Consider the following 142,433-nt stretch of genomic DNA (forward strand, 5'->3'; position numbering starts at 1 on the left):
GTATGAAGTATGGTAATTTAGAAAATCATATTGAAGGTAGGATAGGTATTGAGTCATCTTTGCACTCCTAAAGCGTTAGGGACTTGTATAAGAGTATATTTTCAAAAAATTAATGATGAAAAAAACTATGTTGACAAAAATATAAAATTTCTACTATTTTATATGAGGTCTGAGCAAGCTACGTGGGATCCTGATCACTTCAGACTCTTGTTCCAACAGCGACATGATGCTAAGTAAGAAGAATGAAACGTTTCTTCAGTTTGGGAATTTCACCTTCGAGTATCAGAATAAGACAGAAATATGTAAATAAGTGATGTGTATTTGGATAATCCTTGGAAATGCTCTCACAAAAGTCTCAATTTGAAATTTGATATAGTCTTTGTAGAGAAGAAAAATTCTAACTCTATAAGGAACTTCATTTTTATGTTGTAAAAGGCAATTTTCAGAACATATGAGATAGTTCATTATTATATTTTGGCTCATTCTCCCCACATTTTCACTTTTTAAAAGAATACTTATTGAACTTACCAATAAGGTAATATATAGAGTTTATTTTTAAATGATATGACACAATTAATATTATCTCAATAAATTTTGACCTAAGTTTTATGTTTTATGCATTACATACACACATGCATATGCACACACACACACACACACACACACATGCATGTGCATGCAAAAAACTCATTGAATTATTTCTAGAATTCAGGTTCTCATCCTAGGTTGCTTTCACATGAGTGACATTTTAGCAGTAACTACACAAATGGGAGAGACATTCACTTGTTCCCATGAAAATATAATAAAAGTAGATAAAGTATAATTTATACTGAGACATTTATTGTATAATAGCCTACCAGTCATTCTATAATATGTACCCAGTGGGTGCTCAATAAATATTAATTAATGATAATGATAATTTGAAAAAGCCATTGAACTTGCTCCAAGAAATGAAATTATAATGAATATCTGGTATGTGAATTGTGTTTCACCTGAGGGAGAAACTGGTCAACAGAGGCAATATACATTGCTTACAGGTGATCACCAGTTTTCTGTGGCTCATAAGGTGGTTTTCTTCCTTTGTACCATGGTGTTTTATATCTTGAGCCTCACACACCGCCCACCTCCTGCGTAAAATTTACACAAGCATTGAAAGATTGTGGAATACCCAAGGAAATCATTTTTCAGTCGATTGAGTTCTTAATGGAAAAAGCTCTCTGAATGCTATCTTACAAATTAGAAGATCCCCTGCTTTCTAAATAGTTCAATTGAAACCAGCTTTGTATTTATCCTTCGGGGTCATTCAGGCTGAAATGTTGTTAAGTCTTAAGTCCAAAAGTCAGACTTTTAAAGGTAAAATGTCAAGTCCTTTTAGGCTTCAACTGACCTTTTAAACCAGATTAGGGATTTGAAGCATTACACATGGATTTCTACATTTTATATCCCCATATTTAACAAATGATCAAATATAACTCCCAAGAATACTATTTTTACAAGCTTGACATTTCGGGTCTGAGAGGTGGCTGTCTGACTCTTTTTACATAAATTTACTGGTGGGGGATTCAGTGAATACTTTGCTTTTTCCCACCTCCATTTATTTAAAGAAACTTTGTCTTATGCTAAGGTGGACAATAACTAATGCCTTAAAATAATCACTAAAATAAGAAAAATGACCAAGTCTTTGTATCTAACTCAAGACCTAATACAGTGGTAGTAGACACTCAATTCATTCTTCCTACTGGTGATGATGGTGATAATACAATATATGCTCCAGATTATAAGATTTTGTGGCCTTCCTCCCCTGTGTGCTCTTCACAGACTTTTGTCCATAAATAGGTTTAGTACTGAATTCTGTTGTTCATTTACCCTGGAACTATTTGCCATTGTTATTCTTCAATATTTGTTCTCAACCTTGGCTGAGAGTTAGATTCATCTGGAAAATGTTTAAAAGTATACAAATAAACAGATGCCCAGTCTAAACTAAATGACTATCTCTGATCAGCTAACTCAGAATCTCTGGGGCTCAGATGCAGGCATCAGTAGTTTTTAAAGCTTTCCAGTTAATTCTCACATGTGGTCAAGGTAGTTCGCTACCTCATAGAACTCTAAGACCTATGTGGTAAGAGATGTTTATACATATTATTAGAAATAATTTAACTGTGACAACAAGAGTGGAAAATTTGAGTACCTTGTCCTTGGCTTCTCTAATTATACAGGGAGAAGGCCCCAGTATTGATTTGTTTAAAAAGTCCTTATTGAGATCCTTCCATATGCAAGAGAGCAAGAAAACAAGATGGTCCTTACTTTGAAGCATAAAATTTAGCAGGAAACGTGGGACATACACACATACATATCTATAGGATAAGGGCACCTTGCACAGTTCAGACACTCAAAGCTGTGCATGGCTAAGGTTAGTGAGATTCATGATTTTAGCTAAGTAAAATAAGGAAAAACAAGCTAACACTGTTTCCTTGACTCCTGCATGACTCCATGCAAGTCTTTGCTCACTCCAGCATCTTTTCACATCAAATTCACACAGTAATCACAATGATGGGTTAATAATCTTTTTTCAAGACTCTGGTTCCTTTTTGAGATAGGCATTTACTTTCAGCAACATCTCTACAATGCAAATGCGCTTCTGAATCTCCATGAAGATCTCATTCTCAGGAAATGATGGTTGCTGTAACAAGGAAGACTTCTGTATAAAGCAGCATCACAAGAAGTGTTTAAGAATCAGAAACGAAGGGGGGGGATGCCTAGGTGGCTCAGTGGGTTAAAGTATCTGCCTTCGGCTCAGGTCATGATCCCAGGGTCCTGGGATTGAGCCCCGCATTGGGATCTCTGCTCAGCAGGGAGCTTGCTTCCCCCTCTCTCTCTGCCTGCCTCTCTGCCTACTTGTGATCTCTGTCTGTCAAATAAGTAAATAAAATCTTTAAAAAAAGAAAAAAGAATCAGAAATGGGTGGCAGCAAGAGTGAGAAGACTTAATTACTCACAAATAACATCATTCATTTTAAAGGGGTATCTCATATATAAAAGAACCAATGGAGGCTTACAGATCTTGCGTGTTTGTGAATCATTTTCCATGGTTATACCAAGACTTCCATTTTGGGGACTACTATGATACCAAAAGAAATCAGTTATTGGAAACCCAAATCATCTGACCTTCATTTTAGTGAGGCTATGCAAGCTTTAGTTTAGTGACTTCCTGTATGGTTTGGGTCTCTATGCCCTAAAGTCCTCTAGATTTTTGTATGAAATACCAAGGCACACCTTAGAAATCATTTTGAAATGGATCACTCATAGTCCGTTAAATGGAGAACAATCTGATACTAGTGTTTAAAAGTGAATACCTTTGACCTGTATATTGAATAAGAAATATGAATTCCAGCAATATGGAGAAAAGTTCCTTTAAGGTTGAAGGCACAGCATGAGCAAAACTGTTTAGAAGTAAAGTAGAGAACAAATCCAAGGAATGAAGAATTATCCCTTTGTAACAATGTGGCTGACCATAAGAACATTAAGAAATTGGAAGCTAGGAAAAAAAAGTTTTGTTTTGTTTTGTTTTGTTGGACCATTTTGAACAAGTTAATTACTCTCTGTACGTATTATATATCCTTAGAAAGACCAAAAAGTTTATCTAGTCTAACACCATGATTTTATAGATAAAAATAAAGCCAAAAAGTAATTATAATAAAAGAAAAAAAAATTTTTTTTGAGAACATTTGTTGATGTCAGAACCAGAGGCAAAACATGGATGTCCTTGGTTTTTACAATGCAATGCCCAATCTCAGAAACCCAAGGTTGACTATCAAAGCCACCTATTTCTATGTCTGGCCAAAGAAGCACACTAAAAATAAATGCACAGCTGTCAGAAAATAATTTTTAAACAACCATTTAAAATGAGTAATACAACTAGAAAGTATCACAAAATGTTAATTTCTAGCACAAACAAAATGGCAGTGGCAATTTAACTCACATAATTTAGAGAAGTGATTTTGGGTCAATTATTACCACACATTTTAGAAGCAATTCTCTTGGAGCATTACTGGTCTCTCGATGGGGAATGAACCCATTCCCATTTTTCCTAGCTGATGTTCTGTACTAACAATAATCTGCTCATTTGAATTGCACTGAGGGATTATTAACACACTCAAAAGAAAAAAAAAACGTATATTTTGGCCAGTTATACTTCCTTTCTTTTCAATTTACCTACTACTGTTTTTTTGTTGTTGTTTTTGTTATTATTATTGTTTTTGCCAGATTCTTTCTTAAATCTCAAAAACGTGAACATTTCACTAAAAAAAAATCCAGTTCTAGAACAGTATAGGTTCTAGGATGCACACAAATAGAAATTATGGATTGTTATTAATGATATGCTTTTAATAGGTGTTCAAATCCAAATGACAGTTTGGGCAACATTCATTTTCCTATCCTGGAACATAAAAATGGACATGATAACTTTGGCTCAAATAAAACTTTCTGGAAGTTAGAGATGAACCAAATGCCTGAGGGAGTTTGAAAGTTTCTCCATTAATCAATTGCACACTTACCCTTTTGAGGATGATTTTTTTGCAGTCTAGTCTTGTAGAAGATAAAAGCTTGATCTCTTGAGGTTTCTCTCAAAATGGAATTATGTTTCATGTATTTCAAAATTTTCAATAATAATGTTTCAATATTGTCATGAACTTTTACTACCTTCATTTTCTTTGTCCAGTACTAAAAAACTTTATAGATGAGAGAAGAAAGATGTTGAGATGGCTATCAAGAATGAATAGGCAATATTATTTTCAAATAATCCATGCAATAGATAAAGGATTTCAGAATCATGTGAAAATAACATTGGTCTCTGTGTGGAAGAATTAGCTAATAATTATCAGCGCAACCTTTCCTGCACTGAATTAAGATAAATGGTGTACAACGACTGGCATGGAAGTGGATTAACTCTTCCTATCTCTCTACTTGCATTTAAGATAGTAGTCACCAGGTAAATAGCCAGGCCTTTTATTGGTAGAAGAACAGAAAATGGGAAGAATAGCCAAGAGGTATAATCTATGGCCTTTTGGTAAAAAGTATGTCCTTTTTCATTAAATATAGCCTTACTTTTTATTTTAAATCTCAGCTAAGCAGTACAGTACAGGAGCGGTGCACTGTGGTAAGCCCTGGGGACATAAAGATGCATAGTTACAGGCCTTGTTCTTAAGAAACTTAGAGTTTATCAGGGGCTCCTGGCAATTAGAATTAAAAGCGTTATTAGGACAGTAGCTAAGAATTTGGAGTTGGAAAGGAATGGTTTTCAATGGTGGTTCTTCTATTTACTATACCAATGGCCAATGGCAACTGACTTAACATCCCTAAATCTGTGCCCTCAGTTGTCATCAACGTACCATGCACACTTCTAAGGATCCCCTGTGTATTTAATTGTTTAATCTTCACAATAATTTTTTATCACCAGGATTTTGTGGATGAGGAATCAAAGGCATCTAAAGCTAACATAACTCACTGGACTGTGAAAGCTAATAAGTGGTAGAATTACCATTACTTAGGGCAGTAGTACCTGATGCCTAGGTGAGGCTAAAAGAAGAAGGCAAGAACCCCATATTGCTTAGCACAGAGCTTGGCATAAAGCCAACCCTGTAAGTTGGCTTATATTTACCAATGTTGTCCCTGTTTTTGCTGTTATTGATGTTACCATGATTATTATTAAATATTCCACTCTTCTTGTATGCAGAAGAAAAATATGAGGAATAGCTTACATATGAATAATACAATTGACTTCACTAAGCACACACTGAACTTTTCTTTATGAAGGCATGTCATTAATTTCTAATAATTATAGCAAATACAAACTAATGCTTCAAAGGTTGGTTTTATTTCTTTTAAATTTTCTTTTCTATCAACCCCAGTGCATCTCTGTGTTTGGAGGCATTTTATTCTAATAGCACTTCATTAAAAAACGATAACAAAAAAGAACAGTGGAGAAGCTCAGAGTAGGCAATGAGTGAATTGGAAGATGATCAAGATGCAGCAAAAATTGAATACATACTCAGCAAACCCAGAACTGAGAGGTTTCTGATATTTTCCAGCCTTCAGAGGGAGTGAACATAAATGGAAAGTATATGCTGTGTAAAAATATTACCAAGGTACCCAGTCAATTCAGTGAAGGAGGAGGAATAATTTCTTCCCCAAATACAACATTAGTCATTTTGTGTCATTTAGATTGAAAAAAAAATTACTTTTTTTTATCTTATATTTTAATTTCTTAGTTTGGTGAACCCTAATTAGAATTAACAGAATATTAGAATTAACAGAAATTAGAATTACAGAAATAAGGCAATGGTGTCTATTTTAATTTCTAACTGTAACTGAAGTATAGTCAAGATGCTCAGACTTTCTGAAAAGCAGTTTTTCAATCTACAAAATACAGCAACTCCCTTCCTCAAAGAAAGAAATAGTAAGAATTTTAATTAAGTAATATTAGATAAAATACCATGAGATCCGTGGGTGAAAGATGTTTCAGGGAGCTGATAATTATTTTTTTATTATTATGTCCATCCTGGAAGACCTAAGAGAGTCAATTTCTTCCTGTTAATAATTCCCATTCTTTCCAAATAATTGTTGGTTCAAACCTGCTGGCACGGCAGGGACATGCTGCAGACAGCTGGGAACACTGTTTGACTCTTCAGTCTTTTCTTTCTTTAGTCTTTATGTTTCAGTCTACACATTCCCTGCTGCTTCGGGTCTGTGGTGTAGCAATAAGAATGAAAGATTTTCATTTTCTTTCTCTGTCTTTTTAATTAACGTCCTATTTCACTTATTATCACAAGCAGTTTTTTTAGAACACAGAAATCTCAATTAAATAACATATTTATGAAATTTTCAGGAACAGATATGATGATGATGGCATGAGTTCCCTAGTTGCAGCGACTTAAATGTGTTGCGCACTGAGCAGATGGGAGCAAACGGAAGGCTGTGTGACCAGGCATGTTGGTTTGGGTGGGTTCTGGTGGGGAAAGGCTGAGAGGACAATGTCTTCTGTGCTAGCTTGGGAGCCACATTTGCAGTTTGGCTCTCTTCTTGACAGTGAAATTTCCCAGGAAATGTAGATATCACTTCACTGAATGGATTTTTAAAGTAATATTCCTTTTTAAAATACTCATACGTTTAAGAAAATTGCAGGCCAAAAGGGATAACCAAAAATAGACGTTTCAGGCAATGCAATGCATTAGACTGATATGAATTTAATATTTCAAAAAAGGTTCCATCATTTTTTCCCAATACACTTTAAAAACAAATTCCAGTTATCTATATTAAATTTCATATTTAGTGTTTCATATGCTCAAAAAATCTCCCCCCTTCACGTCTACCTCCCGTTCCAATCCCATCCCCCACTCCACCCCACCCCACCCCACTTTTGTTAAGAACATACCTATGACCCAAAATCTGTCTCCATTTCAGCTATGGAAAAGAGAATACAGACTTTTGCTCCAAACCCAGTGTACCACTATTAAAAAGGCCCTGCAGGCCTACAGTTAAGTTCTGGTACCATCAAAGCCATTTACAACTTCCAAGCCCCAGTACAACCAGGCATCCATTAAAATAAACTAAAGATTTTTGTTGTGAAGAAATTACCACGTAAAGAACTCAGTAGTTCTAATAGACAAGAAAAGAACTTCAGTAACTTAGGAAATTGGAATCTCTGCTAGCAAGTTTATTGAGTATTTACACAAATGAATTATGCATTCAGAGAGTTGCAGATACTGGAAATGTCATCACAGAGATTTAAGACTATGACTTGATGAGCCAAGTCTTTGCCCTACCCAATTTTCTATCATAGTGTTGTCTTCCTGAAAGTTCACAAGAACTGAATGCATATGCTTGACCAAGAACGCAAGATATCCCTCATAATGGGCCATCTGCAACACCATCATGGCTGCATGCCATGGTTCTATCTTTATACCCTTCAACATTTGTTGTTTGATCTTATGTGAAACCTGAACATTTTCTTCTGCTTTATTTTTCATGTGGCTATCCTCTTCCTCACTTGGATTTCTCTGTACTACTTTAAAGCACAGAAGGGGAGGATGCTGATCAAAAGATGGCAATAATCTTCCAGATAGCAAGGAACTAAGGCAAGACTGCAGGGACTGCAAGTAGGAAATTGTTAGAGAAGAAGCGTCTTTGGCCCAGTTTGTTGTGACTTCCCTTGCATGGAAGGATGTCTCCTTATCTATGACAACAATAATAATACATTTTCTAACTCAAGGTATTATTGTCAGTTTATACCGACTTTACTTTCCATAGAGTAAAATCAATTCTTGAGGTCCTACTTCTATTAGGGCAATTCTGTTAGGGTAATCTAGTGGAAATATTTGAGGAGGTTTCTAATTATACCTGATTTCATCTCTTGCCAGAAACCGTCGGAAGAAGTCATGTTCGTAATGATGACGCATGGCTTATAATACGAACTATGAGATGATTTTCTGTATATATGTATGATTGTATATATGTATAACTTTATAAATATATAATTCAAAAAATGTTAAACCAAAACAATGAGATCCATGTTACCAAGAGACTAACTTGAGCGCATCTTCTGCACATTTAAAGAAACACGTAACACTTTCAAGTGTTATGCAAATAAAAATAAAGCATATAACTATTACCTGCGTCAGAAATCTGAAATTTTCATTTTGAAGTCTGACTTGACTATATATGCATTCCTTGTATTTCTTGGCTCATCTTCCTCAAAGTGAGAAGCACAGCCTCTTGTTTCACTAGTTACACTGCTTTCTTCTGTGTCAAGCCTCCCTCTGCCTCACTCTTGAAAGAACACTTGTTGTTATATTCAGGACCTACCCTGATAGTCTAGAACAATGTTTTCTTCTCAAAGCTTGAATTCAATCACATTTGTAATTGTTGGGTCCATGGTCAAAGGAGGGAGACTGATACAAAGCAAAGGTCAAGCATAGCTTTATTTTGCACCAAGCATCAGGAATCAGACTGACGGGCCAGGCACGTCTCTAGCAAAGAGGCGACCCCTCTCTTCTTTACAGACTAGCTTTTAAGGACAAAGGCCATGTGGTTGGGCCTGGCCACGCACAGGTGACCAATGAGATTGTAACACAGAGAAAGGTACACAATCCTGCTAGGTCACACATAAGTGACCAATTGAATTACTATTTACCCTATAGTAGATATTTGAAATAGCCTATCACCTTGGTCAGAATTGGCGCCCAAAGCACACCCAAAGGGTGGGACGCATACTCCTTGGTAGCTAGGGAGACAGTATGTGCCCTTACCGATTGGATACCTCCACCTGGCCTGACCCACCCTTTTATTTGTGCTTTGTTACCTGGGACTGATTTCCAGGACTTGTTTTTAAGTAAATTCCCTGAAGGGGGTGGGGGGGGGGGTGGCAGGATGGAGCTGCTCTGGCTAAATAGGCCCTTATAGTAATGTCCTATATAAAGTAATATTTACAGGTTCTGGGGATGAGGACTCGATTATCCTTAGGGTCCATTATTCAGCCTACCATGGGTGGTGCCAGCAGCAGCCAACAGAAAAAGTTGTAGCTGGATTATTTATATAAAAGGATGTAGAATTACAGGAAGATGAAAGGAGAAAGAAGAGAAAAAAAAACAAAATGTATAGGAAAAATAGGGTCTTATGTTAAAAATAATAAGAAAATTCTAATTAAATTATCTGAGGAGTATTACAGGAAATAATCATGTAAAAATGTACCACAGAAAGGAAGAGGGGGATTAAACTGCCTGAAGGAGGAGTACATAAAATTCATCAACCCCAAATTGCAACAAGTCCTGATGCAAAATATTTTGAAGAGAAAAAATAGTTGGATCTAAACTAACTTTTACAAGTCTTTTATCTTAAAGTAATAAATGTCCTTGATAAAGGAAGCAGTGATGTAGGAAAGATGTTAGGCTTCGAAGCCCACCGCCAAGAAAGAATTCTTGAGAAGCCTTTGGTGCAAAAAGGTGATTTTATTAAAGCACAGAGACAGGACCTAGGGGCAGAAAGAGTTGCTACCTGGGTTGTATACCAGAGGGTTGGGGGAGATAAGGAAAAGGGAGGTTTCAAAAGAACTTTCATATGCTAAAAAGGACCTCTGGGAGATACAAGAGGCCTTGCCTTTGTCAAGTTAAGGGTGCCCCCCCCCCCATCTAGCAAGACATTAACATTAAGATAGTTGGGAGATTCAGGGAAGAATGTCACTCCTGTCCCACCCAGGAGTGGGGGCTGGAGGAAGGTTGCGGGGTGTCAGCTTCTGCTTTGTCCTCAGCTAGTCTTCTGCTCCCTCATCAGTAAAGAACAACTTGATTTTCTGTACAGCTAGGGGATAAAATGCCCAGAACCATCCTGTATAAATTAGAGTCAGTGGCTTGGAGAATACTGACGATAGCAGTCTGTGATTAAGTTTTAATCATAAATCCTAGCCTCTAAATTTCGAAATAGCCCCCCATTTTGGCAAGAAAAGGAAAGTTTTCAAATCTGAGAATATAGGCTCAACAATTTTAGTAACTAACATCATTAACAATGTTTAGTTTAGTTACACTTTCCAATTTTGCATTTATTTTTCCAGATGGTTGTAGAATATTTATGTCACAAAAGTTTCCTCTTAATAATTACATGGGCTTATTATTTTGTTATAATTTTCTATTAAAAAAAGTAAGGAATTTAAACGGATGGGATTCAAATGAATGCAAACTTTAAGACCAGCTTGGGGGGAAAAAAGTTTCATTACTCTGAGTTTCTTAAGAAGAATGTTGTCAGTGAGCTTCTATGTATAAATATGGTTTGATATCACCTAAGTAATAAAATTCAATTTGATTTTGTGCTTTAGTACAGCAATGGAGGATTGGAAAACTTCCCAGACTTCCAGGCTGGATATGAATTCTCACCTCCTTCAAACTTCTGTGTGTAGCTAGTGCCTTTCCCAATTATAGCTGTGTTCTGACAGCAACTAACCATTGCCCTGAATGATGGGCAAAGAAAGCCAAGAGCCTGGAGGCTAAAAGAGATAAAAGAATATGATCTCCACTCACACTCTTAGTCAGAGAGGATTTCTTCCAAGTTCATTCTAATGCGTTTTTATATCAGAGGCCAATAGGTGTATGTAATTTGCACAGATGAGTAATCAGAACATAGTAGACACATCTCAGGGAAATAGCAACTATAATGTGATGGCAAATTTAGTGATCCCATTTATTTTGCTGTTTTATCAAAATAGCAACAAATAACCTAACAGTAATAAGTAACCTACCTATCAATAGAGTGGCAAATTTCTTCCTAATAAAAGCACATTAGTGATTACGAAGAAAAGGCCTCCATCCATTTTATTTTCCTGATAGTTTGCTTTAATAATATTTCTAGGCAGTAAATCTTTCTAAACATTTTTTTTCTTAAGAGTAAAGAAGAACCTGAGGATTTTTTAGTTGAATGTTAACCTTTGCCCTTCAGGAAAAGTTGTTATTTACAAGTGAGAAATTTGGGAAAACCAAATTACTGTGTATATCCAAACCAAACAATTCATAAAAGAAGTGTTAAAACAAAATGTACACTCAACTCTACTTCATCCTAAGGCATTGCCTTTAAACATTAATGAACAACACCTAATTATCTGATCTATGAACTAATTGAGCCATTAATAGATTTTGGAAATATAATTGCATTTGTCTGCTTTCTGATATGCAAATCTGACCTTTGTAATCATTTCTATATCAAATTCTTTAGTATTAGTTATTAGTTTTTTTAATCACTCAAATATTTAAAGAAACTACAGAAAACCAATCTAAATGAACCATTTTTCCATTTTCAATCCTTTGTAAATTTATTTCTGAGATAATTATATCCTCTTTGAAGCTTTTTTATCATATTTCTACACTTGCTGACCTATGATTTTAAAATCCAACAAGAGGGGACTCTTATAAACCAGGTTTTCCCAAAATGTGCTTGATAAAACATTTGTTCCACAAGATTGTATTAGGTGTTCTGAATTCAAATATGCCTCAGAAAAGTTGGATTAAGTAATGTTGCCAAGTTTCCTTCATTCTAATCCTCTTTAGAATTTTCATTATTATAAATGCTCATTGTAAATGTCCATAAAGTGAGTACTTTATATGATATTTCCCAAAGAGGTTGGTCATGAACTTTTCTTTCCATTGCACATTTTAAGGGATTGGACTTTTTAAGGTGCCCATTAGTTGCAGGGATTTTTAAGTAGCATCCTAGATAACTGGAACTAATGGTAGCAGACCCCCTTGTGTGGTCAATAGAAACAGTGGTCAACCACAGGTAACTTAACAACAAAGCATAAGGAAAAAACAAGTTTTTTTTTTTGTTGTTGTTTTTCTTTAATCTTTGTACAGGTGCTTCACAAAAGAGGATATCCAAATAGTAAGTGAACATGGAAAAGTACAGAAAAGAAATGTCCATCAATTGAGAATTGAGAGGGGTGCCTGGGTAGCTCAGTTGGTTCAAACTTTGACTCTTGGTTTCAGCTCAGCTTGTGATCTCCTAAATGGTGAGGTCCAGCCATGCTCTCAGGCTCCATGCTCAGCAGGGAATCTGCTTGAGGAGTCCCTCTCTCTGCCCCTCCCCCCACTCATGTTTGAGCTCTCTCTCTAAAATAGATAAATCTTTTTTTGTAAAAAAAAAAAGTAGAATTGAGAAATAAATTGTGGTACTTTCAAATAATGAAATGCTATAAAGCAGTAAAAATGAATCAACTTCAGCTTCAAAAAACACTATGGATATATCTCAAAAACTTAATATTGAGGGCACCTGGGTGACTCAGATGGTTAAGCATCTGCCTTACACTCAGGTCATGGTCCCAGGGTTCTGGGATCAAGTCCCACATCAGGGTCCCCATTCAGTGAAAAGCCTGCTTCCCTCCCTGCCTCTCTCTCACTCTCTTTCATGAATAAATGAAATATTTTAAAAAAATTAATATTGAGTGAAAAAAGCCAGACACAAGATATTATATATTTATGATTCCAAATATGACAAAATTCAAAAATCAAGAAAACTAATATTTTTCATTGAAGAAGCGGGAAGGATATCTGCTTGGGTCTTAAACCCATAAAGAAAAGCAAAAAATAGTTACTCCAGCAGTCAGGACAGTGGTCCCCTGCATCAGGGAGGAAACGAGATGATGGTGATTAAAAATTGCCATCTGAGGTGTGGGGTGGGTGTTTGGGGTGCTGGAAAGGTTCTCTTTATTTTCCTAAATTAATCCTTTACTGAGTGTTTGCATTGACGTAAATCTTAGAACTGAACATTTGTGTTCTGTACATTTTTCCAAGTGAGAAGGAAGGAGTTATTTGGGGTTGTGGCAGGTTATGAGGCTCAAAACTTAGATCCAAACAGTTTTACCTTCTTATAAAACCACTTGTAGAGGGACACCAGGGTGGCTTAGCCAGTTAAGTATTTGCTCTTGGCTCAGGTCATGATTTCAGGGTCCTGGGATCAAGCCTTGCATAGGACTCCCTGCTGAGCAGGGAGTCTGTTTCCTCCCTCTCCCTCTGCCCTTCTCCCGAGCTAACGCACTTGCGCGCTCTCTCTCTCTCTCTTCCTCTCTCCCCCAATCTCTCTCTCAAATAAATAAAATCTTTAAAACATAAACACACACACACACACACAAACTTGTGGAAAATCTGTGGCCTCTATCCACAACAGTCTTATAGCAACAAGGTAGAATCAAAGCACCTTCACACATCAGACTGTTAAATTTCAATTCCCTTCATAAGATTAATATATGTGATAACACTTAGAAAGCCTAAAAACATACAAATAGAAGTCTTTTTTCCCATCAATATCTTTTTCTCTCTGTAGTTACGACCTTCTTCTCACTGATAACAAGTAGCCTCTACAAGAAGAATATCAAGTCATCTCCAAGGGACCCCACAGGAAGGCTGATCACAATCATGGAAGGTTCACATCTGCTCTTGTACTCAGATACTCCCTACAAAATAACATAAATGTTATTTATGAATGGGAAAATACATGAAGGGGAAAAAAGTCATTGAGAAGCTATCAATAACGGTATAACATAGTAAAAATTAACAGGCAAGGCTAGAATCACACTCTAGGGTTTGTTGATTCAATAATATCTAAGAACAATGTTTCTCTATTCCCAAAGGCCACACTGAGTAATCTCACAAGATTTACGACTAAAATCACATTTCTTAATTCATTCTTCTTAAATATTTAGGTTACATCTCCCCTCTGTCTTGGCTGTAAGAAATCAGAGGTCCTAGAGTAATTTTCACAGAATCAAATGGCCTGTCATTTATGGGGTGGAAGCCGGGATTAATGACCTTTAATTTGAAATCAGATAATCTTAACTCCCCATGAAGGTAAAGAGAACGGAAAATCTGGATGGGAATAATCAGTCTCCTAAACCCATTTTGGTGATTCCATGCTGATACGCTGTTGCTGTTAATGATGATGGTGATAAAGTATTTTTAAGGAAAAACTACTTAAAACTATTTATTGGGTCCTTATGGAATGCTAGGCACTCTACTGATCTCTCTACCTAAATTATCCAGTTGTGTCTTTATAAGAATCCTGGGTTTTATGTCCCCATTTTACAGGATAAAGGTTTAATTAACCTAAGCAATTAATGTGAGAAACTCCTAAGATACTAGGAATAAAGAAAGAAACATTCACAGGTGAGCTCTCATATAACTCTTTACCTAAATTTGAGATAACGTTGTAATTGCTGGCACTTTTGGCAACAAACCCATAGGTTGCTTCTCAAACTCTGGTCCTGAAAACCACTCGCATTACAATTATCTGGGGGATTTAGGAACATGCAAGTTCTAAATAAAGGCTCTGTCCCAGATTTCATGAGAGCAGAAACTCTAGGAGTAATGCTTAAGAATCTGCATTTTTCACTGAGTTTCCTGGGTGATTCATATGCAAGCCAAAATTTGAGAACTATTGGTCTGCACAAAAGTGGCAATGAAGTTGTTACACAGTAAAATCCTGAACAGCTGCTGTAAATAAGAGAAGTTTAGTATTGATTTACAGAAAGAAAGCATTATAACTTCTCTCACTGGAACTGTAGAAGACGATGGTTGTTTTTAATACCAGATTCAATCTAAAAGACTTTTTTTCTCATCCAAAGCTTATTCCCATTGATGGATGCCTCAGGGTTCAGGACAAAAATCAAAGAAATAGAGAGACAGAGCTAACTCACCACTCAGAAAGACTGGAACTAGGTTTTTGTACAGTGTATTGAATTATAACTTTCTTAGAAATAGTTCATGGAGGAAGATACTTCCTATTGAAATCAGGTCTTTGAGCAAATCCTGGATGCTCTTAGTTTAATGTTAAAGATGCATGAAAACTATCACTTTCATCACCTGTATGGGACACAGAAAATTATAGTGGCATGTCATTATATAGTTAGTTCCCTTGAGCAGACCTGGGTAAAATTTCTACCTGTTCATAAGGATGAAGCTTGCCCGTTAATGCCAGAGCCATGTTATATTTTTGTATTTGCCATGTATAAGTAATTATGCTGAGGTTAAATATCTACTAAATTGTATAGAGTTCTTATTCTAGGGTGGGTTATGGGAACCCACAATCACCTTCCTGAAATCTATAGTTAGAGACCTCTTTTAATGTTCTTGGTGAAGACACGTGGGCTGGCCAGATCCCAAATGACAGCTGTATTCCGAGACCTGAGGCTCAAGCAGACAGGGTAAGTCACCAGCATCCTGAAAGAATGTTATGTCTCCCTATATTATCCTCTTTTGTGCCAATAGGTCTCATCAGGCTGCAATTTAATATAAGAATAAGGTGAAATTTAGTGAAGGATTTTGTGGCTTGATTAGTTCCTATTTATTTCCTGAGATCTGAACTGTATTTGTTGTACATTTGATTCCCCACCCACCAAATGAAATAAGACAGCTGTGATACAAACCACAAAAACATTGTGCTTTTCTGAAACTACAAAGAGATGATGACTGCACAACCTTGTGAATGAAATTAATACCACTGAATCATGCACTCCAAGATGGAAAGCTGGTAAATTTTAGGTCATGTGTATGTTACCACAATAAGGAAATAATTTTTAAATAAACATTATATTACATTCAGATGCATAAAAAGCAAATTGAGCTCTCACTTCTGAGAGCTGCTGATGGCTCCCAGCTTGACCTCCGCATGCTGGAAAGGTTGATATTATAGATATTATTCATCATTGTTTTCTCGATTTTCATCAGATGAGATTATAAAGCTGATATTTGTATCATAACAAATAAATGTCTGCATATATTTCTTTCCCTTCATAAAGCAAATATTCATCAAACTCTTCCTGTAGATAAGACACTGTACTAGGCACTACCCTGAAGCAAAGATGAGTCAAACAACACCCCTGCCCTCCTAGGATTCATCATCTAGCAATAGTGAAGTGAGAATATATTGGCATGCCTTCTGTATGGTGGGCATTGCCCAGGTGGAAGGAAAACATACAAGATTGTAAGGCAAAGTCTCTGTTTTTTTGGTTTATTATCTACTGTAGGGAGACAAGTATGAAACAAACTTCTTTTTATGTAACACACATTCTAACAGAACAAGAGCAAAGGCTTTTTTTTTTTTTTAAAGATTTTATTTATTCGATAGAGAGAGAGATTACAAGTAGGCAGAGAGGCAGGCAGAGAGAGAGGAGGAAGCAAGCTCCCTGCTGAGCAGAGAGCCTGACGTGGGGCTCAATCCCAGGACCCTGAGATCATGACCTGAGCTGAAGGCAGAGGCTTAACCCACTGAGCCACCCAGACCCCCCAAGAACAAAGGTTTTAAAGATCAGAGACAGTAAGGGAAAAAGTCATAAATGAGACTGATCTTGTGACATTATGACCTACACTGGGAAGTGCATTTAGTAGGAACACATTCATGGCTTTAGGTGAATCTGGACTTCGGCAGTTCTGGGCGCCACTCTGGTCACACAGGGCAGAGTTATACAGACCCTGGGAAAATGCAAGCATAACACTCGGATGTGTTCTCTAAATCACAGTTCTAACTAATCCAGTCAGCACAGCCAAGGTTTTCTGATTTCCATGTGTCTAGGAGCAAAACTCCAGAGATGAGGTTGGCCCAGGACACTTAAACGCCCAAGTATGAATAAGACTAGCTCTGTGACTTTGGCTGAGTCATTTCACTTCGCAAGCCCTAAAATGATGGTATCACATGCTGCAAAGATAATGTCTATCTCTGTTGTAATTTCTTTTCTTTTTCCATGTGACCCAATACTTTAGATACAAAAACTTAGAGAAGTGGTTGATAAAGCTAAATGTTTCTTTAAGATTAACAATAAGAAGAAAAAAAATCAGCCCTGCTGCCTCTGGAAACTCGAGTGCCAAGGGATAAGTGGTATCTAATAATTAATAAAAAGTGGTTGTGAAGCATTTTGTGAATATAAAATGCCAGATAATTTATAAATATTTAAATAGTTATTAAATTTAATATGAATATTACATAGACACCATTTTGATTTCCTATGCCACTTTATTGCCTCAGAAGTGCTTCACTGATATTAATTATGTTACTGTTGATATTATTGCCGTTAATTGTATGGTTTCTTGAGGGGTAGATCCCAGGTAAAGAGGAGAGGACAAATTGGAGCAAATAGATTAGTTGTAAGATTTTATTACTAGAAGGCAATATACTTCTGGTTACAATGTATTTGAGATTTAAGTCAACTAAGTGCCTGGTTTGAAGGATTCTGTTTTTATTTCGATCTTGTTTTGACTTTGCTTCCTCTGGTCTGACTTCATTACAAACTCCTCCAAGGGCCACATTATTTTCTTCATCTTTGCATTCTTCCGAAGTTTCTTGGTCCAATCTACTTGGCTGCTTTCAAAACAAACAAACAAACAAACAAACAATTTACTAAATCTTCAAGAGGAAGAGAAGTAACAGAGCCGATGCTCACAGGTCACAGTGACCCCACATCATAGCTCAGGTCATGCTCCCATCCTTGCAAGGAGGCATAACCATCCCACTGCGGAGGTGAAGAAACAGAGAGCAGAGTGGCTAACGAAAGCATAAACTTCTCTATGTAATGAAGGAGAGGCCCGACTCTATTCCGTGCCTTTTCTCATTAATTAACATCATCTCTGTAGACAAACACAGCAATTGATTAAAAAAGTGGAGTTGTTTGGGACCGGAATTTGTAAGTAATTATCGCATTAAAAAAAAAAAATCATTCTTCATTGTGAGAAAAGACTTTGGCAACTTGACTCAAGACAAGGGAAGAAAGAATAAAAGGAGAAAGCAATGAAGGAAAAGAGGGGAAACCCCAAACAGACCTAAAAAAAGCAAGAAAACATGTAAAGCATGTAAGGCTCTGAACACTTCTTTGTAGGAAGCAAGACAGACCAGAACTCACAGACCACCTCAAGGTAGTAACTCCTGTAGGGTGGGGAGGGAGGATCAGGAATAGAATTTACCTAATACCCTTGCGGGCTTAGTTGTGGAGGTGTGGTGGAGTCTATAAGCAAAACCACAAAGCAAGCACCGGAGAAAGTAATTGGCTTTGCTGATAAGAGACGAAGAAGAGAGCAGGCTGCAGGTGGGCTCAGTGATAAGCAGAATGTATGATGCTGGGAAGACTTGATTGGAATAGTTTAATAAAAGCATGTGACTGTTGCCAATTAGCAGCTAGAAGTAAAATATGATTCCGCTGCTAATTTTGTATCCAAGTAGAATTATACTGTGATTAGGCTAATAGAATGGCATTGGAAATCTGTAGGCATTGCTTTGGAGACTCACTATCTTGCAAGCAGCTGAACAGAGGCAGTAAAGCATCACTATCTCCTCCTTACCTGGCCCAGGAGAGAGGTTCATGCAGAAACAAGCATGCGAGGAAGCAGCCAAAGAAGGGGGATAGAGATTCCCAAGAGCTACAGGAAAAGGGTGCGAACTTCAAGACCCAGTCCCCAAAGGGTCCTGAGTCTGTTGGGAATTGTGTACTTTTGGATGTGCAATACCCAGAGGGACTTTTAAGGGAATCTACGAATAATTCTTCTACAACCTGTCAAGTGTATTGCTCTGCAGGAATCCTGTGCCTATTAGGGCCTCTAGGAGGAACAGCTTAGAAGTGCCCTTTGCAAGATAAACTCCTAGTGTTTTAAACCAGGAAGGTCCTGCCAGGGATTTCTCTCACCAGGGTCAGCCTCCACTCCAACTCCTATAAGAAAAGAGGAGACGATTCAACAACGTAGAGATAAACTAGTCTCTGGGCATACATATAAGTAAATGGTCCAGACTGACTAAAGAAACAGGGTGTTCTCTTCTATTCTTTACACCATTATAGTTCTCTTTTCCCCTGACTCCTGCCACTTCTCTCTTCTGCACTGTCCACACTGGGACTTGGATTAAAGGCTGATTTACATCTGTTGTGTGTCCTAATTTCCCAAGAGTGTACGAATGAATTTACAACAAAGGAGCTCTCCTTTTATTTCCATGAAATGTGATGTGCAGTGTCACTCAGCAGCTAGTGACATGTGGGCTAGCAATAATAAGGTCTTGCCTTTTGAAATAATCTGTGAACGATCCATATTTAACTGTTTTTCCTATTCAAATTAATTCAGATATTGAAATTATATTGCCAGACATCTACATTCTTAAAGCACCAGGCAACTTAAGGTGGCAACCGGGTAGAAATCACCACTACATTCTCTTTGAAACAAAAGCTGTTTAGCAGGTACTAAAGATTAACATTATACAAACCAAACCCAACCTGTAACAAGGACGTAAGCCTCCTGAGACTGGTATGACAGCTGGTTTCCCAAACTCATTCTCTCAACAATGCTAACACCATCCTCATTTCCACCAAATCCAAGTACGTAAGTTAGCTGGGCTGTTCTTTCCCTGAGGTAGTAGTACTTACTTGATTTGGAAATGCCAAAGTGAAGACCTTCTTACCCATTAAACAAATAAAGTTAAATTTCTTCTATTTCTACATCTCAAGAAAACTGTCTCTATATATAATTTTTCTAAAATCAGAGGGTCTGATGTTGATTGGCTCAAATTGCTTTAGCTCAAATTATTTATTAGCAATAGACCTGCACAACATACAAGGACCATACTCAAAGCCTTGAAGTGTTTTGACAAGGACTAAGTCTGAGTTGTTATAATAGTCGGACGTGGATTCTTACTTTATAGATTCTATGGTATAATTGAGAAGAAACTGACTTAATTAATTAAAGAGGTCAAGGTGTTAGGCAGGAGTTAATTGAATGAATGAGTGAATGAATGACAGTAATGTATGTACATAACAAACACTAAAATAATACAAATTGAAAAGAATACTGTTCTACCTAATTGTCTCTTTCCATGCTATGGAAACAGTAATTGTAACAATTATCAGTTTGGGGGTATATAAATATTATCACAGACATTTTCTAATATATATGGCAAGCAGAATAATGGTCCCCGAAGATGTCCATGCCCTAATCCCTGGAACCTACAAATATGCTTCCTTACATGGTAATAAGGATCTTGCAAATATGATTAAGTTAAAGATTCTGAGATGAGATTATCCTAGATTACACAACTAATCCCCAATGTCCATATACTCAAAAGAGAGAAGCTGGAAAGCCAGAGTCAGAGAGAAATTTAAAGATGCTATACCTACAGCTTTGAGGATGGAATAAGGGGCCACAAGTCAAGGAGTGCAGGAAGCCCCAAGAAACCGGAATAGACAAAGAAATTAATTCTTTCCTAGAGCCTTTACAAGGAACACAGCCCTGTCGACACCTTGATTTTAACTCAGTGAGATCCATTTTAGATTTCTGACCTCTAGAACTATAAATAATGTATGTGTATTGTTTCAGGTTACTAAGTTTGTGGTAATTTATTATGGCAGCAGTAGGAAACAAATACAAGGCACATATAATAATCTAAATAATCCATCCCAGGGATAATGCAACTGGACATTATTTAGCCTAGGGTCAGGGCAGTTAAATACAATAAGAATGAGAGAATGGGGAGAAAAATATTCATAATGCCTAACTCTGTGGCACATGATATTTTACTGGCATTCATCTACTTGATTCTAAATATCATTTTTATTATATAACCTACATTGGGTTCAGTGACTTGCCCAAGATTATATAGGTAATAGATGGCAGAGCTCTAGAAGTAACATCTTAACCTGTCATATATTAACCTCTAATACATGACATCTGATCCATTTTGCTAACATTTTTTAAAAAATCGGGAATAATCAATCAACCACAACCTATTTATACAGCATACAGATTAGTTGCTCTTATTAAAGTTCCCCACATTCTGTCACAACCATCTTTCTGAAACTCTCTCACTCCTGACAGTTACTCTTGTTCTTAATCATTATGCCAGAAATGATATGTCTACAACCATGCAGAAAAATAGGGGACACAATCAGGGTTCTGCCTTGCCCGTATCCTATAGAATGTTTGCTACAAGCTGTCACATCAACAATGATGTAACAAAGTTCTAATTCAAGCCAAGTGGTGGTCTGGATGCCCAGTTTTTGAAGCAAAATTTAATGTAGACAAAATTAGGTTGCAGACACAAATCTGAGTTAGAATATCACGAACATTAAAAAGAAACAAAAAACAATAGGTTAGAAGAATTAGAATGAGTTTTCAATTAATTCTTCACTTGATTTTAAGACCCCTCATGGTAAGAATTATACCTAAATTCAATTTTAAGTACCAGATTCTAACACAGTTCACTGAACTTAGTAGAAGTTGATTAAATGTTCATTGACTGACTATAAGCCACAAAAATATCTCATGGACATCATTTCATTGCTCAAGAGCCTCTTTTGAAGGCTCTGAGATTTCTTGCATTGGTCTTTAAGATACAGCTCCATGACTCTCAACTGACACTCTGAGTGTTGGCAAACCTACTATGGCAAATTTTCTTTCTTACCAGTAAGAGAATGTTGGCATGTCCCAATAGCTTAGTGTTGTTTCATCAAAATTCTTTAGGACACAGTAGCTTGTTCACTTTGTTTTTAAAAGAGCAATAAACATGGGGCACCTGGGCAGCTCAGTCATCAAGCGTCTGCTTTTGGCTCTGGTTGTGATCCCAGGGTCCTGGAATAGAGCCCTCATTGGGCTCCCTTCTCAGAGGGAAGCCTGCTTCTCCTCTCCTACTTCCCCCTCTCCTACTTCCCCTGCTTGTGTTCCCTCTCTCGCTGTGTCTCTCTCTATCAGACAAATAAATAAAATCTTTTTTTTTAAATAAATAAAAGGGCAATAAACAAACTAGGAAGAAATGCAATTCATGATAGATGTAGCCATCAGCATTCAGCATTCTGAATGCATGTACCTTTCAGAAAAGCAAAGAAACCTCAGGATATTGAATGAGAAATGACCACAAGAATGGCCCTATAAAATATAAGCTTTCTGGGTGGTTCAGTGGGTTAAGCCTCTGCCTTTGGCTCCGGTTGTGATCCCAGGGCCCTGGGATGGAGTCCTGCATCGGGCTCTTTCCTCAGCAGGGAGCCTGCTTATCCCTCTCTCTCTGCCTGCCTCTTTGCCTATTTGTGATATCTGTCTGTCAAATAAATAATAAAAAAATAAAAATAAAAAAATATATAAGCTTTCTTACAAATACTTACAAATGAACAAAAATTACTTATAGGGAATTAACACAGATATCTAATATAAAACTTACTTTTGGTAAAATAGCTATAACATTGAAACCCTTAAAATGTATAAAAAGTGCAAGAGAATGAGTAGGCAATCATACTAAATCCTGCACTTAACTGAATTTTGTGCCAATCAGGGCAAATTTTCTAAAAGTAAGTTTCTTAACTATTCCTGATTTGAGATCAACAAAAACAACATACATGACTGGCTAGAAAGGGAAAAGCTCCCTAAGTAAAACAGAACTGCAAATCTCTGCAAAAAGTCCTCCTCCTGTCCATACTTGACTTGAAGAAATCCTTCCCAACTGGCTGATTGTAGGTTAAGAACAAGCAAACCAGTGGGCATTAAAGACTCTGAAAATGGAAAGTTTGATGTCTCAAAGGGAATCCACTGATTGCATAAAGGAATGACAAACCAGATTCAAAAGATGGAATGGCTGAGAGCTGGGTAAGGGTGGTGAAAGCCCACTAAATTCTTTCTGCTCCATGATACTCTCCTCCTCCTAGATTTTCTTGCCCAATTTAAGTCTTACTCTTCTTTTTTTCTTTTGTTCTACCTTTCCAACCCACTCCCTTCTTTTCACTTTTTCTCTTTCTCTCTTTATTGCCACATACAATTTTTTTTTTCTATTTGCTTCTTTCTTCCTATTGAACTGGCCATAATAAGGAGCTGAAGTATATTTTTGTTACTTTATATTGATGGAATAAAGTTTTAAGTACTTCGCTTTTCATTCTGTTAGTGGTCAAATTAGATATTGTAATACTGTGATTTATAAATAGCATATATTTGGTCAATCAGATTAAAAATATGTATTTGGTCTTTGTCCACAATCCCTGCCTCACAGCTCTCCAAACCCTTGGAATTTTCTGAGTGTTGAGAGTGATAAAGGTGTCCTTTGTTTTGTTAATGAGGTGACTTTTGGAAATACCTAAGGGTGGGACCTGTTTCATATGGAACCAACCTTGCAAGGAACTTTTAGCTCTACCCTCCTGGCTTCTAAGGAGGAGGGAGGGTGCTGGAGATTAAATCACCAATGGCCAATGATTTAGTCAACCTTGTCTCTGAGATGAAGCCTCCATTAAAACCTGAAAAGGCTGGGTTCAGAGAGCTTCTGGGTTTGTGACCCAGTAGGGATTTGAAGAGTGATGTGCCAGGACATGGCATGGAAACTCCACATCGTTTCCCCATACCTTACCCTATGCATCCCTTCTATCCCCCTGTTCCTGAGTTATGTCCTTTTACAATAAACCAGTAATCTCTAGGTAAAATGCTGCCCTGAGTTCTGTTAGCTGCTCTAGCAAAGTAACGGAACCCAAAGAGGGGGTCATGGGAACCTCTGATTTATAGACATTGTTTATAAGGACAGGTAATAATCTGGGCTTGCACTTGGGACCTGTCTGAGGTGGGCAGGAGTAGACACTATCAGAATTGTTTGTTGTTAGTGTGGGGTGAACATACCTTTGTTGGTGGAATTGGATCCAGGAACCTTTTTTACACATTTTATGTATATCTTTCCTTTCTAATAGAGTTAGTTCATTTTAAGTTCTTCAAAACTGATAATTTTCTTTAGGCTGTTCTTCAAAAACAGGGTTGCCACACTTTAGCCAACAGACCCTCTGATATATCTACTTTTCTTCACTTCCGTCTTTGACACAGAGGCAATCCAAGTGGACCTATATTTCAGAGGAAAAAGCAGAGCATAGTAAGAATAGTTTCTCCAAAAGGAGCAGTCATTCTGCTAAAATGCACAAAGAGCAGTTGTGAAATTTTTCTTGGAGAATGTAGATTTAATTTCTCACTGTTGCACTGATGGGAGTATAAAAGTGAGAGGTATTTTACTGGTGTGTTTTTCCTTTAAAATAACTTTCATTGTCTAATGGTAATGTGAAAACATAATACACATTTTCAACTCCATTTAGATTTTTGTTACTGACCAAAATAGGAAACTCACTGATGCCCGAAAATATCTCCTTCCGATTCAGGTAGTATCATCTCGGATAAATCAGTATGAATTTCAAACTCTTGAATGCATTAAAGACAAAGGCCCCTCTATTCCAATGGGAATGTAGAAAATATGAATAAATCATAATATTCTGATGTTAAGGTATTACTAGAGGTCAAGTGGACTTCAAGCTATGCAGCAATTTCTTATCTGGGTCTTTTAATAGAATTTCATTTCTCCTAAGAAGGATAAAAAATTTTGCCTCTTGTATTATTTTCAGATGAGAGATACTCATTTGAATTAATATCAAGATGCATCCCACGCAGAATTTTAAAAAATCATCAATCTGCCATCTTATCCACATTATTTTGTACCTTCAGGCTCTTGATGTAGTTTTTATGAACAGGATTCAAATAAATTGGCTCTTTTTCCTTGGTGGTTTCTTTAATTACTTTGCTATTATCCAAGGAACTGGTTTAATTTAAATGAACACTGTGTTCCTGCTACTACTATCCAGAGAAAACACAGACTCAGAACATGCTGTTTTGTAGTTAAAGTGTATTTCTCTGCACGGGGATGCCAGAACTGGGCAGTTCAAGGCATCTTCCTATTTTATATAAAGAGCAAATCCAACCCATCTTGTGAAATCAATCACTTCCCCCAAACTCTTATTCATTGCACTAGATAACAAAGAAAAATAGTAAATATATAAAGTAATGACTTGCTTTAGGTAAATCTGCTAATATTTTATTCAAGGTAAGCAACCCAGCGAGTTTATATAGTTCTTTTCTCGCCAAACATTTTTATAGATGTTTTAAAACCAATTATTGGTCAAAGTTGTCATAAGCGATCTAACACCACCCCCCACCCTCATGCCCAACAATCTCCCAGATTTCTACGATCCAGGGAGTCTTATCAAACACTTACTGGGAACTGAGATGTTTGCAAAGGTACAGGATTCTTCTCTTTGTAGCTTTGTAGCTTTTATCCAGTGGAAGCACAGCACAAATTTCAAAGGAATATATATATTCCTTATAAATATATATATATATATATATGTTTATATGTATGTGTATGTATATGTATAGCTATACATATACACACATACAAATATTGGGATATTATAAAGTATTTTACAGACACCATGAAATATAAAATGGTATTTCATGTCCTGAAATAGATACAGTTTTCAACCCCAGCTCCGTCTCTTTAACTAAAGCCATATATGAGAAAAGCAAGTTTAATCTTTGGAAACACTATTTTGGGCTATCAACTGACCCCCTACAGAAATCATTGCAAATTCTGTTGCAAGTAGGTTGGAGAGTAGAATGCACTCTACCAGGGAGGAGGAGTAAATGGAGCAATTGGGAGAGTTCTTTGCCTGTAAACAAACAGCAGGCTCATACTTTGTTTCATTTTATACCTCTCACCGGAGAATTTACATTTCTATCATAGAATACAGTCTTCTTCCTCTTCCTTTGTGTGTGTGTGTGTGTGTGTGTGTGTGTGTGTGTGTGCGCGCGCGCTCGCGCAAACAGGTAAACTAAAACAGGATCCTTTGTCAGAGGTGACAGCATGCCCTGTGGCACCGGAGAGTTGGCCTCTGCCTTTAAAATGGTAAACATTGTCACTATTTGTATGTTTAAATGGCAAACTAGAACTGTAGTTGAGAACTCCCTTTTGAAATCAAATACACCTAATTTACATTTTCATTTCCCTTGTTGCTGTGTGATCTTAGCTCCTTTAAGCCTAGATTTCTAATTGTCAAAATGGCAATATAGGGGCACCTGGATGGCTCAGTTGATTAAACATCTGACTTCAGCTCAGGTCATGATCTCAGGGTTCTGGGATGGAGCCCCACATCCATCAGGCTCCCCTGCTAAGTAGGGAGTCAGTCTGCTTGTCCTTCTCCATCTGCCTCTATCCCTCCCCCTGCTTGTACTCTCTCTGACTCTCTCTGAAAAAAAGAAAATCTTTAAAAATAAATAAATAAAATGAGGATATAAACAATACCTATCTCTTTTGGTGGTTTTGTGGGACTTCAGTATGAAAAACCCCATGAAAAGCTTAGCATGGCCCCTGGCACATAAATGTTCAGCATCATCTTCATCACCTCTAAAGCAGGCTCAGAAAATTTCCATGATCCCCTGAAGCAGACTGGCTGCTGTTACCCCAGGAATTCATTCCCGCATGTTTCTAACAAGCAGCTCTGTACTACCTGCATTAGAGTCTCTTAGGGTGCTTGTAAAAAGTGCAGATTTCCTGGATTGCAACCCCAGATACCAGAACCCCTGGGTGTCAGGCCAGGGGTCTCTACTTTTTTTTTTTTTTTTTTAAGATTTTATTTATTTATTTGACAGAGAGAGATCACAGGTAGGCAGAGAGGCAGGCACAGAGAGAGAGAGAGAGAGAGGGAAGCAGGCTCCCCGCTGAGCAGAAAGCGGGGACAGGGGGCGACTCTATCCCAGGACCCTGAGATCATGACCTGAACCAAAGGCAGCGGCCTAACCCACTGAGCCACCCAGGCACCTGCATTCTTTCTTTCTTCTGGTACATCCTGCAAATCTTTCAAATCTAGCTCCTCACCACTTCTTCAGGGAAAACTGCCCGAAAACTGACTGACCACATTCCTTTCTCCATTTTTGTTTTCCTATACAAAATAGCATCTGTAAAACTCTTCTGGCTATTAATCATGTGGTACCTGCTTTTTTTTTTTTTAAAGCTTACATTGCTACTTGCTCACTCATATCTCATGCATATCTTTGTCTCTCTACCTCTCTCATAGGGCTATAAATCTCCAAAAGACAAATAAATTGCTCTATGTTAGACTTCTTGGACTTCTCATCTGTCCTTGAGTACTGAACACAGTACTGAACACAGGGCTCTGGAGTTCATTTTCTGGAAATATCTGTTGACTGGGGAAGTGTGGATCATCATATACACAGTTCAAGTTTTCTTTGCAATATATGAGACATGGAGGTCTTGATGTTTCCCCTGATTAATCTTAGCAACACTAGCTAAGACAACCAGGTATTGTATGCCTCCTGATATGAGGAAATAGGAAATCTGCAGACATCATCTACAAAACATTCTTGCTTAAAAAATTGAACCGGAGTCTAAAATGTCTCTGGATCTAACTACCAGTCTACAGAAAATATGAGGGATGGAGTAATAAGGTCAACACCACCATCCAAAGTCATCAGTCAAATTCAGAGTAGGAAGTGCTGCTGGACAAATGACAAATCGATGGCTTAGAAAGAGTGGGGGAGGGGCACTGTTAACAAAAGGGGCTTGGGAGACTTTATTTGCATTGAATGTGGACAGGGCATTTCTCAGAGAAATGAGTAATTGCTTTTAAACTTTTAGGTGTGAAAATGGCATGGTGACTAGGTTTTTATATGCTTTTATCAGTTCGATATACATACTGAAATATTTAAAGCTAAGTGAACTGGTATGCTTTGGATTTCCAAGAAAAAATATGTGGGGAGGGTAGATGAAACCTGGTTGTCCAAGTATTGATGGCTGTAGAAGCTAGATGGTGGGTCCATGGGGGTTCATTATATTAATCCTTCTATATTGTATATATTGGATAATGAAAACTTAAAAGACAGGCAGAAAAAAACTTCAGACTAATCTTTTCAGATGGGAAGAGAATAGAAAGGCTTATTTTAAATATAAGATGTCTTGATTTCAAAGCAGAAAGATGTTTTTAAGGGTACAAATTGGAATATTTTAAATTTATTATTTATGTATATATTTATAGGCTAACTTGTTCCACAAAGGATTTGAGAAAGAAGTTCTTGAAACAGATTGAATTGCTACAAAAATGGTTTATTCATTCGCTCCTTTAGGTCATTTGGAGGGAGCTACAGCACCAGGATCTCTGGGGGCATGTACAAAGAGAAGAAGGTAATCTAAGGGACCCCCTCACCTGGGTGATTCTCCCATGTCAATCAGGCAAAAGCCTGATGGAACAGATAGACCTTAAGCTATGCCCTGAAGGTCAGCTGACTGTGTCAAAGCCAAGGGCAAAACAAACAGAGCCATAGCCCTCCCTGAAAGATCTTTTCTTTCTGGTGGAAGCAAGTTAAGTGAAATACATGCTTTCAAGCCCTGGTTGGCTGACTAAAAATTTATTCCATTACTATTTCCAAAGAGGATTTGAAGTGGTGTCACAGAAATGTATTCTCAGAGCCTCCTGCCCCAAATCTGGGGGTGAGGGAGGAGGTGGGGGGGGTGTAAGAAACATGACTATAGGAATCCCTACACTACATAGGCATAACTGGAAAGCCAAGATCTTTCTAAGCATTCTGAAACACACCAGGAAATGCTTCCAGTATTGAGAGTTAAGACAAGGTTGAGATGTTTCCAAAAGGACCAGAATCTAAACATCATTAATTTCACATAAATCTGGGGAGATAGCTCTGAATGGCTACTGTATTAGAATGAACCACTTGAAATTGCCACTATTTCACTGTGTTGACTGAAGAGAATGGCAATTTCATGTGGTTCAACTTAATTAGTCAATTGAATGAATAACTCAGATGAATGGCAGTAAAAGAAGGATATCAAGAAATGGAAATAAGGAAAGACACAAAGAAGGACTAATAAGAAATAATGATTTACAATGAGAGATAAAGAGGACCAAATCAAGGTTTTTCTTTCTTATGAGTCTGTGTACCTAGGAATAATACAAAATGATCAATAGAAATCAAGAAGAAGGGGAGCCTGGGTGGCTCAGTAGGTTAAGTATCTGCCTTTGGCTCAGGTCAGGATCCCAGGGTCCTAGGATATCTGGGATATCCACATCCTCCCTGTTCAGCAGGGAGTCTGCTTCTCCCTCTCCCTCTGCCCCTAGGCAGCCCCCCCATCCCCATCTCCCCCAATCTCTCTCAAATAAATAAATAAAATCTTTAAAAAAAAAAAGATATCATATAATAAGCCAGAACTGGTATAAGGAAGATGATAAGTTAATCATAGGTATGTTGATTTTAAAACGATAGCAAAATATTCAGATGGAGATGTCCATTTAAGCAGTTAGAGAGATAGAAGGTAGTAATTTCAGAGCAAGATTAGAGACAGAAATAAAACGAACAGATAAAAGTATAGATAGTTAAATATGAGTGCATGGATATGTTCACCAAGGGAAAGAATCTGAGCAAAGAACAGAGGCCAAGGACTGACACCGGGTGGGCTAGAAGAGGAACTCAAAAAATGAAATGAAGAAAAAGTATTCAAAGGCACAAGAGAAGCCATGTGTCACGGCAGCCATTGAAACAATAGTTCATAACACAATTTCTTCAGAGAATCCAGGTGATTTGAACAATGCAGTTCAAGATCAAGGGTGCCCCCATTGACTCTTACCCTCTTACCTTCATAATTTGTGTTTGTTTATTTGCTCATGTGTGGAAATGGTATATCCAGAGTATTTCAGCCATGGCACTGGGGTTTTCTAGAACCATTCTTAAAAAGTATTCTCTCTCTCTCTCCCCGCATGTTTTCTCTCTCTCTTGCTCTAATTTTTACAATTTATTTGCACATTAAATATTAAGAGGTTTTTAAAATTTTCTTTTCTTATTAGAGTTCTAAATTCTACAGCAAGTAATATGGTAGCAAACTGAGTCGCCAGGAGAGAGTAACTGCAGCTGCTGCCCACTCTATCTCACATGCCTGGCTTGCAGGCTGTCTCAGCTGTATGCCAAGTGGAACCAGCACGGGCTCTGTGACATCCCAAGCAGACACTTTGGTCACGTGTGTTTGCATAGTTAGGTCTCAGCAAAACTCCCATGATCACCCTCACTTTCAGGGAGAGTTCCTGTAAGTTAGAAAGAACAGGGCTGCTGAATAAGTGCACTTTTTCCAGCCCTAAGGAACTACTTGAAGTCCTGGAAAAGATGTACATTTTGAAGATTCCCAAAGGTTTCATCATGATTTGGAGGAATGCCATTGCTTAGGTTGTTACTAGTAATCTGAAGTTTTCCCTAGTTAGATACTCACTGCCAGGACTTAGGAGGAGGAGAGAGAACCAACGGGGAAGACTGCTTTCATTCAACTTGATCTCCAATCACAAAAAGACCCAGCACTCCTTACCAAGCAACTCAAGCTGGCTTTTCATTCCATCTGACCTCCCAGCTAGAAGGGCTTCTAGCTGAACACCTGAACCCAGCCCCAGCAGTTCTGGGCCCGAGCCTGGCCCTGGCACATATCTCACTTGCAAGCGTCCTGACTTCTGCTCTCCTCTATTTCGATATAATCATCCAAACTAGAGAGAGTGGCTGGAATAAGAGGGAACTAAGGCGCCTACAGGATCTGTGGTCTTCAGGATGCCTGGAGATTGTGTTTGCCTCATTAGTTCTGCCTCACTCTCAGTGTGGGTAACCTACGGAGCATCATGATTGGTTTGACAAAGTTAATGGATGATCTGCCGTGAAAGCTTGATCGCTGAGGAGCCAGCCGCAGCTCCAGCTGGGGGCTGAGTCCCAGCTATGGTCTTTCTGCACTTCATCTCACACTTCTTGTGCCTGCACGGTAATCTGTCTTGCAGAAGCCTTGAGCTTCTTTGCTCCACAGAATATAATCAGTCCTCATCTTTTTTTCCTTTATGCTAAGCCCCCATGGCCTGCAGCTGGCTAAATTTAGAACAAACACCATATCTCAGAGTGTTCCAAGACCCTAAAAGAAACCTTCAGACCCCTGTTGCCAGATAGACAACAGAGAGTTAAACATCACTTAACTTCAGGCCATGCCTCTGAAATTTGTTCATTATATCAGTCTTTGATACAGTGAGAGATAGTGCCTCCCAGATCAACAGCATACAGGATCCTGGGAGTACGGGTGGCTTAGAAAGTTCATTTCTGTGGATCTTGGATCTTGTTGGATTCTTGCTGTCCTGGGTCCTGTGAACTAGCTTGCAGTTGTGAGTTTGACTGATGAACATGTCACAAAAATACCACCCAGGTGCTGGGGCAACTCTGATAGTAGGGCCCTTTCTATAAAATTAATGGGGAGTGGGGGAGAAGGAGCAATTTATGTCTATAAGCAGCACTATTTTACACATTTTCTACTTATTCAGTCAGCCAACACCTATTGAATACCAGCCCTGTGCCAGGTACTAGTCTAATTTCTAGGAATACAATAGGAAACTAGATAGAGCACTTTTCCTAAAGGAGCTTTTATGGTCTAATGGAGAAAGCAGGCCTGTGTCTTACATTTTCTACCATCCCCTATCCATTATTCCAGACATACCACTTATGGGAAGTAAAAGTAGGATAAGGAGTGGCTCTGGTTTCTCAACACACAAAGGAAAAAGATTCTCTGCCTAGTTTTCCTCTAGCAGACTGTCTGGAACATTACTCCCTGGGATAATTCATCTTGCAATGATTGTGGTCAGTCTATGACTTGCACTTCCATCCTAAGTCTATAGCTTTGATGTGACTGAATAGTAAGTCCAAGCCCTGTATCCTACTAAAAGAAGAGACTCTCATCATACCATCAGTCATAAGTAAAACAGACCTGAAATAGTCAATGATCTTTAGGTGTCTGAAAACTCAACGCAAATTGGCAAGGACAAAAATAGTTAACGATCTGAAGAAAGAAAAAAAAGAAAAGAAAAGAAAACGAACCAGAGGTAATGTAGTTCTGTCATGGTTGGGATGTTGGCACCCAAATGATGTCAACAGGCCTCAGAATCTCTATATTACTTGTCCTATATTCCTTTGTTTGCTCCATTCTTGGACAAGCTCCCTAAACCACTTGAGGCAAGATGGCTGCCAACATCTCCCATCCTACATCCTCCCAGTGCCAAGTCCAGAGTAAAAGAGTTCCCCTTCACCTACCTTCAGCATACTTTGAACAAAAGATCAAACCTTGAACAAAAGTTCTGACTCTTCTTTTATCAGCCAAGATTGGATCACATTCCCAAACCCAAGCCATCATTTTGGCCAGGATATTGGGTACATTCATTGGATTGGGTCACCTGCTCATTGTGAAAGCAAAGATGGTCTCACCATCACCCAAACCCACACAGAATGAACAGCTGGAATGAGACAATCTCCCAAAAGAAGATGAAGCTACCATTTTTAGAAAAGGGGGAAATGTTCTCCAAGTGACAAACAAACAGAAAAACCCAGAAACACCACAGATGTCAACTCCAAGAACTTTGATTAGATATATACTAAAGTGGGTTGTCTGTGTTCATTTTATTTCCAAAAAGCAGAAAAACATATGAGGCATCTGTGTAATTGGGCAAAACTCATCAAAAGAGGAACTAGGAATAGTTAATATTCCAAAATTCACAGTAGGATTTTAGAAACACTTAAAGACAAAAGTTTAGAAAAACTTAAAGACAAGAGAGAAGATGTAAATTGGGGACACAGGGTGTCAGTTCAGGCACCTGAAGCAGATCACTAAGGTTGACCCAAAGCAGGGATCTAGTTAGCTGAATGAATTTTGGTGAGGCTGGTTCTGAAATACAGCCTAAATATCAAAATTGGAACATTGCACTGACACTGACATACACAAGAGTAGGATGAAGGGCTGAGAATCAAGGGGTGAAGCTGAACCTCCTGAAATTGCATGTTAAGGGATTCAGGATCAGCTCTGGAGTCATCAGAAGGGCTCAAATGACATGTAGCTGATAGTTGCATTTCACAGCTTGACTTGATGCACACCTAATGAATCTTAAAATATAGTTCAAAAAATATTATTTCTTACATAACTCTGAATCTAGTTTTTCTTGACCTTGCTGTTCCAGTTTGGAATCAGATGTAATTGGTAGGACGCAGACTTCTAAGTCTTGGTCTGAATGTCTGAATTTTTTGTTTGTTTGTTTTTAATGGTGAAATGATTACTCTTTCTTTTCTTTCTTTCTTTCTTCTTTTTTTTTTTTTTAAAGATTTTATTTATTTATTTGACAGAGAGAGAGATCACAAGTAAGCAGAGAGGCAGGCAGAGAGAGAGAGGAGGAAGCAGGCTCCCTGCTTAGCAGAGACCCTGATGCGAGGCTCGATCCCAGGACCCTGAGATCATGACCTGAGCTGAAGGCAGAGGCTTAATCCACTAAGCCACTCAGGTACCTTACTCTTTCTTTTCAATGAGAATACAGTTAGAAGCAGATATCTGTACCAGAAGGTCAAGGGTGACCAATTGGCATGTCAGAGAAGTGCAGAGGCCTAGTTCCAGGCAGATACTATGTAAGCTTCAATAAGTGAACACTCCCTGTATGGCCTCTGAAATGTTCTTGAGGGAGTTAGCACTTTAATCTGTCAATAATTCCTAGACATTGCCCTCCTGGCAGTGGAAGTAACCATCTGTCCCAGAATCCTTAGCAGCCAAGACCTTCTCCTATTAGCAATGCCTCTCACTTTTTGGAATCTCAGATGACTCAGAACAGCATCTAGCCTTTAACTACCCATCCTACTCCCAGGCTCTAAGCCACATCTAAGAAGATCTAAATCTATTCCTTCCTCAAAGTTCTGGTAGCAGGAGGGCTAAGCCCCCAATATAGCACAAGGACTGAAATTCCAATCAAGACATTACATTAAAACTTGGGAATTCCATACCATCCAAGGCAAATCTTCAGGGCTAAATTTAAGAAGAATAATTTCGGTTAAATTTGGGCATTTTATAGAACCATAAATCCATTCCAAAAATATAACCCCAATAGAAAAATGATGATAGGATTACTGATAATATAAGTTTCAGGATTTCTCTTTCTCTTTCTCAATCTTAATCCTCACCCTCAACACACACACACACACACACACACACATATTATTTCCTCTTCTCCACCAAAACAGCCCCGGCCCTATACAACATCAGGGAGCAGAAACACCACTTCCACTACCATTTTGACTGTCTTCTCTTGAATACAGCCTCTGATGAGGGATACCACCCATTCAGCCCAGGGACAGTCTCCCAATTCTCAAACCTCATGAAAATATAAAGTTGGTAGAAAATGTGAACCTCCATAAGCAAATCAGATACTGAACTCATCCTGCTGGTTTCTGAAGCTTTAGCTACATCTCCCCTCTGTATTTATCTTTAAGTTCCATTTGCCATGAATCACCTTAAAGAACTGTTTTTTCCCCACAACGATATAATCTAATATGAAAACAGAAGTGCACTTTGGATCTATATGCCTGTAAAAAACCTTTTTTTTTCATTTATATTTTAGGGAAAAGTATTTTCTGTATCACTCTCCCCAGCAACCAAGTTCCTTCCTGATTTATGCAGTCACTCGAGGAAGAACAAAGGTGAGGTTCTCAGCAGTGTCAGGACTGACAGCCACACGAATGGTTTATTATTCAATTTAGGAAATAGTCACCTGTGTTTGCAGAATGGGAGAATTTGTTTTTTTAATTTGATTGATTCAGCAGCTTCTAGATAATGAAAATTTCAAAATCAGTTTGCTAATCTAAAAGGATAAATGCCAGAGTCATATAATTTGTCAAATGAGATCATACCTTTCTTTCTTTTTTCTTTATAAAGAGATTATACAACTGATATTCTCTAAAACACTTTCTTTGTCTCACTTTTGATGGGAAAAGCAAGAATATGGCTTTGCCCTCAGTGAAACTAATGCATCCTCTGGTTTGCTAGAATAGAATGAGCAAGTATAAGAATGGACAGGCAACTTGCCATTGTGGCCTAATTCTCTCTATTTATATGCTTATTTATATTTTATCACATATTTTAGTACTTATATGCCAGTCAGTTAAAGTAAGATCCTCCATTTTCTCGATCAGTAGATACCAAACCTTAAATAGGTTGGTTTCCAAAGTGGAGCAAGGGGTCTAGATTAAGCCCATGCAAGTTCAACACAGTTTCAGACAGAGAAACTGTAATTAACCCTTCTTATCTCTTAGAGTATTTAACTTTCAACTGAGGTATAAACCCCTCAATGAACAAAGCTTTTGATTTCTAATAGGTAATGACTACAGGCATCAGCTACTAATGTTCCTAAGTCATAGCTGACATGCTACAAAAGGCAGATACAGTTCTCCTATAATCATACTGTGTCTTTCAAGATCACTAGATCATGAGCTTGGCAAACAAGAATCATATAGGAACCAAAAAGAAATCTAGAGTAAGAGAATAAAAGTAATAGGATCAGCTTTATTGGAATTGATCTGGGCAGAGATATTTTCTCATATAGACCTAAAGAAAATGCCTCACTTGAAGGCCCCAATCATGGACACGGACATGTAGATAAAGATCTGAGGTTGCATTGCCTCTCTTTCTGGATCATATGGTCCAGCAGCTTGCCTTTGGCTAGACCTAGCTTATCAGAAAAGAAACTTCACGTCTGCTTGCTCAACCTGTTCCAGAATTAAGGAAATAATAATGATGTGTTTCTTTAGATCTAAGTGGAATCTGTTTAGGCTGTCTAGGGGCAAAGTTGGGGGTGAGTGGGGAAGAAGTGGGAAGTAGGTAGTTCAAATGAAATTTAAAAGATTGAAATTTAAAAGATTGAAAGCTCAGGGGGTTTACATTTCAGACCCATGCTATACCAGATTAGTTATATGCACCTCTAGTGGGACTCAAGAGAGACACATAAGCCTAAAATAAGATGTGGGTCACTTAAGAAAGGTGGAAAGGCCACCATTTAATCACCACTACTCCATAAATGAAACCATGCGACCTCCTGTGATGTTCCTACTATACTCTGGAATCATTTCCTGGCAAAAAGGGCTGATAAAGGACATGCTTTGAAAATCATACCGTTGTTGTAGAGAGGAAACTGTGGACAAGCAGTGCTCCAGCCGTGGGGAGGAGGGGACAGAGGAAAGAACATCTGGGGGCCATCTACAATGCTGCCGCAAATTCATTCTTCACCGAGCCTTCTGTTGTATCATTTTACCCTTCCAGAAAATGGAGATGAAGTGCTCACTTATTATACCTTACCAAGGAAAGCTTCATACATTAATGTAAAATATTTTGAAAATGTCACATAAAATCTATTATAGAAATACAAGATGTTACCAGTGATTTTTCTCTGGCAGGACGTATCAGAGGGGAATAGCCTCCAATAGGAATGGAATTGTAGTTTCTAGCCCCCCTTGCTGGACAGTCGATGTAAAAACATCAGTTCCTAAGCCTTCCAGCTGCACAGCAGATGTTCCTGGGAGAGAAGGTTGAGGCAGAGCAACTGGTCTGGCTCAGTGCTAGAATTCTCGTTCCCAGCCTCATTTCAAGAGCTCTCACTGGGTCCCCATTTCAGCTGGGGGTCCTTAGATAGGAGGGCTGCCCAGCCTCCCTCCCAAGTAGAGAAAAGAGAAATAATTAAGTTCCTTGAAAAACAATAATATATTTCAACTTTTTTTTTTTTAAGTGTGCCATGGCATTTCCCCTCCCCCATGGCATTTTTACAACTTGTCTGTGAAATTTTATAACCACATTCAGAAAAACAACTTCTACTGGGGTGGCAGCTTTAACACAGCAGAGAGAAAGGGATGGAAGGTAATCACATCTAACCAAAAACAACAGGGAGCAACCAGTCAACAGAATGCAATTACTGGGATGGAAATGTGTGGCTAGGACATCGGGCTTTAATAACCCACGTGATCTTCGGAGACGTAACATCCGATCTTTGATAATGACACACTCAAAAAGAGACACCAATGTGGGATGCTTTTAACAGGGGCTGTCCCCTCTTCTCTGCCTCCTTCTTACATGTCTAAAAGAGGTTAGTGAACCGAACCTTTGAAGGACATTTGGAAGGCAGCAGACGCAGCTTGAATGTTGGGTTGTTGTTTTTTAATGGACTTGTCAGCAGCCATTCTCATTTGCAACAGAATTCCTTTTCTCCCTTACCCTTTCTCAGGTTTGTGTTTTCCCAGTGCTGTGCCAATGCTGAATAATTTACAAGGGTAGAAAAAGAAAACTGTCACTATCACAGTCCCAGGGCTCTCCACTCACTCATCTGTCACATGGTCAAATGTCACTGGTGCCATTATTTGTGAGGGGTGAGATTAACGCCACGGAGCTACTTGCCTCCTTTCTTTATCTATTGTTAATGGTACTGAACTCCAGTGTATTTTCTTTTAAGAGCTGGTTGCCATTTCTGCAACAAATGTCCCACCTAAGGAAATCCAAATAACTGACCTCCTCATTCCATCCCTCCTTTCATCTGTCCTCATCTGTTTCTTCTTATCTGGCATTTCCACCCACAGCATAAAAATACAAATCTAGTTAGAACTGTATTCAGAAGAAATGCCAGTGTTCAAAGTGATCCCAGTTGTGTTGGTTCTGTTCCTTATTAGGAAAGAGAGAAAGAGAGAAGGAAAAAAGGCCATCCCAGTTGCAATAAAAAGGAGTCACAGTGAATCACAGAAGGAGCCGACAAAAGATCCCCTGCACACAGATGGCACTTTGCAGAAGGGAAATCAGGGCCACGGCTCTCAGAGGAATTACCAAAGTGCAGAAATGCAAGGATCAACATTTTTTTTTCCTTACCAAGAGGGTAAAATACCAGTATCAATTATATAAAGAAAAAGGGGGGGGATTGTAAAATAATAACAATCATCTAATTTTAATACAGTAGAAAAAAATAAATGCCATATAAATTGATGCCGATGTTAACTCAGGAAAATGTATTGGCTGTGTGTTAAACATGGACAGGAGAGTGCCCAACCCCCATTGAAGACTAACCTCTGCAAAAAATGATGTAAAAATTTGAAAAGCTCCAATTTGTCAGTGTTTCAAACGTGAATATACAGAAACAATGATAGCCAATATTAACTGAGTACTTAATAAATGCATTAAATATATTAGTATGCTTCATCCTTATAAAGATCGCTAATATTATTATCCTCATCTTACAGAAAAGAAACTCAGGCACAGAAAGCTTATGTAAATGGTCCAGGTAAGTGGTGGCGGATCTTCTGAGACTAGCCCATACTGTAAGACAGTGAAGTTCCATTTGAAAATGGGTATCTCTTCCAGACTGGAGAATTGGGGAAGACTGAAATTTTAATTTACTCTTCTGAGCTTAGGTCAGGTTAACAACCTTACAAAGACTATATACCATTTGTTTCTGCCTCTCCTCGTTTGAGTGCCAATTGACTGAATTCAGTGCTTAAGAATTAACTTGCTCCTGGCCTGTTGAGTGAGCTAATTTGAAGTGACTGTAATTCATTTGCTTCCTGCTCCTATTCCTGACATATGATTGGATCACGGCTCCCATTAATTAACAGGTAGGCTACAGGCACGGGTTATCCTGCCGGGTATTGTCTTCTCATCCTTCAGTGTTTCTTTGTGCTTCCTTTTGGTTTGCTTTGGGGGAAGCCCTGGTATCTTATCTCCTGTGGAACTTTAGAAGGGTAGATAAAGATACCAAGTAGCTCTGATCTCATTAGCTGCCTTAGAAGGGCAGAGAGGAATTGAGGAGATCTGCTATCTTATTCACTGCTAGCAGATAAGTGCTCTCAAAGAGTTACAAAGGCAAAATCCCCAAGGAACCTACAATAAAGAAACTTGGGTCATCTTGTGAAGAGATTCAAGCTGAAACTCAAGAGCTGTTTTTGTGAAGACACAAAGTGATCTGGAGAATCAAGCTTGACCTGGAACACACAGGTCCCTTTTTTCCAAATGCCAAGTAAAACCCTGGACTTCCGTGGTAAAGCTCTGGAGCCTTCCACCTTCGTTTTAAGGGAGTAGAGATTGACAGTGGTGCAATTATTTGGGATGTTATTAGGCCTATGAACAAGTAGATGCTATATGTCGAAAGAGAGACCACAGATAACAGATTCAACACATAGACAGACCACCTCTGGAATCAGTCATTTGCTCTAACTGCCCTCTGCTTATGCTGATGGTGATGCAAAGTCACCAAATCCGATAGGAAGTTAACATTGTATAGACAAAAGGATGGATGGATACAGGGCTGTGGAAGTTCAACAAATGCTGCAAACTGGTGGTTTGTTCACATTGAACCAATCATTTCTAATTCCAGATACTTAACAGCATTAAAAAAAAAAAAAAAAAAGGTGGGGGGAGAAGAAGAACCTTGGAAAAAGTGGTGGTGAGAAGTCATTATAGGAAACCACTAGTGGTTACCCTTCAAGATGTGAATAAATGTAAGTGCTCCCAGGCAGAAAAGGAGCCCATTCTTGCAAAGCTAACAACTGCTGAAAATGAAGTTTGTAGGTTCTGTCATGTACTCCCAACCCTTTGAACAAAAAAGAGCAGCAACATGGGGCTTCTCGGACAGGCTCACTAAAAAACCATCCTTTGCAATGTGTCATCAATCAAAGTACTACTGCTGTTAAAACCAGAAAACTCAACTTGAGAATGCTGTAAGGGTTCTCTGGAGTGGAAATCCTGAGAACACGGAATAGTCATGAGGTCTTGCTTTAACTTCCAAAATTTTCATTCTTCCCAGTTTCTGATTAAGTTGCCCTAGCATTCTTCGTGGAACGAAACTTTCTGGGTCCTAGACCCATAAACATAAACTGAAACAGACTCTTAACAATAGAGAACAAACTGATGGTTACCAGAAGGGAGGCGGGTGGGGTGGGGGGGAATGGGTGAAGTAGGTGATGGGAATTAAGGAGGACACTTGTGATGAGCACCAGGTGATGTATGGAAGTGTTGAATCACTATATTGTCACCTGAAACTAATATTACACTGTATATTAACTAACTGGAATTTAAATTAAAAAAAAAAAAAGAAAAAAGAAAACCAGTTGTTTGAGGGCAAATTTTAAAGAATTCATGTTGACAATCATTTTAGATGATTCATTATCTAGTAGAATCTTAACTCCTCTGAGCCCTATAGAGTGTATAACAATAATCTTTTACCCCACTGAGAAAAAAATCCATGAAAATTGTCATTTGAAAGCCAAACACACTGATTCATTCAGTCTTTCATTCAGTTAATGATTATTGTTGCAGATATTCCATGCAAAGCACTGTGCAATGCACTGCTGATTAAAAGAATAAGACCCATGCTGAACCTCAGGAAGTTTGTAGTCCACTAAATATGTTAAATATGATAAATAAAATATGTTACATGAAATGATGGAAAGAGATCCAGTGTTTTAGGGAAAACACCCATTTTTTTTGTTGGGAGGGACACTCTGGACCAAGTTACTTGCCTTTACACCATATAACCCAGAGTGTCATTTTTAAAATGAAACTAACCATTTCTATAAAACATCTACTTCAGAGAGAAAGTATTTTAAATTATCTTAGCATATTCACATTGGCAAAGAATTGGCTTTTTAACAGTTAAATTTGTAATTCATTGAAGCAAACTTGAAAAGAATGCTAATTTAATAAATTACCGTAATTTATTACACAAAATGAGATAATTCAAACTTTTTCATTAATTCATACATATCGTCCTACAAATTCGTGAGGTTGTAATACACACTTGATTTCTTAATTCAGGCATCGGTGAAGCTAGGCTCAGCCTACTCAGGTGTGCAAACATTTTTAATCAAAGATCCTCTTAATCAAAATAGGCTTTAGGAGGCAATTGGGACCACTGTAAAACATTTGGGGAACGACTGAATTGTACACTTTCTGGGACCCTTATAAAATGTAGTGCCCTTTATCTGTATGTATAAACACATACACACAATATATATGTATATCATGCTGACCCTACAAATCATAAAGCTCGGTTTTTTTATGTATACTGTGTCAACATAAGTCTCAGATCCTTCAACACAGTCTTGACTCCATGTATTTTTTCCCCCTGTCAGACTCAGAGCCAAATGTGTCCATATTTGGAGGCTCATATGTTATATATGAGTTTCTTTTACAAAATATTGTTGGTTTTCAATTATTGTTACTAAAACAATAGGCATTCCAAGAGAGCAAGCTTCAGTTGTATGAGCAATATTTGCACAGTAGATTTATGTGCACCAAGACGGAAATCAGATATAGCATTGGTAACATGTGTTCCTAGGAGTTCATTAACACATGGATTTCTGAAATATTAAAGCCACAACCTGCTTGAAAATTTTCATAGTAGTCAAAGATCAGTATGGACATTTGTAAACATTCCAGAAGATGCCTGGGCAAAGTAATAGGAGTAAACATTATTATTTTCTTTTGCTAAAAGATTTCTTTGTCTGATTACTAACATGCATACTGAAAGCTTCTGAAAGGAAAAGTGTTTCCAAACAGATGGAATTCATTTAAATAAGAAAGGTAAGAGGAGCGCAGTGGTTCCTGATATTACCATATGAAAGTACTGCCTAGATCATATGACTAACAGCCAAGTAAGTCTGCTGTGATGACCCATATTATAATAATCCGCTGCTGAACATTTCACAACAGCCATGTATAGGGTTTTTAAACCGTTTTGATTTTTACTAAGTACTGTTATTACTATTACTGGTGTTATTATAGTTATCACCTTACTTCACATAATGCTTCTGTTAGCAAACTTTAAATCGCCATACAGATATTAATCTTCACAACAACTCCACAAAGCAGATACACCACATGCTTATGAAATGAGCTTCATGTGTTCAAGGTTGCAACACATCCCTTTTCTTTAGCCAGAACTACTACCACTCCGTTGCAGAGCTAGACATCTCCATTTCTGTATATATGTATAAATGCACTAGGATTCCTTGTTGTAACAAAACAGGAGCTAACCGTCTTTAACTTCAAAAGGCCATTTATAATTGGACAGAAGTTATAGTTAAGACACCGAGGTATCCAATCAGACTGGATCGAAAATCCACCTGGAATCCAGGTAGCTTCTCTTTACAAATCTGCTTCACCATTTCTCTCTCTTGATTGCCTTCCTTATCTTTGCAGTAACATGTGGATCTACGATGGCACAGCATAGCTTCTGAGTTTAGGCCTTTGTCATTCAAAAGATAAATATAGACTGAGCTAGAGTAATTTGGTCCCAATTCTAAAGTTCCTGGAAGACAATTCTGACTGGGCAAGCTTAGGTCAGATTGCACTCCTACTCTATCAAACCCTGGCTAAGGGGCAGGATCCAGAAGAAAAAATATGATCCCTGAGGTGTCTAGTTATGTCAATAATAAACAACTAAGGGTAGGAGGAATTCAGGATAAGAAAGGCAGATCTCTCCAAAGGGACTATGACAAATAATGAATTATTAATAGTACTTTACATTTTACAAAACTGTTTTCACATATATTTTTAGATTTAACCTCATTTGATCTTCACAGTGCTCTCCAGTAGATATCATTATTCCTGTATTTCCATGAAGAGATAGGATCTGGAAAGTCTATGGAGCTTGCCTCAAACCACACAGCTAGAATGTGAAAGAGCTAGAACTAAAACTCGGATTTTCTGACTCCAGATCCAGTACTCTACAACAGTAGGTTCCAAATGTGTTGGCCTGTGGATAAACCGGAAGACACATGTTTTTGTTCTTTATTTTTTTTTCCTAAAACAGGACTTCCAATCTCTTCCCTAAGAAGTTTCCCTCCCCACACCCTTACAAAACATACCTGGGGATCCCTGAAAGACAGGTTCACATGTACTCACAAAACAATTTACCAACCAGACTGGTCTTGACTTACCTGCTCTATCAACTTTCCCTGCTGGTCCTCCCAAGTCCCCACTCCCATCAGCTTCTACTGCCCTCCGAGGAGCCTGAAGACTCTCCCTGCTGACTCTATTGGCAAGGTCCAGCCTCAGAAGGCTGCTGTTCTTTCCAAAGGCATTCTCTCTGATGTTCCCAAAGCTGTGCCCCTCACTGCAATTGTAGAGCCATGCTGAGGTCCCTCACCCATGCTGAGGTGACACAACGGCCCTCCCTGTCTCTCATGACACCAGGTCACCTAGGTCATAAAACAGCTCAGATGGAGCCAAGTCCCATAAAATGTGTCAAAAACAAATTTCCTCTCCTAATCCTGACCTCTCTCTTAATAGCAGCCCTAATAACATAGAAAGGGACATATAGGCAGGAAGCATGTTCTGGACATTCCTTGCACTTCCCTGTCGGTCCCACACACTGCTTGTCTATCGTTTATTCACCCACCCTTCCATCTATCCACTCATCCAACAGATGTTTGTTTATTATGCACCACATGTAAGAAGGTATGATGGGTGTTTGGAGGCACAGAGGTCAACAGGAGAGTCAAAGTTTGTCCTCTCGCCGGGCTTACTTTCGGTTAAGGAATCGGAAAGGAAACCAATGAACAAATAGAATACTTTCTGACAGAGAGGGGGAAAAAGACATCAGAGTGTTGGCCCCAGTCACTCATTAGGTGGAGGACAAATTTTGATGGCGTGATTTTCTTGAAGAATGGGCATAAATTTGATTTATATAAAATAGATCCATCCCTGCAAAGTCATACAGGCAGAAAATTTTTGGCAAAGGGAAGAGTGTGAACAAAGATTTTGAACAGGAAATAGCTTAGTGTCTTTGAGGAACAGGAAGACTAGAGTCTCTGGAGAATGGTGGGAGGTGAGGTCAGAGGCAGGGGATGAATCAGGGAGACTTTGTAGTCTCTAAGCAGAGAGTGGAATTTTATTCAGCGGGAAGCCACCACGTGTTTTCTGAGTAGAGAGCAGAACAGTGTCAAATGGTCACTCTGACTATAGTAGGGAAAATAAAACATAAGCATCAAAAAGGAAAAAGAAAAAAAAAAACTTTAATTCCTTACTCCTTCCTTCCTTGTGCCATAAATAAATAAGCAAATAAATATTCATGCATATCAAGTTTTGCAAATATTTGCTGGTGACAAAGGGAGAGGTTTGTTGCCTAAAATGAAGCACTGCTCAGGACAGAATTCTTTTACATGTAAACATTCCTTCAACACAATTTTTTGAGCTTACAGTACTGGCCAGGTGGTATGTTGGGCACTGGAGAAGTAACACAACAGAGTGCAGACCCTGTCCTCCAGGACCCTTCAATCCCAGGGGACAGTGACACAAAAAAAGAAACAACCCTCATTCAGTGTTATATTAGATATCTATTGCTGTGTTACAATTGACTCACAATATCCAGGCTCCAGTCTCTCATAATTTCAGTGGGTCAGAAATTTGGCAGCAGCGGAGGTGGGCGGTTCTGGCTTGGGCTCGCTCAGTAGACTGCAGGCAAGATGTTGGCCAGGGCTGCAGTTACGCGAGAGCTTCTTTGGAGTTTAAGAATGTGCTTCCATGGGAGTGCCCGGGTGGCTCAGTGGGTTAAGCCTCTGCCTTCGGCTCAGGTCATGATCCCAGGGTCCTGGGATCGAACCCCGTGTCAGGCTCTCTGCTCAGCGGGGGGCCTGCTTCCCTTCCTCTCTCTCTGCCTGCCTCTCTGCCTACTTGTCATCTCTGTCTATCAAATGGATAAATAAGATTTTTAAAAAAATTTGCTTCCACAATGGCACTCTTGCATAGCTCTTGGCTGGAGGCCTCAGTTCCTTGTCATGAGGCCTCTTCATAGAGGCCAAAGAGGTGCTGGAGTGACTTCATAACATGGCAACCAGAGTCCCCAGAGAGAGAATCCAAGAGAGACCAAGGAAGAAAACACAATGTCTTTTTATGACCTAGTCTGGGTAATGACACACAATAATCTCTACTAAGTTCTATCCTCTAGAAGCCAGTCACTAAACATAGCCCACATTCAAGGGGAAGGCGGTTCTGGCTTGGGCTCGCTCAGTAGACTTCACATCGAAAAGAAAGAAGCATCAAAGAATGATGGACATCTTTTCAAACCACCATCCCGCTGCAGTGAGATAAGCTATGGCAGAAGCACATTGCATCCTTAAACCAGGCTCGGAGAATCCTAAGTGTGGAAGCAGGAAAGCTGAGACAGGGTGTGGTGGTGGACAGGAGTTCAAATAGCACCCCAGGCAGAAGGAAGAACCAGAGAACTATCCCTTCAAATAAGAAAGTGCTGGGTGTTAGGAAAACCCAAGTGCAGCCTCCCACTAAATCTATGAAGTTAACAATTGTCGGGAAGCCCTTCACTTCCTATACCACCAAGGAAGGGAAAATGCTGTCACTTATGTCGATGAACCACTAATGGTAAGACACATTTTTATTTCAGGGGTATAAAGTTATGAAATGAAATAAAAGTGCATTTTAGAACCAGTGAGACTGTGATTTTGATATTGTTAAGGCTTGGAAGAGGTAGGAGAGTATGAAATTTGAAGCTGGAAAGTTGACGGGGACCAGAAGATGATGGGTCCAGGAAACCTGTAAGTTCAGCCTTTAAGCTATCATCAGTGGGAAGTCTTAGAGGTTTCAGACTGAATAATGGATAGTTAGATCATCATATCTGTAGTTTAGAAAGATCATTGTGATTGCAATGCACAGAGTGAACTGAAGGAAGGCCAGGAGACCAGGTAGTCGTTGTTTGTAGCAAAAATGCAGAGCAGATGAGATGGAAACTTGAGCAGCAGTTGGTGGCAGTGGATGGATTGCACAGATGAAAGAATCCACCAGAGTTTGTGATTAATTGGATGCGGGGGTGGGAGAAAGGAGAGAAGGCTCTATACCATTAAAACATTGCACCACCATAAATTTTACCCAGCGACAACATGTAGAGTTTTAATACCTTTCTGATTGTTATTAATTACCATTATTGGCATCATTATTCTTATCACTTCATATTTTATTATCTCGTTGGGACTGGCTGAATTCATGTTATTTAGAGAGACAGTATGATATAGTGAAAGCGCAGGGACTGGGGAGACAAAACAGATCGTTATGTAATGCAATGCTGGCTTCATCTTGTTGCAGCAAGTGAATTTGGGCAAGATATCTGACCTCTCCAAGTTGGTTTCCTCACACTGCATGTGAGGATGCAATGTCTCTCCTGCTGCTGGTGGTTGTGTGAAACAGAGAACGTTTGCATTAAGTGTCTGACCTAGTGCTTCATTGTCTTCCATGCAGTGGGTGCTCAATTAATGGTCGCTATTATTAGAACATTCATACAGCATTTAATTTGACAAGCCAAATGACCATTTGGTTGGTTATTTTTCACAGCAATTTTATGAAATAATGGAGGAGGTAATGAAAAGGGATGAAGTCATTAAAGAAGGCGGAGGAGGGTAGAAGGATTCACATTGTTACTTCTGCCTTCATCCGCCAAGGGCATTACCCAGTAATGACCATCTATGTGACAGTTCAAGAGTCTCTATGTACAGGATATCCTGCCCACAGGGAAGGGATAATTCTGCACGTTCTTCACAATTAAACAGGATGTTAATGGATATTTCATGAATTTTTAAATGTGATTTTCATTGTCAAGGAAGTTAAAGAAATGCTGGGCTTTGTTAAACCAGTTTCTTTTCTGCAGAATTCACCAAAGCTTTAAATATTCTCAAGTCTGCTGTAAATCTCCAAGAAGGGAGATACGATGCAGCATCTTCCAAACTTATTTGATGATGGAACTCTTTTGAGACTAGTTTTCCACAGAATACAAGTTTGGGGAATTTTGCAGCAGACTGTATTTTCTTGAATATCTGCATCTTGAATGTATTCTGTCTTTACCCTACTTTAGAAATAGCCACCATATCTGAAAGACTGGTAAAAAAAATTTTTTTATGACTCAGGAAAAAAAAGAATCTTAAAAACAGCCTAATATCAGGACCTTCTTATTCTTTGACATTGGTTGTCAGGAAAAATTAAAAAGAAGAAACAATAAATGTCATGGGAAATACAGAAAAATTAAGCATTCCTATTTTATTTTGATGTGCATATAGAATGAGATAAGTGAGTCCTTTGGATAACAAGATTATACACCCACGTAAGGTATAAAGAAGCTTTCCCTTTATATATTTCAAGCTTGTGGAGGCTATGAAGATACCAAAACAATGAATAATTATCTATAAAAATATGCATTTATCCATGCTCCTTATCTGTTGATTTGGGAGATATCAGATAGATATATAAGTTTCTATATACTTAGGTGTCACTGTTAATTACAGCAGTATTGATATAACACTGGAATATCACAGAAATAAGGGTAAATTGAACAATGGTACCCAGGAAAAAATAAAAGAACCAAAGTACATCAGTGGTTGGGCATTAAATTTCATTTTCTAGTAGCACTGGTGTTAACATCAAATCTACTGTCTGTGGTTGAGTAAGACTTGAAGAGTCTGGTCTAGTTAGTATACCAACTCATTTCTCATCCCATAATACTTTGAAGGTAGTTTAACTTTCTTCCTCCATCAACATCAATAACAAGACTGAATGGCCTGATGCCCAGCATTTTAGTGTATGGTTTTCTAGGTTGGTCTGTACCTTTAGTAGACTATCAGGCATCATATTTTTTATTTGGATATCTCAGCATATAGTCAGGATATTTTCCACTGACTCCTAAACATGCTTTATGGAATTGATCTTCTGAGACAGCATGCTTTCCTCAAAACAGAGTTCTAATGAAAACCTCATTGCTCCAAAATCATGTTGTTGAGATTACAAGTTATCTACATATTTCTAGAAAGATAATGTCTCTGTGGAGCCCTCTCACCTTTGTTTTTTTAATGCATGAAGCAAGTCTTTGTGTTGATTTTCAGAAGTATATGTCTTGTACATTAGATTCTATCCAACAGGCTCTCCCTGTGCAGTGATCCCTTGTATCATTGCTACAAATTGTCAGTGCCCCAGCGAAATGAAGATATTGATTTCGCCATAACTCCTTTCACCACCTCCATAGGAGGCTCTTTCTTCAGATACAGAAAATGCATTAAAACCCCATGCTGTCACAAGGTAGATTAATGCCCTGTGTCACAGCTCTCCTTGGAAACTGCATCAAACACCAAGCATTAGAACTGGATTAGGAGCCACTGAGACCTTTGAACATCCCAAGATTGCCCTTCTCTTCTGTCCCATGTGAACAAAGTCTCCATTTGCAAATTGAGTCATGAAAATGAAAATGCCTGGGGACAGGAATGCACAGATGCCCTGTGTAGGTCTGTACACACAAAGCAGAGTGGACCATCATGTGGATTGTAAACCAGGCAGCATAATCAAACTGGGTAAGAAAAGGCAGAAAACCAAGGAACGTCATTCACCTGAAAATGCTTTTGAAATACAACATAAAAAAGAGACCTAAGGAAATAAATGATTTATCTGAGTGACCCATCAAAGGTCCCATTCTCCTAAAACTTCATCCAATACTTGCTTCCTGATCTCAGCCTTCTGGAATAATAGCATTTGCTGCTTCCGATTCACCCCCTCACTACTTCCTTATTAGCCCTTGGAACTGATCCTCACCTGATACACCTCTTAGTTGAGTTAATTACTTGCTTTTGTATTTTCATTTCTAATTTAACATGACCCTAATTTCTTCCCAGAACCCTTAAAGCGGACTTGTCATGGCTTCCACTATATAAACCATTTTTCTCTTCTCATAACAAAGAGCTTCTCCTTTTGGAGAGAAGGACGGTACTATTAGGGGGAATGTAATTCTGGCCCCTATGAGCACCTGAAACAGTAGATGAAAAACTGTTGTTTCCATTTTCTGTTAATGACCTTCATGAAGGCCCTAGGGGTTCAGCAGTCCACAGACAGGAATCAAAGAAAGTTTATAAGGTCACTACATGTAGCCTTGCAGGCTGTTTAATGTACAACAGGAGCCAGGTATTTGTGCTGCAGTTTGATTGGTGTCCATTGTAGCTAATCAGTTCATTATTGAAACCATCCTAGATAGCAGTTCTACTCACACCCAGACACATGATAAGACCCAGGAGAGGCTGGGTATTGCAGGAGATGACTCCAAGTCTACTTCAGGTGAATTTGAACATTTTTCAGGCATTCCAGTAGGCATTTGTTAACTGATAATAAGAAGTCACTGACCTTCCATAGTATTCACTCATCATTCCAATGTGAAACACATATTACTGACCTATAAATTCTTTCCTTCTCATCTAAGACATTGGACAAAATTAAATCATACTCTGACATCTATTTCAGGAGCATGTGGAGGTCCCAATCTGGGACATGTTGGCATCCAGCATTATGTTGGACAGCTTCTCAGACTGAACTAGAAGACCAGCCCCTAAGACCAGAACTTCCATTGCATCCTATAGAAATGAGATTTCAAACCTTGACATTTATCTCCAAAAGTAAATAATTCAGATAGTGGGGAAAATAGATATACTCTATTATGGCCAAGAATGAACAATATGAGGAAGATTCTGTCACCAAAAGGGCATATCTGGGAAGGACAATAGCAGCCAGTGTAAACCAGGTAGGCCATATCTTATCTTTTTCTTCTACAATGTTTTTGGTCACATACCTGAAGATTGGTTCTCAAAATTGTGGATGAAGATTGCAGGTTCTATGACTTGATGTCTATATTCTGGTGTTTTCAAAGAATTTCATGAGTCAAGTTCTGGTGAACTTGATACTTTAGGGTTATCTACCACTCACAAGAAAATAATCATTTGTTAATTTATTCTCCATTGATCATTCTATGAAAATGCAACTCTTGGTACAAAAGAGGCCCTTTCTAGTGCCATCTGGATGGGAAGACACTTCTCTTTATATTTTTCTGTTGGTAGGTGCTGGCTACACAGATACTTCTATTATCAGTGAGAGCAGTGAGGGCATTCACAAAACCAGTCAAGATCACCAAGATTTAAAAAAAAAAAGGGGGGGGCATCTGGGTGGCTCAGTTGGTTAAGCATCTGCCTTCGGCTCAGGTCATGATCCCAGGGTCCTGGGATCAAGCCCCATATCAGGCTTTCCACTCAGCAGAGAGCCCACCTCTCCCTCTCCTTCTGCCTGCTTCTCTGTCTGCTTATACACTTTCACTCTCTCTCTCTCCCCGCCCTCTGTCAAATAAATAAATAAAATATATATATAAAAAAATCCTCTCCCAAGATAACAGGAGAGATTATTTGCAGTGCCTTTGTGAGAAATAAGAACCCCTATAAAAAGCCCCAATCTATTTATTCTTTTACCTTGCCCCACCATTGTCCCTAAAAGAATGTCTGAACTGATTTTATCACAACTTGCCACTATCTTAGGGCTGTGGTCATCTTGGCTCATGGGCCTCCTCACAGCAGCCAATACGATCAAAAAATATTTAAGAAATTTTCAGACATGTTGGAATTCTCCAAACTGGATCATCTTGGACTAGAGACCCTATTTCTGAAGGACTTCCTCTGACCAGCAATTAAAATACCTGTAACCTCTGCACACACACAGTCCCAATCTGAGTGCCAGCAGAAAAAATGGATGGATCTCCAATATGTCCACCGAGCTACACCTCCTACCACAAGGACAATTGTCATACCTGTCTTTGCTCCACCCTTTCTTCTCCCTGACTTGACCTTAGCAATACAATCCACACATCAAATTCATCTCTTAATGTGTCTATTAATCTCTATGATGCTAACTGTGAACTGCCAGCAGTTCTGAATGGCAGAATATAAGTACAGGGGGAGAAGCGGTTAGAGATGAACTTGGACGTGAGAAGAATCACATTGTGACAGGCTTGCTGTGCCATTCAGATGGGTTTAGACTTTATCCCACAGGCAAAAGGGAACCTTCAGTATCTTTCCAAGAAAGATACACACTTACTCACAGTTTCTCCAATGAGAAACACACCCCCTCTGGTTCTCTCAGTGAGATCTGGATTCAAGAGCTCCTAATGGTCAAATTATGAATTACAAATAGCTCAATGGTAAGTTATTTTAAGTCTTTAAGTGTGACAGGAACAGGGATTTTTTCTCATTTATGGATATATTTGGTTTAGAGTGGAGCTTTATTTTTGGCAACTGCAACACTTCATGACAACTTTCAATGTATACCTAAAATGTGAGTAAACAGAATTGAAGCTTGATTAAAATGAGGGATGGAATACAAAAGTTAAATAAAGAGCATAAATGGTGAAAAAAACAAATTGGATTTCTAAACTTACTTCTACTTTGATCATCAAAGGTGTTATATATTACATTTTGATAGCTCAGAGAGTGACTGAAGTGGTAAATTTATAGAGTATCATTTCATTTAAATGAACAGCAGGATGTATTTGCAGAAACAGATTAATGTTTCTTGGAAATTTATTAACACCTGCTTGTTTCTCTACGCTCTTGTAGCTAGTGGATTTTCTATCATATGTAAATCCCATTCTTACTTTTTAAAATAAAAGGCAATGAAAGTGAAAGATCTGTTTTGCACATTATAGCTAGTGACGAATGCAGTCAGATGTGTTTGATGCCCACTGTTAGGAAGGGTGTTGAGATGCTTTGGAAAGCCTGAGGGGAGAACCCAAGAGAGCACCACAAAAAAGGATCGGCTGTTCCTCCCTCTTGCTCTTAAGGTGATACGTTGTCTGTGAGAGGAAAGAATTCTCCCTTTGAGTTTGGAACTTCTGCAGCTGACCAGGGAGGATTTTAAAATCAATGTGATGAGTGTGGGAAGGAGTTTTCTGTCCCAAGCACTTAAATGACCCCAGAATCCCCCTGGGACTACAGAAGAGACTCTGCTGGACCCAGATACCCATCCTGCCCCTACTTTGGACTTTCAAGTTCTTGCCACCAGATATACATTTGGGACACAGCCCTGCTCTGACTCGCAGACTGATGGATGATTTTTGACCACCCTCACGATCTTTAGTTTGGTGTTTCACAGCAAAATATTTAGGAGTTCTTTATTCTCAAATCAGGGTCAGAACGTGGCTTGTGGTTTGTTGTTTTTGTTTTTTGTTTTTTTTGGTTTTTTTTTTGATGCTTTCTCACATCTTTAACATCAAAGGTAGAATGCAGAATTTATTTTCTACATTTTATATTATTCCTGAATTTAACGGCCCTGGGATCTTTTCTTTCCCTCTTGAAGTGAAATTAAACAAAGAATTTCAAATGAGAGGCTCTTTCTAAGATTTGGGTCTTGGGAAAATGACTGTTTAATTTAAGGTGCATTTTATACACATTTATGGGGGTATTTTGGATGTGGAGGTGGTTGACCTAAACCTTAACACATCATACCTGTGGCACATGGTATGATGGCCACATAAAGGCAAGCGAAAAAGGTGGAACTCTTTAGAGTTACCACAATCTTCTTTCATTTTGGGTTTGGATATAGAAAGAAAAATTTATATTTAGAACAACTAATACTTTGAATTGGATCAAAATGTAAGTAGAACCTGAGAGCCCCAGCTGGTTGTTCAGACCAGGCATCAGAGCTTGCAGCCAAAAGGAATCCTACCAGGACCAGTGCCAGGTAAACAGACAGGAGCCAGGTAGCAAAGGCGGGTCAAACAGGAATACAGCATCAGAATTAAAGGATAAACCTGATGCCCTGCCCTGTGTAATCCAGATCTTTGTGACTCCAAAGCCAACTCCATGCCTTTTCCTTAACCACCTTGAAGCTACATATCTACAAGAAATTAAAATCAGATCTCTTTCCTCCTGTTACTTTTGCTTCCTGTTCTAGTTACCAAAAAATACAATTGTAGGCCCCTAGTTGGCTCAGTCAGTAGAGCATGTGACTTTTGATCTCAGAAGTCATGAGTTCAAGCCCCATATTGGGCATAGAACTTACTTGAAAAAAATACAATTCCAGTTGCCACATTGTTACCTGGATGAATAAACTGTGGGTGTAAATAAATGAGAAATGCCTTAGCTAATAACATAAGCTGGTGGTTTGCAGTTTTGACCTTTCTCAGCATTGCTGGAAGCACTGGGAACTCAGTGAATCTGAAAAAGCGTCCCCCGCCCCCGGCCCCATGAAAGCATTCTTCTGTGAGTGATCACACAGCAGTGGTCAGGACCCTCCTGAAGACCTTCCTTGAAATATGACAGCTGCCGTCATGGCCTATAATTGCCCCGTATCAAATCCACAACTTCACCATCCTTCCTTTCTGCTGAATTCAGGTCCAAACACTGAATCCAAAAACTTCTGAATGATGTTTTGTCAGGCAGTTGATTCGAAAGCTTGTGTTCATTTTAAGGTCAAATGAAATGGTTTTAAAGAAATACCAGAATTTAAGGTAAAGCTTGCTTTTCATATATGACCATCAGCCCCAGACAGTTATAAATACCTATGATGAGCAGGCATTGTGCCAGGTTTTAGAGAGACTGTGATATAGAAGACATGGTTTGAACCCACAAAGTAATGTAATGAGGGAGGAGAAATCTCCACAAACAAATAAATCACAAGAAATAATAATAACAACATAAATGCTAACTCTAATGACTGTGTCATGGGCCAGCCAGAATCCTCTTCAGATAGGATGGACACCTTTCTCCAGGTAGCAGGAACGTCACCTTTGTTAAATAAAACACAGTCCCCTAAGGACATGCCTACTTCTGGGGGCAGTCTGTATCCAGTGACTGATGGATTTATACAGGGTATCAAATCTGGCCCCTGGGCCCAAGTGAAGACTCATCTAAAGGGCCCCAGAACTCTCCACTTCTGCCACCATTGATTGACTCCTCCCTGGGCCAATTCTGCTTCTTCTTATTCCTTTCAAAGGTGTCGATTGGTCCCAAAAACATTCCTAATGAGCTTCTTAAATGATAATCTCCAACTCAGAGTGTGCAACAGAAACTGATATCGAAAAGATACACATTTATCTGTTCAGATGCCTGAAAAATCTTTTCCCTCATAAACACTCAATGTCAACTATTACAACTGTATGCTATATCATTTCTCCTGTGAGGTGCTATTTCCTAATTTAATAGACAACAATTCTAAGACAGATAACACTTCAAAAGTGTCAGTCAGGAAGATACCTGGTTTATTTTGATGCATAAATTAATTTAATTAATTAAATGCTATTTCATTAATTGACATTATATTAACATTAATTGACATTATATGTATATTGCATGTATAATACAATGATAATACAATGCAAACAAATATATTAGTCAATCTAATCAGTAATTTCTTGATTTCCCACCACAAATATGTTTAATATTTGACCAAGGAGCATAAGCAACAGAGAAGGAATGAACTTTTTTCCAAGAAACTTACGCTTTAGAGCCATGATACATGTAACTAATGAATTGCTAAATACAATAAAGAGAACATATAAGTAAAGAATTCAGGTCTTCCTGGAGGAGATTGGATAAGAGTAAATTTTAGAAAGATAGGTACAATTCAGACAGGAAGGAAAAAAAAGAAATTAGCTAGAGTTTTTGGGTGAGCTACAAATACAGTATTTATGGGTAAAAGGAGAAACCTATCCTAGTTTTGGACTCATTCTTGAAAATAAAATTATGGTTTTTGTTTTAGAGTGGTGAGGACCCTCACTCTCTGAAAGTATGTTTATAAAGATATGTCTGAGATCTGATGCACTGTCTATTCTCTACTGTCCTCATTTCTTTTCTTTGCTGCCCATACTCATGTGGGTCTGGTTGCTGCTTTTGACATCGCTTATCTCATGATGGTGTATGAAGATTAGCTCTACTTCTAGATCATTAAAATGGGTTCCTTTTTTTAATTTTTGGTTTTGTTGTTGTTCTTAACTTCCAGTTATTGTCTCTGCTTCATTTCTAGCTATTTCAAGAAGAAGATGTTGAATTCTGTAGCCATACACATAATGGAAATTCTACAAAAGACATATCAAAGGAAAAAATTTCAGGATTTATGAATGAAAGGGGAGAAAGAAATATAAAGGTGAGAAGGAAAGAAGCCATACAGAGTTAGTATTAACTAAGAGCAAAAACTATTCTGTTCACATTTTATTAACTAATTCATTTTTTAATTTTCTTTGAAACAATAAACAGGCAATTTCTCTCATTTATTCTTTTTGTTTGTAAATCCATGTTAATGAGATTAATATTTTGCCTAAAAAGAAGCTGAAGACATAAGTAATTATAAAAACTATACACAGATAGGAGCGTTTGTCCTCACTGTATCCCACTATTTTTCAGATTTTAATTTATGAAAATGTCCTTATCATATAAAATGAAAACATTATCTTTAAAAAAATATTTACTATCTGTAGCTTCCCAAAAATGTGTAAGCTTCCCAGAATGATCAACTGGATGACCTTAACTTTTCATTCCTTCTGTATTTTATACTATCCCATTAATTATTTTTTTAAGTCCCATTAAGTCTTTGAAATGCTTCCTGATGAATAAATGGGTGTCCTCAGATGTCCAAGCCTATGGCAAAAAGTATTCACTGTGTTCAATGCACATACTTGATGCTGGGCATAGGTAAAGGTTACTCTTGTAGATTTGTGTAACCTCCTAGACAATTTCAAAGCCCATTTTTCTTCAGAGCCTTTGCTGAAGCCTCCCTTCACTGCCAATTCAAAGAATCATCCTTGTGAATATTAAATACAGGGTAAATATTTCAGTAATCTATTGAATAATCTGAATACAAGTAGGCATCTTTATTCCTTGGTTTGGCCATAGTAATGAAAATATTTTCTTTATGACTGGTTATTTGGCTATTCTGTCTCATTATAATAATATAATTCATTTTTTAAATCAAAGCATCAATATAACTCATAATAGCACTTTTTCTTCAAAACTGCTTCTAAGTTCATGCATGAAGTCTTAAGGAGCCACTTAAAACCTAAAGATTATGTCATGATAATCACCAAGGAGACCACTGCCTGGGTTGTCATTTGAGGAAAGAAAACAGAAAGACTTATTTGGTTTGGAATATCATGATATAATAGAAAAAAATAATATTAATATGTGGTTGTTCACATTATCTTTTTCCTCCCTTAAGCTCTAAGAAGATCTCCATCTTTGCCAGATTGATTTCTAAGGCTTTACTGTGTAGAATTGGGGTAATGTATGAGAGGGAGAATAAAGAAGCCTGATCTGATTGATTCATACTGGAAAAGAGAGAGAGTTATTTATAGATAAGACCGTGAGACGGAGGGTGGAGGGAATGGTAACAAGACAAGCAATATCCAACATATGCTGCGCTTGAGGGAGAGTTTAGGAGAGTTTCAAGAATGAGAAGGAGAGTTATCTGGCTAGCTGCCATGATATGACTTCAAAAGATTCAGAAGATAATGTTGAAGAGATTAATTTTTTTTTTTTTTTGCTGTTTGTTATTAAGGAAATTTTCTGTTTTTTTTTTATACTGACTTTTATCTTACTGTTAAAATTCTTGGAGATATCAAAAATTATTTTTGAATGTGACAATAGATGTGCCAGTTTCATAGGAGTTCCATTTAGGCTGTTGCATTAGGGCTAATGGAGATATATCAAAGTAGAAATGTCTTAAAGACATTGAGAGATATATGACTTGAGTTTAGATCAAGGAAGGCTTGGAGAGATTTATAAATCATTAGTATGGTGGCTATGGCAGCTGACACCAGGGGAGGGAAAGAGTTCTTTGGGGAATGTAATGTAGGAGTGAAAAGGACAGGGGCCACAGACTAAAGAAACCTAGTTATCTAAACCAAGACTTGGTAGAGCATACAGATATTGACATTAGACTCTCAGGAATGAAAGGGTAAGTAAGATGTATTATAACTGGCTAGATAGAAATTTAAACAAAATGCGGTGAATAAGAGTGACTGAGAAATATAATCTTACCAGAATCATCTGAATTTTTTGGAGTTTGAGGCCAAAGAAAGAGAGATTACGATCAGGAAAGCAGAAAGAAACATAGGTAAGAACTACTGCCTCCAAAGAAGTGAGTGGTGCTGACAGAAAAGGGCCATCGGCTGTTTATTTTAATGGCGAAGCTCCTGCAGAATTTCTATCAGGCTTTGTGTGAAAGATCCCTAAGTGGCAAGTAATCAGGTTGGAAGCTATGTCAGGATTGGCAACATTAGAAGGACATCAGAAAGAAAGGTAGATCAAGGGCCTCTGAAAACCCCTTCTCTATAAAAACAATGGGAACATGAATAAAAATTGTCAAAAGCAATTTTTTAACAACTCTGGAAATTAATCTAAAACTTGCAAAAATTCAAGGAATGTATACTCAAGGATCTGGGGGAACAATGTGTCCTGATCAACTTAGGAATTCTCTGAGTTTCACTCTGGAAAAACCACCATTATTCAGGGTACAGAATAAATTAAACATTATAAGTCGGAAGAAATCAACTTTATTACAAATAATTTCATTTTAATGTTTCCTCCTCAGTTGTATTCTGAGGTTTCAGATGCATAAACAGAACAATCTTTGAAGACCTATTTAAACCTAACTATCGTTATGACTATTACAGTTCCAGAATGGCATTAGATATTGATATAATGTGATTTTTTTCCTTAAAATTTATAAAGTGCTTTATATCTTTATCAATTGCCATTACATACAGGGCCTCATAATCTCTGTGAAAGTTCTGTGAATAAGGTAACATGATTCCTATTTTACAGATGAGCAGATAATTTTCAAAGGGATATTGCCATTTGCCTAAGGTCAGCAAGAAAATGAATGGGAGAGGGAGTCATTCACACTTTCTTCTCCTTCTCCTCCTCTTTGTCCTCCTTGTTTAAATTATTTTTAGGGTAAAGTTTAAGAAGCATACAGCCATAACCATCACTGAAGTTAATAAATAAAACATTACCAGAGCCCCAGAAGCCCATTTAGTGTCATCTGAAAATTGTTATCCCTTCACTCCCTCCCAAAAGTAACAACTATCTTTAAAGCTTTGGCACTGCCTCCTTTACTTTCCAATTTACCACCCAAGCATTCATCTCTAAAGACTAGGACTATTTGTATTACATATAAGTAGAATCTGTATATGTGTGTGTGTATGTATGCATGCATATAAACAAATGTATAAACCTGCCTGCATGTGTGTATATACACATACACACACACATATAGTTAGAGTCTGACATTTTTCACTCAAACTATGTTTTATCCATCTTTAGGTATAGGTACACTCTGTACATTTTCCTCATTGTACACTATATGGTGGTAGGTATAGTATATGAAGGTATCACAATTTACATATCCATTCCATTATTGATGGATTATTGATGATAGTTTAATTGTTTGCAGCTCTCAGCTATTTCCAATAAAGCTGCTGTGAACATACCTGAATGTGTGTCACATTTCTATGATTTGGTAGAAAATGCCAACCCCTTTGTATATCTCTTTTTTGAATTGCCTATTCCAGCTGCTTGCCCATTTTTCCATTTGGTTGTCTTTTTCTTACTGATTTATAAAAGGTGTTTTTTGTTGTTGTTGTTGTAGTTTTTAATATTCTGGTTATTGGTTCTTGGTTATGTATGAGAAATACTTTATTCCATGATTTCCTTTTTACTCTTCTAATGGTGATAAACAGAAATTATTAGTTTTATTAATCTTTTCCTTTATGTGGGTGTGTTCCATGTACTATTTAAGAAGTACTGTTGTATCCTAAGACCATTAAGAAATTTTCTAAATTATCTCCCAGAAGTTTTATTTTTTAGTCTTTCACATTCAGATCTAAAGTCCACCTAGGATTTCTATTTTGTTACCTATTGTGTGAGGTCTGCATTCCAATAAATATCCAAATGTTTGAGGATATATTTAAAAGACTGCAGTGCTACCTTTTAAAACAAACCCAGGTGTCTTAGTTCAGAGATTAAATCAGACTTTTAAAATATTTTTGCCCAGTTTTTCAAGTAGTCCTTATTGGAAAGGTTGCTCTGAATTACCCAACCATCTATTACTAGAATCAGAATTCTGCCATCATTGGACTTTTTAATCTTTTTACATATGCCTTGTTTTAGATATAATGCCTGCCATTGTCGACCTTTCATGTGGTGAGAGAGATATGGCATATGTCCATTATGCAGTTACAGAACAGTATAAGACAATTAGTGATTAAATACAAGCATGAGTGGTATAGACATTAAATGCTTTGGAAATCAAGGAAAGTTAAAGCACTCTGTGATAGATTTACATAACAGAGAGGATGTATAGGACTTAGAAAAATACACAGAAGGGAAGGAGGCCATCTAAGTGAAGATGGCTAGTTGAATGTGAATATAAAGTTAAGTTCAATAAAAGAAATGAGCCTGGCTGGCTACTTAACTAGGAAAGATCTTAACAATCTAAGAGGATCATCCAGAGATTTTGTCCTGTTCAGGGGAGCAGATAAATATTATTTGGAGTCAAAAGCCCATATTAATGAAAATCTTAAAAGTTAAATTAAAGTTTGGGGCTCTATTTTGAGAATAATGGCAGGCTGTGCAAAGTTTTGAATCATTGATTGATAAGGTAATTACAAAGGTCTTCCTGAAAGGGATAGATGAATTTGAGATGAAAGAAATTAGAAAAGAAAAAGTGTGTGTGGTGGTGGGGGCGGGGAACGCCTGGGTGGCTCAGTGTATTAAGCCTCTGCCTCTGGCTCAGGTCATGATCTCAGGGTCCTGGGATCAAGCCTCTCATCAGGCTCTCTGCTCAGTGGGGAGCCTACTTCCCCCTCTATCTCTGCCTGCCTCTCTGCCAACTTGTGATCTCTCTTTCTCTGTCAAATAAATAAATAAAATATTTTTAAAAAGAAGAAGAAAAATGAGCAGGAGTCACTTTCTTTGTCACATGCTAGAGCCCTAGGCCTAGAAGGAGACCATGCCTAATGTGATAGCAAGAAACAATGTCAGATAAATAAAAATACATGTCCACAGAAAAACTTATAGATGAATCTTCATAGAGGCACCATACTTAATAGCCAAAAAGTAGAAACAAACCAAATTTCTATCACCTGATAAATGGTTAAACAGAATATGATATATCCATATAATGGAATGTTATACCTTATCCTCTCTCTTTCTTTTCCTCTCCAGGGAAGAATAAGAACATCCCCAAAGTGTGATATTCCCCAACAATTTGAGAAAACGTTTTGACCTAGAACTAATTTTACAGATAAAGAAATGTGTGATTCACTGTGCCCAAATCATCATAAAGGAATTCATCTCATTTACATTTCATGAAAAAGGAATAAGAATATACAAATTAAAAACAGAGGACTATAATTGAAGACTTCAAAATGCTTACAAAATTCAAATGGGCTTAAATAACAAAGGAAATTATAGATTCAGATAAGGTTTGGAGCTTCAGACACAGCCTTATCAAGGAGCTCAGATGATGTCAAGATTCAGTCTCTTCCTGTGTCTCTTGACTTTGTGACTCTGTGCCCCTTGTTCTCTGTGTTAACTTCATTCTTAGTCAGGCTCTCTGTACATATCATTCTCCAACAGTTCTAGGTTTGCTTCCTGAATAATCTCAATGGAAGAGAAGATCTCTTCCTCCCCCCCCAGTAGTTCCAGTAAAAGGGCCAAGAAGTGTTCTTATTGACTTGGCATAACGATAGACCTAATTCCCAAATCAATCACTATGGCCATATTCCGATTGGCAGAGTGTGGTCACATGCCTGCCTCTGAAGCTGAGTGTAGGATCAGCCATACTTGACCAAATGCACTGAGAGTAGAAGAGTGTTAGAGTTGCCAGATTTAACAAATGAACATACAAGATGCCCAGTTAAATTTGAATTTCAGATAAACAATGAATATTGGGTTAATGTGTCTTTTGCAATATTTGGGATATGTTTATATTGACATGTTATTTGTTGTTTCTCTGAAATGTGTTGTTTCTCAGACTTAACTGAGAGTCCTGTATTTTAACTGGCAATCCTAAATAGGGTGCTTCTATCAAGGAAAATGGGAATGCTATTACAGAAGGGAGAATAGGTGCTCAGCAGTAAAAATTTAAATATCTGTGAAGAGCAGACTAGAGAAGAAACCAGTATCTCTTTGTCCTTCTGAGAGTACCCTCCAAGGTATTAAGAAACATCTTCAGTATAGTCAAGGGATAAACTAATGTCATGCTGACAATATGCCAAATTTGATATCCTAATATTTAAAGCATTTGGGAAGAACATGACTTACTCCAAAATTTCCCAAAGACATTCACTCACCTACAAAGTCACTTTCTTCTTCTCTGAATGTTAAAATAAAGGGTTTTGTTTTCATAAATCTGAATGTTCTGGGAGCTTTCAGTGGAAAAAAAAAAAGTATATCAATCACAAATTGCCCATTTAACTAAAGAAATAATTAACTGATGTACAAAGAATCAAGTAAATATAAGTAAGTGTCACCGTCCAAAGCCCCCTCAAGCACAAGTGAGAGGACAATTTGATCATTATGCTCCCTTGACTCCAGATCTCACCCCTGATCTACAAAACTTAAAATTTCATTTAGGCCATTTGCATAATCCAGTCTACAAAATTAAATTGCAAGTCCACATCAAGAGTGGAAAAATACAGATTTCCGAGTTTTACGACTATAGTACACTTACATAAGGTGTTCCATAACAAAGGCTTTTTGCAGAGGGACAAAATATGCCAAGTGAAATAAACTAAAATAAGTGCCCATATGTGTGCATATATAAAAATTCATATAGAGAAATATTTATTCTTATTTCCTATAGGAATAGAAATATGATTTTACTGGGAGGTAATTTTACAGATGACAAATCTTCCATTTAGCTGATTCGAAAAGAAAAAAGGATTTAACCAAGCGTCAGACCCTCACCTGAGCCACCCCTGAACCTTCCCCCAGCATCTGCCTGCACCTATTCAAAGTGTGCCTTCCAGGAATCAATAGGAATGGCTAAGAGGAGTGAGGCAGATGGACCCCTCCCATACCAAGGCATCTATTTCCCATCCCTAAAAGAGCGACAAGGCTATTTGTGGTTGCCAGTTGCCTGTATATCATCCTCTCCCTCTTCTCCTCTGTCTCTTCCTTCTCCCACCTGTGTTTGTGAACCAACCTTAAAATCCTTTTGCAAAAGCAAAGCGTAGCAGCTGGGGTTGTTTGTTTCACACACCTTCTGGCTAGTGCCACTCCACAAATGTCCAATTCGCACTTCCATCTTGCCAGTGTTCAGGGAATTTTCTGCTTCTCATTGCTTTATTTGTGGACATTTCTTTGCTATGTGTGGGTGTATGTGTTGGGGGGGGGTGGGCTTGATGGGGAGCAATGTGCTCTTTGGTTTCTGGGTTTAGCTATTATAATTTGTGATAGGACAACAACTTTCAGGGGTTCAGTGAAACGACACCAGCCTTTCTAACAAGAGAATAGACCGGTCCGTATTGGAAACAGTCGTTTGTTCCAAGGGAAACAACTAACATCTTATTTGCATCCATGCATAGCAACAATGCAATTAGGACAAACTTCTTAGAGAATTAGATTGAGATGGTAATTAAAGAATTGTGCAGTGCATTTTAATGTGATCATAGAGAAGTAAAATTATTTGGTATTGCTATATTCTCCCACTTTAGAATAAAATGCCCTGGGACCTTTAAATGAAATTCCCTCAAATTTCACTGGTACTGTGGAACTGATTAAAGCAGAAACTACTTGCTTAAGATTTCAGTAGCTCTGAAGCTCACTGTATTAAATTTCCCACAATGGAAATTCGTCTTCTAAGAGTGCTAGAATGCAAGATACACGGTGAGGTTTTTCCTGATGCATTGGAATTTTAGCTTAGGCCCCCAAAGCTGAAGAAATCAGGCAGAAGTGCTTTTATATTCTAAATAGAAGTAGCAGGCATCCCCACTAAATATTAAAAACTTATCAGAACTCAGGACCCATTATTCCCATCACCCACCTCCATTCCCAAAGGGAAGGAAAAGAGCCCTTGAGTTGGAGCATTTGGACCTAACAGCTTTGGCATTTCCCTTTTATTCAAGCCCAAAGAGAAAGGGTTAGGAGAACTGCCTTAGGAAGGTCTGCATAAGACAACACAGGATACCGTGCCTGGCTGGGCCCTGTAGTTGCCACCAGGAGCCAGGAGATAAATATTGGTGAGTGACTAGTGCCCCTGGAGGACAGAGACTGGTGTTTGTGTTCCACCTGGTGAGTTCACACACAAGGCCTGAAATTGCCAGAAGCTACACATGAGAAAGCAAGGGCTGCGGAAGGGAGAATCCCGCACTTCTGCCAGTTGGCTTGGTGCAGTGTGTCTGCTACATAGGCTCAAGCCCTCATGATTGGACTCTGCCCAAAAGAGAGGCCAGGAGAGATTAGCAGATGCCAGCAGTAAGAGGTTGAGACGTGGGGGTTTCCCAAAGTCAGCAGGAGAGTGCACCATTCACATCAGGGAACTCTATGACCAGGTCTCTATGTGTTTTAAGGGTATCGGGATTTTGTTTAAACAGGTATGGTAAAACACGCAGTCCCAGAAACGTTACAAGGAAAGAAGTGTATTAGACTCACAGATCCCTGGAGACAGGGAAGCGCGTCATACATGGGGACACACCAGGGTCAGTCAGAAGGCAGAGTGAGTGAGGGGGAAAATGTAGGCAAGGACCTTTGTAATGGTTACCATGGGAAAGAACATAGAGGTGAAGCAGGTTTAGGATGGACTAGTTTGAATAAGTTCAGCAGTCTGGGGGCATAGAGATTGTCCTTAGCTGACTGGTACCTGGTCTTGGAGCAATTAGAGCAGGACTGTAAAAGCAGGAGGGGGTGGGGTTATGGGCTCTGGATTGGTTAGTTTGGTGTGCTTCGGGGCAAGTTGTTTACTCAAGGAATTAGCTGACCCCTCCAAGGTCAGCAAAACCCCAAGTGTCAGAGCATCAAGATACAGAAAGTAAAAGACATGAGCACAGCCGTAGGCGCCCATGCCTGAGCTCCCAGAAAAAGCTAGTATTTTGATATCAGCATATTGGGAAGCTCGTTGGTGAGCCAGTGTTAGCCTGAAAACACTACAGTAGTGCCAGGGGCATAAACCTTTGTCCCTCTCCCCAGATGGAGGAAAAACAACCGGAATGACAGAAACATGGCCAACCATTCTCAAAGGATGTAGGGTTCTTCTGCTCCAGAAACTTCATTTGGAACGGTAATTTTCAAAATTACTGGGATTGTTTATTTTAAATGAGATGTGTTCTCACAAATTTCCAGCCTTTACATATTTATTTATTTGGAGTCATTCCAATTACCCAATTTCTTTCTTTCTTTTTTCTTTTCTTTCTTTTTTTTACTTTTCATTTTAGTTCTCTTTATCTGGGATGTAACATATCTCGCAAAAAAAATTTTTTTTTCCTTTAAGGAAAAATAAAATAAGATATAAACAGACAGGGAAGCAAATCATAAGATACTCTTCACTATAAGGAACAAACTGAGGCTTGCTGGAGGGGGGTAGGTGGGGAGTTGGGGTAATTAGGTGATGGGCATTAAGAAGGGCACTTGCTATAATGAGCACTGGGTGTTATAGGCAACTGATGAATCACTAAATTCTACCCTGAAACTAATAATACACTGCAGGTTAACTAAATTGAAGTTAAGGAGCGCCTGGGTGGCTCAGTTGTTAAGTATGTGCCTTTGGCTCAGGTCATGATCCCAGGGTCATGGGATTGAGCCCAGCATCAGGCTCTCTGTCAGCGGGAAGCCTGCTTCTCCCTCTCCAACTCCCCTTGCTTATGTTCCCTCTCTCGCTGTCTCTCTCTACTAAATAGGTCTTGGGCGCCTGGGTGGCTCAGAGGGTTAAGCCTCTGCCTTCGGCTCAGGTCATGATCTCAGGGTCCTGGAATCGAGTCCCACATCGGGCTCTCTGCTCAGCAGGGAGCCTGCTTCCTCCTCTCTCTCTCTCTGCCTGCCTCTCTACCTGCTTGTGATCTCTGTCTGTCAAATAAATAAATAAAATCTTTAAAAATAAATAAATAAATAAATAAATAAATAGGTCTTACGTATCTGAACATCCTTCTGTAGTCTTCACACACAAAATTTTCCCGGGTTTTAAATTTGAATCAGAACTCTCAATATTGGGGTTTTGTTTTTGTTTTTGTTTTTTAGTGGTATTTGGTTCTAGAGAAATGAAATGCTGGAGATTATTCCTATTGTTTATTATTTCTTACATGATCTGCTTTTCTAACTTGATTCATGTAGAGCTTTTTATATATATATACCTTTTAATTAAAAAGAAGTTCCTTCCTCATCTATGTCTTAAAGTGAGTTAACCTTTATTGATTGATATTGGCCTGGTACATGATGGCACGTTTAGACCAGCTGCCTTAGATAGCTTTTGTCAGGCAAATATCTTCTATTTAAACTTTGTTTTCTTACTTTTATTTCATTTTCTCTGGTTTTTAGTAGGAAAACTTCTGGTATTATTAAATTGTCTCTCTTTCTGTTTTCTATATTCACCACTGTAATTTTTTAGTCTTCATGTGTTAGGAATATGTTCAGGTGTGAATCACAGAAAACTTAGCAAACTGTGGACGGAGCAAGCAGGGTGGTTTGTTTTATATAACAAAAGGGCTGGAGTGAGGCAGGACATGGCTAGTGCAATGGTTAAATAAAATAGCTCAGGGCATTAGGCTCATTCTCTTTGTTCCTCCAGCCTTAGCGTGTGGGCTTGTTGCCTCTTCGTTTTAATGTGGTTGCTGCAACTACAGTCATAACTGCATTCTGAAGAGGAAACAGGGAGGCAAGAACAAAAAGGCAAAGGAGGCTTTCTCCCAGTGACTTTCTGTCTTTTTATTTGAAATGGATATAGTCCAGGACTCTCTCTTTGCCTATTGGCCAGGTGTGGTCATATGACATGTCCAGCTGGTAGGCGCTGGGAAAGGGTGTGGATGGGGTTCAGCCAATCACCAGGAGTGCGGGCCCCAAGTGTCTTCATGCTCTCTCTCTTCGTCCTGGCAGAGGCTTTCACATTGGTCCTTTATGTAGCTAAGTCAGTTTTCCAGAACTAATTCTATTATTTTGTGTTCCCAATGCAGATTTTAATTCTGTGATTTTTCTTTTTGGTTTCTGTGATTTCTTTAATTTTAATTTTATTACTGTAATTTTTTTGGCATGACAAACCTCTGCTTTTTTTTATTTCATTCTGTATGTGAACCTAACTTTTACAACCTTATTCTGCTCTCTCTTTATGATGTTTTGTTGTTATTTTTCTATGCAGGCCATGATTTTGCCTCTCTTATTGAAAATAAGAAGTCCATTTTTTTTTATTTCCTGTACTAAGCCATTTGCAGTTGTGTGATTTCCTGAGTCTCTCATACAATACTCTATTTTTCTTATATCAAAGAATTTTCCCCCCAAAGGCTCCATGTTATTGACTTGTATTTTTTTTTAATATACTGTTGGTTGAGGATGAATCTACATATATAAAACTCACATATTTCTCTTATTTGCCTTTCCCCTTGCACCAAATGTCCACTTCAGTGTTTGTAGATTCCTAGTCCCAATCTCAAATTCCATGTTATGGTGGAATTGATGAATTAGTGATTGATTTCCCCATCCCCCAATCCAATTTCCACCTCCATTAGCATTTATCTGTTGGTCTAAGGTAGGAATATCTACACGTCTGCTCCTCAGTTTTCAAATAGGAGAATTTATGTTCAGTATGATTGCAGCAATGCCTGCCACATGGTCAGATCTCAAAATATGCGATGTCACCATCACCATCGTCATTATTAGAGGAAAGACTCATGTTAATCATCATCTCATACACAAATGTCACATCCCACACTGAGATAAACCATTCCATGAGAGCATAGAACAACAGAGAACAAAGGAACTAGACCAGAGGAAGAAAGTGGTTATGGCCGCAGTTGTATCACAGAAGGCCTACCTGAGGAAGCAATGCTTCAGCAGAGCTGAGCAAGATGATGTATCAATCAGGAATATTTGGTTTGTCATCAGGTTTCCAGCAAAGAGCCTTCAATAAAAAGGCAGTGATTGATTCAAGGAATTGAGAAGTCCAGGCCAGATCAGGCTTCAGGCAGGTAATCCATCTCTCCATTATCTGACTTTGCTGTTCTCTGGGTTGATTAATTCTCCAAAATCTCCAGAATTCTCAGGAAGATAAAAAGCAGCTCTGTAGGAACTTACCACCCAGTATGCTACCTTAACACTTCACATAGAGGGAACAGCCCCTGTAGAACACAGAGAACAGGGTCCAGTCTTCGTTTTCCTCCCTGCTCTGTGTGCTTTGTTTGCTTTCAGTACCTCCCACATAGTATCTGTTAAGAGTTGTGATCTTTGAATGTTTGTAGAAAAGGAAGTACCAAATCTGGCCATATCTGAACACCCCTGAGCAAGTACAGTGTTTTGCAATTTGTGTATATCCTATGTATCCAAGGCAGGGTCAGACAGTGAGGAGATGCCCATCCTTTCATGGTATGTCTTCAGCTGTATGGTTTTATTTTTAAAGAGTAAAATGTTCATGGCACATGGATGCTGTTTATCAAATCAGCTCAAAACAGTTTTTAAAAAAGTGAAAGGAAACTAATTAATTCTATAACTAAAGAAATTCCTCTCAGATTGTAATAAATTGCTGGCTTCAGTTTCTTGGTGTTATGAGGTTTCCATCTTTTTTGTGCCATCATGAATTTTTAAATTGAGAGCCATGGGAAATGTTTTTTGGGGATGAATAAAATAGCCTGATACTATTTTATCCCTGATGATTTTACAAATGTACTGGTCAACTCTTGGTGACCAACTGGAGTGGGTTTGTTGTTGGAGTAGAGTGCTGGTTGCTTCAGAAATAGATAGCATAATGCTGGGCCCACTACTATTTGGCATGAGTTCATAGAAGGAGAGTTAATCCTTAGATCAACAGAGTAGATTTAGGCTTTCAATGCCCCTCTCACCCTAAAATTCTGTATCTCCATTACTCTATATTTAAGAGAATTAGTAAAAACAACAGCCAGTGAATTCTGCCTGTGGATAAACTGCTTGACCTGCCTTGTACATGACATGTTCTCTCTAGTTTGCCACCACTTACTTGGTGAGAAGGGAGAAAGAAAGGATAATTCACAAATCAAAATAATATGTTAAAGTAGGTAAACAAGGAGGCCATTACACTGAAGTGGTTCTAATGTCTTGGCAGCCTATATAAGCAGACCAAAACCCAAGCCAGAGTTAATTTCTGTAAATGCACCGATAGCCAAAAAAGAACTACATTTAAGAGCAACCAACTTCAAATGGCCAATTAGGCTTTCCCAAATAAGGCAGCAACCTCTTAAGCTATAGCCAATCAGATAACTTTCCTCCCTTTGCTTCCGCCTCTCCCGCATACAGCCTTTTCCCTAGCTTCTGGGCGCTGAATCCTCTTCACGGCTTTTGGTTTGGCACTGCCCAATTCCAATCCACCTTTGCTCAAATAAACTTTTGAAGAAAAAAAAAAAATTTCAGTGTGCCTCAGTTTACCTCTTGACAGTTACAAGTGAAATTATTGTGCAAAGAATACAAAGCAGACTCTGTAAACTTTTTGCAGGTCACAGCAATTACCAGGTTTTTTATGAAGGATTCCACCAAAGCAGGTCCATTTAAAACAGACAACTTATCAGAAGGTAGATGGTGTGGAGTCTTTCAAGTCCAAGCAACTTCTTAACAGGGGGCATCAAAGGCCCAATGTCTATGATGCGCTTTGTGGCATAGGGAATCTAGTCATCTGACGGTAACAGAGGGACTCGGGGTATATAGCAACGGTGAATGAGGTTGGAGACACTGGTTTCAAAGGTCAGATCTACATTAGGATCAATATGAAATTACATTGCAAACTGTAAATCTCCCTATATAATATGATATTATTGTGCACAACTATTCCACCTGATTAATGAAAGAAACTGGGCTTGCTTATTTATTTATTTATTTATGTGTTTGTTTGTTTATTATTTGGGCTCTTTTAATTCTCTCAGGGTAGAAGAAAGAAACAGTGATAATCTACAGTCTTTGTTTTTGTTTATAAATTATATAAAAGTACATTTGTAATGCAAACTAAGGAGGCACAATAACATTTACTATGAATACCTATCATGTGTCAGGCACTGGCCAAAAGAATATACATAAGAGCTCATTTGGCAGTCACCAAAAAAATGTCCGGCAGAATCATTTTACCTATTTTATAAGGGAGAGACTTAAAAGCACTGACTACATCATTAATTTGCATCAATAACATAGTAAACAGCAAAAATGACGGGAAGAGGTATTGTCTGCCTGACAAGCAGAAAAATGAAATATGAGCGTTAGAAGAAAACAAAGAGGAAACTGAGAACCAGCATGGCTTGGAGTATTATTCTGATTAGAAACTCAGCAATCTAGAACCCAGAGGATTTATTTCTAATTTTTAAGTTACTGATTATTTTTTGGTGTTGACTCTACATCTTTCAACCCTGGAGATGGACAGGTAAAACTAAAGGTATGTCCCCAGGCACCTTGGTCGCTGTCGCGCAGAGCCAGTGACGCCGCTCCAGTGGGCAGCTGCGGAGTCAGGGTTGTTCCCTTAGGTAACCCTATCAGACCTCCTTTTGTTTATCAATAGCAATACCCAGGCTTCTTAAATATCAAATATCCACTGTATCCAAGAAGCAAATGTCTAATCCAAAACTTCGTGCAGATCATTACTGAATCCTATATCCCTGCGAAGCAATTATTTTTTTAAACAGCCACATTTACTTTGATTACATGGATGTTTGCTTAGGTTCTCTCTTGGCCATGTTGGACTTCAAAAGAGGGATGGGAGGATCAAAAGAGAAATGTAGAACTGGTTTCCTGACAGCGTAAGAGAGATTTTAACAATTCAGGATATAAAGTGAAACCAGAATCCTTTTAGGATCTTAGTCTTACCTGGAAGATATGCATAGATGCCACCAATGTTTGATTGATTGATTGACGATTGATTGATTTACTTACTTACTTACTTATGCCACCGCTGTTTTTAAATAATTGAAGAGAGGCCCCGGTGTTTTGTTTCGTTCTGTTCTTCCACTTTCTTTTTTCCTCCACCGTGGATAACGCTATTTTGAGTCGCAAATGGTACCAATATTTGAAGTGTACTTAAATACTGCTGGGCCTTGTACGAGTCCAAAAACTTCACTCTGTCCCAGCTTTGTTTTAGTTTGTTTGTTTTTGTTGCTGCTGGTGGTGTTTCCTGTCTGTCCAATCAGTTCCACAGCGTTCTGTGACCTGCAGTCCTGGCGCATAATTTCTTGCGCTATTCCAATCAGTAGGGTGTGATGAAGCACCGTGGAGGAAAGCTATACAGATCAAATCGCACAGCTCATCTTTATGACAGAGCTCTGAAACGGGTTTTTAATTTCGGGAGCCGGCCGTAAACTCTGGGCATTGTCCCTGTATCATTGACTGAACTACTCTTTCTCTCCATTTCTCGTTTCCTCTCCTTCCTTCCCCTGCGTTACGCACTGTTCCTCACCGCTTACTTCCCCTCTCAGTGTATCTTGTATATTTCTGTCCTTCTCCTTTTTGCCTTTCCCCTTTCCTTCTATTTTTCCACCATCCATCCTTCCCTATAATGAGCAAACCCATACACATAATTTATCTATATTTAAAATGCTGACTCCGGCCTGGGTGGCTCACTCATTAAGCATCCCAGTCTTTTTTTTTTTTTTTTTTTTTTTTTTTAAGATTTTATTTATTTATTTGACAGAGAGAGATCACAAGAAGGCAGAGAGGCAGGCAGAGAGAGAAGGAAGCAGGCTTCCTGATGTGGGGCTTGATCCCAGGACCCTGAGATCATGACCTGAGCTGAAGGCAGAGGCTTAACCCACTGAGCCACCCAGGCGCCCCAAGCATCCTACTCTTGCTTTCCGCTCAGGTCATCGTCTCAGGTGGTTTCATGCAGGGACTGAGACCCAGGCACCGGTCTCCAGGCCAGGGTCAGCATGTCCCTTTCCCTCTGCTTTTCCTCCTGTTCTCTCTCTCCTAAATAAATAAAGTCTTTTAAAAAATAAAATAAAATACTGACTTTATTTATGAAGTAGGCATTCTTGAGAGAGAAAGTATCTAATGACTTTTTCCCCTTGAACTATTTTTCCCCAAGGATACAGGGCAGTAAGCAGGTGGGGAGGGAAGAGAGAGGAAGAAAATATTGGAACTCAGCAAAGTATCAGGCACATCCTATACCAGTTTTTTAAAAATTATATGTTATTTAAAATAAAATAAAGTAAAATTTAAAAATAATAAAAAATAAAAATAAGCTAGATTTTGCAGATTTAGGGAGTGTTCAGCATCCCAGCCACTGTTTTGTGACTGATGATGGCCTAAGCTATATATTTTCATCAATTTTCTTTCCATTTGAGGTTTTCCACATTTTCTCTTGATTCTTTGTGCTTAGATATTAAGAGTACTTCAGTTTACACCATGATTCAAATTATGCTATAAGCCATTATGTGTTGAAACCATTGGGAACATAAATTAACAGTCATTATTTAACATATGTATTGAGGTTTTAAACAATACTTTATGCATTAAGGTTAATTTTTCAAAATATGGTAAATTTTTAATTTATGTTTTAATACAAAAGTAATTATATTACAACTAATTAGATTATAAATGTATTTTGTGTACTATTAAATAATTATCAAAATTTGTGTTTTGCTTTTTAATGGACACATTTTTTACATTTAAAACCTCTACATAACAGATGTGTCATTTCACATTAAGTAAAAACTAATTTCTGATATTTTACAATAGTACTTCTTTCAGTATATACATGAACACACATATGCCATACGGATATAAGACTGGTACAGATTATAATTTGTATTCCTAACAAATCATTACAATTATATGTCTTCTACATTTTGACAACCATCTTAATCCTAACGCAAGACACAATTTGAGAGAGGTACAATGAAAAGAATGACCACTTTTTTGCTTCCAGGATTTCCTGTCAACTCATGAAGTAAATCAAATTGTCAGTTAACTCAGATGTATAAAATTTGGTAAAAGTCAGTCCCACTTTCGGCAGTAAATTCCCAGGGGTGACATAAGCTTTGGAAAGTTTGGTTCATTTTTGATGTTGCTTCTTCATAATATGTAGAATATGTAGACTGTGTGGTCAGGGTCCTTAGGGTCCCAGGCTCGTTTCTGACTCCTTCAGCCTCTCAGTGGAGCCCTTCCTTCCTGCTCTTCTCATTCCAAGTGAAGTCCTATGAAAACGCCAGGGTCTGCCCTTCAGCAGCTGGTTCCTTCCTGCCTGTGTATGAGCTGTCTCAGCACCCAGCCTCATCCCTCTCTTTCTTACCCCAGACTGCTCCCCATCCCCTTCCCCCACCCCTATTTCTTTCTTCTTGTCCCTTCCCTGATGCTAACAAAAATGTTACCTAAATGCCTCTTTTTTAACTTTAGGTGGCTCCAAACCTCCTCCAGATTCCCCCATCCCCTGCAGAATTGTCTAAGACTATTGCAGTAGTTAACACAAATGGGGAGCTTATGCTGTGCCAGTTACTGAGTGCAGTGCTTCCTAAATCTATGAGGTGGGTGTGCATGTTACTCCTCTTCTGTAAAGATAACACTAAGCCTTAGAAGGGCATGTGGTTAGTAAGCACTGGAACTAGGCTTCAAGCCCAGAAGCAAAATTTTCTCTGCCCTGCTAAATTATTTTCGTAACTATTCACAGCACTCAACTAAATACATTTCCTTATTAAAAATGTTGTTTTACAAATTTTTGTTTACAAAAATTTTGTAAAAATTTTGTTTTAATTTTGTTTAATAATTCATCAACAATATTGTTGATGAGAACAATAATTAGAGTACAGAAATGGTCATGAAAGGTCTTTGAATACCATAAAATATTCCACCAGTGCGGGCTTAAGAAAATAATAATTAATAGTTTTCGAGCCCTTCCATATCACCTCATTTAACTTACTGTTAGAAAATTATGTTGATTGTTCTAGCAATCTGATTAATTGGGAGCATTCTATACAAACCATATGCGGGCTCTCAATTTCAAGGAGTTAGAAAAAACAAAACATCTAATAGCATTTGCTTTTTCTTGGGAGGGTAAGGAAGATCTGACAGGAACTTAGGGTCATGAGCTTGGAATCTACTTAACTGTATTCTTGTACAATAAGCAGGCATTAATCAGGCAGCACCCATAATCAACATGAAAGAATAAAAACAAGCTTTTACTATTAAAGCATTACTATTGATTTTTATAAACACCAAAATAATATCCCTTCTAGGCCCATTACACAGGTAATAATAACCATTCATTTAATTAATACTGACTCACAGTGAAAAATTCAATCTGAGTACTTATAACACCCACATTAATATCAAGAAGGTTCATTAGAATTAATACCACAATAAATATAAAATGAATTAGTAATGATTACACCATCATTTTAAAGCATTCCTATTCGTACTCCTGTATTTACTTTAATCACCATCACTCTAAATAGCAATTAACAAAAGCTGGGCTGGGCATATTTATGTAGGAATAACAAGGCATATAAATGTGACCCATTGCAATCCACACACATTTTATCTATACTCATGCATCAACACGCCCAATAGTATAGGAGGTGGTAAAATGACATATTCTTTATAGCATTGATGAGGAAAATAAAACCATTCTGCAGTCTGCAGTCTGGCTTCCTTCCTGGTTTTAAATCGTTCATTCGTTCTCAATAGCTACATTCTGATTCGAGGTCCTAGCAGAGTGCCCAGCACATAGTGGGAAGACCACTAACTCTTATGAATAATTTCTTGCCTCCATGATACATACTTGTTTGGATGGACAGGTTACAGGTTACAGGTTTTGAATCGTAATGGTGATTACAGAGAATCTGTCATTAATTAGCTATGTATGCAAACAATATGGGACAGAAGTTACTTGGTAGGGGGAGAAGGTGGTGAAGAGAAAACCTCCTCCGTTTCTGCGAGCCACCCATACTGAACTGGGCTAAGGAATATAATAAATTACTTCTCTTTTGCAGAATGAGTCATTTGGGAGTGAAATGAAGGAAAGAAACTGTGACTCCCTTTTTTTTTTTTTTTTTAAATTCTCTCTATTCCCATTCTTTTGTGGCTGACTCATGACATTTTGGACATTAGAAAACCGCCTCCGTAGGAGCAATTCAGATAAAAGAAGGCAAAGAGGAAAAGAAACTACACCAACAAAACTCTCCTGCTTTCCTTTAATCCTGTTGCCAATGACAGGCATTTCTACATTGGCTCTTGCAGGATCTAAAGTCCTGAAAATATTTGAATTGGGGGAAGCTGAACAGAATAGTTAAGTTGCTGTTAATTTAAAACATTATTTATATTCACTCTTAAGTGCTAGGAAGGCAGAAACATGTCATAAATTATTGACAATGTGATAAAGGGAAAATTTCTCTGAAAGAATGTCGCAAAGGCCTTAGCATGTTAGAGGTGGAAATTTGGGTATTTTGGATGATGGAAGAGGATGCTTCTGTCTGAAAATCTGGTTCGATTTGGAATTCACATGCTGCTTGATGAGTAGATTATCAAAGCTCTGCTCCATACTTATCCCCGAAGTCATCTGTTTTTGCTTTTAGTTGCTTTAATCTTCTGTTCTTTTCACTCGTGTGACTATTTGTCCCGCAGAGAGGCTAAGGATTTGCTGACTGTGGAGAGAGTAAGCGTAAGTAAGAGACTGTAAGTGTTTCAAGATACTATGAGACTTGAAAACCAGAGAAGCAATGAGCAAGCTAGCATTTATTTGAAAGGTAAACATTAAATCCAGGTAGAGAAACAAAACACAATTTATTATCCTATTGATCAGCAAGAGACTAATGCCTTTCCCTTTCCTAAAGACATTTATCCAATAAGCTTTTACACACCACAGCAACAATCTGTAACCCACTTACAGAAGTGTCACTAATACAGCATTAATTACCAACCCTATGTGACTTGGAGATGGCTTCCTGGTACAACGGTTTGTACAGTTCACAGCCTGGCGTAAAACCACGTTATGGTCTTTTTCAGCTCTGGCTTAAGCCATTCTCCAGCTCTGGAAGAGAAAGGAGGTAGAATATTCTGAGCGTTGAAGAAGGAAATTTAGAGTGTCCTGTCCTTTCTGTTCTCAGTGCACAGTATGCACCTCCAGGTAAACACTAATCTGACCTGAGAGGAATCCACTGTTTTTCAGCAACTATTTTGTACCAGGAACTTTATATTCTTTATAATAACTTTATAATAACATGTTAGTATACTCATTTGCCAGTCCGATTCTATGAAAATAAAAAAGCAGATCATACTCAATAAACAAATTAACATCACTTGTGAATAAAGAACAACTTGTAAATGGCTACCCCTACCACACACACACACACACACACACACACACACACACACAAGCTCTTTCTATTTAATCATGAGGCTTTATAACTGAAGAAAGTTCACAAGCTAAAGACTAAAAAGTAAATAACACAGGTGGTAAATGACAGGTGCCACCACCAATCTCACAGAGCCATCCATGTCTGCAGCCACCTGTGGGAGGGTATTTGTAACCACATTGTATCCCTGCCCCCCACGCACATACATGAAGTGGGTGAGCTCTTGTCAAAAGTATTTTATTAAAGACCGGTCTAATTACAGAACGCTGGGTACTATAGAACTTTTGAGGTTTTAGCTCTCTTAGGTGAGAACACAAGACTTTCTTTCTCATTTTGGATCAAGCTCTTGCCTCTGTTCAATTTGTGTGATGGCTTTTGAGAGCACTCTCGGAGAATATAAAAGTATCTGGGCACTCTGCCACCATCTACTTTGGTCTGTAGCATGGTGGAAGGTGGGTGAGAACAAGGAAAGTGGATAGATAAGAATCTAAGTAGTTGGTGCTCCAGTCTAGGGAGAAAGAGAATGTAAAAAGAAATCAAGGAAGGTGGAAGGCCCATCATCATGATCATCATCACTATACCTAATTTTTGTCAGTTTACTGTGTACTAGGCATAGAACTAAGTGCTTTATGTACACTAACTAATTCTCACAATAATTCTTTCATTAAGAAACTATTAATCCTCAAATTATCAGTGAGAAAGCTGAGGGTTAAAAAGGTTAGTTCTAGCTCCAAGAAGCTGGCAAGTAGCAAGTCTGGATTCAGACTCAGGACGTCCAACTCCAGTGTTGAGCATATAGTCTTCACGTGTCAGGAAACAGAAGGAGAGAAAGAGAACTTACAATTCATAAAAAGATGAGACATGGGCCTGTGCTCCTGATGCTGCTGGCAGGATGCAGAGGCAGGAGCCAGCATTCAGGACGAGCCAGGCTCCCCTCAGGAGGGGGCCCTCTGGGCAGATGCTCCTCAGGGACTATTTGCAGCCAGCCGTGGCTGACTCCCACTCTCCCTTGAGCTGACAATGCAATGTTAGTGCGGAAATGATGGGCTATGCAATAAAAGATTTTGGGGCAAAGAAACATTTCAGCAAGCTTTTTTTTTTTTTTTTTTCCTAGCAAGCTTTTTATTCAAGTATAACGTACATACAGAAAAGCACACAAATAAACAGGTGTTTAGTTCAGTGAATTTTCACAAAGTGAATACACACCAGTGTAACCACACCCTTGTAACCACTACCTATGGAGCACGTATATAAACTTGTAACCAAGAAACAGAAGTATTACCAGCCCCAGGTAGTCCCTCTCATCTCCAGTCACTAATTCTCTTAAAGTGTGACCACTAATCTGACTTCCAAACTATAGATTGGTTTTGCCTATTTTTGAATATCATAAAAATGGAATCCCATTTTAGTTTTATATATAGAGTGACCAACTTCTTTTTTCCAATACTGTGTTTGTAAGATTTATTTATGCTATAGTAACTAACAATAGTTTATTCTATTTGATGTATAGGATCTGTTGTGTAAGTAGATCATAGTTGCTTTATTCGATGCACTGCTGATGAATATTTGTGTTGCTTACAATGTTTGGTGCAAACTAGGGAAGGGAAAAGACTTAGAGCTGTTCAATGTGGGTGGATGACTCCTGCCCATCTGGACATTATTGCTCCTTGTTCTTGGGGCAATGGACCGCCCAATTTTGTGCCAATAAAGCAACAAAAAACAAATGGAAATAAGAATTACCAGTGAACAAACTCCATATAAATGTAAGAAACAATGTGAGTGTAAGAATTAGTGATTATTAGACTAATCTTTGACAAAGAATTTCAACAGACTTCTCCATCCATGAAAAACAGGGCACAAGTAAAAAAATGAAAAAATAGGAGAAGTAGAAAAATGTACTCTGACCTCCTAAAAATGAAACTATGCCAACTGATATTATTGAGACATTTTAAGTTGCTTTTTTATTATTCTAGATTAAAAACTTGATTGTACTTTTTAAAAAATGTATGTTTACTATTAAAAATTCAAATCTAAGTACTTAGTCCTCTAAGCCACAAACTTGTTAACAACAAATTGAAAAGAATTACACAAAAAATACACTACCCAGAAATAATGATTGTTAACACTAGATGATCACAGGGACCAAAGGAATTAATGGGGAATTAGGAAAAAGAAATTGTGTAAGATGAGATGAAATTATACATGCTACCTTTAAATTAAAAACTATGAAAATTAATTTTACATGATTTAATAGAAAAAATGAAACTAACGTGACTATGCCTAAATTTAAATAAAAATTTTAATCACAAGGAAAACTACCTTTCAAAAGTCCTCATATGCTTTGAAAAAAAAAAAGATAATGACACTGAAAAGAAATAACATGAAATAAAATGAAAAAAAAGATAATGAAAATCATCAAGCTATTGGGATCATTCTTTTTACTTGCACGGTACATTTGGATACTTTTATGACATATGTGAAGCTAACACTCAGACTTTTCCCACTTCCCTGCTTCCTGATTTGGGATAGTTGGGTTAGTATTTTTATACTAATAAGTTTATATTTTAATGAATTTAATAATTTATATTATATTGTTATAAATAATTATTCAGGAATTATTTTAAGAATTTATACTTAAGTCTCTAATAATTATAAACAGTTATAGTTCTTTTACCAGTTTTAACATTTATGAATTTTCTTTTCTTTTATGTGATTTAAATATGTGTGGGTTTTTCCTTTTTTTTTTTTTCCCCAAGAGGAGTTCATCGTTTCTCTTTTTCCGAGGCCATGTATACTTCAGACTATTTGTCTATTGCCTTAATACTTAAATTACATCTTGGTTAATATTTTTTGGTCACACTTTAGTTTTCCTCAAACTGTTTGAACATTTCTCCCTCGCATTCTAACAGTGACTATTTGTGTAGAAATCCAAAATCAGGGTGATCTCCCCCACTTCATTTAGTTGAGGAATTTTTATAGGTGCTTGCAATATAACTTCCCTATTTTTGCCATTCATTTTAAATAACCAGGATATAGTTCGGTGTGATTTTTTTCAGAGTTTTTTAGAGTGAGAGGAGTTCTCACTGTATAATTCAATATACCTCTTCATTGCAGGGGAATTATCTTTCATTTTAATTTTGTGTGCTTTTTATGCTCTATTGGGTTATTTATTCTGACGATATCGATGATATATTCTGTTGAATTCTCTTTTCTCATCATATCTTTCAAATCTACTGTCATTGCTTTATTCCCTTTGCCTATTTCCTTTGTATTCAATGTGATGATCCTAAGAATTTGTTAGCAAATTGAATTTTTGTAATGAATCAATTTATCTTGCCCTTTCTTTCTGTTTTCCTCCTCTTCCTTCTCTCATGCCTTTTCTTTTCTTTTCTTTTTTAATTTTATCTATTTATTTGACAGAGAGAGAGACAGCAAGAGAGGGAGCACAAGCAAGGGGAGTAAGAGAGCGAGCAGCAGGCTTCCCCCTAGCAGGGAGCCCCATGTGGGGCTTGATCCCAGGATCCTGGGACCACAATCTGAGCTGAAAGCAGACGCCTAACTACTGAACCAGGCACCCCATGTCTTTGCTTTTCTCTTCAGTTTTGTATATTGGCTTTCAATTTGTTTTCTTGCCTCTTCAATCTCTTTCTCATCTCATTTGACTGTTTTACTGATTTTGTCTTTGAACTCTCATTGTATTTCATAAGCTGAAACATATTATGTTCCTTTTATACTTATTCATAACCATATTCTAATATTGCAAGGTTTTAAGGATATTTATTATGTTCTTTACATACTTACTGTGAAAAATCACACTGACTATTAAAGATTCTCTGTAGGGCTCCGATTGGGATCTCTAAAGTCTAAAACATACAAATTATATTTTCTCAATAAAATCTTTCTTGTTTCTAGACATTTTTGATAGCTGCTATTTGCTTTGACAAAGTGTGATAGAATCTTCGTGATTTATTTCCTATCTGTCTTTACCTAGCTCATTATTTTTCCCTCTAAGTTACAAGGGAGGACAAGACTTGTTCTTAATGCAATAGGAGATGGTAATAAGTATGCTTGTGTGTGTGTGTGTGTGTGTGTCTGTGTGTGTCTGTGTGTGTGTATGTGCGCCTATGCACACTGTAAGATGAAGGAAAGCAATGATGAAAAGGTCATCTGGACTCCTCTTTCTCCCTCTGATCAAATGGCTTATGCTAAGATTGACTCCATGTAGTTTGAGTGTAACCAATTCCAAGAAGGAATAATTTAGGAACTGTGATCATTAAACTATTAAAAGCAGATTCTGTACCAACTGAATATTTCCTTGAAATTTTCTCTTATACAATTTGGCACCAAAACCAATATTGATTGGCTACTATTTAGTGTTATTTCATGTTACACTTATACATTCTTCCTCACACAGGAAAAAAAAATTTTTTTAAACGAAGAGATTTTTGAAATCTTGAGAAGGAATGGAAGCAGCATTCTAAATTTGACTGTGAAATTACTAATGTACAGTAACCTTTCCTGGAGAGTGAAACTAATTCTTTATCACAGCCCTCAATAGGTTTTATTTTAAGACGCTTAGGATGGCCCTTAAGTCCCATGTCAAATCCCATAATATTCCTTTAGCATATTAAGAGATGATACTTAAAATTCTGAAGTTTCTATAACTGAAGTTAGAAGTTAGAATTCTCCCTACTATATGTGTGTGTGTGTGTGTGTATGATATATGAGATATCATATATATTTGATAATTGTCAGAAAGTAAGGATGGAGCAGCATTTAGAGAATTCAGCATTTGAATTTGAGGAATTGTCTGAGCCTACAAGACTACCTGGCGGCTCATGAGACCACTGCCAGTTATTTTACAAACTGGTGAGGACTGGTCTTGCTTCCTGGAAAATGCTTTTCCCAATGGCAACTCTGCCTGTGTAGGACATACCCAATCAATGTATTTCAGCTGTCATCACGATTGACACGGATCACTGAACAATTGACTAGACTGTGATGATCAGTATTGATTGTGAATGTGTCTGAAATTAAAATATTGGATATAGTATAGACTATTCATTTTATGAATGCAGAATACAGTCATTGAACCGTGAGTTTTTAATTCCCATGTTGGTCACTTCATCTTATGCAGACCAAAGCATTCATTTTCTTACATTTTTCTTCTAAAAGAGACAGAAGTTTAAATAGTTTCATAAGAAATGTAGTAAACACGAAAGATTTCTCCAACATTTTTTAAAAGAAAAATACACTCTAAAAAATTACAGACAAATAGTGGTCATACCTACCAGTATACTGTGTGTGGTGTGTGTGTGTGTGTGTGTGTGTGTGTGTGTGTGTGTGTATGTGTGTTTTAGATCCCCTGTGTAAATTCTGTGAGTGTAAGGGCAGTGTTAATTAATTTACTCATCTCTTAATTAAGCAGGCATTATGATGTGTCAGGCACTTTCTACATATAGATATTCAGGCACTTTTCTAGATGTAGAGATAAAATAGTGCCGCCTTCTGTTGCTCCCATAGTTGGTGGGGCAGGTGGGAGAGAATTGATGAAATAACCACATCAGTAAATATAAACTTTAGAGAAGTGTCAGTGAGGTATCTGGTACAGTGAGTGTGGAATGGGGGATCTAGCTAAATGAGGCAGGCAGGGTAAAGTTTGCTGAGGGAATGATCATTAGCTGACACATGATATTAGGGTTTCACTTGAAAAAAGTAATTAGCTATGCAAAGAGAAGGGAGGGGCTAAAGATACAAGAATGATCCAGGCAGAGGGAAAAGTGCTTCTACAGCTAAAAATGACACAGAATCTGAAACTTGGAGAAGGTGAGTGTGGCTAAGGATAAAAAGCAAGAGCAAATAAGATGAGACATGAAGCTGGAGGGAAAGGTGAGGACAAACAAATGCAGAGGCTAAGAGTAGAAGGACATATGCCCCAGTAGGTCTAAAACAGTCTCAGTTGATGCCTGCTGTCCATGTAATTAATGATAACATTTCACTCCTACATGCTTTTCAACGTGCTGAGGAAATCATGTAATCACCCTACTCAAAGGTCTTATTAAGGATTTTGGCCTTTATCCTAATGCCTAACAATAGGAAATATTTAAAGTGTTTAAGCAAGCAAGAGACACGATCACATTTTAGGCTTGAAAAGATCATTGCATAAAGGGTATGAGAGGTTGAGGAGGACAAGAGCTGATGCAGGGAATCCAAATAAGACACTGTTGCAGGAGCTGGGGAAGGGACAGCAGTAATATGAAGAAGGTAACGCAAGAGGAGATAGAATGAATGGATCTGATGGCTTCTTTGCTTTCATTGTACCAGATTTGGTCCCAAATGGAATTCCTGTACAGACCCTGGCATTGATGTAGGGGTGCTTCATAGATCTTGGGATGCATTCTGCAATTCACTAACAAATGCAGAACAGTCCAGTGCTTGGGAGTTGGTGACACTCATGTGATTGTTTCATTAGCGGCAAGCAATACACACATAAGGAAAAGAATTCAGTGGGCACCCAAATTCTTTCTCTCATTATAGACATATACTATGAAGAATGCTGAGAGTATTAAGTCCGGAGCTGCTGGATTTGCTCCCCAAAACATTTTCTAATTCCTTGGCTTCAAGGTACAACAGAAGAAACTTTGATAAACACAACGCAGTTAAGAAAGACCACACTATGCCTAACAGCATCTGAATATTTCCCATTGCAACAGGAGATAGAGAAGAAAGGTTTCCTAGAGGAAATCCTGGGTGTCCTTAGAAGCCACAACAATTCACTGGGGAAGTAAGTGACAACAAAAAAATTTAAGTCCTGCATCCAGTCTGTCACTCAACTATCAACCATTAAATAGTTACTTTGCCATGAAGTATTCTAGATGTGGAATTACAGCTGTAGATATGAAAAATGTGGTTCCCTGTCCTCCTGGCATTTACCCTCAAATAAGACATATGCAAAATCAACAGAAGACAGAAAATGAACAAATATACATACATACATACATATTTTCAAAACTATTCCTGAGAATTATGACTAATGTTAATAAGATAGGGCAATCTGATATGAAGGAAGATAATATGGGAAGTGAAAGTTCTTACTAGAGGTGATATTTGACCTAAACCCTGGATGAAAAAGGAAGACAGTCATTTGGAATTAGGAAGAGGGGTCCAGAGCAAGTGCAAAGTCTCTGTTGGAAGCATCAGACAAAAGGAAAGATGTCTGAGGGGTAGTGAGAGATGGAGAAGTGCTATGCAATGAGATTGAAAGGGTAGGAAGCAGGAGCCAGGTTTTGTAAGGCTTCATGCACTGCAGGAATTGGGGATTTGCTCCAAATATAATGGAAGCCATTGGAGAGTTTCAGGCAGAAGAACTCCATTATGTAAATAAATTTAAAAAAAAAATCTCTGGCTTCTGTTTTAAAAGGCCATGTCAAGTATCAATAATCATGAGTCCAGTTTGTGGTTTGTTATGGTAGACCATTTGAGAAGTGATTATATCTGGATTTAGGATGATGGCAGTGGGTAGATTTGTGCCATGTTTTGAGTTAAAAATAAAAGGCTTTCCTGAGAGACTCGATGTATGGGTTAAGAGAAAGGATAAGTCAATTCTTCCTTTTAAGAAAGGGATGGATGATGGTACAATTTGTTAATATAGGGGAAAATGGGAGAAAAAAACATTTGTGATGACAGGAATCAAGGGTTACATTTCTGGCATGTTAATTAGAGATAACATCTAAGTTGGTAGTTGGATATGAGTCTGTAAGGTTATCAGATGCTGTAGATACTTGTTGAATGTGGTAATTTGGTGGTCATTAGCATATATACATATGCTATATAATATTATATAAGGTCATGGGATTAGAGGAAATCATGGAAAAAAACTATTCAATTGGAGTTCAGTTGGAGGGAACTAAGACCAGATTGCTTTTTGGGATGAGGAGTGGGCCACAGTAAGTGAGGGGGAAAAAAAGAAAAGAACCAAGGTGAAGGAAAGAAAGAGTAGTTTAAAGAAGGCTGTTGAAGGAGAATTACAAAAGATTGAGACAGCTGCCTTGTGGGATTTTTGACTTTGGGAAGAAAAAGAAAATGATTATTTTCTGTCTAACCTCCTCCAAAGTACTTTCAAGAGACTGTCAGAGAGTATATTCATGATTTTCAAAGATGTCATGTGGATTCATACTTATTTTCCTTCTGAATGTATGACAGAGTGGAGACCAGTCTCAAGGTAACTAAGTTATGTCTTAGTTACTCATCTATTTTTTCATTTAATCCATGGAACAGTCTCATGTAGGAGATCCTATATTATTGCCATTTCACATTTCAATATAAAGTTAAATTGTTTGTTGGATTTAAATTTCCAATACCCAAGACACTATTATTATTATTATTATTATTATTTACCTCAAAACTATCCAGGAACTAAAAATAAAAACAACAGGTTTAGTTCCCTTTTTTAATTTTTTTTAAAGATTTTATTTATTTATTTGACAGAGATAAGGAGAGAGAGGGAACACTAGTAGGGGGAGTGGGAGAGGGAGAAGCAGGCTTCCTGCTCTGCCAGGAGCCCCTGCCCGGCTTGATCCCAGGACCCTGGGATCATGACCTGAGCCGAAGGCAGATGCTTAATGACTGAACCATCCAGGCACCCCCTCAGGTTGTTTGAAAAGATTATTTGTCGCATGCTTTTATTTATCCAGAGGAAACAAAAAGAGAAATGGAGGGAAAAGATGCCTGACATTTTTGTTGATCCTTGGCTTGAAGGACAGAGACCCTCACAGACTATACATCCAATGAAAACAATCTGAACAGCTATCCAGGATTCCTAGGCAGATCTGTAAAGTCAGAATACTTCCCATTACATTTCCAGGAACAGAGCCTCTTAGAAGCTGGTATCTTTCTAGGTGACTGTGCAAGGTTTCCATGTGTTCCAATAAGTACACTATTTCTCAGACTCTTCTATCAGTGGGATCTTGAGCTGAATGGTCTGCTTGTCCATCATCTATTAGCAGAGCCTCCAAATCCCTCACTTAGTGCTTAAGATTTTCTACCTTGAGAATTGGTTCTTACTTTGTATTTCAAATATCTTTCCCTTCTAAGGACCATCTTGGTCCACAGTGCATACTCATCATGTTAGATAATGACCTTTTTTGCCATTAACTTAGATAATTTATAAGATAAGCTTAATATACATTCTGATTATTACAAATGACATTTTACTTAATAATTTTCATTATAATCCAGATTCATAAATATTTTATAGCACACTTGCACCAGAAATGGAATCACGAAAACTGTTTAAGTAGATATGTTTCACCTTCAGAAAATTGAGGCTTTCCTAACAAATTTCTCTCTGCTTTCCAAATGTCATATAAATTGTCCAAAGTCACAGCAAAGAAATTGTGGTCGGGATTAAAATTCAGACATTTCTAATTCCAGAATCCTTGCTTTCAAACTTCCTATCATAATAAATACTCAGTACATATCAGTCCTTTCTAGTATTCACTAAGTAAATGTGAATAAAATCAACATTCAGAGAGTCTGGATGATTATTATATTTGCATAGTATACATACTGATCTTTGAGGAAAATGAAAGTTTATGAGCATTATTGGTTTCATCACCTATACTATGGAAATGAATATACTCTACTACTCAGAATATGCTTATACTATGGAAATAAATATACTCTATTACTCAGAATATGCCATCAGTAAATGAAAAACAACTACATAATATTACAGAAGTTTTTGTTCTGCTAAATCATACTACATTATTTTAAAGATGTTACTTTTGTGCAAAGCTTGTTGCCAAGAGAAGCAAAAATAATAATTAGGACTTATTCACCTCATCCAGTACTCCCACACTTATACCCTTTTTGTCAAACACCATTGCTGAAAGTGACTTGCCCACAGTCACATAGTTAATGACAAAATTAGAACTAAAGCTCAAATGTTCTGACTTTAATTTGTGTACCCTATTACATAACACATTTCACTTGTTGCTACTGTCCATGTTTCCCTTCTCATTTTGATATCTGAGATATCTGCAAACAGAAGTTCAGTATATGGGTTATTTATCATTCATTTGCTATCTCTGTAGAGCTTCATTGCACCCCCACCCCCGCACAAGGTATAAGCCATTTTCTATGTTTTAGAATTTTTTCTTCAAGAATATATGCAAATTAGGTGCCAAAATTTCTAACTTTGAGGCTATTAGGTTAACTGGTTTCACAATTGTGCCAACCAAGAAGAAAAAATGGACAATAGATTTCCATTGGCAATGCAGAATGTTCTCAGTATTATTGTTTAATCGACCAACAACTTAAATCTGACATTGTATAAAACATTACAATTCTGGTATACACTTGGGTGGGTCGGGGGGAATCACTTGAAAAATTTTCCTGACTTAAGCTGGTATGTTTTCTGCAGTCCACAGGACAATGCTCACTGAAAAGTTTTCTTTTGCCTTTTCATATTGAATAATACATTGATATATAATACATTGATATATGTTTCCATATATTGTTGTTATGACTGTGACAGATTTCTGAACAACTTTCATTACCTATTACTTCCAACCTCAAGTGATCTGAGGAAATCATTTTATCATAGGCTGAGACATTTCTTCAATGTGAAAGTAAAAAGGAATTACTCTGATACAGTAGAATGCAATAAAGCAATTTGTGATCAGTTTGAATAAGATGAGTGAGAAAGAAAACAAAGTCTTTGGCACTGGGAGTGTCTGCCTCTTGCTTTGATATCTTTTCTAATGCAGCAGAAGCAAGTTGGGTCATTTCTCCTCCTCCCAGGCTGTTCACTTACCATCTGTCAATGTTGAAAAAATACAAAGAACACTGTATAATTATTTTCCTTATGAAAAACATGAATGCAAAGTTTCTTAGAGCTAAAACTTTCTTAGAGCACCATAATCAGCTCCAAACTCTGCTTCTAAAATATCTAATACTCTCTGAATAGCTTAGTACTAATTTATCCCAACAGCACTTTATCAAGAACAAAGCAGCATATATCCATATAATGAAATATCATGCAAGGGTTGAAAAATGAGAGATGTCCAATATATTTTGTTAAATGAGAAAAATGAGTCATAGAAGAAAATATTATACCATTCAGTAAATACTTACAATACCATTTCTGCAAACAGGTATATACACATACACACACACACGCACAATAAATCATTTGGGGAATAAGAATGGGTTTGTTTCACAACAGTGGAGACAAAGAAACATCCTATATCTTTATTTCTCTGTCTCTCCTGGCTGGTAGAAAGTTTAATCTCAAAAATATTTTGTTTTTCTTTTTTCCTAAGATTATATAAGAGTTTTGGACCTTAAAAGTCATGAAGCTTCCATCATGACCACCAATGAGATGAAACTTGCCCAAACTTGGATGGTATTTTAGAGAGTGGGTAGCTTTGTAGCTCATAGGATTCACTCCTTCCAGGTCTACTTGGCCATGTGTTAGGCTCTCAACACCTGAGCCTTATAGCCGTTTTCCATTCTCTCTACAAGTCTATCCTACATGGTTTCTGCCATCAATGAAGAACTGTGTGGAATTGGCCACAGGACTGTACCAACTACTTAATCTAACACCTTTCCCTTCTTCAGTTTCATGGGACCCAACCCTTCTCTTTAGGGCCTTACCATTTGCTTCTTACTCAGTCTCACTGAACCTTTCCTGTCCCTGCACCCCCATAAAAGAACTTTATTATCTCCTAGGAAACAATGAAATCTAGATCTTCCAGACAAGAATGTCCCTCTTAGATATAAGGCAACACATAAAGACAGACACACACATGATTAATCACTGAAGAAATATGTGTAATAGCAAAATATTGCAAATACCCTAAATGCCTAAGGGAAGCCAGATTAAATAAACTGTGGGAAAACATAATGGAATAAGCTGTACAAAATTATAACTTATAACCTAGTACTAACTTAACCTAGTACTAATACATAGAAAACTGAAGAAATGGGAATATATATTGAGAATGGGTAGACGTTACTAAGTCTTACAAAAAAACTAAAACTAATCTATACAAAAATCATAATTATTCCTCTAATAGTAGTTAGGGAGGTGGTAGATGGTATGAAACAGGAATGAGATATCTCTAATTATATTTTCAAATATACTTTTCACATTTGAGCCATATATTTTTTAATTAAAATGATTAAATCAAAAAGGATGTAAAAATCTAATCCTAAAATTAAAAACAAGCAAAAACAAACCAAAATTTTAAACAAATTTGATAGCACAACCACCCAGGAAAAAAAGAAACTATTTGTAAATATAGCACCTTTACTGTAAAATTTTAGTAGATATAGTCCAAAAAATAAAGAATGGCAAAAAAGAAAAAAACTGCAAAGAAATTTAAGCTTTATATAGTGGGTTTGTTGCTGGTAGTATTGTTTAAGTAGTAACCATTTTTTCAATACTATAGAACACACGAGTAAATAGGATGATAGAGTTCGTAATCAGGGTTCTCACTGCAGGAGAGAAACGATATAAATATGGAGTGGAGAGAAGATGAAGAACTCTGTGGTGATAAATTTAAATTGAGGGCACATACATGAATCTCATGATGTTTTTAAAGATATATTTGCCAACTGTCCATCCAAATAGCCTAGAAGAAATTTCTATCCCAGTAGCAATAAGGACACCTAGTACCAAAATCTTGGTTTCTAAGTACTTTCTCTCTAAAAGAAAACAAAACTCCTTGGAGACATGGTTGATTCCAAGTACAGGTAGAGAAAATACAAGGTAAGCCTGGAAAATTCTGCCCTGAAGTACTCAAAGGATGAGGGAAGTATGTCTAAAAGATAAAAGTCAGCTTGCTGGGCTGACTGGTCAAACTACTTACAACTGAGCACCAAAAATGAATAATGGTGTGATAGATTATAACACAGAGAGTAAAAAACAAATCCATAAGACCATAATAATATTTAAAGAAAAGGGGTGAGAAGAGGAGGTAAATAAGAATAACAACTAATAGACAAGGAAGGAATTTTTAAAAATTAGAAAATAATCCTTTCACTTACACAGCAACATTGGGACATTATTGAGTGACAAGATATTCACATATTTTGAAAGTATTATACCACAGAGTACTTCTTGGTTGCAAAGAGAAAGTTGGGAGCTATGCTTTAACCTAATAATCTAAGTTAACATCACCAAATACTGAGACAGACAGACAGACATCATGACTCCGATGTAATGGAGTGCAAAGTCCAAGAAAGCACCTATGTAGTATTCTTGCCAAAGTATTTAATTTGAGTCTAGTAATGAGGAAACTATTTGGCTAATCCAGATTTTTTTTTCAAAGATTTTATTTATTTATTTGACAGAGAGAAATCACAAGTAGATGGAGAGGCAGGCAGAAAGAGAGAGAGAGAGGGAAGCAGGCTCCCTGCCGAGCAGAGAGCCCGATGCGGGACTCGATCCCAGGACCCTGAGATCATGACCTGAGCCGAAGGCAGCAGCTTAACCCACTGAGCCACCCAGGCACCCCTGGCTAATCCAGATTTGAAGACATTCTACACGTCAATTAATCTCTATTCTTCAAAAATAGTGTGTCATACCAGAAAAGAAAAAAAAAAGTGTGCCATAAAAAACAAAAGGCAAAGGGGACTTATTATATTAAAAAAAGACTAAAGACACATGACAAGCAAATGCCAAGTGTGATCCTTAATTGGATTCTGATCTCAGGCTGGGAAGTGGAGGAGGGTCAGCTGAAAGATGTCTGGGGACAGTTTTATATTAAATGATATTATTCTATCACTATTAATTTGGAAGTGTGGCTGTGGTTTTGTGTTTATGTCAAAGAATGTCCTTGTTCTAAGAGGATTTGTGTTGAGGTATAAAGAAGTCAAGAGCCACAGTATCTGCCTGTCTGCAAATTCCTTTCAAATATTTCAGCAAAGTAATTGTGTTTCAAAGAGATAAAGCAAAGGTGGCAAAACGTTAACAGTTGGTGAATTCAGGTGACTATTATATGGGTATGCATTGTACTTTCTTGTGGGATTGAAATTTTTGAAAATAAAAGCTTCCAAAAACAGCGTTAAAGAGAAGGTAAATGTACAATAAAAACTAAAGATAAAAATTTAAATTTGAAAACAAAGCTCAGAAGACCCTGTTGTGTTGGAGGTGGAGGCAACAGGGGGTTAGAGGAGTTAGATGGAGAAAATTGCCTCTCATACTATTATTATTCTCCTACAGCTGAATGTTATATATAGCTCATTTCTCTGTGAGATTATTCTGCTGATTAATAAATACAGGAAAAAGAAAAAAAAACTCCTCAGGCATATAAACCAAATCATAAGTAAATAATAGATGAGAGAGAGTTTGTGTAAGGGGTGGGGTGAATAAAGGATTCTTCTATGAGCTAAATCACAGGTTGGCAACTGCAGTTAGGCCAAATCTGGCCTCTGCTCTAAGTCATACATTTGTATGTTTGAAGGTGTTTCTTTTGATCAAATATATTTTAGTTTTTCAGTCAGAAGAATAAAAGTGAGAATGAACTAACTAGTACAGTATACTCAATGATTAGCCTTTCCAGACTTTGCTCCCAAAGCAAGGCTAGATAGGTTGACTTCCAAAAGAGAGGGAAGGCATAAATAAAATAACCACATAAATAAAGAAAAACTAGAGTATCCATTTAAAATAGTACATTAGGGTAGATGGGCAAACTGTGTGATAAGAGTTATTTGACATTACTCAGTACTTACAAAAAATATGAGCTTACTTTTCCAGGAATCATAAAACACATTTGCTGAATCATTCACTAATTCCACTGGCGCCTCTGGAGAAATGTGTCAAATATTTTGGAGTTTTCTAAATTCAGGTTCAGAAAGGTTAAGTAGCTTGCCAAGCAGCCCAGCACAGCACAGCTCAGCAAATTACTGGAAAGAAAAAAAGAGGGACCTCTGTACTTGAATCTTGGTTGAACCTGCCCAGATGGGAGTTAAGAATTTTCTCTGGGACCTTTCCATGAACTAGAACTTTTTTGTATTTTAGAAGGAAAGGGAAAAACACTAGCTGCTACCTGGAAAATGTGTGTTACTGGCAGGCTTTACAGGATTAGCTCTGCCTACTTTAAGAAGGTAACTCAACCGTATTGGTAACCTAGGATTTAAAAAGGTTTTAGGACTCAAATCAAGGAAGTCAAAGTTATTCTGTTCTTAAAATTCAGCGTGTCATCATTTTGATAGAAAGCAGCCAACAGATTCTTTCCTGTTACTAATAGCAATTTATGTCTTAAAGAAACAAAGACCAAAGTGAGCAGACTTGAGTCTGTTTCCCTGCTTCTCTTGGGTGAACTGAAATGGAAGTATTGGCAATGCCCACTGCCTTACTGCCTTCCTCCACACACACAGCTCCCATCCCTGGCAGGCATGGGAAAGAGGAAAAGCCAAGCACTGCGCTTTTTTTTTTTTTTTTTTTTTTTTTTTTTTAAGTCTAGCCTCAGCCTCATTTTATAAAGAGCTCTGGAACATGAATTGTACCCCACAGCCTGTCCTGCCCAGACACAGAGCAGCTGACCTATTGTACCCCCACATCCGCTGGTCACTAGCTATGGGCTGCCTCCGGTAGGGTAGAGTATTCTTCTAGAAATTCCAAGCAGGGCGGCTCCTACAGGGTGAGTTGGCTCCCATCAGCCAATGGCAATCCTCTAAGAGGCAACTGTAAGCCATTATTAGCAGCTGAAGCAGCGTTGCTCTGTCCTAGTGAAGAACATCTGTCCAGGACACCAATAGCATCTATACCAATATCCAAATACCCAATAAACATAAAAGTATGTCCATGCTCATTAGTTTCAAAGATGAAAATTAAGGCCCGGTAAGAGCACATGTTCCATAGGCACTTGAAACCCACGCATATTCTGCAGTCATTGGGTGTAGGGTTCTGTCAATCAATTAGGAGGTCCAGTTGACAGTTGTTCGCATCTACCTTTTCTGCTTTGTTGTTTACTTATTCTATCCATTACTGAGAGGAGATCGTTAACATCATCAATTATGATTGGGTGTTTTTTCTATTTGGCTTTTTATTTCCGTCATTTGGACTTCACATACCTTGAAGTTCTGAGATACATACACATTTAGGGACTATATGTTCTCGGTGAGTAGACCTTTTTATCATTGTGACATGTTTTTCTCTAACCCTAACAATACTCCTTGTTTTAAAGTTCCCTTTGTGTGATATTACTCGATTAATCATTTAATGTTTCCGTGCTTTTTATTGAATGAGAGAAGGCCAAAAAGAAAAGAAATCCTTCAGCTTTTTCTCCATGTTGTTGGCTACCTAGGGAAGTAGATAGCCACACCACACTGACTCTGTGCAAATCACTGCTCTCGATGTTTTGCCTGAAGAAACTCACAGAGGCATTAAATAATAACCTCTGAGTCTACTTTCTAGAAACCTGGATGCATGTGCTCCCTTAAAATTTGAGAATATTCTAAGTTCCTCTTATGTATACAGAATCCCAGATTTTGCTTATTCTTCATGGTTTAGACTAGATCCTGAAACAGCATTTGAAATAAATAGTCTCAAAACTCATAATCCAACATAAGACAATAGTAGGCTTAGCATTTCTTTCTTTCTTTCTTTCTTTTTTTTAGAAAAACTAGGCTTTGGAGGGAAGAAAGTGAGGGTGGGAAGGCAGTGTCTCAGCCATGTCCTACACAATATAAACAAATGTATGTCTCAATGAGTTATTTCCACTTTGTTTAATATAGTTTCTTTCAATTTAATTTTATTTTTCAGTGTTCCAAGATTCATTTTTATGTACCACACCCCGTGCTCCATACAATATGTATCCTCCTTAATATAATTATATAAAAAGCTTGATAATATTCAAACTTGTTATACTGCCCTGGCATGCAGCAAGATACTTGCCCTCCTTTTAAGTACTTTGGAATTGTTATAAAACTGTATAAATAATAAAGAGATTTCTAAAAGCAAATTTATGTGGTACAATAATTCTGGGGTGTGTTGTTTTTTAAAAAAATAATGTTGCTTTGACAGCATCTTAATGCTGTTTTTGCTCTGACAACTTTATTTACAATAGATTTGACTTTGTACACTTATATATTTGTCAAAATGAAACCCTAAATCAGAACCTGGGTTTATCCAGGTTCCTTCAAAACTACACTAGACACATTCCTCATTAGGCATCTGTTTATTCCAAAACACATGCATACACGGGGGATAGAATTAGATAACACTTTTTTGGCTTACTAAATGGGTTAGACTTAGTAAATATGGTACTCGCTTTTCAACTGATTCTGCCATCTGTCAGCAAACTTATTGTTTTTAGCAGGGGTTTTTCTTGTGATAATTTACAAGTTGTTTTTCTTCCTTTGTTCTTTTCATGAAGATACATGTCCTTAAAATTTAAGGGGAAATAACACATAAAGTAAATGTATCCACAAAGCAGAAACAGCAGAAACCAAATGGCTGCTAGAGAGTTAAAAGGTGCATGAAATGGAACAGCAGAATTTTTTTTTTTTTTTTTATAATGGGGATGGAAGGCGAGTGAGACTCAGTATTCTGCAGGTGACGTCTCAGTCCCTGCTCCAGCTGGGATGCATCTGTACAAGAGAAACAGCACACAGTGGAAGGAATTCGTTTCTCAGGAAAAGACGCAGAACAGGGAATCCCGGGGCACAGGAGTTTCCAATAAAGCCATCTCGTTCTGAATTCTGCCCTCTGCCAGGATCATAGCAGCCTACGTTTTGCATAGTGCTCACTCTGTAGCTTATATGAGGAGGCTTTGTAGTACTTCGTGTCTGCCACTGCCTAACTGCATGCCCTTTCGAGGTCACGTAGCCTCTCGAAGCCTCAGTTGTCCCGAGGAACAAGTAAATACCATTGTGGGTCTAGCATGGTGCCTGGTAGTTATCCCATGTTCACTACTTCTTGGTCAGAGCTAGGTTTTAGATATCTTCTTTTGAAGACAGTGAGCTCCTCGAGGGATGGGCCGTGTCTGCTTCATGTTCAGTTGTCTGGTGCCCTTCCCAGTGCCCAGAACATAATGGCAGCTGGTAACTCTTGGTTGAATGAATTGGCGGATGAATGGGAGATCGCATCCATAATAAATCTATCACATTATTTATATTTGATTCCCAAGGCATCCTTCTGAATTATTATTTCCTACATATTACAGACGAAAAAATTGAGGCCCCCAAAAGGTCTGTGACTTTGCCAAGAATACAGACTTAGTCAGCGAGCTGAGACTCCAAGCCAAGTCCAATCATTAGTCTTGTTTCGAAGGAGAAGTTCCTGACACGGTATCAAGGTTGAATGAATATTTAATCCATTTTTCTGGTTTGTACACATAATTTTAAACATTTGCTTATGTGTTAATGCCTTTATAATTCACAAAGTAATTAAGCTTTCATCTCTATGGCTTGAGAAATGTGGGGTTTTATTTCAGACGGCAGAGAGAAAAATGGGAATGTTGTTGGAAGTATGTATTTTCTCTTTTTCATGACTCTAAACTTAAAATGCAGTCAGACTGCATTGCCTAAAATCCCCTCAACTAAAATTCCCCTCCCTGTTCTGTCTTTTAGGAAATCCACAAGGAGAACCCTTACGATTTATTGACTGCTGCCAGAATTGTACATTATTTCTATTTCCTACAACAACTTTAAAGGTTAGGTATTATTACTCACAGCTCATGAGTGAGTAAACAGAGACTCAAAGAGGTCAAGTCACTAACTCCAAATTTGCCTAGGGAGTGCTAAACGGAACTTGATCTGAATTTTAAGGATGGTTTACTCTGGGCCAGTGCTTTCAAACTGTAATACGCAAATCTCTGTTAAAAATGCAGATTTGATTGTGTAGATCTGAGATCAAACAAAAGATCCTGCATTTCTAACAAGCTTCTAGTTGATGTTAGGGCAGCTGCTCCGCAAACCACACTTAGAGGAGCAAAGCTCTTTACTACACCACCTCCCAAATTCAGACTCCCCGGCACTCACCTTTCTTGCTTAATAATCTCATGGCCGGTGTTCTGCTTATAAGACTAAAACATTTTGCTTTCTTACATTATCGGTCCTTCATATATTACCTAACTAACATTTTCTGCTTTCTCTTAAGTGCTACTGCCACATGGTACAGAAATTTTAGAGTAGCTGCTCTTGAAAACCTCCTTGTCCTCTATCTCATCAGCTTCCTTAAATCCAAAGATTGTGTTAAGAATCAGCAATTATGCTCATTACTGAGTGAAAGTGGTGGTGGGGGGTGGAAATGAGAGAAGTGATAGTTAAAATAGCAGAGGAAGAAGAAAAAATATTAAGCATTGAAATGGAAAGCCTACAGCCTAAGAAGGAAAAAAAAATAATAATAGAGGTAGATCTTAGAGAGTGACTCCAGGGAAATTTCTGGGGAAATTCTATGCAGGAGCAAAGAAGCATGACAAGGAAAAAAGAGGAATGAAAAAGCTATAAAGGATATTTGACATCACAGTTTTAACTAAACAGTGATGTGCAAGTGAAAATCAATGGAGGCTAAATATTTAAGCATAATGACTGCCTAAAAGTGATTAGAGCAAATGGAAGAAGAAGCCGTGTATTTTATTGAAGCTGTTGAAGGAAATGAGACAGGAGAGAGCAGAGAAATCACAAGTGGGGGCAAGGTATCATGGAATGAAATCAGACGGGATAAGAAAGAAGACTCATGAATCAAATTTCAGCATAGAACATGAACTGAAGATCAGATCAAACAAATAGGCAAGGAACTGATCATAAATTGAAATGGTTATAGGCAAAGTCAGGAGTGGGGTGGAGCAGTAACAGTAGCAAAATTCCAAGTGGAGAATAGTGGCTAAATCAAATATAGATAATAAGGAGCCCTGTGTCTTTTCATTCTACTGATATGTACGGGAGGCTGAGTGGCCAAGAAAATCCTTAATACTTAGTTTTGTTTAGAAGAGAAGTGCAAATATAGTCATGGGTGAGATTAAAATGATCAAGGAAGTAAAGCAATCAAGGAGCAAGCAAGATGCCTAAGGTCTAGAGGAAATATCAGCACAAGCCTGTCTTCTTCCCATCCTCCCCCCTCCCCTTCCCTCCCCAGCCGCCCCTTCCCCTTTCCCTATGGCTTCGTTTCCATGGAAATCCATGAAGGAAAGTAATGTTTTGATTGCAGGTGAGAAGTGCTTGGGGGTCATTTGTTCACTGATATCAGAAACCAGGAAAAGAGAAGCAGTTTAGTACATGAGGAGAGGGCAAGGCAGAGATTTACACAAACAGGGACAAAAGCAAATTCTACCAACCGAATTAATTTCATTCTTTATAAGAAAGTGTGCAAAATTTGATCTATCGGTCTTAGGCTTGATCCAGATTGTTCATATGTTTTTCAAATGCAGTTTAATATTTAAGAGTAATAGACTCAATTTTTGGAGCATTTATTCTTTTTTTTTAATTGAAGTAGAGTTGACACACAATGTTACATTGGTTTTAGGTGCACACACAATGATTTGACAAGTTTATACCTCATACTATGTTCACATGTATAGCTACCATCTGTCCCATGCGATGCTATTACAATACCATTGATCATATTCCCTCTGCTGTACTTTTCATTCCCGTGTCTTCGTTTGATAACTGAAAGCGGGCATCACCCACTCCCCTTCACCCACTTGCCCATGCTCTCCACCTGCCCCCAGCAACCATTAGTTTGTTCTCTGTATTTATGGGTCTGTTTCCTCTTTGTTTGTTCTTTGATTTGTTTGGATTTTTTTTAGCTTTATATACAAGAGAAATCATAGATTACTTGTGTTTGTTGGACTTATTTCACTTAGCAAAATACCCTCTAGGTCCATGCATGTTGTCACAAATGGCAAGATCTCATTTTTTATGGCTGAATAATATTCCATAGCATATATAAAATAGCTTTATCCATTCCTCTACTGATGGATGCTTCTGTTGTTTCCCTATCTTGGCTATTATAAATAATGCTGCAATAAACATAGGGAATCACATATCTTCTCAATTTACTCCTTTCATTTCCTTTGGGTAAATACCCTGTAGTGGAATTACTGGATCATATGGTATTTTTATTTTCAATTTTTTGAGGAAACTCCATACTGTTTTCCACAGTGACGGTACCAATTGCATTTCCAACAACAGTGCATGAGGGTTTCTTTTTCTCCACATCCTCATCGACACTTTTTATTTCTGTCTTTTTTGTTCTAGTCATTTTGACAGGTGTGGGGTGATACATTGTTGTGATTTTGATTTGTATTTCCCCGATGATCAGTGATGTTGAGCATCTTTCTATGTGTCTGTTGTCTTCTTCAGGAAAATGTCTATTTAGATCTGCATCCCATTTTTAATTAAATTTAAATTTTTGGTGTTAAATTGTGTAAGTTCTTTATATATTTTGGATATTAACGCTTTATTGGTTATATCATTTGCAAATTATCTCCTTCTCACTAAGGTAACTTTTTGCTTTACTAATGGTTTCCTTTGCTGTGACTTTTTTTTTGTATAGTCACATAAACTAATATTTTATTGAGCACTTGCTATGTACTACTCAACACGGATTAAATTTTTCACACAACATTTCATTTGGTATAGATGAGGAACTGGGAGTTTAAGAATGAGAAATGCAGTTAGATCGAGTCCAGAAGAGTCTTGAGTATTCAGGGCAAATCATGACCAACAGGCTCCTGGGGCAGGATTTACCTTTGGAACTCCATACAGTCTTCCTTCCTCCTTTAGTGGCATTCTTTCTAGTCCCTAAACTTTTCTTCCTCTATCTAAACAGAGACATATGTGATATTATCATGAATGGTCAGAGAAACTATTGTCTATTGACACACAATTTTACAGTGAAAATTCAGATATCCTGATTCCAAGGTAACTTTTTCCTTTCTATCATACCATCCACAGTTGATTACTATATGACAGACTCACTCAAACCCAACCCAATTATGCAATTCTACAGATATTTTTTAAGTGCCTACTGTGTACTAGTCCATCTGCTAGTTGCTGGGGAACAAATAAAAATAAGGAAGTCCTTAAGGAATGCAGCCTCCCCTACCAGAGAAAAATGCAGACAATAATTACAATACTGAATAATAAGTTTAATGATGAGGTAGCCCAAGGGAAGCATAAACTCTTGAATCCTTGAAAAAGTAAATACTTTAAATTAGGAAATCAAGAAAAGCTTCAAGAGAGTAGGTAGAGAATGGAACATTTGAGGTAACATTTTAAGCAGAGTGTGTAAGAATGAGCAAGATATGGAAAGTTATAGATATGTGTAGGAAGGGGGAGTGGTTCAACTTCACCACAGGACAGGGTGTATGCAGAAGGATAATAGCAATGCTCTAGGAAAGAATTGAGAGCTGCTTATGGCCTCCACACCAAGCTGAGGGATTTGTGTTCTATTCTATACGCTTGTGTTTTCTGAAGTGTGAGGCCAGGATGATTAGTGGTTAATATATTATTTTAAAGAGTACACAGATATGATTTTGTGTAACATTTAGCCATATGGAGAGAACACTATTCCCATCTTTGGAATCACATTAAGGAGAAAGTTTCCATTAGGTACTAAGAGTTGAAACACCTCTTTGAGAATCATTAGCATCCTTCTGTAATAAAAAGAGTGAGGATTTCAGGATCAAAGTTTTTAGCAGAAATGTGTCTAGAATTTAAGAATCTGCTTTGTTCAAATCTTATTTATCTTAATATCCATCTTCTATTTATGGCAACTGATACTAGTTTTTCTGCTATAGTATTAATATTGGCTTTTTCCTAATGATTAAATAGATGTAGTTCAGTTTTTTAAAAGTGAACATTAAAGTTATTGATTAAATTACAGTGAGACAAACTGCAGAAATGGAAAAAAAAAAAAAAAAGACAGAAAAAGTCCATGGGCCAATTGTGCCACATCAAGGAAGACTACATCAGAGTCCATTTCAGGGAAGGAATGAACAATTATGTCAAGTGTGATACAAGGTCAAAAACCATTTGGCTTTTCAAAGGACACTGTTGATTTCTGAGAATCTTTCACAGTAAATGTGGATGAAAAGAAGACTAAGCAAGGATTATTTGGCAGTGAAGAGGTGGACATGATCTAGCTAGCCATGAACCACATTTAGAAGGAAAATATGGCATTATAGAATGGGAAGCCCTTCTCATATTATTTCTGGTGTGGCAGTAAAGCTATGAAGCCATTTACTTACCTGACGTTCAATTTTATGTTGGTGGTATTTTTAAAAAATGTAATTTGCTTCTCTTGAGTGGAGCTCTTAAATATAAAGATAACATTTGTATTTATTTGAACACAACTTTTACGAATCCTATGTTTAAATATGCCATCAATAGGGGCGCCTGGGTGGCTCAGTGGGTTAAGCCGCTGCCTTCGGCTCAGGTCATGATCTCAGGGTCCTGGGATCGAGCTCCGCATCGGGCTCTCTGCTCAGCAGGGAGCCTGCTTCCCTCTCTCTCCCTCTGCCTGCCTCTCTGCCTACTTGTGATCTCTGCCTGTCAAATAAATAAAATCTTTAAAAAAAAAAATGCCATCAATACACTCACATTAAAAAAAATCATGAAGTAAGTACTATTATTACTCTCATTTTGAAAGTTAGGAAAAAAAAAAATCAGAATTAAGATAGTTAACCTACCTAGGTGACACTGACACAATGGAGGCTATATTCATCCCCAAGCAATATGCAGGAGCCCACACTCCTGACGCCAATGTTGTTGTCCCTGTAAAACCTAAAAAGTAAGTAGTAATAAGCATATAATATGGTTTGTCCAAAATGAAAGAATCAGTTCCAGAAATGTGTTATAATTTCAAAAATGTTCTTTCATTACATAATGGGTCTTATAATGGAAAATAGTTTTCTTTGGTTAGGTACACTATACTTACCAAATACTAGAGCATCTCTTTATCAAATATGGTTTTTTCTTAAACTTCCTTCCAGACCCAGCTCAAGGACCACATCCTTTATGAAGCTGTTCCTGACTCTTTTTCTTTTCTACAGGTCTACAGTATTCAGGGGCCTTGCCCCACTATAGCCCACTTGGTACCTATACTGTATTTTTGTGTATGCCATGCCTCCTGGAAATCATGTGAAGTTTTATATGAGTACTTAATAAATTATTTCATGGAATACATCAAAGAGCCAACACCAAATTAGAAAGTCCACACCCAAAGTAAAAGCTCAAAGATCCTTTATCCAAGACTTCATTTTACACTCATCTTGATACTTGTGCTCTTAGCTCTCTCAGTGTTTCCACGTCCAAAGCCAGGCTGCACTGAATTCTTTAAAGCTGAAGCAAGCTTATTCAGTCAGCTATAAATATACATGTTTACTGGAACACAGACCAGGAGGAGCCTATGAGAAAAGTAAAGGGAATAAATCTTTTGCAATTCTTTTTCCTCTGCAAGGCTCATTTCTCAGAATCGACTATTTAAATGGCATTTAAGCTAGCCAGGTTTAACTGTTCTAAAGATAGAAAAATACTAAATTAGTCCTAATTTTAAAAAGGAGAGAGAGAGAGAGATCAGCATGGAATGCTCATTAAAACCCAAAGTCACCGGCATCTATATAGTTCTTTCTTTTAAGGTTTATTGTGCCAATTATGACATCATCATGTATCGATATGCTTGTATGTCTGTCACCCCTGCAAGACTGTCAGCCCCTCACAAACAAGGACTGTCTTTGCATGTCAAAAGGTTAGTCTTGAATGGTTGTGTCCAACACTAACATCTGTTCCCCATCAGACCCTTCCGGGACAGTAACAATGGCTAACATTCACTTGGTGGTTACCACAAGTTGATCTCTCTTCTAAGCCCTTCATAAGCACAAATTCACTTGCCCTTTCGAAATGAATTTAAAAAGTGCTCCAATTAAACATTCCCATTTTACAGATGATGCAACTGAGGCACAGAGGGGTAAAGAAAATTGTCCAGGCAGAACCAGCATTTGAAAATAGGCTGTCCTGGGAGAAGGGGGTGGGATTATGGACATTGGGGAGGGTATGTGCTTTGGTGAGTGCTGTGAAGTGTGTAAACCTGGTGATTCACAGACCTGTACCCCTGGGGATAAAAACATATGTTTATAAAAAATAAAAAATTAAAAAAAGAAAAAAAGAAAATAGGCTGTCCTGCCCCAGTCTGAAAACTCTTCATCACTACACAGTAATGCCTTAGTCACACTAGTTCCAGTGATCAGAAAAAGTGGGCAGAAATTTAGAAGACTGGAAAAAAAAAAAAAAAAACCCTCTGTACTTTCAATCAGGGCCTCAGGTGATTCTAATGCAAATAGTCTGAGAACCATATTGAAAAATACAGTTTCAGGTAAAAGTCAAAGAAGTATTTTTAAGTACCGGTTTTTGTTCACTGTTTATAGTTCACCAAACATTCCCAAATATGTTATCTCATTTCATCCTCATAACAGCCCTGCAAAGTAGCTACGACTGTTTCCCATGTTTGTGAATGAGAAAAACAAGTCTCAGAAAGCTTACCCATGACCACACTGCTGTCAGACATTGATTTTCCAGCTGTAAACTCTGTGTTCTTCCCATGACACTGACCCCCTAACTGGCCTTCCTGCTTCTGTTTCTGCATCTCTCGAGCTCATAATCCACACAATAAACAAAGGACCTTTTTAAAGCATAAATCTCATAATGTCATTTCTAGTGGGTGCTCATTACATTTGGGGAGAGTCTAGCTCCCTTACATGGGCTATAAGGCACCTCGTGATGTGGGCCCACCTGCCTCCACGACCTCATCTCCTACCCTCTGCCCTCCCACCTGTACTCCAGCAACTATGCTCTTTCCTTCTAACCTTCTCATGTCAAATTGTTTTCTCTAACTGGGTTTTTCCCCTTTCCTGTTCCTTATGTATTTCATGCCAGGATCTGAAATTAACCAGTTGATTGATTGGTGGATCATGGAGATGGCGAGAAAGTGCCTTTGTCTGCCTTGTTTCATACCTAACATTTACAAAGTGCCAGGGGCAGGTCCAAATACCTCACATGTAGATCTGTATAATTTTCACAACTGAGAACCTACATTGCCAGCTAATTTGCCCAGAACCCGTGCCTTTTACCAGTTACCTGGACTTTCTCTGAAGACCAGCACCTCACTTTTTGAAACAAGCCCTCATCTCTGTGCCATCATGCTGAGACTCAGCCCCTTGACCAAACTACCCGTGCCTGGGGTTGAGATTATTCTAAACAGAGAATGCTTTGATGAAAACATGCACTTTACCCACCCACCCCCCTTTACCAATCCCATCTCCAAAGAAACAAATTTAAATTGAGGCAACAAAATTAATTAGAAACTACAGAATGAGAATCCATCATGCCCTTAAGATCAAAGTAATGTCAGAGAATGTAAAACTTAGAATTACTCTTTATTTGGTAGTAATGGTGGGATAGGGAGGTGGAGGGAGTGAGGAAAGGAACCTTCAGAGTTGACTCCATATGATCTCAGAGGAAATGCTTCATAATGAGCATCCCAAACCAACAGAAGTAGAAGCCTATTAATCAAGATGAAGCAGCAAGTGGCCAAACAACCATTATTTCCCTTCCAGACATCTCACTGGTTTGGAGGTCAAATATCTATTCTTCATGTAGCATAAAAAGCTGCCATTTGGGGGAGGTTGGGTATTTTATTATTATTTTGCTTTGTTTTGCTTTAAGACATCTGCCATTTCTGCGAACAAAGATTTTTGTTCTGTGGTTCCTAATAAGCTTTGCAAGGTGGTTTTCCTGGCATATGAAGAAGTCATTTGAATAATAAAGGCTCATATTTATAATTACATTGAGTTAAATAGATTTGCTTAGCTTAGGGTTTGGGGTTATTCATAAACAGATGTGAGAGTCCAGAAAGCCTCTGTAATTTCAACAATCTCACTGCTCTGGGGGTGCTGAAGGGCTTAGAAGCCTGAATGTGAGTTAAAGAAGCTTTCCCCAACTCCCTGAATAATCGCCACCGTACCTCGACATGAGTCTACTTCTCTCAACCCAATACTATTCATGCTTACTAGCCAGTTGCCAGTATGAAGGCAATGAATTAACCTCACTCTAAGCTGGGAACATTCACTCCCTCAGCATTCAGGGAGGAGCTTTATGAAATCCTTTGCTCTGTTTTCAGAATATAATCTACAAACCTACTTGAAGCTGCTGGTTTCAAAAGAGTGGTGAAATGAGGTCCCCCATCCAAGTAGCACCTGATGGTCTAGACCACCCCTGGCAGCCATCTCTTTTCCTGAAACTCACCAGCAGCCAGTGAACCATCCTTCACATACTCGGGAGGTGATGGAGTTAATTTGGGGCCACATTTAGAAACCTATTATGTGCTTTTATATTTGAAATCACACTTTTGAAGAAAAAAAAATATGTGTTTGGGGCAATGGAATTCTTGGCCACTGATTTTTAATCCTTGCTGAAGAGGATCCTCTTTTACAAATGAATTCCTACATGAAACTACAATATATAAAACAGGAAAAAGTCCAGCTACTCCAGCTAAAATATCATTTATAAGAGGCTCCCAAACTGTCCTACATCTATCCCAGATGCCTCATCCAAAACCTAGAATCCGCTGGATATAGTCTGAAGACATTTCTCTGAGGATTTGGCCAAACCTCTTGAGCATCAATCAGAATTTCCTTTGCGTGATAGCTAACACGTTAGACCTCTGTGGGACATTAAATAAGCTCTAAACTGTGATCTCTAAAGCTCTGATAATTTCCCAAGCCAACTCCAGATGAATCTGGGTAGTGGATTTAATGGTGTTTTCCAAAAATTCATGTACATCCAAAACCTCAGAATATGACATTACATGGAGGAAGGGTCCCTGGCAGTAACTGAAAAGGTTCAAGATGAGATCATACTGGATTACCCTGGGCCCTAAACCCAATGAGAGTCTCTCTTTAAGGCACAGAAATCGGGGAAGAATAGGACATAAAGAAGAAAGGATTTTAAAGACAGAGGCAGAGTTGTCTGTAAGCCAAGGATTGTCATCAACCACCAGCAGCTATGAGCAAGCCACGAGACAGTTTGGTTCTCAAATCTTCCAAAAGGAACCAACCTGCCAACACCTTGATTTTGGCCTCCAGAACTATGAGACAATAAATTACTTTGTCTTCAACTAGGAAGTCTGTGATAATTTGCTATAGCAGCCCTAGGAAAGTAAAGCGCTCTTTCACGTAGCAGGCAAATATTTGCAGAAGGAATATTTGTTGAGTGAATATAATAAATCAGTTCAATTTGATACAGCAGCAGACTAAGGAAAATGTTTAGTAATAAGTGTTTGAGGAGGAGAGAGAAGCTTATGATGGTGGTCAGAAGAAACCCATTTTTCCTTCGACTCTATTCCAAGACAAGACTCAGGCAGAGCCCCTGAAGGACCAAAGGAGGATGTGGTTCATGGATAAAGAAGCATCCAGGGAAGATGAAACAAAGACCATCACTTCTGGATACCTGAGGAATAACAGTAGCTCACCAATACTTTCTCAAAGGTGTCCTGGCACAAACAGATGCCATTCTTTCTGTCTTGGGCTGTTAAGAAGGTCCAACATGAAACGGGTTGGTATTGGTAAAGTATTTTATATAATTTAGGTAAAGATTATTTTAAGAATATTATTTCTCAACAGATATCAATGCTAGCTACAAAGTTCTTATGGTTTCTCATCTTGTGTACCATATTGCCACCTTGGCTTTTATTTTTTTAAGCCATGATCATCAAGTTGTTTTGGGCTCTGCCTTGTGGGTACCCTTGTCACCTGTTTTGTGCCTCCCCACTCTTTCCCTGACCATGGTGTGATTCCAATGAAGTATACCTAATGACTAAATTTCTACTTATTTAATGTCCCTGAAGAGTTCTTGAAATGTAATGAAGTAACTGCTTTCCCTGTAATTTATGCATACATTTATATACTGAACTGTAGTTTAATCAAACTCCTTTGCCTTGTGTAGTATAATAGCAATATCTAATGAAAACATATGAAGTATGTGTTTCATAATTACCCCAGACAGCTCATTTCGGTTTGCTTCCTACTTAATCCCGAAATTCCTATCTTCCTGCACTGTAAACACTTTCCTTCCCTTCTCATCAATCTCAGTTATGTAAATGAAGCAGGGGCGGTGGCACAATTACTTTTTTTCTGGATGTTATCAAAGGCCCTATTCTTAGAGAAACAGCTGACAAGGGCACCCGGCTAAAAATGGTCCTTTTGTTTGCTGGGAAGGCTGAAGCAGACCTCAAGTCGGGAGAACTTTGCACAAGCTCAGGAGTGGCGCTGCGGGGGTCAGTGAATGCCCACGTGCACATGAGCCGGAAATCCCCCTCCTTGTGCGGGCAAGCCCAGCGACGGCTGTGAACCTCGCTCAGTACTCTCCTTTCTACTGGGCATGCGTGGAGAAGAGCCACCCCAATAAAATGACTTTCATGGACTGAAAGTAAACCTCTGGTTGAGTTCGGAGTGTCAACATAGGGAATGTCCTCTGACTGGGGAAACAAGCACATCGGCCATAGCAGAACCTTGAACTTCCTGCTACGTCTTCACGGCTGGTTTCCAGTCCAGGGGAAAGGAAGGGGCCATACAGCAGGTCTGCAGAAAAAGAGACACACCCCTCTTTAGATTTTCAGTACTCGTTTAAGTGTCTCTTCCCTTATTTCTTTTTATTTGAGGGATTCCTTCTCTGTCTATTCCTTCTAAGGAGGAAAAATAATATTTCCCATTCTTCACTTTCAGTGCCCCAGGGGCTGTGGATGGAACACACACATCAGGGGACCGGGGAAGAACATACTAAGAGCTGAAGCCAGACATGCTCGGTACCCACTGACTGTGAGCTCAACCAATAAGCAATCTCTGAAACTTCAGTTTTCTCACCTGCAAGATGGAGATGGTGCCATCTACCATTTCAGGTCACTGTGAGAATAATAAGTGTGGCATAGCACCAGGCATGCCAAAAAAAATTTTCCCTTCTTTCTTTCTAAGCCATTTTCTTTCTACCAGGTGAGACATTCATTTGTTTGACAAACATTTACATAACCTTATTTTCTAACAGGCACTGTGCTAGAATCTGAGATATAATACAGTCATGGGCCACATGAATCTGATTGTCTAGCAGGGAGGGTGGACAGATTATGACGTATTATACAAATTATATTTGCAAACTATGTGCTCAAAAGAAAAAACACAGAATGTGCTAGGATCATTGATGAGATAAAGACAGGACAGGGTAGTTGGGGAAGCACTCCTCACATGGTGTGGTAGGCATATATAAAGGTCTACAGAAGAATTTTAAGAAGAATTTGAGAAACTGAAAGCACTTCCTAAACTATTTAGGACAGGAAGTGGTCAGGCTTATCATTAAAATCTCCAGGGAAGAATTTTTCACGCTTTTCCTTGACAACCTAGTCTAGTGTTGGGGGGGTGGTGTTAGTGGGGAGTGGGACAATATCAAATTACAGGAAACTTGAAACTTGTAGTTGTTCTGAGAGTATATCCCCAGGTAATATGTGGCAGTATGATTTGAATTATTAATTTGTGTTTTATTCTCATCGCATTTCCTCCTTTTCTGTTGAATGAAGTAGCTAGGTTCTTATACTCTATTGCTGCATTGAAGGTCTTTATTTCAAAGTATAATACAAAATTTACTGGAATATGAATTCTGGAAGACTGAACAATTTGAAGGAACTATGGTTGTGGAAAGGAGATAGAGGTAAAGGTAGAAGAAAGGAAAAGAAAGAGAGGAAAATGAGAATGAAAAATCTTCTAATATCTAAGAGGACATTCTCTGTCATCACAGAAGAAAGAGGATTTAGTTTACTTCAAAGAAAATAGAGGAATGTGGTTGTTCTTGCATCTTCAGATTTGTAGAGTAAGATTCACATACTCTACTTACCACAATGAGGAAATCATTGTTTAAGTTGAAGATCTTTTGACATCTGCAATATCTAGAACTTTCTCTCTGGTGTCAAAAGGGACCTGTGTTGTGTTAAAGCCAGCTCCATTATAGGTCTCTCTTAGAATACCTCTAGAGCTATAAAATGGGCAATAGGATCTGCCAGGTGTGCTGTCCTCAGTCCCTCCTGGACACCTCTTACCCACAGACTAATCTTCATTACAGGGATGGCAAGACTAGTCATTATATAATTTGTGGGTAAGTGAGTAAGATGTAATTCTCATGTACCTGCATGTCTCTTCTTTTTGAGATATAAAACCAGTCTAATAATTCACTATTCTGTGTTTTCTTAGGAGATGGTCAGTCAAATGCAACCAGGAAAGGAGACAAGGGAGAGGCTGAGGAAAACGGTATTTGTAGTCACAGGTCTGGAAAGGGGGTGCCTCCATGCCCAGCAGGCTCAAAGGGGAAGCATCAGGTTCTGGTGAGGTGACAGAAGCAAGGGGAGAACTGAAGCTAGAGCCTTTATTGGGGTTTTTGAGGGAAAGGCAAGTAGGGCAGAGAAACAGATGAAGATTGTCTAGTTTTAATATTTTAGCAAGCTGTAAACTCTAGGAGTGGTCCCTAGGTACTAGTACCTGGCACTGGAACGATTAAGGCAGAGGACTATTCCCTCCTAGGGTGTGTGGGCCAGACAGATGAGACGTGACTGTAGATTGTTAGTCAGCTAATGGAGGGCATGTTTTGGTTTTTCTAAGAATTAGCTAGTCCAGGGAGGGCCAGTCTCTCCCTAGTCAAAAAGGTTTTTTAAGATCTCAAAAAACACCATAATACACAGAATACTATATGTGTGTGTGTGTGTGTGTGTGTGTGTGTGTGTGTGTGTGTGTGTGTATTACATTCACTGTGCTTATGTAAAACTCTCCTTCTGCAAAAATTCATCTTGCCTATATAAAACTCATTTTACTAGATTTTTTTAGTATTGTTGAATTAATGCTTACTGCATCACTACTCATCACTTCGTGAGTGACATTTTGAGAATTGCCCGAGTCGTGTGATTGTCAACTCGGAGAGGAGTCTATTCTATTTTGAATCTCCCAGAGTACACTCGCGCTTTTGCTTGACTTTTTCAACATCCAGGCATGGATATCTCAACCTTTTAGCACGTGCACTGATCCCGCCTCCACCTCCGTGTGCCGGTCCTGATTGGCTCAGCCAATCAGCGCTCAGGTTTCGTCCTCTATGCCATGGTGATTGGTTCAGAGAACGTTAGCATTTGGACCAACCAGACACTTGGATACATTTGCTAAGGGCTTATGCTAACAGGTTTACTTGATCCCTCAGGAGAATTTCTGGTAGATGCTGTATTTTCCTGCTGGACGTGAATAAGGAACAAGTAGTTCCCACTAGCTGCGGGCGGCTGGTTTACGATTACAGAAGACAGGAGAGAAGCGGGAAAAATGTGTTCTTTGGGGGTCATTGTTGATCCGTGGGATTAATCTTCCCCTATTTCAGGACTCCTTCGTTATGTAAGACACCCGCTCCCCCACCCTTGCCCTGCTTTTTTTTTTTTTTTTTTTTTTAAGATTTTATTAATTCATTTGACACAGAGAGATCACAAGTAGGCAGAAAGGCAGGCAGAGACAGAGAGAGGAGGAAGCAGGCCCCCCGCGGAGCAGAGAACCCGACGCGGGACTCGATCCCAGGACCCCGAGATCATGACCCGAGCCGAAGGCAGCGGCTTAACCCACCGAGCCACCTCAACTGGACTCAAATTTTCCGTTACTTGTAATTAAAAGCTATCTAGCACAAGGTCTTCTTTTCTTTCCAAATTCCCTTTATTTTGATTCTGGTGTTAAAGGACAGAAGGCTTACTCAATTTCTTCTCTTTTGTGTTACAGTAAACAAAACAGGTGAATTAGAAAGGTGAATTGCAGCTTTACTAGGCAATGCATTTTGAATAACATAATAGCAGCCTTTAAGAGGAAAAATTGGCAGCAATGTGTAATTATTATATGGGAAGCAAAAATATCCAATTATACAAATTTATAGACATACACACATATTCTAACTTTGCTTCCCTCCATTTGTCCTTATGCAAAGGTTCCCCTGGATTTCTGGGAGCACATTGCCAATGTCTGCCTCCTAGACAGAGCATAGCATTCTGATCTGGAGCCCTTTTAGGTCATCTCAGCACTCAGGCCACGGATTTTTTAATTCCCTTCTCATAAAGGAGAAAAGCAGAAGACAAGATCCAGAGAATGGGAAGGGGGAGGGAGCACAATAACTGAGGAAAAGAAGAAAATAAAAGGTCAGAGAAAATTATTTTTTTTAACTAACGTTCTTCACTATCTCTTTTGTCCCTTCACATCCTTAGTTTTTTAATAAACCACGGAGAGAAAATGAAAATTAGTTTCATTAGATACACCACTTTTGTCGGACTCCGTCTTGAGTTGATCAAATGAGGCAGCTGAACTGAGAATGAATCTTCCCTGTGATTAGCTCGCACTCTTGAAGTAGCCAGGCACCTGTGAGGATAGGGGGTGGAGAGAAGATAATAATTGGGCTCTCATCTTTTATAATTATGTGTGTTTCAAGTGGATGTGAACGGTGGGGTTTGAGAAGGCTACATAAAAGGAAAATTCTGTCATGAGTACTTCAATCATTAGCTCTGGTATTCAAAAGGAGAGAGGGATAAAATTTTGAACAATAGAAGACTTGAGAAACAGAGACCCCAAAATAATAATGTTTACTGAAAATTAAGACAATTGTTTGTTTATTTCACATCTTACAGCATCTTTATCATACCAAATAATTACCGTAGTTGTTGACAAGACACACTGCAAACTGTTTTCTGTCCTTTGTATTCAAAAGCCCCTGAAGGTTCAGGAAAAGTTAACAATTTTTTTTCTTTTTATATTTAATTTTTCAAATAAATATGAGCAGTGAATGAGAAGATTCCAATGTGCTATTTATGTATGTGTGGATCGTGAGGGAATGTTCGCAAAATATCAGGTGTTCTAGAAATTTTATTCTTTTTTAATATAGAACTTTCCCTAAGAGTCTGTTCCTATGTTTAGTCTTACCTATTAGATTTGGGTTCCTAAGCAGAATATAAATGAATTTGCACATTTTCTCCTTGATATATTGTTCATAATGAGAATATACATCTAGCAAATGCATACTGAGAGGTGTGGCTTCATTAGGGCTTTGGGGACCAGAGAGCTTTTCTACCCCTTATAAATGAGCAATTACTATCTTCCCAACAGAACAAGTAACTAGTAATAATTTCTATTTGAAAGATACATTGATAAAGATTTTAAAAACAAATAAGTAGTTATAGTTCCAACAGCCTCTGTATCTCCATGAAGGTGGATGATTTGGTTCATCAGTGCATTCCCATTACCAAGGACGGGGTCTGTCCTGCATCACTAATACCTAATATGTCATCAAGTATTTACTGAATAAATATATGAATATACTTTTTCAACATGTCATTCTCACTGAATTTTAACCATGGCCAATTACTCTTTAATCTTTCTCTACCCATGGCTTTCCACCAGGCTTGGGTAGGATGGTTATATCATCTCACCATGAATACCTGTGTCTAGACAAGAGCCCTTTTGAAGTGTAAATACTGCTAGAGCTAGAGCTACATTTGGCACAAAACAGAATACGAAAAACATTTGGTCTTTTTTCTCTTACAGATTGCTACTTCCTAGAGAAAAAGCACTCACTGCCTGCTCACAGCCAGCCAGTTGGAGGAAAGGCCCTAATTATCTTTCCAAGTTTTTGCACTCAAACTTTATTTCCTCTTTTGGCTTAAGATAAAACAGAATGTGAAAGGAATTTTTTTTTTTTTAAATCAACAGGGCAATAATACTCTGCTGTGTGGAACATAATCAGAAGATTTCTTTCTTTCTACCAAATACTGATATAAACTCTCTTCTGTTTGATCAGTTTGGGATTTCGTACACTGCTTAGTTTTACAATTAAAACCCTATTAGCTCACCAAATTTCCTTATTATAGCTAAGAATCTTTCAAAGAGAACCTATCACATTTAGTTGCAAAGTTTTCTCTATTACCAGAACATAATTTTGAGCATGCTGAATAGATATAAAACATTTACTCTGTATTTCTTCATGTTCTTTATCAGGGACTACATCTGTTTTAAAATCGGAATTTTTTTGTCTTTTTTCTCTCTTTATAGCCTGCCTTATTTCTCCCTCTACCATCTACTTCCCCCGACATACCATTGCTTGAGCTTACCATTTGTTTACTTCACCGAGTTCTCTTCCTCTATGTATTAATGTACACAAATCCCTACTTCTCTCCAAACTTACCTCACCATTTTTACATCATTCACCAGAGAGGTTTGAGAGGATTGTATGCAGCTTTCTATTTTTCCATTTCTCCTGAGCAGTAGTCTCACTAAAGAAACCTCTAACAGTAAGACAGACCTGTGTTTTAGAGAAGAATGGTGTAAACTTTAATACTTAAATTTAAAGAAAATTCAAAAAACATTTCCATCTTCTCCATTGAATTAAACACATGAAGTAACTCTAAACCAAAGTTCACAGCTAACAGCATATTTTCTTACATTTTATTATATTTTATGAAAATGGTTACCAATTAACAGGTGAAGAGGTATGTAACTCATGTATCAAATCAACTCAAATATCTTAGAGGAAGAAGCCACATAAAATATATCTAGCACTGAGCTTGTAATATGAAAAATTCGCAATAAATGGTTGGTAAATACATAAATCAGTTAACTCAAGAATCAGTGAATCACTCTGGTTGAAGTATGGAAGATGAATTTGGAGACCAAGTCAGCTGGAACTGGGAAGAGCAGATAGCTTTTTTAAGGATATTGAGGAAGTAAGTGAGGAGGACCTAAAAAGGTAGCAGAGTTGGAGAACAGGGACTACACATGTTTTAAAAACAAAGAGGAGATAAAATCTCTAGGATTTGCTGCCTGGGTTTGGAGATCCAGAAGATGAAGAAGATAAGTAATCCTGGTATGAAAAGTTTTTGGGGTCCATGATGAAAAAAAATCAAGAAAGAATTCTTGAGACATCTTTAGTGCAAAAAATGTGGTTTATTAAAGCATGGGGACAGGACCTGTGGGCAGAAAGAGCTGCATCAGCGTCATAAGTGACTGATTATATACCTTGAAGTTGGGAGGGAGTTAGGGATAATGTAAGTCTCTAAGGAATTTGGAATGGCGTTTCCGGGACCTCGAGAGGTCATTTACTACTGTCTAGTAAACCTTAGTCGTGAGACCCTTCAGATGTATATCGGTGGGCCATATGTTTGGAAGATGATTGCTCACATTATCTTGGGGGTGAGGAGGGTAGAGATAAAGGAATTTTCCAAAAGGATTTTTATGCATTAAAGAAGACCTACAGGATCCTGGAGGTTGGGCTAATGTCCAGATGAAGTTACCTTTCACCTTTAGCAAAGTGTTAACATTGAGGCAGTTGAATTCCAGGAAGAAGGTCACCCTGCCTGTCTCAAGTACTTGTCATTGGGCTGTAAGTTGTAAGGAAGTTTAATTTTCTATATTTCTTTTGCCTTTGTTCTCCACATCAATCCTGGGTGCCAGCTGAAACTGAACATTTCAAAAAATTTCATGAATGTCCAGCAAATTTGGGTGTTTATGAGTTTATAAGACAGAGACTACAAGTACTGATCTTTACAAAGTGATGTCTCTCCCAGCTGATCTCCCCCATGTTGACTTTCTGTGTCTCTCTACTTCTTGATCCTACTAAATTAATTAAATAAAGCAACCAGTAGGCATAAGCAAACCAGAACCTAAGCCTGTAATGAAACCTTAGAGATAAGGAGTCACAAACAGCCAACTACACTATCCCAAATAATGCATCTCATTAAGCCATAACCAATGAAATCATTTCCTTGCTTTTCTTCCCTCTCTTGTCTATGAAAGTGACTCCCTGAGTTCGCAGGGGAATGTTCCTAACCGTTTCGGGTTTGGCACCACCCTGTTCCTGTGGACTTTGGCTCAAATATACACTTAAAATTTTTAATAATCCTCAGTTTATCTTTTAACACTCCTGTTTGATCACCTGCTCTTTACAGAAAAGATTTCTTTTGTTCGTTTTATTAAAAGTGTCCTTTGCTTTAGTTCTTTTACCATTTCGGACTCTACACTGCTCATCTCTTGTACTGGCCCCAGTGCCTTCACCTGACATCTTTATCACAACCCACCCCCTCCCCCTACTTCGGGGATGGCTTGGACGCACACCAGGGAGATCAAGGAAGAGCTCTGGAGACTGTTTCTCCTTCATCTGCAGAGGTTTTCATGGAATCAGTGTATTCTCCTCGTGTATTTTCAATGAAAGGTAAACCCTTTCCAAGCCTCCTTTTCTTTTCCTTCCTTTTGTTTTTCTTCTTCACTATCACTGACCTAGATTCAGCACACCAGATGTGTTCACCTGGAACTCAGATTAAATGGAAGAATGTTCACTCCCTGCTCCTGTTGTACCTCGGGTCACAATCTGGAGAATTCCTCTACAGAGAGAAAGGTTGGAAAACATATTTCTAATTCTTAGGAGGAGGTAATTAAATAATTTCCTTTTATGATACTGTCTTTGTTCTCTTCTTGAAAGGAAAGAGCAGCCCCTTTATCACTTTAAACAGGGCAAACTAGTATTTCTAACCCTCCTCCCCAAGTTAATTAACATGTAAATACTTGTCAGTAAAAGGTAACACTTCAGTAATTAGCATATAAATGGGCCAGGGACAATATTCTGCCATAAAGGAGACAGCTTGGAAGATTTTGCCAAATGTATTTGGAAAGAAAAAAAATAAAATAAAATAAAGCTTTCATCATTTCCATGCAAACAGTTATGAAATAGAATGTCAGCGGGAGCCTGAGGTAAAGGGAGAACTACCCAGCTTGGCTAGAATGAGGTGACGTGTGCGTACACAACTCGGTTTTATGTACATGTTTACTCAAGAAGCCATGACGGAAAGTGACTAATTGTTTATGTCCAGGAAACACATCATGTTTGTTTGATTTTAATGAATATCATCAGCGAAGGAAACAGAAAGCCATAGGTGGGAAAAGAATTTAAGGGCTAATTTTTCCATATTGGGTGTAATGATGAGTACACTCACAAAATTGCACATACAGGGATTGTTTCCACTCAGCCCTGAATTTGTGTTTCAAATGAGGTAATTGTGCATCTAATGATCCGTTTGCACAAGCAATTACCTGATTGGCATATGCCAGGTGAGCTTTTGAGAAATAATAGGACAAAGACGCTTTGGCTTGGCACCCATAGCACCCAAGTTTGAAAAAATAAAATAATAGTTATATTACATTTGTGACATTCTTATTAGAATTGTGTCTCCATGTGTGGATGGGATGTTCAAGCTAATAAAAGACAAATGACTAGTCCAAGAGGAAAATAAACTCTCTGATCTCACTGGCAAAGATACCAGTTACTTTATATTATCAAAGCAGCATGTCCCAGTTTATGGGGGGAAAACCTAGGATTTGTTATCAGAAGACCTGGATTCCAATTTCTATGTCAATTCCAGATTCCAAATTTAGGCAATTTTGTGTTACAAAACACAGTATCACAGTTCCTCAAAATGGAGATAATATTCTTGTTCATGTGGAAACTGAATTCGATCATTATTATTCATTGTGTCTAGTACTACTAGTACTAATATGAAGTAAATCATGCTGATATTAAAGAAATCATTTGGGTGCTGGTGCCTGCTCAAGGTGAACCCTAGCAGGATTAAATCACCTGTTAATGTTGATTTATCCAGTATGGTGTCCCCACCTGCATCTGGTGGGGCTGACAACGTGGGTCCCACCTCTCCCACTACCAGGTAACAGCTGACCCATCTCAGTTGAAGTTATTCTGGACAGAATCACCCTTGAAGCCCATTTCCCTGACATTTTCCAAACCTAACAAATTCCCTTCCAGGCTAGTCCAAGTTCCAATGGTTGGGTCAAAAATAGATTAGTCTTCCAAATTTGAGGAGGGGATACATTTTCAAGGCACTTAGCCTAGGTAGTGTGATTACTACTAGACAGAGAAAAGGATCAGCCCATGAGCCTCCACCTACTCAGAAACTGGCCTTTTTCTCTGTGTTCTAGAAAGTCACAGTCCAGTAGTATTTTGTATGATGATAGAAGCATTCCATAGTTCTCACTGTCCAACATGGTAGCCACTAGCTACATGTAACTATTAAATATTTCAGTATAGCTAGTGAGAACTCAGAAAGTAAATTTTTTAATATTATTTTAATTTAATTGAAGTTTCAAGAGACACTTGAAACTGATGGTATATTAGAAACTGCTTTATTAGGCAGGGGGAAAACCAAACATTTTATCAATAATAACTGGACACTGTAGACTATGAACATCATCTACTGTCCACAGTTGTTTGCTCCTACCCTTTACAAAGAGTCAGTGCCAATCCTCCCTTTCCATGGCAGTCTTTTTTTAAGTCATTTCTTCTCTCTTCCTTGTCACCCAAATAAGCTAAGAAACAGCACAGTTTCTTTTTTTTTAGTTAATTTTTTTTAAGATTTTATTTATTTATATGACAGATAGAGCACAAGTAGGCAGAGGCAGGCAGAGAGAGAAAGGGGAAAGCTGGTTCCCTGCAGAGCGGAGAGCCCAATGTGGGGCTCGATCCTAGGACTCTGAGATCATGACCTGAGCTGAAGGCAGAGGTTTAACCCACTGAGCCACCCAGGAAGCCCACCACAGCACAGTTTCTTAACTACACTAAAGACTATAGTTAAGGTAGTCTTTATTAGAATCCAAACTAAAAGCAAGATGAAACCAAAGAAGCAAACAAGGAAATAGGCAGAGCTTTTTTGAAGTCTTTAATATCTACCGTCTGAATGTTGGTGGGCATTAGTTACAAGAGGATCTTTTAATTGAGATGGACTATAAAGGAATCAGAGTCTGTGACCTAAGCAAATATCTAAGATTTTATAACCTAAAAATTATTCCTAACTTGACTGGGCTTTGAAGACATAAACATAGTTTATTACTAAAAACATGGTAATAATAGAAACTACAACAGTTAATTGTTCATTGTGTCTCAAGTACTCACCTAAGAATTATGCATAATTTATGTAATTTATTGTTCATGACAGCCTAATGAGATGGTTGTTCTTATCTTCCCCATCTTACCGACTGCAGAACTGAGACTACAAAAGGCCACGTAATTTTCCAAGGTCATAGTAAGAGCATGCGGCAGAGTAGAAGTTCAAAGCCAGATCCATGAGACTCCAGAGGCAGCCTCCAAAACCACTCCACGCTGTGGTTTTGTACCGCTTCAAGGTAAGGCTATTCTAGGAAAATGATGGAATTTCTTAGGTTTCACAGAAGAGCAAAAGTTTTCATGATCGACAACCAGTCTGCCAATGGATTAGTATCAGTGAGTCTGTGAATAGGTGAAATGCTTCCTGGGCAATTTAAGGGAAGAAAGGAGTACCGGGACTGACCTTTCTCTAAGGCAAACAGTGGTATCACTTCTTCCTAAAGGGCTGCAATGGAATGAGACACTTGTGTCTAGTTTTGTGGCAAAGTTAATTCTCTGCAGCCAACAGCTTGGGCAGAGCTCATCCACAAGAGCACAGTCATGCCTTCACCAGTTTAGGGTGAGGTCCCACGTCCCTTCGTGCTCCCTGTCAGCCCCCTGATTTTTTTTTCCCTTTCAGGAGACTTGCAATGCTTCTTACAGCAGTCTGGGCTTTTGCAAATGATTTATAGTACCATTTGAGATTGCCATTCTTGCTGAAGTGTAAATAAAGTGGCGAGGCTGTCTTAGAATTGAAAAATGGTGATCTAGTCCAAAATAAAAATATTCATAATTCTGGTTTCTAGAAGTGAAATGGAGGTTATGGGTGGGATGTGGGGGGAGTAGAAGGTGGCACTTTCCTTGGATGATACAAAAAGTTTCAGCGTGTGTTATGTGCATACACACATGTGCTCGTTTGCACGCCTGCACGCACCTACACTTAAGTCCTGTCAGTGTTCACTGTGCTACCCTTTCCCTCTCCCTCTTCCTATAAAACTTGTGACCAAGTGATCCTTAGATAAGTCTCCCCTAAATCTGGTCATACTCTTGATATTAAAACATTAAGAATTTTTGCTGCCATTTACGAAAAGGCTAATGAACCCTTCTATAGACTTGGGAGAAAAAGTTAAGTGTAAAATACAGCAGAAATACGGATATTGGTGACAACTAAAAATGCGAACTTTCCTGGATGATAATTCTACGTACCAGGACATGATCGGATCCAATTACATTGAGCTCTATTCGGTAATCACTGTGTAATGGGATAGACTCACAGAGTAATAGGATTTGTTTAAGGCAAGGATAGAGGAGCTTAATCCACATTAGATATCTTAAATGCATTAAGAGTAAAAAAGACTGATTGATACCAAACCTTTCGGAGGAAATGGAGAAAATGACAGTATTTTTTAAGGGTTAGATGTACGGTGTCTCTGAAGGGTCTTGGGGGACATTTACAAACTTGGTTGCCTAGCAATTTTCATCAGTAATGTCTCTGAAAATAGAATTTAAAAGAAAAAGGGCTCAATATTAAGACACCTATCCTGAAACTTCTTTTCTTTTTTTTTTTTTTTTCCTACATGATTACTGACCTCGGCTAATCAAAGACTGGTTTGGAAAAGCCAGGGCACAATCTCAGAAGGTCACGATGGCCCCCCGAACACATTGTTCGGCTTCTCAGATAGAGAACTTTTAAAAGGAACTGCAAATGCCTTGTCACGCTTGAACTAGATATTAGTTGGCTAAGCTGAGAATCAAATATGGGAAATTAGTTGCCATTAAAAGATCGCTTCAGGCAGTTCATTTCTCATCAGCCAAGCTGTGCAGGCCTCCTGCTGTGGACAGTGAACATTAGCTTACTAAATACTTCAGCTCATCAGACACTGCATGACTCATGAATAGGCCTGAATTTGGGCAATGGGGGAAGGGAAAAGAAAAGAACAGATATGAAAACATAACTGCTGGCATCTATTTGGATAGCTGTGAATGCTCTTTGCGGTTAGGGAAAAAAAAACAACAAAAATTATTACTCATTGACATGGACAGATATTCACAAATTATGGTTAAGAGAGAAATAAACTGGTTATGAAACCAGTTTTATATGATTTTATTTTTGGTTTAAAGTGCATGTGTGTGTGTGTGTGTGTGTGTGTGTTTAATCTGGAAGAATAAATAGCAAAGTCTTCCTAGAGATGAATTTTTGCAACTTCTTTTATTCGTCTGTATTTTTAATAATTTTACACTTCAATTATTATAATTTTATAATAAACATCTGTTACTTATGAAATAAATAATAGACATTAAGCAAAAGATTACACCTATTTCTTTTTCTCCCTCATTTTGAAACGTTTTATTTCCTTTGTAGGAACACTCATTCTGAAGGCCTTCCAAATACATGCAGGGACAATTCCAGAGTGACTATAAATGAACTCTGAATAGAAATTGACATGCATTTGGGGCCTCTCCTGTTCTAGCATCTCTAGAATTGTACTACATAGAACAGCCCAGACATGGAGCATCCAGAGTCACCTGACATGCTCACTAGCCTTTATGCATCCCAGAAGACTCTCCTTAGTTCTCCTCCTATGAAGCAAAGCATATGCTCCAAAACAGTGCAACTTCTATACCTAGAAGCTGCATTATGTGTGGGGGGAAAAAAATGGGCTTTGGAGTCAGAAGCTTTGGATTTGAATCATGGTTCCACAGGATAATAGCTGTGTGACCTTGAACAAGCCACTTAGTCATCTCTGAGTTTCAGATTCTTTACTTATAAAAATAAAGAGTAAAACCTATGTTACATGACTCTCTTGACGATTACATTAGATAATGTATGTAGAGCCCCAAAGAGAGGTCATCCCTGAGTTCTGGTTACTCTTCCTTTCATGCTTTTTCATGCAGGGAAGCTGCAGTGAAGACCAGGGATAAGAAAAGGGTTCACAGCGCTAGAGTTTACAACAATGGAGGGTACAGAGAATGTATTCAACGGCCAGACCTAGCAAAGTACAGGTATCTGTGGGTGTCTCTTTAAGAGGGCAGGTTGCGACTGGTGGATTGCCTACACATTGCAGAATCCACTCTGCAGGAAGCTAAAACCCCTGGGCACTGTGAAGGAGACTTCCTAGAAACGCAAACCTCCCCTGATAGGAGAGAAAGGACCCACCAGCTCTGCTCCCTGACCCATTAGCCGTATATGATCACCATAACCGTTTCCAGGATCCCAAGTTCATTCTCTCCACACTACAATGGGGATGTCACGTACTTCATCTTAAAGAGTTTCAAAAATTCTTTATACAGTGAAAAATACAACCTACTTATTTTTCGGTAAGATGCTAGCTTCCAAGTAAGCAACAGAAACCCAAATCAGAGACATGTAAACAAAGAGAGGAATTTCTCATTGAATCAAGTGCAGGAACATACCTGGGGTCCAGATGAGTGGCCCACTCATCTCAGTTTGCCTGGAACGTTCCTGATTTTACCTCTGGAAGTCTAGTCAGTGCCTTGGGAAGCCCCACAGCACAGATGCACCAGGACAGCTGGTCACCCCCCTCTTTGCTTGTCCTCTCTGAGTGTCTACTTCATCTTGTTCCCTGGGCTGACCCGTTTTCTCCCTTTGCTCTGTCCGTGTGGTTAGAATCACGGTTGGTGCCAGGTCTCAATCTCTAATTTTGTTAGCACATGTGCCATTTCATTTCATATCTCATGACGTTAACTCGAGTTTACAATAACCCCATTTTAAAAAGTCTCATACTTTACTCTCAGAAAATAATCAGAAGGATGTGCCCAGCACCTGTAATTTTATAACAAAAGGCTGCTTCAGGAGCCATCTATGCTGATGAGTTCAGTGCATTCCTGAGATTACTTATCTTCAGATGAAACCACTTAAACACACTCCATGATCTTTGAGAAATCGTGCGGGGAATGCAGGGAAGATCCTTGCTTTAAAGGAACTTTGATTAAAATCTGCCCAATGGTAAAGTCTGTGAAATTAGCAGCCATGGCTATTTGGCTCGCCATGTTACCCCCACAGTGCTAAGATCCAGCTGACCAAGTGGCTGAACGAATGAGGTAAATGACAATGAAAACATGAGAAAGCTTGATGTTGAGACGTGTGCTATGGCTCCGAGGGGTAGAAACTCAGAGAAGGAAGTACCCTGAAATGTGCTGGACTTGGAGATGTGGAATAGTTGATAATAGATATATAATAAGAGATTATTCATTGTCTTCCTCTTTCAGCTCCAGACCCAGGGGTAGATCACAAAATCTGGGACTAGAAAACACAACACAAAGCCAGCTTGTTTGGATAAGGGTAATGGCTTTCCCCTATTGGTAGGTCACATAGCATTTTCCCCTCTTTGGAACTCAGTCTCCAAGGACGTAGATGCTGAACCACGAACGGGAGAGAGTTAGACCTACAGTGGCCAGTTCCCCTTTTGATCATTCCTAAATTCCTTCCATTTGAATGGATCCTTTGTAAAAGCATGCAGATTTCCTGAATGTTTCCCTGTCACACGATTAAGCATAATGGAAAGCATAAGTAGCCTGGACCTCCTTTTGTTTCATTTTTTTCACCCTTCTTTCCATTTCTGCACTGCTTTATACGGTGTAGCTGTCCAGCTCTAGCTCATTCGTGTACATAGATTTCTACTGATGCTTCCACTCTAGCAGTCAGCAATAGGACTTCATGGATACATCATTGAAATGCACTCAGACACCATCTGTATTGGAATAAGAATAAATTACAGGCCAAGGGCTCAAGCCAGCCTTCCAGATTTCTGTGTGGAGGAGGCAAAGTCATATTTTCCAGAGCCTTTCTCCAGCATTGCAGTGATTCTAAACCAGCCAAATTGGAATAGCATCTCCATGGTGCTGCTTCACCACTTGTGTTTTCATAGTGGCGGCAGCCTAATCCCAACACGGAGCTACTTAATGCTTGCCTGTTGGCTCTGACTGTTCTTTTAGGATGGGTGACCAGTTCTGGTCTTGAGAGGTTCACTTGGTCTAATCATATTGGTTTCATCTGGTCTTTGATCATTTCGATTAGTGTTGTTTACGGAGCAGGCTGCTGCTAACCTCCACCACTTCCCCTCCATCCCAACCCCCTCATTGATTGCCTACCAGGAGAAGTGGACCAGTTCAGTTACCTGGTTCTGAGAAACAGAATTCAGCAAGACGGGGGTCAAATTATCCCAAACTCCGGATCACCTCTATAAACACTTGTCATATGTGTCCAGGAAAGAGACGCTTTCCTGTTTGTCTTGCTCTGTTTTCTGGAGCTTAAGAAGACAATTGCTTCCTTGCAAACATGGACAGATTAAATACACTACATTCTGTCCTTTTGCCATCTGCTTCTTGCTTATTTTATTTTAAGCTGCATGACTAAACTTTATTATCTGACGGGTGAAGGTGGGCTCTGCTGTTGCTGTGCTCAACTCCTTGAGGCTGGGAATGAATGCAAAGTCGCGGGCTGATCTGCAAGGGGTGAGTCGGAAATCAATTGGCCACTGTGCAATTATCACTCGCTGTGTCAAATACCAAGACATTAGCATTCGAAGATTCCTCCTGGCAAGATTCACAGCAGGAGGGAGGGAGTGATGGAAGGCAAGCAACGACAACAAAAACCTTGTTTTGTTTTATTCCTCTAAATATCCATGTTTGCATAATATCCCTTTCTCTTTGTGGCTGCCTGAAGGGGCTGTGAGGAAGACTCTCTTCCCAAGCTCTGTGCCTTTACACTTTTCCTGAACCGTGCATGGTTTCTAGTCCTCTCCACTCTCTCTCTTTCTCGCCTAATTTTCCCTAAGATTTTAAAGCATCCTATCATAATAAGCAAGCGTGTACTCTGTAGGAACTTCCGACTGGTCCTTGTCATTCCCGTTCATCCCACTTCCACCCTCAGGGGTTCTCACTTTCCAGAGCTGCCCCTGGAATGTGGCAAGAAAGGCACTCCTCTGAGATGCAAAGGTGAAGGGGACACAGAAAAACTCTGTGACCAAGAGAAATAGCATTTCAATACCAGATTTTTAAAATTATTATTATTTTTTAAAGATTTTATTTATTTATTTGACAGAGATCACAAGTAGGCAGAGAGGCAGGCAGAGAGAGAGAGAGAGGAGGAAGCAGGCTCCCTGCTGAGCAGAGAGCCCGATGCGGGACTCGATCCCAGGACCCCGGGATCATGACCTGAGCGGAAGGCAGAGGCTTTAACCCACGGAGGCACCCAGGCGCCCCTAAAATTATTTTTATTAACCTATAATTCAGTACCAGATATTTTTAAAGTTTGTTTTTGATTATTTTGTTCGATGTTGAGATCAGTTATAAGAAATAATAGAAAGAAATGTCCCCACCACTGCCCTTGACCCAGCTTCCTCCCGTGGTTACCAAGGCACAGTTACCAAGAAGCAGGAAATCCCACAGATCCCCGTACCTCCTCACGTTCCTCTTTTAAGAGCAGCTCCCACCCACCACTTCACGGCAGACAGCCTCTCCTCTGCCATCCTGCCCGCAGCTCCCTTGTGGTGGATTCAGTAAACTTCTAGCTCCTTTGTTCTGCCTCATGTGAGTCTTTTCACCACCGGCTTCCATCCAATAGCCGCCCCGCATTTGGGAGTCCCCATCCAATCGGAAGAGACACCACAATAACTTTTTGTTTTGTTTTGTTTCTCTCACTGAGATGTATCTTGGCTGAGGTAGACCTCGAGTTTTTTCCTCATTGTTGAGGAGTATTCTGTGGGATGGATGTGCCAGTTTGTCCGCTCACGCACTGAAGGACACCTGGCTGGTTTCCCGTTGGGACTATCACAAATTAAGCTCCTCTAAAACATGTACGTACAGGTTTTTGTGTGATAGTTTTCATGTTGGAGGACTTAAACGCCCAGGGATGCGATGACTAGGTCATATGCTGATTGCATGTTTAGGTCTTTGAGAAACAGCCAAACTTTTCCGGAGTGGCTGGACCATTACAGATTCCCATCAGCAGTGTATGAGGGATCAGTTTGCTCCATCTTCTCCAGCATTTGGCTTTGTCACTGTTTTTTTAGCCTTTCTGATAGGCGTGCAGTAATATCTCTTTGGGATTTTAATTTGCTTTTACCTAATGGCTAATGGTATTTAACATCCTTTCGTTGCTTATTTGCCATCATATATTCCCTTTGTATATCCTCTTCAGAAAACTGTCTTGTCAAAGTCTTTTACCCATTTCCTAATCGGATTGGTTTCTTTTTTTTTAAACTGTCGAGTTTGAGAGTTCTTAATATACTCTAGATACTAGTACTCTGTTGAGTATGTGTTTTGCACCAATTTCCCCCCAGTCTGCAACTTATCTTTTTATTCTCTCCACAGGGTCTTAAAAAAGCAAAAGTTGTAAATTGTGGTAAAGTCCAATTTATCATTTTTTTTTCCATTTTGGATTGTGCTTTTGGTGTCAGGTCTAAGAACTCTGTCTAACCCCAGATTCCAGAGATTTCTCCTAAAAAGTTTTGTAGTTTTATATTTTGTATTTAATTAATTTTAGCCATAGATAGAAGACTTAAGTTGAGGTTCATCTGTTTTTGTCTGTGATGTTTAATTGCTCTAACATTTTTTATTAAAAAGGCTGTCCTTCTTCCCTTGAATTGCTCTTGCAACTTTGTCAAAAGTCTATTGAAGATATTTATGTGCGTCTATTTCTGGGTTCTCTATTTTGTTTCATTGACCTATTGTCTACTCTTCCATCAATACAACACATTCAAAATTAATTTGAAACAATCCATGACAAACATAATATCCAAATTTGCAAATAACATAGGATCAGCAACACTGTGGCGGTGAGCCATACCGGAGCCTGAGGCAAAAGGAAAAATCAGTAATAGTGGTCCTCTGGTGACTCCCAATCATCAGTATGAACAACTACCTGCTTGGACCTTTGCTAATCAGTCAACACACCGCAAACATTTGGCCATCGACAAATATTTGCCAACCAAGGATGGAAATTAATTTATTATTCAAGGCATTCCCAAAACACATACAAAGAAGAATACTGATAAAGAAAGGTAGAAATACAGACCCTGTTTCCAAGCATCCAAATAATTTTAAATTTAATTTCTTTTAAATTTTCATCTAGATGTTTAGTACCATATAGATGTAATCAACAAGAACATTTAAGATACAAAAAGTTTCATGGGATGAGAATACTTACCACCACTACAGATGTTCTGTGTAAGTTTATTATGCATGTTGTTTAAGAAATAGGCAAAATAATAGCACAGATCTTTCCCATGAAGTAATTAAATGATAAATAATAGTGAATCTCTTTAATGAAGAAGTATGGTGAGATTGAATTAGATATCAACCAACTATTTTTGCACCCCTATAAGGAGGGGTGAAATTAAAAATATTTCTCGCCTATGGCATGAACATCAGCCAGTGATAAAGGATGCTGGCCTTAAATGACAGATAGGCCTATTCTGGGGTATATCAGCACAAAATCTGCCCTATCACAATGGGCATGTAATCCAGGTATAATGCTAGGGAGAGCCTTTTGTTGTCATATTATCCACATAAAAACTTCAGAGTTACTTGGTGAAATTTCTGTCTCAATATTCATCCATGTCATCTTACAATCTGTTAGCAAATATGTGTTGATTGCCCTGTTCAAGATGCTCACATATATGTATGTAATTTATTGATAAGCTAAATCCTTTACCTACACTGACAGGCGTTCTTGAATGACAGACAAGTGTGAGGAAACCATTTGGTTTTTTGCTCCAAAATTAGTATATTTTATTATAATAGTGACAATTATTTTTATATTCATTTGGGTACTTGAGGTGTTAATTCCTTATGCTCATATGCTTGTCCCCCTCATAATGCATGTAAGGAAACCCTCACAAATGACAAAGCTTTATATGACTTACAGACATTTTTTTTTGTTCCTATTAAGAAAAAAAAAACTTCTGTACAAAAATGACTGAGGAAGTGGCTCATCAACTCTGTCTTGGAGTAGAGCCTCAATTCTAAAAGATAAGTTATCAATTGATTGGTAGCTGGTTTTACTTTATTGCTCATTAATGTCCAAATCCTCTTTAGTCCCCAGCCAGAGTCATGTACTTCACTTTTTTCACGGTGGTCTTTAAAAATTTTTTCTGGAGTGGATTACCTAAATCACCCAGTTCTGTTGATTGGTTAGTTTTGTAAAACAACCAGTGTCTTGCTCAGATAAGCCAGTTAGGCCAATATCATTAAGATCCTCTCATGCTACATGTGAGACCTTGGATGAAGGTCATGACCTGCATTATAGTTATTTTTGAACCATGAGAACCAGATACATAATGGGTGCTGTGGAAAGGCTTTGCCCTTCAGTAGCTGAACATTTTATTTTGTGCTATTAAGGCCGCACAACTTATTTTATTTAAAAAAAAAAAAAGTCCCAGAAGCACCTGGGTGGCTCAGTCAGTTAAGCATCTGCCTTTGGCTCTCAGGGTCCTGGGATGGAGCCCAGGATCGGGGTTCCCTGCTCGGCAGGGAGCCTGCTTCTCCCTCTGCCATTCCCCCTACTTGTGCATGTGGTCTTTCAAACAAATAAGTAAAATCCTTTTAAAAAAATGTTCCAGGACCCCTATGTAGATAAATTACAAAACTTCTGCACAACCTTCCTTCTCTGAGTCTCCACCACCTCCAACATTGCACCTCCTTCTGTTGTTCTACTGTTATGGTTCCTGGTGCCCACCTGCTTCACAAAGCCATAGGAGCAGGTCAACAGGTGTCAGTGTAAAAAACAAAATAAAACAAAACAAAAAACCCAAGAAAACAGAAAAATAGAAAGCTTACTATTTCTCGATGTTTATTGAAGTGACAACCCAATAATACATTTTTTGGGGCAGGACTGGGGGAGAATTTTGTGAGTCAGCCCAGAAAACTTACCAAGTGATTCAATTACATGGAAATATTAATTTAGCTGAGTGAACATCTGTCAACCTTATTCAGTTCAGTACAATGTTAATTTTATATCAATTCCAATTTTATGAATTCATCATTGGTATAAGACTGTAGTCTTGCCAATAGTCTTATAAGTGTACCACATTACCAGGATATACTCCTTTCAATCCTATGCAATGATGATGAGTTTAGATAATAGAGAATGAACTGCTTTAGTGATTTATGAGAAGGGGTTGTTTTAGGAAGTACAAAATATTCCTGTAAAATGAGCGACAGTAATCATTCGCATAAATGAGCTAAAAGGTAAAACGTGTAGGAAAGAGTCAAAGGGAAGTCACAGAACTGAGATTCAAAGCAAAGGGTAGAGAAGAGACAGCTAAGCAAGCAAATGCATATACATGTTTTAAAAAGAATCTTAAGAATGATGCACAATCAACATATGGTCAAACAATCTCTTGGGAGGAGATGGAAAGAAATAACAGCCTCTGAATTTAACCTGGAGAAAGTTACTGGTGTTTCTAGGGAGAACACTTGTGTTTGTTGCTGAGAAGACCTGAGGCATTGCAGGTAATACTGGAGGAGACAGAGGCAGCTGGTAGAGCTCTAACAAGTAATCAGTTACCTGCATTTGGAGGTGTCCATTAAGAGGAAAGTTCCCAGGGGAAAATGGTAGGACAGAAACCACTCGATCCTCCTATGCTTCCAGGGATGTGGCCAATGTCCCTTCCTCCTCTGAGCTCCTGTAGTTTATCCATCTGTGACCCTCCTTTGGTACTTAGGACCTGCTGGCTTGTATTGTTCCTTATTTCTTTAAGAGCTGGTCTTTTTCCAAAACAGCCTGTGAGCTCTTTAGTAATCACTTCATATTGTCTACCACAAGGCCTCGCACATCATGTTGGTGCTAGTAACAGTTGTCAAGGTAGTGATGGTGAAAGTCCTAATAGAAATACCTGGTCCAGACTGTGCCCCATACTTTATATGTTTTCTTTCATTTAATCCTCCTCTCGAGGTGGCTAATATCATCATCTGTCATTATCTCCAATTTGAAAGCGAGGACACTGAGACTCAGAGTTCAGTAGCCGGCTTCCACTCACACAGCTTGTAGGTGGCCAACGTGGGACTCAAATCCAAGTTTCTGATCTGAGTAGCCAAGCGTTAGTGAGGAGGATTTGGCAGACACGGTCTTTCTTTTTCTCTCCCTGGTATCTGAATTTCTAAACAATGAGAATTTTATCAAGATATCAGGGCAACAAGTTGTTTTATGTTTATCGTTGGAAAGTTAAACTCCCATTTTAGGGGTTTTTTTTTGTTGTTGTTGTTTTATAGATTTTATTTATTCATTTGAGAGAGAGGGCGAGCATGATTTAGGGTGCAGAGGGAGAGGGGGAAGCAGACTCCCCACTGAGCAGGGAGCCTGATATGGGGCTCAATCCCAGAACCCCAACATCACAATCTGAGTTGAAGCCAGACACTTAACCCACTGAGCCACCCAAATGCCCTTCCTCTTGTTTTTATGATCTGTCACCAGAAGCAAAAATGACTTGTGTCTGAGAGAAGCCCAAGGTCACAGGAGCTTGGATGGGGGTAAAGGTCTGACAAGCACTAGCTTTCTGACCAGCTCTCTCAGATAAGCAGCACAGACAACATTGTCTGTCAAATAAGACACTCACAGAAATTGAATACAGCCAGAGGCCAGGCAGAATTGCCAGATAAAATACAGAACACCCAATGACATTTGAATTTCAGATATACAAACAAGAAGTTGGTATAAGTATGTCCCAAATATTGCATGGGACATACTTATCCTAAAACATATGCATTTTTCAATATAAAATCTAAATTAAACTGAGCATTCTGTATTTTTATTTACTAAATCTGACAACCCTAAGGCTGCAACACATTTCTTCCATTTTTTGAGGTATTGAGGAAGGACAGATCTGAACTCTGAACCAGGAAGGGAGGAAGGAAAGGAACGTTTTTGTTATTCTTTTGAAAATCAGAACTGCTGCTCAAGTAAACCTGACTAACTTAAAAGTCAGAGATTTATATTTATTTATTATTATTGTTATTATCATCATCATCATCATTATTTTGAGAGAGAGTGAGGATTGGAAGGAAGAGAAGGAGAGAGAGAATCCCAAGCAGGCTCCATATCCAGTGTGGAACCCAATGAGGGGATCAGTCTGAACCCTCTGAGATCATGATCTGAGCCAAAATCCAGAGTCAGCAGCTTCACTGACTGAGCCACTTGGGCGCCTCTAGAAATTTTATTTTAAGTCTGAATCATAGCCATTTAAAATATGGAAAGTAACTTAACTAAAAAATAATTTATGTTCCTTATATTTTTCTCTCCCATACACAAAAAACAAGAATTTAGAAAAGAAGGCTTTAAACCGTCTTCTATATGCAATAACTTATTTTATTGACTTCATGGATTCTGCAAAGCAAACAAGGAATTGGGTTCTAGTTACGATGCAAAAAATGCGTCCACTCAAAATCTTGATAACAGCAACAACAACAAAATCCTGATAACTATTTATCATCCTGTGGTATCCCATCTGTCTGGTCTTCTGCATGAAGCCACAGGGTCTTTGAACTGGAAAGGAACTTTAGAGAACCAAGCCAACTTCCCTGCCTCTAGGAATGGCCGCTCTTTGCCATGGGTGGATTCGTCCGTACATCTGTGGTTCAAGCAAAACCGTCTGCAACTGAATTACTCAGCTGATTATATTTCTGGTGTTCCATCTGAACAAACTTCCTTTAAACATGAATCTTAGGAATGAAGTGCTAGTCCCTGACCCTGTCCCGGCTGACTGCCGTTGTTAACCCCAGCACCCTGGAAGGATTTGGGATACTTAGACATGTTGAACAGGGTTGATTGAGAAAAGAATCAGCTGCTCATTTCCAGGGGCTCTAGTACCGGCAGATGGAGGACTGGGATTAATTTTTTTTTTTCTGGCCTCTCCCTGCCGCTCCCCGTTTTCCCCAGTAGTCCTCCTTCATTCTCAGCATTTGGCGTACTCAATGGGGACATTGTAAACCAGTTCTGGGAATCACAGTGACAAGTTCCTCTTGGAATGGAAGGAGATTCTAGACCCAGAGTTCCTCAGAAACATTTAAGAGGGACCAGGGAACAGACCTGGCAACCCATATTTCTTTAATTTCCCAGAAAGTGTCTTCTTTTCTACCTTTTTTTTTTTTAATTTAAAAGCACGTTATTTACTCAATTCCTGAATGTGACCAGTTATTTGGTATGAGCATTACAAAGTGCATGATTTCATTCCGAAGTTTAACACTTTGTCTCCTAAATAACTCATGGTGGCTTTTTTCCCAGTCCTAACGTCTAGCCTCTGAATTGTATCCATCATCCCCATAATTTTATCTCATTGAAAATGAAGGAAATTTCATTTCATGAAACCGTGTTTAGAAGAAACACCCTGTAAGACAAATCTCTTTAGAACTGGATGACTCCACGATAGTTGTGGTATCACCAGGAAATGGAAAATCCAATGTCATTCCTGTTTGTTAATTATTTTAGAAGTAAGAAAAAAATGGCCTTACAAAATCGGCAAAACAAAACAAAACAAAACCATAAAATTCTGAAAATAAATATCCACTTAAGTAGAAAAATAATGCTGGACTGAATTTTATAAAAGGCTTTCCAACTGTTTGTGATGAATGATAATGATTCTAAAAATGTGTGTATGCAAATACAAACACTTGCCTCTAGGGTTTGTTTTGTCCTCACTCACTTTTACTGTTTCAAAATGAAACTTTGCTGTTGTCTAGGTTATAAAGTTGAGAAAATGATATATTTTGAAACAATCCAAGTTTTTACTTTGGAAATATAGTAGTGTATGGGATTACTTTGTCAGTATTTCAATTTTCTGATTGCCGGCAATCCATTTAAATGTTTCCTTGGAGTTTGTGTGCCACTGAAAACGTAAAGACAAATCAAAGAGGTGTAGTAATTCGTGCCAATGCCCATGTGGCTGACAGTAGCTTCTGCCCTAAAGTGGCTAAAATATTCAAGATTCCAGAAATTTCACAGAACTATCTGAGCAAAATACCAGGAATGTCATGGATTCTGAGCATGAAATTTGTCTATGACATACATGTGGTTTTTATCATACACTGAATAAATCTGGTGTTATTTTCTCCTACAAATTGGCTGTGGCTTACATTTCACTTCAGTTTCCTCTTAGAGGAGGAAAAACCGTGTGGAACATTGCAGGACTCCGATATTCCCTCGGGAGAGGACTTCCTCCCAAGGGCCCAATAGCTGATGACTCAGCTTGTGAATGATTTTGGACTCTCGCCTTGCTGCTCCAGCACCTGCTCTGCAATTAGAAATTTCTCATTAACACTTCTGCTAGATGGAATAAGGGGAGGGGCCAAAACTGAAAAAAAAAATGAATTCTTCTATGTTTCTTTCAAAAAGAAAAGAATTGGGCACAGTAGAACCTACTCTAAAATGACATTATTAAACCAGGTGGGTTTTCTTTCAGATATTTTTATTTAAAAAACAAACAAACAAACACATACAGCTGAACAACCATTTTGAAAGCACTATGCTAGGTGCAGCGGAGAATACCACAGAAGGAATACAAACAGGAAACTGGAACGGAGAACTGCGCTATCATTTGGGTTTTACTGGCCTATCCTTACAGAGAATCAGGAGTCGCCTCCTTCCGCCTGGTATAATGAGGTCCTTGATGCTCTCTGGGAGTCTACTAAATGTGTGTATATTATGTGTCCATTTGAAGGTGTGTCTGTTTATATCTGTATGTTTTGTCTGTATTCCAGCTGGGCCTGAAATCAGGTGTTCTACTTTTATGCCTCCACATGAGATTACCTGAAGGAAGGAACCCAAAGCAGGTGCTATGGATACTCTTTGCAGTGAAGTAGGTAGGAAGTGATGAGTTGTGTCTTCCACATCCTCATACCCAGTGTCTATGGCTAGTGCTGTCACAACAAATTATGTGGATAAGAATACAGGTTGCTGAATTATTTATGTATCATTTCTGTTAACTTAGGGAGATATATTGGTAAATTACAAATAGTTTCCAAAAGCCTAAAATCATTTAGGCTAATTGGTACATTATACAACCTAACTGTGTAATTGATTTTTTTAAATGAATTGGTCCCTAAGTGACTTTTGAGTATTCTATAATAATTCGTTTCTAATAAATAACATAAATAAATGAGAGATTAATGCATCGATATAGAAAGCAGTTTATAGGTCTTTAGTGGAACTGAAACACCCAGTAAATGGGTACACCAAATCCAGCAGACTGCTAAGCATAATTTAAGTCAGGAGGTCATCTGAAAATTTTAGACTGTAATGAAAAGTACCCATCTTTTACTTTTTGATCATGAATGCAGGTGATTGTTTAGTTTAATAAATAAAATATATCATTTACTTTAGATGTTAGGTTAACTTAACTATGAGTTGTGAGGGTTGAGATGTTCCAAATATTTAGGTTCCTAGTCATGATTTCAGCGATGAACGAAGGAATAGCAGTTTCTCTCACAACAGGAGAGCATTCTGTCTGCAGAAGATATTTACAAAAGCATATTAAATAATGGCTGTGTTGGGGTTGTTTTTCAAGTTGATTAGGAAGGACGCTCTCTCTTTTAAGAGGAGATATATGACTTCATCTAGGAGACCTCATGGTCACTGGCCAAATATTAATGTTCAGCACTTAGCATCCCTGGCTCAGACCCAGACTTAGCATCTCAGGATCTGTTAAGTTGTTCCTTCTTCTGAAAGGCAATTGGCACTTGAGAGAAATTCTGACATCTTTTGTGCAAATGGAATCTGCCAGCCAGAAAGCACAGAAACACGTGGAACTGTTGCATAGCTATTAGAGGTAGCTCTTCTGTTTATTCACTGATATCAAAATGGCGTGCAGCTTATAGGGAATGTGTGTCACTGGTTGGCTTTGTGACACCAGTTTCTTCTTGTTTGGGTACTGGAATTGGCTTCCTTTGGGGTTATTTTCCTCCCTACCACTGAATATATAGCTTAGTGGTAACATCAGTCAGGGAAATTCATTTTTCTCCTATCCAAGTGGCAAACGTGAGACCCAAGTTCTCTCTTTAAAATACAAATCATGAGCTGAAGGACAGAATGAATATATTTGGGCGTCACCCATTCCTGTCACAGTGCCTGGAAAACACGGTCATGTGATTCGTTCCACTAGTGAGGATCCCGACTCTCTCGAAGCTGCCTGGCTCCCACTCTCTCCCTGCCTTAAATTCAGCCTCGTCTTCGGTCCTGAAATTTTCCCATAATCTTGCAAGAAATTGCCTTTTCTGTTTTAGTTAGCCAAATTCTGCTTCCTGCTGCTGGCATCCAAAAACTCCAACTGATAAAAACTTTTTACTTTTTGGTTAGTTTGGGTTTGAAGAATATAGAGGGGGAAAAAACTAATGTTTAGTAGCTGCCCTGGGGTACCATAATTGATCATTGACCTAGGAAGTCAAAGAGAGTTACATCCAGATTTATACAATTAAAGACATCATCATCATTTTCAAATACTGCTCCCTTCATCCTAATCTAATCTATGGAGTGTTGGTCCAGGTGGTGATCTCAGCAAATTCCAGGTCTATTTTCAACAACAGTTGTTTACTTCTGTGGTATTGGTTGTTCTAAGCTTCTCAAGGGTTCTTGTGCTTTATAGAAGTAACTTTTCAGTTTCATTTCCCACTAAATCTTCCCTCTCACAGCTGCCATATTTAATCTTTCTATAACACTGCTTTCAGGAGGTAGAGGAACCAGGCTGAGAGGACTCCTTTCTCACAGATCAACAATAAAACCTCCCTTTTTGTTTCATCTTTATGTTCTTCTCCCCACCCCACCCCCCACTACCAATCTGGGATAACTGGATGCCAGTCTTGGAAGTTGGGGAGAAGGGTGCATGGTAAATCTTGTTTTCCTGCATCATACTTTCGCCCACAATCATGTTTAAATACACAGATCCTTCCTATTTGCTTAAGACATAAGATTCTGAACCTCAAAAGCCAAGGGGTCTTGGTGAACTCTAAACATACACATTAATGAACATTCTAGAGACTTACTCGGCTATACTACAATGACTCTCCATTGTTTAACAGGTCAAAATTCATCATGTGGAAATTTGCATTTTGGTTCAATCTTACTATCCTTATTTCTAAAATCAAATACAAGGAATTAAAAGTTTATTGGGTGGTGTTGGCGGGAGGCAAGGGTGTCTCTATCAGGCTCTGTCTGTTCAACCTAAACCCGGCATCCCTAAGACTATAAAAACTCCATCATGGAAAGAGTACAGAGTTTTATGAGTACTCCTCCTTGCCATCTTACCCATGAAAAAGTCTCTATTAACCTATGTTTAATCATTGTGAATAGGGAAGACTGATATCCCATGAGATAAATTTCATAAGTTTTTAAGGGGAGCAGAAACCAATAAAAGTATGATCAATCCTGTCAATACAGCCAAAGCGCTGGTCAAGGACCTCTGTGGCACAGGTTTTTACATTTCTTCACAGCAAATTTCTTTTCCTAACTCTGTTTGGCTTATTCTTATTACTTGGTGTTTGAACACTGATCATTTGGGAGCAAAGAGAGATGAGCCAGAGTGTCCAGGGGAAATCATGCTGGGATTACAACTTTGACCAAAACTGATGAGTTTGCACACATATAATGGGAACACAGGCTGTTATTCCCTTGATAACTCCTCAGACTGGCTGGTATATATAACTTTCCCTACATGCTTGGCTCTTGACTGAGATGGTACGGGAACTGTTAAGTTACTCCCTGCCTCTGAGATGCTATTTTTCAATAGTATTGACTCATAGAAAAGAGGAATATGAAAGTCAGAGAATGGAGACCTGAGTTTCCATCTCAGCTTCAACACTTACTCTCTAACGGATTTAAAGTCAGAAGATCTCCATCTACTTCTCACAAATGATTGGTTTGAGGATCAGAAACCATAGTGAATTTGAAACAGCTTTATAAACCATAATGAACTGAAATAATGTGAAGAATAACTTTTGTATTTTCTAAATAAATTTAAAACTTGAAGTTAGAGAAATCTCAGGAAGAAGTAGTTTCTTATAATGCCTAATAGTTGCAATCAGAATGATGATAGTCGAGATCAGTAAAATAGAGAAACCTGTAAAAAACCTGTGCCTGTAAAATTCTTCACTGGTGGAAGCAATACAATTTAAATTGAATTTCTATTAATTAATACAATGTTAAGGGATGAAGATGTTCCATTAACAAGTTTGTGAATATAGGACATTATCCTCAGCTAACAGTTATGAGGAAAACCTGGCTTCCGAGGAACGCAGACGATTTCCATCCCGTGCTCATTTTGACTTTCATTCTACTTTTCACGGTTTATGAGAACAAATAATTCGAATAAAATATTTTTTGTAGTTTTATAATACCCCATAATGTCATAAAATTCTTAAAAAATAAATCAAAATGACATTAATAAACCTAATAAAATATTGTAAAATAAGTTATACAAGGTAACGTTTGGGGCAAAAAGTTCTGAGAGAGAGAACTGGGCTTGAGATCAAGCAACTCCACACACATGAACAAAGCATGGGGGTTACTGATTTTCTAGTAGCATACTACAGTTTCTCTAGGCACACACTACTTTAGGAGACTCTCACATTTTGATTGATCATACCTGGAAAAGGAGATAATGAAGACTGACAATTGCAGACTGGGAATTGTGGGAAAACGTGTGTGTGTGTGACATGCTCCTTACATGTAGCACACCTTCTTCTAGAGAAGGAAAAAAAAAAAAGATTTTATTTCCTTTTGTACAAAAATGATCATTAGTTCACTAATTATGCAATTATGTGAAGAAAGCCCCCAATTCCTTACAACTTTCTTCCAGACAGAGCCACAGCACAGGAGGGAGGAGAAGACAAGGGAATCACACCTTCAGCCCACAGGGAGGGAGACAAACCATAAGTGACTCTTAATCTCACAAAACAAACTGAGGGTTGCTGGGAGGAGGGGGGTTGGGAGAAGGGGGGTGGGGTTATGGACATTGGGGAGGGTATGTGCTTTGGTGAGTGCTGTGAAGTGTGTAAACCTGGCGATTCACAGACCTGTACCCCTGGGGATAAAAATATATGTTTATAAAAAGTAAAAAATTAAAAAAAAAAAATAGATCGGGGACACTGAAAGAAAAGCTCTAAATCATTAGTCAGTTATTTACTTGGCAAAGAGGGGACCCAGGTCATCACATCCACTGTGAGCAGAGCCCTCTCAAAGAGCACAAGACCAAGATGAGCCCAGCCACCAGGATGAGAAAAGAAACTCGACTCCCGAGGTGCAGAGATGGAGGAGTCGAGAGCTGCCATTGGTGCTCATGTTGGGAGGCTGATGTGGGCACGCGGATATGGTGGTCGCACTGCTGAGGGTTCATATCCACTGTTTTCAGGTTTTCTTTCTTTTTTACGTCTTTTCATGTTAAGAGGTGTTTTGTTTTGTTGTTTTGTTTTTAAAACAAGTTACCTTAAATCTAAAAACAAGTTCTTCGAATTATCTCAGAAAAACTGAGTTTTACATATCTACCTAAAGAAAACAGCTCTTGTTTTTAGGAGGACAAAAACAACTAAAAAGTCATTTCAGTTTAGTGGGCTTTGAATTATTTTCTCATCTAGAAATTGTCTCATTAGCTAAGTTAATAAGGAGTGGCAATAGAATTTTGTCTTATTCAGATAATGTAAAAGCCATTGATGGCTATTGTTAAATGAAGTGACTCTTAAACAAATAAAAATGTAATAATAAATTCTCAGAACTTTGTGGAGTCATGGAATCCATGCGCATTGGATGGAGGCCATCCCAAGGTTGATGATATCTGTGTCACATACTCTACTCACCCACAGCTACACCAGGAAAACAAACTCAAAAACTACATACAGTAAATACTAAACAAATAATCTCTACATTCTCTACTGAGCATTTGGGCTTTCTGGACTTACAAAGTGAAAAGTGTAAAACGTCACATGTAGAAATACTTCTGGCATATGTATTCTCGGGAAAACTAACTAATCTTCCCCTCTGAAAGTTACCTTTTATTTTTCTAATCATATTTAAGCTCCTAGATGGAGAACCAGCCATGGCCATCTTTGGAAGGGCATCGAGAGCATGGACTTTGGAGCCCTAGAAACATGGCCTCAACTTCAGATACTATTGGTTGCAGCTATTTGGCTTTGAGCAAGTCTCCATTTCTATGACCCTCAGGCTTTTCATTTATAGATGAACAAATCTTTCCTCATACTCCTAGGTACTCAACTAATGCTCTCCTATTATTTTCTTCATAGTCAGGACCTACACAGTGTTTTATACAAGTTAGAACTCAGTTCACATTTATTAAATTTCTTCTTCTTCTTTTTTCTCTTCTTCTTCTTCCTCCTCCTCCTCCTCCTCTTCTTCTTCTTCTTCTTCTTCTTCTTCTTCTTGAGAGCGCAAGCAAGTGAGGGAGCAAGGTGGGGAACCACAGAGAGAGGGAGAGAGAGAAAATCCTTAAGCAGGCTCCACACCCAACAGAGCTCCCCCCCCCCCCGCCCCCGTGGGGCTTGATCTCATAACCCTGAGATCATAACCTGAGCCAAAATCAAAAGTCGGAGGCTTAACCAACTGAGACACCCAGGTGCCCCTGAATTTATTTCTAAACAGTTGCCACAAATTCAAGTCCTTTCTTGTTTCTGTTTTTGTTTGGTTTACTTGTTTTCCGCAAGACCATGAATCATTCCTTTTTGTTTGCTTTCTACACTGAGCTGATTAGTCCACTTCCAAACCCTATTCTATTCCCCCATCTCTAAAGAAGAGCTTTAATTCCAAATTCTCCAAGGTAGTGCTTGCCCAGCCTTTGTGCAGAAATATCTAGTGACAGTATGGGGATGAAAGTAGCTCAAGAATCATTCACAGCTCAGCAAGCGATCTATAAGTTTACCCGGAACAAAGCACTCAACCCAGTAGGGGTGATGGCATTCATGTGGCCAAACAAGTAAGCTCTGTTCCCACTGCTGCCCTGTCCTACAGAAGACACACCAACTGACCAATCAGCAATGGGTGGAGAATGGGCGTGGCATGCAGGAAGACCGTTTTGTTTTGTTCTGTTTTTTTTAATATTTATTTATTTATTATTTCTTTTCTTTTTAGTGTTCTGGAAGACTGAGATACCGTGCTGTCCCTAAATAAGACATCCTTAGCCTTTCCTGGGCTCTGGATGGTCTTTCACTTCCAATTCTCATCTCATTTATTCTTAAATGTGTCTCTTTTTAATTTATTTATCTTATTTATTTATCTCTATTTCTTACTTATTAAGTCTCTTTTGCATAAGAGTAGCTAATGTGAGTCTCAGATCCAGCCGACCCAAAGAATCAAATTAATTCACTTCTTTGGTATGATTTTCATCCCAAGTACATCCTCGTCCTTGGCTCCATTGCAGAGGCTGCAGTAGAAAGACACATGGAAGGGACATGCTTCAAACCTGACATTACCATGACCGAGCTACCCCTGCCCACTGTCAGATGGAAATATTCTGCATGTGTGTTCCCCTAGGCACATCCTCCTACCCCTCACCAGCCCCATACTGCCACCCTAAGACACTCTGTGCCACATTCTAGCTCCCAGCATGGACAGTCTTAAGTAAGTAAAAGCATCACTCTGCCCTTAACATTATTCTAAAAATCATGCTCTCACAGGAAAGAAACAAATACAGCAGGCAGAACCTTGCATGGCACACACCCTGTGCAAACAGTTACTTGTGTACATAATGTTCTCAGCTCCCACCAGGAAGTGTCTATGCTCCATGAAACTTCTGAATCCTGCAGAAGTTGGGGGAGTTCACTCTGCGGGATTTACACTGCTTTCAGCTCCCAGGATGTCCTTGTTTCACTTGGCTAATTTTTTGAGCTCTACTGAATCCCCCTGTGGGGCAGAAAGCAGAAGCTTGTGTCTGGCAAGGAAAGGAAGGATAAACACACACACACGCACACACACACCGCAAGTTCTTATCGACTAAATGTTACCTACACTATTAAGGGAAGAGAGTAAGTGTTGAAATGTATTACTTATATGCCAGGCAGCAATCAACTACATTTTGCTTTATAGCATTGATCAGAGTTTTACTAGACTACACTTAGGGTAATTATCATCTGTGTTTACTTACAGGAAGTGTAGGTAGAATGGAGTGCGGCTTATCAACACTCGAAGCCAAAGGCTGGTAGTGGAAAGCATAGAAGTGGCCATGGATTCTAAAATGATCCCCAGCCACTGGACCAGGCAGAGGCTTCCTAAATCACCAGGAATAAATGATCGAGTGAGGTAGGAGACATGGAGCCCCAGGCCTGCTGGGAGTGTGTTTATGCAATTGGTAGGGAAAAGCCCATTCAAACAGCATCACATAAAGGGAGCTCCTATATTGGCCCCGTGCTCCAGCCTTTCCCCATTTCCAGACATGAAAGTACTGCCTCCCTGTTTGCCAAACTATTGTCCATGCAAATCTGCTTGTTTACATCACCCAAACAAGAGCACTAACTGAGTCTTCGTGGTTGTTTCCAGTTCTCTCTTCCCTTCGGGAATTCAAGGGAATTCAAGGGAAGTCACACTGCAGGGAACAGCACAGTAAACAATACAACTGTGGCTCTGGTCCTACAGGTGGAAATGATGAACTGACAAGCAGACCCCGAAAATCCCAGTCCCACCAGGCTACAAATGACTGATGGCTCTTCAGTCTTAGAATTAAGTATCATTTCCAGACAGAGAGAATTCTAAAATCTCAGGGTGAATAAAGGTACCCTATGACCCAACATCTCCACGGTTAGGAGTCTATTCAAAAGAAATGGAAAAACTAGGTTCAAATGTCCCTCAATTGGTGACCAGAGAAACACAACGTGATATCTATGCAATGGAATAATATTCAGCCATGAATAGGAATGCAGTGCTGAGAGATGCTACAGTATAGGTAAACATCACAAATTCCGTGCTACGTAAAAGAAGCCAGATAATAAAGTCTGTGCATTGTACGATTCCATTTACATGAATGGTCCAGAAAAAGCCAATTTGTAGAGACAGAGACCAGAGGAGTGATTGCCTAAAGCTGGGGATGGGAACAGGGAATGACCACAAATGAGTGCATAAAATCTCTTAAAGCCAATAGAAATGCTCTAAAATTGAATGGTGGCAATGGTTGGTTGCACAACCCTGTTAATTTACTAAGGATCACTGAAGTGTACCATTGACATGGGTGAAATTTACAGTGTTTAAATTATATCTCAATGAAGCTGTTAAAGAAAGAAATCCAAGGTTGATCATTCAGCCTGAGTAAGACTGAATGGGGGGGAAGGAGAAAAGACCATGGGCCGAGGGTCCTTGTGTTCATAGGAATCACATAGCCCCTCTGTCCATCACGCATTTTTAACAGTCATCCCTAAATGAGTGAACCGCTTGCACTCATTTGCCTAAATTATCTACTCTTAGGTCTCTTTCTTTGCGCACTGAATGTGAGAGAACTTCAGGTAGAAAGAATCAGGAAGGAGAAATGATTGGTTTGATATTCCCATTTTTTAAAAATTATGGCAGTTAAATTTTGTCTAGTTAGACAAAATATGAACATGGTATGATAAAATAGCTCTTTTTTTTATCATTTTATATTTTCTGTATAAAAGGTATTTGTGCAGCCGTTTCCATAAACCAGGTGGTGTCCCAGCAAAGCATAATATATGACTAGCAGATCACCACGTGTCTAACTGTTAATAACAAGGGGGACATTTCATTCAGCGGGAACCAGAAAGTCCACTGGGAAGAAAATTCTTCCTCTTGCCTCCAGGGGCATCTGACCCACAGCAGTCATGGTGTGTAGCTTGACTAGCACATGTTTACAGACTGGTGAACATCAGAAACATTGGTTTTATTAGGTAGTTACATAATAGCCTTTTATTTTTGATTATTTATGCATTAGCGGCAAGCAATGGAGATGTGCTATGTAGGAAAGTTATTATTTGCTAATTTGCTGCTTTTAAAATACACGGGCACACTATCTATTATGTATCATGCATTACAATTACAACAACAGTTTAATTAATCACCAGCACCCTGTTTTGTACCAATCTACAGCAGAATTCTGGGTAATGGTGTTGTTTACCATTTAGCAAGTAGCAACATTTCACTCTGTTTCACTACATTAAACTGCTCAAATAAAGCAAACGGATATTGAAAAGAGTTGGCCATCTGCCTTTATTTTCTTTTACTTTTGTTTAAAAAAAAAAAAAACTCTCAAAAGAGAAAGAACACAGCCATGAAACTGATAGCGACAAAAAGCACTCTTTTTTTTTTTTTTTTTCCTTTATCAGGTCAGAATCTCATCTAAATGCAGTTCTGATGAATAGTTTAAAAAATAAAAAAGAATCCCGCTTTGTGGATTTGGAGTGGGTCTCAAGACCAGCCGTGAAGCCTAATGATTATTTAACGGTTCTGCACTTGAGGCTGGCTTCTGCAAGTCTCCTTTCCCCCCTTAAGAGTTTGATGAATAGGTCTTGTGACAGCCATTTAGGAATAAACAAGAATTCATCAGTCTGCATAAGAAGAAGCCAGTTTATAGATTAAGTTTCCTGAGGTAATTCATGAGGTCAGTCCCATTTAGATGGAGACTATTAGGGCCTGGCTCTCGAGAGTGGCCATACAGGGGAGTCACTCCAAATGCACCCCATTCACACAAAGCCCCCTTTCAGGGAGAAGCCTGCCATTTTTATGACCCTGCTGCTGGGACGCACATCAGCTTGTCACTGTGCAGATCTGCTAGGGCAAGACCTCATCACTCTATTAAAGAGCTCTGTGACCCTATTGATTTGAAGTATTTAAAGCAGGGGTGAAGTTCAAAGCAATTTCTTTTCTATACTATTACTCAGTCTCTCTGTGTCTTGGCTCTAAAACATCTGCTGTCAGTTCCTTTCTGTTGTCTGATTCTGGAATCTGTCACTGGAGAACAGAGTAGTTTTATTTAAAATAAATTGGATTCCTTTTCAGTTTTCAGCATTTCGCATTGTGATCAATGGTTTATGCTCCTTCATCTGCCGGGAGACTTAACTGCAAGTGTATCCTTTTATGTCTCTTTAGGGCAAGACTGAAGCAGCATTAGCCTCTGAGGTTTTATAACAGAATCAAGTTTTAGAAGTAGGTAGCAGCTACCAGCTCCTCTAATTGGTCAATCAACAAAAATAGCAACCTTTCATTTAAAAAAATAATAATAATACATTCAAGAAGGAACAGAAAAAAAAAAAATGCCTCACCAACTGTGGCTCTAGGACCCAAATGCTAACTGTATCTTTTTTTTTTTTTTTTTTACTTTTATTTGCTTGGAGAAATGAAAACAGAGTAAACAACTCAGTTATTTTTAAATGTCAGCAGGTAAGGCAAAACTGGAAGTCAGTTTTGAAAGGTGTTTTGCAAAACAATGCAGGCTGCCATACTTGTTCGTGGAACGGGCAGGAACCAGGGAACACTTTGAGTAGTTAATAATACATTAGGCACTGTGCATGCATTACCCTAGTGATAGTGGGAAGCCAGTAGCCTTGACCTGCCTTGGCTGGGAGACAGCTCTAGCTTTTTAGATGAGTCCGTCCTCAGCAACAGGGTTACCAGAAAATCTGTTTGGAATGCCCAACCTGAGTTAAACATTATGTTTAAAAAAAAAAAAAAAAAACCCTCAAGAAAATTATTTTTTTAAAGAATTATCTTCAAATCACTGCCAGAAGAAAAAAATACAAAGTTCAGGATTGGTGTTCGATTTAACATTGTTACCAATCAACACAAAAAAGTCGCTTATTCTCCTGAAACTTCTTATAGACCAGGGGTATCCCATGACAACTGAAACACAAACCTCAGAGTCTCTTTTAAATGTATCTTCTTTTATTCCACACCCCTCAATGTGGGCAGTGTTTCTCTGGCAGGGAACATTCTGACAGAGTCAGCTATCTGTCCCTTCTCTTCTCTTCGGATGATTCCTGATTCTGCCAGTCCCTCTTGACAGCATTCTCTGTCAGAGCTGTGGTCGGGGGTCCAAGTCTCCTCTCCCCTCCAACACAACTTGTCTAAATGTGAAACCTTGATCCACATCCATCCTACAGTCTTCTTTTCAAGCTCAGTGTTCTTTCCTTTCAGTGGTGCTTCCCAGTCACATGGCTCTTCCCCCCCCCACACACCCCCATATCCTATCTGTTGCCCAGTCCTACAGAAGCTGCCACTGGAATGTGTCCGACCCCACACCTTCTCCAGATCTCTGCACAGATCTTCAGGACCTTGCCTCAGCTGCTGCTTCCAAATTGAGTCATCTGGCTTTAGCCTATTTTCACTCCAGATTAATTCTCTGAAACCAAGGTTTAACCAAGCCACCGAACCATATAAAAACCTCCAATTGTTCCACAGAATCCAGAAGACAAACCCTAGTTCCTTCAGCCTGGCATTCAGTGACCTTCTCATTCCGGCCCCTCAGCCTGCTCTCTCTGCTCACACTAGGCTCCTGTCTAACAACCATCCAAACCACGCCAGTCTTCATCTCTCTCCTCTCCCCCTCACTCTCCTTAAGGCAACCCGTCACTTGAAGCCTTTAGAGCCGGCCTATTTGCTAAAGTCATCCAGATATAGCGCCATCTCTCATGAGCTCCAGACCTGTGGACCCAACTGCCTAGTGGAATCTCCTCTCAAATATGTCCTAAGCAACCAGAACTCAACAAAGCTCATCATCTGCTCACTCAGACTGTTGCCTCTCAACAAATAGCAACACCACTCACCAGGCTGCTGGTACCAGAAGTCTCTCTCTCCCTCACCCCTAATAGCAGATCAATGATCTACTCCTTATTTTTTCTACTCTCTTCACACCTCTCATCTCCAAAGCCTCCAGTTTGGCTAGGCATCCTCTCTAGCTCAATTTAGAAACATCCTGATCCAGGACTCAGTTTAAGAGTCATCTCTTGCTTCTTCAGAGCAAATTGAGACCCTGTTGCACATACCTATATTATTTCACAGATCAGGGCTTTGCATTTATTTGTAGGACCCTCTTCAGAGA

The 142,433-nt window shown here is 38.5% G+C and overlaps 1 protein-coding gene across 1 annotated transcript; it reads left to right on the forward strand.

The window, feature by feature from the left end:
• The first annotated feature begins 45,173 nt into the window (after positions 1 to 45,173).
• On the forward strand, positions 45,174 to 121,445 carry LOC116574949. The gene is made up of 7 exons (XM_032315999.1): positions 45,174 to 45,572; positions 55,011 to 55,130; positions 105,210 to 105,382; positions 110,073 to 110,159; positions 114,173 to 114,235; positions 118,342 to 118,449; positions 121,289 to 121,445. The coding sequence occupies exons 1-7, from the start codon at positions 45,570 to 45,572 to the stop codon at positions 121,443 to 121,445; spliced, it is 711 nt and encodes a 236-aa protein (XP_032171890.1). The 5' UTR covers positions 45,174 to 45,569.
• Positions 121,446 to 142,433: the final 20,988 nt, after the last annotated feature.

This window comes from Mustela erminea, chromosome 16 (genome assembly GCF_009829155.1).
Source record: "Mustela erminea isolate mMusErm1 chromosome 16, mMusErm1.Pri, whole genome shotgun sequence".
Classification (NCBI taxonomy): domain Eukaryota; kingdom Metazoa; phylum Chordata; class Mammalia; order Carnivora; family Mustelidae; genus Mustela; species Mustela erminea.

Bases quoted from the DNA above. Each gene is read 5' to 3' on its own strand.
- LOC116574949 (XM_032315999.1), top strand. The intron at 105,383-110,072 runs GTCACTGTGAGA...TTTCTCTTACAG, and splicing joins GGTGCCATCTACCATTTCAG to ATTGCTACTTCCTAGAGAAA. The intron at 114,236-118,341 runs GTAACAGCTGAC...TTTTTCATGCAG, and splicing joins CCCACCTCTCCCACTACCAG to GGAAGCTGCAGTGAAGACCA.